The sequence below is a fragment of the Eutrigla gurnardus genome (genome assembly GCF_963514095.1).
Source record: "Eutrigla gurnardus genome assembly, chromosome: 21".
Classification (NCBI taxonomy): domain Eukaryota; kingdom Metazoa; phylum Chordata; class Actinopteri; order Perciformes; family Triglidae; genus Eutrigla; species Eutrigla gurnardus.
The window spans coordinates 13,097,252-13,219,147 of record NC_139932.1 but is presented as its reverse complement, the minus strand read 5'-3'; the positions used below and the strand labels follow the sequence as shown (position 1 = coordinate 13,219,147).

At 42.8% G+C, this 121,896-nt stretch overlaps 8 protein-coding genes across 12 annotated transcripts in view; 4 read left to right on the top strand and 4 right to left on the bottom strand.

Moving 5' to 3' along the window:
* Positions 1 to 635: 635 nt before the first annotated feature.
* LOC311031990 (pseudouridylate synthase PUS7L-like) lies at positions 636 to 5,941 on the bottom strand. 3 transcript variants are annotated; one of them, XM_084038590.1, is made up of 10 exons: positions 5,864 to 5,941; positions 4,490 to 5,316; positions 4,153 to 4,312; positions 3,804 to 4,023; positions 2,813 to 2,911; positions 2,526 to 2,607; positions 2,214 to 2,379; positions 1,812 to 1,920; positions 1,390 to 1,443; positions 636 to 1,285 (listed from the first exon to the last, which is right to left on the bottom strand). In XM_084038590.1, exons 2-10 carry the CDS (start codon positions 5,271 to 5,273, stop codon positions 911 to 913), a joined length of 2,049 nt encoding a protein of 682 aa, XP_083894716.1. In that variant the 5' UTR covers positions 5,274 to 5,316; positions 5,864 to 5,941; the 3' UTR covers positions 636 to 910. The 3 variants fall into 3 exon arrangements, with proteins under 3 accessions (XP_083894716.1, XP_083894715.1, XP_083894717.1); XM_084038589.1 differs by having other exon boundaries at positions 5,742 to 5,906; XM_084038591.1 differs by lacking the exon at positions 5,864 to 5,941 and adding an exon at positions 5,615 to 5,635.
* A 3,596-nt stretch (positions 5,942 to 9,537) lies between these two features.
* LOC311032209 (uncharacterized protein) lies at positions 9,538 to 26,600 on the top strand (the record flags this gene model as incomplete). The annotated part of the gene is made up of 18 exons (XM_084038844.1): positions 9,538 to 9,713; positions 11,960 to 12,025; positions 12,534 to 12,650; positions 12,742 to 12,816; positions 12,955 to 13,050; positions 13,187 to 13,279; positions 13,357 to 13,428; positions 14,346 to 14,429; positions 15,145 to 15,266; positions 21,120 to 21,174; positions 22,517 to 22,582; positions 23,878 to 23,994; positions 24,086 to 24,160; positions 24,298 to 24,393; positions 24,523 to 24,615; positions 24,693 to 24,764; positions 25,663 to 25,755; positions 26,469 to 26,600. Exons 1-18 carry the CDS (start codon positions 9,654 to 9,656, stop codon positions 26,598 to 26,600), a joined length of 1,584 nt encoding a protein of 527 aa, XP_083894970.1. The 5' UTR covers positions 9,538 to 9,653.
* Positions 26,601 to 30,081: 3,481 nt separating this feature from the next.
* LOC311032296 (tetraspanin-8-like) lies at positions 30,082 to 64,129 on the bottom strand. Of its 2 annotated transcripts, none has more exons than XM_084038969.1 (9): positions 63,927 to 64,129; positions 63,099 to 63,164; positions 62,575 to 62,688; positions 62,393 to 62,467; positions 62,171 to 62,269; positions 61,015 to 61,101; positions 30,617 to 30,676; positions 30,334 to 30,417; positions 30,082 to 30,218 (listed from the first exon to the last, which is right to left on the bottom strand). In XM_084038969.1, the coding sequence occupies exons 1-9, from the start codon at positions 64,005 to 64,007 to the stop codon at positions 30,114 to 30,116; spliced, it is 771 nt and encodes a 256-aa protein (XP_083895095.1). In that variant the 5' UTR covers positions 64,008 to 64,129; the 3' UTR covers positions 30,082 to 30,113. The 2 variants fall into 2 exon arrangements, with proteins under 2 accessions (XP_083895095.1, XP_083895096.1); XM_084038970.1 differs by lacking the exons at positions 30,082 to 30,218; positions 30,334 to 30,417; positions 30,617 to 30,676 and adding exons at positions 58,391 to 59,907; positions 60,022 to 60,105; positions 60,303 to 60,362.
* On the top strand, positions 48,100 to 57,537 carry LOC311032179 (tetraspanin-8-like). The gene is made up of 8 exons (XM_084038817.1): positions 48,100 to 48,260; positions 51,378 to 51,443; positions 51,962 to 52,078; positions 52,170 to 52,238; positions 52,376 to 52,471; positions 52,601 to 52,690; positions 52,768 to 52,839; positions 57,185 to 57,537. Exons 1-8 carry the CDS (start codon positions 48,201 to 48,203, stop codon positions 57,314 to 57,316), a joined length of 702 nt encoding a protein of 233 aa, XP_083894943.1. The 5' UTR covers positions 48,100 to 48,200; the 3' UTR covers positions 57,317 to 57,537.
* Positions 64,130 to 64,810: 681 nt separating the features above from the next.
* LOC311032085 (ras-related protein Rab-19-like) lies at positions 64,811 to 69,461 on the top strand. Its single transcript, XM_084038702.1, has 4 exons — positions 64,811 to 65,822; positions 67,668 to 67,851; positions 68,786 to 68,889; positions 68,977 to 69,461. The coding sequence occupies exons 1-4, from the start codon at positions 65,628 to 65,630 to the stop codon at positions 69,163 to 69,165; spliced, it is 672 nt and encodes a 223-aa protein (XP_083894828.1). The 5' UTR covers positions 64,811 to 65,627; the 3' UTR covers positions 69,166 to 69,461.
* lrrc17 (leucine rich repeat containing 17) lies at positions 69,432 to 90,239 on the bottom strand. Its single transcript, XM_084038699.1, has 5 exons — positions 89,942 to 90,239; positions 82,202 to 82,580; positions 81,204 to 81,702; positions 74,005 to 74,160; positions 69,432 to 71,844 (listed from the first exon to the last, which is right to left on the bottom strand). Exons 2-5 carry the CDS (start codon positions 82,472 to 82,474, stop codon positions 71,408 to 71,410), a joined length of 1,365 nt encoding a protein of 454 aa, XP_083894825.1. The 5' UTR covers positions 82,475 to 82,580; positions 89,942 to 90,239; the 3' UTR covers positions 69,432 to 71,407.
* Positions 90,240 to 111,533: 21,294 nt separating this feature from the next.
* ccdc146 (coiled-coil domain containing 146) overlaps positions 111,534 to 121,896 on the top strand; it is a 41,276-nt gene continuing 30,913 nt past the window's right edge. The window contains exon 1 of one of the 2 annotated variants that reach the window (XM_084038571.1): positions 111,534 to 111,712. In XM_084038571.1, the coding sequence (XP_083894697.1) occupies positions 111,602 to 111,712 (111 nt within the window). In that variant the 5' untranslated portion in view covers positions 111,534 to 111,601. The remainder of the gene's footprint in view (positions 111,713 to 121,896) is intronic. The other variant, XM_084038572.1, reaches the window with a different exon arrangement.
* fgl2a (fibrinogen-like 2a) overlaps positions 112,294 to 121,896 on the bottom strand; it is a 10,649-nt gene continuing 1,046 nt past the window's right edge. The window contains exons 2-5 of the mRNA XM_084038574.1: positions 121,107 to 121,311; positions 116,598 to 116,817; positions 114,106 to 114,276; positions 112,294 to 114,014 (exon numbers count right to left, since the gene is read on the bottom strand). Coding sequence (XP_083894700.1) covers positions 113,699 to 114,014; positions 114,106 to 114,276; positions 116,598 to 116,817; positions 121,107 to 121,311 — 912 coding nt within the window. The 3' untranslated portion in view covers positions 112,294 to 113,698. The remainder of the gene's footprint in view (positions 114,015 to 114,105; positions 114,277 to 116,597; positions 116,818 to 121,106; positions 121,312 to 121,896) is intronic.

Here is a 121,896-nt window from a genome sequence, read left to right as displayed (position 1 = left end):
CTCCTTAAACAGGGAAGAAACTCATTACTGCTAATGTGTCTCCTTGGTAGACAGTTTCGCTTACAGGCAGGCACTTTATCAGACGGTGCTCCGGGTTGATGACAGGCTGCATGTCAGAACCCACCTCCAACTAAAACGTCCATATTTTCCTTTTTCACGTTGCTTACGGCAACGTTTACGTGAGAGAGGATATTATGAACTGGCACAATGTATTTAGCCCCAGATAACATAATCATAGTAAGATTTCAATGATGATCAATATTACGACAACAGGGCAGATGGTCATTTGGTGGACTTTTAATGAAACATTTCCACTTTTACAAATAGGATAAATAAGTTGAAACTGTGTTTTTACATTGCACTTACAGGAAGAGGCTCCTGTTAATTGATGGACTATATGTTGTCTCCATCTTGTGGTGATTAGTGGACAGTACAATAACCTAAAAATCTTGTAAGATATTTCTTGATCCATAACAAAATTAACCAAAGAGACAAAACTGAAGATTTTTGTATTTGTAAAGCCTTAAATTCTTGAAAATGTATCCCAATGTGGAGGGAATGCCTTCACCTAAGGAGATTTTGAGTGGGAAGTTTTCAAAATAAAAGCTTTTTCAAAGTTAAGAAAAAGAAAAGTAGATTTATTTCTAAAAGTTTTATTCATGGCACAAAACAAACACTGTTCACGCGGTTTTACATTTAGATTTGTTCATTTGTTTCATCGGTTGCACATTATGCATTTTCCGTCTATATTCTTTTCTATTTATAAACAGTCTTATGCTCATTACGTCGACATCAAACCAAAAGGCTACTGATAATGTATCACAATGATGAGTTACAAAAAAACTAAAAACAAGAAATCCTCCTTCTCCTCTGCAAAGTATGTAGACGGGAACAAGACGTCCCTTGACCTCTAGAGGTCACACTTCATGATCTCTCTGAGGCAGATGGTCGCATAGCAGGAGGAGTCCAGGTCGAAGTTTAAGGTGAGAGTGAGCGAGTCGTGCTCCCCTTCTACTTTTGTGCCATTCCGCTGCCTGCCGCTGTTCCGACTGCTGCTTCCTGTCACCTCTCCTCCTCCCTCCCCGCAGGCTGCCCTCTGCAGCTGGTAGCTGAGGTTGCTCGTTGAGGCCAGCAGGGGGCGGTAGCAGCCGGGCAGATTCAGTTTGAGGCTGCCGACTCTGAAGCGGCAGGCGTCCAGTCCGTCCCTTGCCAGTCTCTCCTGGAACCAAGTCCCCATGGCGTTTTCTGGATACTTCACGGTGTTGCCCGGCATCGGCAGTAACACCTGACGGGTTGATAGAAACGCAGAACCAAAGATAAGCGACGAGAAAGGTCAAAAGAAAATAAACAATTGCATTTACAGTAGATGAATGTCCCTGAGCTACATACATGCCCCAGTGTGTACACCCCCTCATGCTCCTCTTGGTCTGTCACCACATGGATCTGGGAATTAAAGGAAGGAAAGGTCAGTAAGTGCGCCCTGCAATCAAGAGAACAGAATAGCTCCTTTAATAACCCTGTTTACTGCCGAAATGGCCTTTAAGCCATTTTATTGAGGACACGATGTAAGAAAATGTCCTGAACCCAAGACTTTTCCTCTCCTTGGGATATTTTCCTTTTTTGTATCGGGCCTTTGTGAGGATTGACTCTCCATTAGTGATATATTTCTCCTTCAAGATCAAGCACCCAATATTCAACGTATTTATTCCCCTGGAGGGTTTTTGGGGCCGGGTGAGAAGACTGATCCATGTTAGCACCTAGATTGGATGTGAAAGCCAGAGAGTTTGAACCTCATAGTCACCCTCTCTTACCTGAGCCGAGCTGCTTTCTCCCGGGTCTCCCTGAATCCACACCAGGTCTCCTTGCCTGGCACTGTGGCCCAGAGTCGTCAGCCTGTGTGCCACTGCCTCGTTCCACACTCTGACAACCACAAACAGATGCATGATTGTAAAAAAGGAAGCAAAAATCGCTCTTAAGACAGAGTGTGTGTATATGAATTAAAGAGATGAAAGCCTGGAAATCTGATGTTAGCTTTTTACTTAAATGTAATGATGATACATGACAGGTTTGGTTCCAATCTAGCTGTCAAAACCAAATGCATAACAGTGTAGTGGAGCTGCTCATTAGCCAAGTGAAAAGTGAGTTTGAACATGGCAGGAATCTCGTTAAAAAAAAAGGGGAGGGAAAGGGAAGGTATTTTCCTTGCAGCTAACCTGCTACAGTAGGCGTGTGGGTAGAAGACTCTCATGCTGTGGGGCAGGCTTAGCCAGGCCTGGGTGCAACCATCCGGACCTGTACCGTAGCGGTTCAGGGCCCGAAGCATCAGTCGCTCCCTGGCCTTCGATAACGGCATCAGCGCCAAAGACTCCTTTGCGTTATCTGGTTATGGAGAAGCAAGGAAGAGTGATAAAGGCAGAAAAGCATGTTGAATTCCCAGAAAAGCATGTTGAATTCCCAGATTAAAAAAAACAAAACAATTTGAGGTATTTTCAAAGATTTAATAAACCAGAAGTCCTAGCTCTCACCTGTGGAGAGGAAGTGTCTCTTAGCGTGGTTTTGAGGATCACTGACGTCCTCTGGAGTGAAAAAGAGACGCACGGCGCTCACCTGTGTCACACACACACACACACACAGCAACACATAATACATCATACACTAACAACACCTTGCTGTGCAACCTGCTGGCGCGTGAATGTGACTTATTTCACATTCATTCCCTCTGGAAGTATTTCAGGCTGCATGATATCCACTTTAACAGCATGAAAGGAAGTAACATCTGGTCATGTATATAATAACCTACTGCAACACCTACCATGTCTTCTTTGAGTAAAGCCAGACCTACGATGTCAGACTGAACGCTCTGCACGCTCCCAAACCTCTGTGGTCCGTAGTAGTTGACAAAACCTCTGGCCTGTGAAGAGAGACAAACCAGGTGAACGTGGCAGCAGCAATCTGTTTTTAGATAGATAGTTTTTGAATTATTGTCAACATATCTCTTAAAAAGGACTAACAGCAACAATGTGCGGTCTGTCTTTCCTGCCTTCTCTGTGGCTCTAAGCACCAAGTCCATGGCATCTGACCAATGAAGTGATCTTCCAAAATAGCACATTTACTGGGGACTATTTTCAGCCGCAGATTAATACACATTTTGTGGTCTAGTAAGGATACGGCAGCAGAATGTGGGACTGACTCGAAACAAATTGAAGCCGTATACAAACTACTCCTGTGTTCATTGTAATGGAGGAAAATATTAACTAATGCAGCACTGCCTCATAACGCACACAGGAATATGATATAAACATAGGAAATACATAGTTTCTTGGTTAATGGGATCAATGCATTGATGGTTTTGGTCTTATTTTGAAAACAGAAAAGAAATATAGAATATCACCAGAATTATCCTTTACAATCAATCGCATAAATGTAATATATTGGTGCCTTGTTGGTCATCCCTCCTTCAAGAGAAGAAATGCAAAGAGCATAACAAATGTTGTAACATCCCTTTAAGTGTAAATCTCTAGTATTGTTGTAGTGGGTTCAAATTTGACCTCGACATCATGTGAAATTTGGTGAATCAAATATGGCTCATGGGATAGCTTAAATTGTGTCTCGTTCTCTTTTTATATTGGTGGCAAAAACCATTTGGGTGCTAATCTTTTTCATGAGATTTTTTTAAATCTTAGGATAATAAATGACGTCTACACAGAATTGAAGACGTGACATGAAAGTTGATCATTTGCGATGGTTCACATGTAAAAAGCTCTACTTGAAACATCGCACGATTTGGAAAGTTTTGAATATACCTTGACATTCTCCACTGCTTCCTTTACCAGCGTTGCCAGGCGAGTGTGCGTGTCTGCACCAGAGGAGTGTGCGTCGCTGGCCCCGTGTAGTCTCAGGTCTCGGACCACCAGGTCAAAGTGGTTCCCCCTCAGACGTCCGAGCCTGAGGGGCTCACTGACGGCACGGATCTGAGACAGACGCATCCCTCTCTTCTCGAACTCAGCTGTTTTCTCTTTCAACCTAGTGATCAATCACATCAAATAAATAGGTTTCTCTTTGAAGGGAACTCCAACAATCATCTTTCCAGCTTTTTTGCCTCGCCAATTAGTGAATAGGGAGAAATGAATCCATGAAAGAAACGCAGAATACCGTTGGGTTGAGACCTTCTTGACCACCATGGACTGATAAGTGATGGCTCTCTTATCCTTGATCCCAGCGTAGGTGAAATCCGATGGTAGGACGCCAAGAGCGGCTGCCATGTAGCTGATGGCCTCCAGAGTCTCCAGGTTCTCCTTACGCAGAGTGAAAGCTGAAAGAGGCGACACACACACACACACACACACACACACACACACAGGTTATTTAAATTAAAATCTTAAGTGTCGCTACTACATTGTTTGAACTTAAAAGGTTCCTTACTTTATGATCTTGTGACCTTTTTGGGGGTAACAATTAGTAAAAAGGAAGTTGCTACCCTGCTCCTTACCAGTATAAACTTCTTCTTCTTTACGTTCCTCTGCGGTTCGTTTCTTCGGCCTCCCTTGCTCTCTCAGCCTCACAGAGATCGCCGTTGTCCCCTGGTCGGTGAAGCTTTTAGTCTCCACCAGTTTGCCGAACCTTCGGCTGAGGAAGTGGTGGACCGTCGTCCTGTGCTCCTTGTCGTGATCAGGTCCGAACGTGTAAGAGGAGCCTCGCACTTTGGCGTCTATGAACCTGAAGAAGTCCTCCGCTTCGTCCTCCGTAACCAGCTGGGAGAGCTCTCTGTAGTCCGGGTCTTCCCTCACCCTGATCTCGGGCTGAATGGTGACCGTCATGAGGAAGGGAAAGCGGTGCCGGACGGCCCGGTGGACGTTTGCTCTGTGGTGTTTGTCAGTGAAGGAGCCCAGAGACAGCTCCTGCTTGGTCGGCTTTTCTTTGAGAGTCAACACAAACTGCTCGAGCTCCTCGCTGACGGACTGGCCTAAAATCACGCTTAGATCGAAACTCCCTGGACTATGTATGGTGCCATCCAAACCACAATCAGCGGCATCAGTGTCCTGTGAGACCGTGGAATGATTATTCCACTTACATTCTGCACTGGTTTCATCATTTTTAACCGACGAGGCAAAGTCTGGCGTCTGTGCGGCTGCTGCTGTGTTAACACGCTGTCCACTGATGTCAATCTCAGTCACCACAAAGTCTTTGACAAAGTTTTTGATGCTTCCAAGAAAACCTTCATGGTTGGATATGAAGCACGCGGGGACGTTGGCAGCATCACTGTCCTGCTTCATGGTTACTTCATCCAAACACTGCAGGTCTCACCAAGTCCTGTTGCTGAAAAGACAACGGAAATAAACACATTTGAATACAATTGTATCAGCTCTTATTGAAGTAACAGTATACAAGGTATGTGCATTTATATGGCACAATTCACACGCTTATGTTGGAGTGTTTTAGTGTATTTAAGGAAACGTACTTTAAAAATCGTATGCAATGGAGAATGCAAACATTTACACATAATCAGACACAAAAGAGAAGATGAATAGCTCGGGCTACAACATACATTAGACGGCGGCAGAGAGGAATAGGGTTTTAAACCTGCCTTTTTAAAGCAGTCAGAGTTTGGGCACACCTTAAAAAACGATGTCGGGATGTTTAGAACGACGATAGGTGCTTTATTTCTACTTCTCGCCGAGGTTGTAGCCGCGAAATAGCCCGTCAATGTACAGTAATATCCGTGTGCTACACATAAATCCTACCTCGACTGTCCTGACAGAGAGCTGAGCCCGCTACAACAAAGAAAATAAATCACAGCCCGGTCTTTAAAACAGGTACACGCGTTCATAGTGAAGGGATAATGAAAACTGTTCACTCAACGAACCTGCACGCAGTATGTAAACAAGGAGCTGTTGATGTAAACACAACAACGCTGAAACAATCCAGTCCACTTCCGCGTCACGTGACAGTCACGTTTCTTAAAGGGGCAGACACCAGTCCATGTGTTGCACTAAATTCAATTTTAATGGCGCTGTAAGTGCTCGTTGAATTATACTATTGATGTAATAATAATAATAATATAGAAAAGTAATAAGAATGATAGTTCCAAATTACTAAAATGGAATCAGGAAGACATAATAAGAATTTTAGACATAATAATATGTATTTATTTGCATTCAAACCAATGATACAACCAAATGAATCTGTTTTTTAAAGTTAGTGTCACTAGGTCTATTTAGTAGCTGATCTTCAGCTTTCCATCGTATCATACACAGGAGGCTATTACCATGAAACATATCAGCAAAAAATAAATAACTTGAAATAACTTGCAATAGCAATTCCTGACAAGGATTCAACCTACTGTCAAAATATTTTGTCTTGCGTCTTATCTCGTTTTTGCTTCATGTAAGCACACTTACTGTAAACAATCCAACTTGAAGCCAAGAAACAGCACAGATCCCACAGTCCTGAGTCATAAATACGTCCTACAATTCATGGACCGAAAAAAAAAACTCATCCACATTTGCTGTCAATTAGTTTGCCAAGTATTTCTTCCCAAAAGTAACAGGTAAAGGGAATTGCCTTGTCTTTAACTTTATGTTAATGACATAGATTGTGCGTGTCTCTTATATAAATATCTGATTTTGCATATTCTAAGTGACACTTTTTGATCACAGACTCCCAAAACACACTGATTTCTTGGAAGTTTTAAACAACATAATGGAATGTACTGTCATTTCCCCCCAAAATAAACACATAGTAATCATTGAATAAGACTCCACCTTTTGCCCAGCTCCCGGGACTATCTAAGAAGGCAATAGGTCACGTACAAAAACAAAAAAAACTACAGCCTGGATCATGATTGTAATGAAAACAACTGAGAGCATATTTTCCATTTTCCATTTCCTCACTGTTGTTAAAATCTAGGTTTCATCTCAAGATCCAGAGTAGTTGCATAACTGCAGACGTTGGACCCATTGTCTCCAAGCTGCACAATAATTAAATTTATAGTGATATGTTTCTAATACTAGTACAACTTTGGACCGAGGCCCTGAAGAAGTCTCCCCGGGAGTGGGGGAGGAATCCCATCTGCTGAGGATATCAAGTAAAAAGTTTAAAGCATGTGATACCTGCTTCACACGTGGGTTTTTTTGAAGTTGGCGAATTCCTCCCAATGATTCAGTGTGAACTCACAGCTGGAGTATCAGCAGTTCTAACGCTCCCCACGGGAACCAAAACCTTCAAAAACGATTTGTGAGATGCCGAAAACAACATGCTCATCTATCCCAGCAAAATACAGCACATGAAAGAACTTAATGAAACTATGCACGGACAGACATATTCCATAAAAAATATGAAGATGGAAAGGGAACAGTTTGACATCTTGTGAAATATGTTTATTGGCTGTCTTGCCAAGAGTTAGATGAGAAGCTAAATACCACTCAATGAACAACTGAAACAGGCAAAAGTATTATTTAAACTGAGGGGATAACAGAGTAGCAGAAGAATCTGCCGAAGCAATGTGCCAATTTGATATTTGCTCTAAAAACCTTCAGGAGTGTCAATTTACAAACTTACAGTGAGCTAAACAATGGCTGACAGGGTTGGGTGGGTTGCAGCACTTATTTTAAATGGCGGGGAGCCACATGGCAACTCCAAACCAAAACATTGTTTTTCTTATCAGACTCACAATAGTAGAGACCACTCTACTCGAACAATCACACCCATAAAGTAAGAGTCAAACAGAAAGTGTCAGTCAGTCACAGATATTGTTACATTGTTCTTTTATTTAAATAAACCTGTTTTTGCAGCATATTTCATGGGGTGGCCTTTGTGTTTGCTTCTTCTGTGTAATTGTTACAACTTTCCCACGTGTATGTTTACTTACCCCAGTAGTGGGCGAGGTTGTAACAAAGGGACATTATGTATTTGACATCAACTCACAAGGTCTGTAAGATTCTTGTAGAAGTTTGAATTGGTGCTATTTGTAGTAAACAACTGTAATTGCAGGTGCTACAGCAAAAAAACTGTATTAATTGGTCAACCACAGCCTTTTATGCACACTACGTGTTCACGTTTATGATGGTTTGACGTCGAGAGACAATGTCAGTGTGACCGGAAACAACGCAACGGCAGATCATCGTCATGGCAACAGTTGTATGTTATAAGTGTGGCTGTACATTTAAGCCGAAAAATAAACTGAAAATAAATGTAATTTAGGATAATCTGCAGTGTTGGACAGCCAATGCAACGCTGTGCATGAATCCTTCACTCTTATACTTCTCCAAGTATTTCAACATTTTCTCCAAAATGCTGCTCCACGAAAAACTGTGCAACATTTATCTCCAGAGGACAGAATTGATCCAAGCGTCTCCAGTAAATGGAAGACCTTTCGGGAGAGTGCATCCTTCCGCCCGCCAACATCCTCTCTCCAGATGTTTCCGAGGCTCTGTCAGGAAATGCTCCACTCTGCATCTGCTTCAATTGAAATTCTTCTGGAGGAATTTCCAGAGACCAAATAAAGTTGCAGCAACGTCACAGATGGTTGCCTGGGTGGGGAGGGGTCTCTGATGGGAGGTCATGTGACACAGCCGCTCACTATAGTTCCTTTGTTCATCCAAAACAACGGCGGACAGAAAGTGCTTTATGGCGACTGAGCTAAATGCAAGTTCACTCGCAGAAACACACAAATAGGGAGGGCCTTGGCACTGGTGCCCCCCTTGGCACAGTCTGTGACTCCTCCCAGTGTGGGTGGCCCCAATGACGGCGCTTCCTCAATTCTCAGTGCCTTGCCATGTCTCCCTATTCCCGGTATTGTGTTTGTGTGTGTGTGTGTGTGTGTGGGTGAGTGTGTGGAAGGGGTTTACTTTATTGTTTTTATCTTTGTGTAAAGCACTTTGTGTAAAGCCCTTTGTGCTGCGCACCTGTTGTATGAAAAGTGCTCCATAAATAAAGATTGATTTGATTTGAAACGTGATGCCCAGATCAGTCTCTCTTTCTCTCGCAGCTCTTTCCCCGGTAACATGATCAGGTTTGCTGAACCTCCTGTGATTTCTCTTCTCTTCACTCTTTTGCAACCTTTCTATCTTTCACCACACAATTAACTCAGAAGAAGCCGTTTACAATATCACCCCCTCCCCCTGTAATGCAATGCAAGTACATGTCCACTCCAGCTGGTGCAGAATGTGTGACATGGCGCTCATACGCGGCCATGCGGTTACATGCATTAACGACCTTGAAATGGCTTTTCTGCTAACTTCCCACCACTGTTCAAAGCTCACCCATATTTAATGTTTGAATGGGACGATCTAAATGTTTACTTATCAATTAATATTTTCACAGAAAAGTTGTCTTTTAAAAGGAACTTCACCATACATAAGGAACTAGGGTATAAACACATTTTTAGCTGATTAATAGTTTTTATACCAATATATACACGTGCTGTCCCACAATATTATATGAACCATCCTTTCCGAAATCCCCGCCCTCCCGACGGGGAGTGTCTTGCACCAGCACAACATGGGACGTTCCCCCCTCCTTTACTCCCATGCACACAAACACAGAGCTGCTTTGCGCGAAGACACGTCTGTTTTGAGTTCTCCTCTATTTAGCAAGTGGATTTCTGTTCCAGGGACACTTTCAACCGTGGCCGCATTCCTTTTTAATACGGTAAAATGGGGAAAGTGAACGTCTGTTTGAAACGGAGTTACATAAGCGTGATAAGCTTGAAGGTGGTAAGTTATTTATTTATTTTCTCTTGGTCGATGGTCAAATACAACTAGAGGCACTAGAAGGCTCTGGAGATGATCCGCGATATGATCCGTGAATTTATCCATAAAAAACAGCTGTTGTATCGGATGCTTAAAGGTGCAATCGATCATTTCCATTCAATTGTTTTTCTGTGAAATTTACTAAAAAGCGGCAACATCACTGTAAACGAGAGCAGATGAGAAAGTCAAGCCCGGTGGATGAAAGAAAAAAAAAATACACATGTTGTCAATAACAAAACAATTCTCTCCCGGACATGACCTAACCTATTATTAATGAGTCAGCAGCATAGTAGCTAATACATAGCAAACCCTCTTTTAATGGCATTAAATGATATGGTGTATCAGGAATGTGCCTTATGGGATGGTGTTCTTCCAGTAAACCAATTACACTTTATTGCAATGTTCTAACCATCATTTTTTTCACAACATGCACAACATTATTATCAGCATTATTAGTACAGATTAAGCTGCTGATTGATTAAACAATCAATTTGGCCTATTTGTTCAAGATAGTCTTGGATTATGTAACACCAAAGGTTAAAAACTCAACTTTAACAGACACACATAGCAAATCTGAAAGTGTACACGGGAATATTAATTTCCACGGAAGTTTTGTGAGCTTCCTCATCATTCTATACTGCACAGAAGTTGAAGACTGGATTGCGCAACCTGTGGTTTGGCTGGTTTTTGTCTCCCTGGGGGTGTACTAGATCTTCTAATTGCCTAACTGTTGCTCTGCCAGGCTGGCGGTTGTCTCCCCGTTGTTTAACAGATTCACAACACAATTTGAATTTTCTTTACATGCTGTCTCAGCAGCAAGTGGTTCGGAGACGTCACTTTGCTTTGGGACTACACAATGAATTTGGAAGTACACTCACCGGCCACTTTATTAGGTACACCTTGCTAGTACCGGGTTGGACCCCCTTTTGCCTTCAGAACTGCCTTAATCCTTCGTGGCATAGATTCAACAAGGTACTGGAAACATTCCTCAGAGAGTTTGGTCCATATTGACATGATAGCATCACGCAGTTGCTGCAGATTTGTGGGCTGCACATCCATGATGTGAATCTCCCGTTCCACCACATCCCAAAGGTGCTCTATTGGATTGAGATCTGGTGACTGTGGAGGCCATTTGAGTACAGTGAACTCATTGTCATGCTCAAGAAATCAGTCTGAGATGATTCGCGCTTTATGACATGGCGCGTTATCCTGCTGGAAGTAGCCATCAGAAGATGGGTACACTGTGGTCATAAAGGGATGGACATGGTCAGCAACAATACTCAGGTAGGCTGTGGCGTTGACACAATGCTCAATTGGTGCTAATGGGCCCAAAGTGTGCCAAGAAAATATCCCCCACATCATTACACCACCACCACCAGCCTGAACCGTTGATACAAGGCAGGATGGATCCATGCTTTCATGTTGTTGACGCCAAATTCTGACCCTACCATCCGAATGTCACAGCAGAAATCGAGACTCATCAGACCAGGCAACGTTTTTCCAATCTTCTATTGTCCAATTTTGGTGAGCCTGTGCGAATTGTAGCCTCAGTTTCCTGTTCTTAGCTGACAGGAGTGGCACCCGGTGTGGTCTTCTGCTGCTGTAGCCCATCCGCCTCAAGGTTCGACGTGTTGTGCGTTCAGAGATGCTCTTCTGCATACCTCGGTTGTAACGAGTGGTTATTTGAGTTACTGTTGCCTTTCTATCAGCTCGAACCAGTCTGGCCATTCTCCTCTGACCTCTGGCATCAACAAGGCATTTGCGCCCACAGAACTGCCGCTCACTGGATATTTTCTCTTTTTCGGACCATTCTCTGTAAACCCTAGAGATGGTTGTACGTGAAAATCCTAGTAGATCAGCAGTTTCTGAAATACTCAGACCAGCCCGTCTGGCACGACCGTGCCACATTCAAAGTCACTTAAATCACCTTTCTTCCCCATTCTGATGCTGGGTTTGAACTGCAGCAGATCGTCTTGACCATGTCTACATGCCTAAATGCATTGAGTTGCTGCCATGTGATTGGCTGATTAGAAATTTGCGTTAACAAGCCGTTAAGTGGCCGGTGAGTGTATGGCTACGCCTATCCGCTCCAGCTAATGCCGAGTTGTGTGACATAACCGCAGTGATTGTAGTTTCATGCATGACAACCACTCGTCTAATTTATCTTGAACTTAACACCTCTATTTCTGGCCCTGTTGCTGCCCTTGCAGATCGCCAGTGCCCTGCTGTTGGCATTCACTCTGTTTAGCCATGGGTACTTCCACGAAGATGAAGAGGTAACATATGCATGTGTTTATATACATATATATATATTTTCTCCTGTTTCAAGCACCCCTTAGCATACACACATAGTTCCATGTGTCTGCTGTACATATATCCACATATAAAATAAAAAAAATAGTAAATACATAATAAACCATGTAAAAACACTGCTATGGTCCTTTTAATGTAATAGCAGACACAGTGATTTAGTGGTGACTTGTCATACTTCATTGACAAAGATTTAGTTTTTATTGCAACATTAGATAAAAAGGGTTAATGTCCAACTTTGAGTCCACGTTGACATGTGGGTTTGTATACTATTCCAGTTCATGAGATTAACACAGTCAACAAGTTTCTTCTAAAGCCAAAACGCCTCATTACATTCAGACTATTAGACACATAGTTGCAGTCGGTGTAGAAACACCCTGTTTGACCTCAGGAGCTTCAGGCACATCATGCATGCTGCCACAGGTCAACCGCAGTCTGCTTTTTCAGCTGGTGTCTGCTGTTTTCTCTCCACAGATAGAGAAGTGGCTCGCAGGCCTTCGTGCCTTGTATATTGTTTCCATCATATCGCTGGTCTGGGCCAGCATTGGTCTGTATGGTGCCTGCAAGGAGAAGCAGTGGGCACTTATCGTGGTGGGTAAAGAAAGAAAACACAATTCTAGTTGTAATTCAGTCTTTTCCCAGAATCTGATTACTCACTTCTGTGTGTTTGTGTGTGTCTCAGTTTGCAGTTGGAATGATACTGGGCATTCTGTTCATGGTTGCATGTGTAATTCAGTCACTGGCCGCTGGACCAGAGGTATTGTAAAGTTGACTCTGAAATGTGTTGTCCTTTCATTGGATTTCTTTTATAATCCAGCACAAAATTGACTATATGACGTTAGATTTGAAAAACGATTCAGTAGAACTGAATTAATTACTTGGTCTCGTTGTGCAGGACATGGAAGAGCTGAAGAAGGAATACCTGCACATGCTGCCACTGAATAAATCTAGTGAGATTACTATGGAAGGCTTCAAGGATGTACAGATGGAAGTAGGTAACCTAGTGTGGGTGTGTGAGTTTGTGTATGATTTCAAATTGAAGAAGAGAAGCAGTTCCAAGTACTTTGGAAAGTGATAACTTAAAACAAAACAGCGAAAGGCTTTAACCCTTCCCTCTTCCTTCCCAGTTGCAGTGTTGTGGACTGGATCAGGGCTACACGGATTGGGGCTACGACATCCCAGAATCCTGCCTGTGCATCGAAGAGGCCATCAAACCGTGTGTGAGTGTGAAACGTAAAAGAACAGTAAATACACTCGCCCTTTGCATCAGGATGATGATTTAGTCCGTGTCTTCTAGGTTCCAGCTCCTAGAGACAGCAGTCTGTTTGCGCATGCGCTCGATGACCAGCCCGTCATGATTTATAACCAGGTAATGACACCATTCCACCATTCAAAATGTTTTAATTCTATACAGGTTGATATGCAGTCTGTTGCTGTGTCAAATGATGCCACTGTGAAATCTGCATTACAACAACAATGCAAGAAAAAATACAAAATTAATGACTTCCTCATTGCAATTTCCTATTGACCGCTCCTATTGACTAAAATAAAGCAAAGCAGAGCAATTTGATGCCCTATAGGCAAGATTTTAAATGAGATTAACGCCACGACCAATCATAGTGTCCATGCACTCACACAGAAACTGCATAGCTGTATGTCTTTGGGATTGAATTTATTGTAGAAGCGGGAAAAAAAACAGATACACTTTAGCTATTCAATGAGGAAACGTTAATCTTCTAAAGCATGCTGTTGGTCTGCAGTAGATAATCATTTTCTTCCCGGGGCTCGGAGGGAGGTTTTTTTTTAAAATCGTACATCTTGTACTGCTGTTAATCGTATCTTATTGCACTCTCTCATTCGTTCAGCATGAACTATCTGTAACCTTTCAGAATACTTTTATATACTATTATATAAAAAGAAAAAAAAAATCCCTTCCCTCATTTGAGGTATGGATGCCGCCCCTCCTGTCTTTGCCACAGGCCGGTTCTGCATGAAAAGGAACAGACTGTACATTAATCGCCAAAAAAAAAAAAAAAAATCCATAATATAGCATTCACAATTTCCACCAGAAACTGAAACAGATAATGTCACAAATTGCATCACATTAGAAAGCATGCAATTTGACAGCCAAGTCCTGCACTGCTGCAGTGTGTTGCATTTAGAAAACACATGATACGAAGGCAGGAAGACTTACAATCCTTCTACAAAAATGTTCCGTTTCAAACTGTGGTTGTCAAACTTAATGCACTCTTGAAAACTACTGATTGATCTGCTCTCCTGTTTCAGTCGTGCCTCCCATACATGATTGAGTATGAGATGATGGTATTGAATATAGTCCTGGGCATAATGCTAGGAATCACTTTATTCTGGGTATGTACTGTCTGTTTCTATGTGTCTACCATGATTGTACCCGTCTACCTGCCTCCGGATTTCTCTTCTCTAACTGTTCGTCGGATACAAAGCCTCCATTCTTCCCCTCTCGCCCTCGGCTTTAAAGCCCTGTTATTCACCATAATTCACGGCTGTTGACAAAACCTCAGCTTTTCTGGAGTCGCCGATTATATTAAGTTTGCCTGCATGGTTGTCATGACAATGTAGATGTTCAAATGTCCCATTTATTAAAGAACTTGTCTTCCAGAAGGCAAAGTCGAGGTTCAGAGTTCATTCTTGATCTCAAGTAGCTTTTCTGGAGCTTTTGAATATTTGAATTCACAGTTTCTCTGAATAATGTATCTCAAAATAAGTGTCAAGTGTCAGTATGAATTATTCAATGATATATCGGTGGTCATCTTATTGATGTTTTTTTTACATGAAACCTGAGAGGAATGAATATATAAATCTCTCAGGGAAAGCACAGATGTTACCAATAGCATTAATGACGACACCACGATGACTAAGCTACATAGAATCCAGCCATTGTTAATTTGATTATTTACACCTGTGCTGTTCCTACTGTGTCCTCCCTTTGCATGGACTTTTCTGCCCCCTTCAGTCTCGTTGTGAAGCTGCAGCTCCGATCAAAACAACATATAGAACGTCGGCTGAAACAACAGGAAGGAACTAACGTCTGTTTCTCTGTTTTTAGGTATTATCGGTGGTGTTTTGTATTTCCATCTTGTGTCAGCTGAATAAGAAGGAAGATACCCCCGTGGTTGTCTACAGTCCAGAGGCAAAAGCAGGCAACTACACAGCCCTCTCAGAACCCGAGTACACCTGATTGGGATTCAGTGCCTTTTACTTTTATTCTTTTGGGTTGGTATGTATTTTTTGTGTTTGTTTTTTGCCCCTTCAACCTATAAAACATGTATTTTTTACCCCCAAAGATAGAGTAAACATTTTTTACAACGGGGGAAACTGTGGGCTGATGTACACACACAGACCCTCATGTCGAGAGGCCAACACCCTTCTGAGAACTGGGATAGCGCTGCATATCTGCTTCCACTGTCATCAGAGCATTAAATGTCATCAGATTGGAATGTAGCACATTTGATCAACGCTGAAAGCCCTTCCAGGCAGTGAAGTGAGGCGTATTGTAAGATATGGAAACACAATCACGAATTCAACTGAGGTGGTTAAAGAAAATGTGTTTTTTTGTTTTTTTAAAGCACTGATGAAGACATGACTGCAGAACTATTTACATTATGGATGTACTAGAGCTTTAATAAGTGACTGTTTTATGGGGGTTTTTCAATTACATTTTGATTAAAGAAGCTGCCGAAGCACTTCCAAAGTTCTATCATATAGTTTCATGTAATAGGATGTCATTGGTACATATATTGGTAGAGAGGAAACAAAGCACCGGCACTCACAGACGGCCCTGATTGCTTCTAGCTTTTTTCCTCCCCACAATGAACAAGAAGACTCTTGATGTGTGGGTGCCAGTGCTTTGTTCCTTTGGTCCCTGCCACTACAGTGCCCCCGATTATACTGCTATACAGTCGATTTGGAGCAGTGCGCACTGCCACTTTCCATTCTGTCTACATGTCCGCGTTGCACAACAGGAGTATTTAAAGGATCAGCTGTTTCGGTGCTTGACCGAAGAGGGAGGAAGGAAAACGGAACAGGGAGGATGTAAATAATGAACTGCGTTTGATTACCAAAGAAGCAAATCCAAAGTCCTATAAGTCTTGATTTTAGCCATGCTGCCTCTCCCCTGCATTAAAAAGGGGAACGATCCAGCCCTTATCCGTGTCCCTCTGCCTCCCAATCAGGTGTTAACCTCATGACTAAAAATGTAACCACTGCAGTGCCTTGTTTGCTTCCTGGTTTGCATTCAACAAGATTTTTCGCAAATAAAAACATCAAAGGAACAAGAATCACATTTTATTCCTGCTATTTACAAAATATTACATACGTTCATTCCATAAATAAGAAAACTGTATGACAAAAATAAAAATACCATCCTTTGCAAGAACCTACTGTATATTAGGCGTTAATGGTTAAAGTGCACAGGTAGACATTGGATCAGCTGTGTCAGATGACCTTCATTTGACAGCATACTCGTCAGGGAGACATTTCAGGCAGCTCATGCAGCAAGTCATGTTAGGAGTGATGTGGCTTAAAGGCTTCTTCGGTGAGAGTGGCATCGGTTGGGACATTACAGTCTCAGCGAGGACATTGGTGATGTCGTTCTTTCCTACGAGAGCCTCTCACAGCCCGTCTGCAGCAGCTTTGCCCGGATTTTATCTCCAAACCGTGAGATCACATTTTGGAGGCTTAATATTTTTTTTCTGCATGTCTACTTAATGTGCAACCAAACAGAATCTCTTCTGCAGCGGACGTCGTTTGCCCACTAAAATGTGCTTTGAGAACAACTGAATGGAGTGATGATGTTTTCTTAAATATACATTGTGCATAACAAGGTATCCATACATTCTGTTGTCCCAACGGGAACTGGCCTCATTCCGTTGTCCAACCTGATTATTTAGCCAAGAAAAATACATAGCTCGATAATAAATAAATGATTATATTTCAATCAAAGCACTTTTGTAAAACACTCTTGAAGAAAGGTGCTACATAAGTGTTATTAATAGTATAATTTTTCAAAGATTATTGGTTGCCCTAATGCTGAAAATTCAATAAGTGTGCCTAAGACGAGTACGAATATTAAATGTATGTGTGCTTAAAAGATGTTGGTCCAGTCGAGACGTGTTGAATAAAAACCCAATCGTTGAATTGAGGTATAGTAGATATCTATAAGATTAATATCTGTAATATCTTTCCAAAGACTCAGCGATGGATCCAGGTATGTAGGAAATGGAAATAAATAATATCTGAATATTATCCAGATATGACAACACTTACTAAATAACAAAATGCTGGGATCTGTCCTAGCTACATAAAAAAGAACAGATGGCTGCTTAATGCTTGGTAATATATTCATTTTTAACATAATATCAGAAACACAAGCATTTGAAAATGTGCTGATTATTGAAGACAAGCAGCACATTTCACAAGTGTTCAATAAATTGCAATGTTTTTACAGCAGTAAGGCAAAAACAGTCATTTAAAATTGATTCAATTCATATAGATTACTTTTCAATATCAGTTACATGCATTAACAGAAGAAAAAATAAAAATAAAACAGGTTGCTATAGCACAAAAAAGCCAGATTATTGTATACAGCAAAATGTGTTAACATGTGCAAATGCAAATAAGGTGTGCTTGATAATAATTTTTATGTGTGTATCAAAACATACTAGGTGACTAAAAGGCGCCGGGAACATATCTGTTTGATTGGAGAAGAGCCATGAACTCCTGCTTCCTTCTGATCTGGCCCATCAGCTTGATGCTCATAACGAGTAAAATCACCTGGGAAGGGAGGCCCAGCAGTTACAAGGATGCTGGCAATTAATCAATCGTTAAGACAAATAAGCTGTGTGAAGTCCTACATAATATAAATGTGTATAAATAAAAAAAAACATACACACTACAAAACGCTCTCACACACACTACTAAAACGCTCTCATACATACAAGTAAAACTCTCTCATACACACTACTGAAACGCTCTCACACACACTACTAAAACGCTCTCACACACACTACTAAAATGCTCTCATACATACAAGTAAAACGCTCTCATACACACTACTAAAACGCTCTCACACACACTACTAAAACGCTCTCATATAACCAAGTAAAATCCTCTTACAAATTAAAGTGAAGTAGTATGTACGAGAGCGTTTCAGTAGTGTGTATGAGAGTGTTTCAGTAGTGTGTATGAGAGCGTTTCAGTAGTGTGTGTGAGAGTGTTTTAGAAGTGTGTGTGAGAGCGTTTTAGTAGTGTGTATGAGAGCGTTTCAGTAGTCTGTGTGAGAGCGTTTCAGTAGTGTGTTCGAGAGCGTTTCAGTAGTGTGTGTGAGCAAATACTTTTTCAGTTGTTTATGTGAGAGTGTTTCAGTAGTGTATATGAGAGCATTGTGTGTGTGAGAGGTAATTCTGAATTATGTCCCAGACGGCCCCTCATAGTGTGTGTGTTTGTCATGCTCTCCAGATGTTTCCGACGCTCTGTCAGGAAATGCTCCACTCTGCATCTGCTTCAATTGAAATTCTTCTGGAGGAATTCCAGAGACCAAATAAAGTTGCAGCAACGTCACAGATGGTTGCCTGGGTGGGGAGGGGTCTCTGATGGGAGGTCATGTGACACAGCCGCTCACTATAGTTCCTTTGTTCATCCGAAACAACGGCGGACAGAAAGTGCTTTATGGCGACTGAGCTAAATGCAAGTTCACTCGCAGAAACACACAAATAGGGAGGGCCTTGGCACTGGTGCCCCCCTTGGCACAGTCTGTGACTCCTCCCAGCGCGGATAGCCCCAATGACGGCGCTTCCTCAATTCTCAGTGCCTTGCCATGTCTCCCTATTCCCGGTATTGTGTGTGTGTGTGTGTGTGTGTGTGTGTGTGTGGAGGGTGGGAGGGGTTTACTTTATTGTTTTTATCTTTATGTAAAGCACTTTGTGTAAAGCACTTTGTGCTGCGCACCAGGTGTATGAAAAGTGCTCCATAAATAAAGATTGATTTGATTTGAAACGTGATGCCCAGATCAGTCTCTCTTTCTCTCGCAGCTCTTTCCCCGGTAACATGATCAGGTTTGCTGAACCTCCTGTGACTTCTCTTCTCTTCACTCTTTTGCAACCTTTCTATCTTGCACCACACAATTAAGTCAGAAGAAGCCATTTACAATATCACCCCCTCCCCCTGTAATGCAATGCAAGTACATGTCCACTCCAGCTGGTGCAGAATGTGTGACATGGCGCTCATACGCGGCCATGCGGTTACATGCATTAACCTCCTAATGACCTTGAAATGGCTTTTCTGCTAACTTCCCATCACTGTTCAAAGCTCACCCATATTTAATGTTTGAATGGGACGATCTAAATGTTTACTTATCAATTAATATTTTCACAGAAAAGTTGTCTTTTAAAAGGAACTTCACCATACATAAGGAACTAGGGTATACACACATTTTTAGCTGATTACTAGTTTTTATACCAATATAGCCTACACGTGCTGTCCCACAATATTATATGAACCATCCTTTCCGAAATCCACGCCCTCCCGACGGGGAGTGTCTTGCACCAGCACAACATGGGGCGTTCCCCCCTCCTTTACTCCCATGCACACAAACACAGAGCTGCATTGCGCGAAGACACGTCTGTTTTGAGTTCTCCTCTATTTAGCAAGTGGATTTCTGTTCCAGGGACACTTTCAACCGTGGCCGCATTCCTTTTTAATACGGTAAAATGGGGAAAGTGAACGTCTGTTTGAAACGGAGTTACATAGGCGTGATAAGCTTGCAGGTGGTAAGTTATTTATTTATTTATTTATTTATTTATTTATTTATTTATTTTGTCTTGGTCGATGGTCAAATACAACTAGAGGCACTAGAATACGGAAGCGCATTGCATTCACTGGATAAAAATTTTTTTGACGCCTTATCTCGTAATTACGAGAAAATATCTCGTAATTATGAGATCAGGAATCCCAACGTCTTGAGATGCCTGCGCAGTGTTGACATACTGATATTGATACCATCCTCATTTTCCAGAAACCTCAAACTTTCCCACTGTCTCAAGCCGAGAAGGTGGTAATAGCAGATTAACTGCGATAGCGCCATCATTGCCACTAGAGGACTTCTCTGACAGACGTTTCTTTTTCCTTATCTTTTCTCATAATTACGAGATCTTTTCTCCTATTAAGAGATCTCGTAATTACGAGATAAGGCATCTATTTATTTATTTTATCCAGTGAATGCAATGCGCTTCCGTACTAGAAGGCTCTGGAGATGATCCGCAATATGATCCGTGAATTTATCCATAAAAAACAGCTGTTGTATCGGATGCTTAAAGGTGCAATCGATCATTTCCATTCAATTGTTTTTCTGTGAAATTTACTAAAAAGCGGCAACATTCACTGTAAACGAGAGCAGATGAGAAAGTCAAGCCCAGTGGATGAAAGAAAAAAAAAATGGACATGTTGTCAATAACAAAACAATTCTCTCCCGGACATGACCTAACCTATTATTGAGTCAGCAGCATAGTAGCTAATACATAGCAAACCCTCTTTTAATGGCATTAAATGATATGGTGTATCAGGAATGTGCCTTATGGGATGGTGTTCTTCCAGTAAACCAATTACACTTTATTGCAATGTTCTAACCATCATTTTTTTCACAACATGCACAACATTATTATCAGCATTATTAGTACAGATTAAGCTGCTGATTGATTGTTTGTTTGGCCTATTTGTTCAAGATAGTCTTGGATTATGTAACACCAAAGGTTAAAAACTCAACTTTAACAGACACACATAGCAAATCTGAAAGTGTACACGGGAATATTAATAACCACGGAAGTTTTGTGAGCTTCCTCATCATTCTATACTGCACAGAAGTTGAAGACTGGATTGCGCAACCTGTGGTTTGGCTGTTTTTTGTCTCCCTGGGGGTGTACTAGATCTTCTAATTGCCTAACTGTTGCTCTGCCAGGCTGGCGGTTGTCTCCCCGTTGTTTAACAGATTCACAACACAATTTGAATTTTCTTTACATGCTGTCTCAGCAGCAAGTGGTTCGGAGACGTCACTTTGCTTTGGGACTACACAATGAATTTGGAAGTACACTCACTGGCCACTTTATTAGGTACACCTTGCTAGTACCGGGTTGGACCCCCTTTTGCCTTCAGAACTGCCTTAATCCTTCGTGGCATAGATTCAACAAGGTACTGGAAACATTCCTCAGAGAGTTTGGTCCATATTGACATGATAGCATCACGCAGTTGCTGCAGATTTGTGGGCTGCACATCCATGATGTGAATCTCCCGTTCCACGACATCCCAAAGGTGCTCTATTGGATTGAGATCTGGTGACTGTGGAGGCCATTTGAGTACAGTGAACTCATTGTCACGCTCAAGAAATCAGTCTGAGATGATTCGCGCTTTATGACATGGCGCGTTATCCTGCTGGAAGTAGCCATCAGAAGATGGGTACACTGTGGTCATAAAGGGATGGACATGGTCAGCAACAATACTCAGGTAGGCTGTGGCGTTGACACAATGCTCAATTGGTGCTAATGGGCCCAAAGTGTGCCAAGAAAATATCCCCCACATCATTACACCACCACCACCAGCCTGAACCGTTGATACAAGGCAGGATGGATCCATGCTTTCATGTTGTTGACGCCAAATTCTGACCCTACCATCCGAATGTCGCAGCAGAAATCTAGACTCATCAGACCAGGCAACGTTTTTCCAATCTTCTATTGTCCAATTTTGGTGAGCCTGTGCGAATTGTAGCCTCAGTTTCCTGTTCTTAGCTGACAGGAGTGGCACCCGGTGTGGTCTTCTGCTGCTGTAGCCCATCCGCCTCAAGGTTCGACGTGTTGTGCGTTCAGAGATGCTCTTCTGCATACCTCGGTTGTAACGCGTGGTTATTTGAGTTACTGTTGCCTTTCTATCAGCTCGAACCAGTCTGGCCATTCTCCTCTGACCTCTGGCATCAACAAGGCATTTGCGCCCACAGAAATGCCGCTCACTGGATATTTTCTCTTTTTCGGACCATTCTCTGTAAACCCTAGAGATGGTTGTGCGTGAAAATCCCAGTAGATCAGCAGTTTCTGAAATACTCAGACCAGCCCGTCTGGCACAACCGTGCCACATTCAAAGTCACTTAAATCACATTTCTTCCCCATTCTGATGCTCGGTTTGAACTGCAGCAGATCGTCTTGACCATGTCTACATGCCTAAATGCATTGAGTTGCTGCCATGTGATTGGCTGATTAGAAATTTGCGTTAACAAGCCGTTAAGTGGCCGGTGAGTGTATGGCTACGCCTATCCGCTCCAGCTAATGCCGAGTTGTGTGACATAACCGCAGTGATTGTAGTTTCATGCATGACAACCACTAGTCTAATTTATCTTGAACTTAACACCTCTATTTCTGGCCCTGTTGCTGCCCTTGCAGATCGCCAGTGCCCTGCTGTTGGCACTCACTCTGTTTAGCCATGGGTACATCCACGAAGATGAAGAGGTAACATATGCATGTGTTTATATACATATATATATATATTCTCCTGTTCCAAGCACCCCTTAGCATACACACATAGTTCCATGTGTCTGCTGTGCATATATCCACATATAAAATAAAAAAAATAGTGAATTATACATAATAAACCATGTAAAAACACTGCTATGGTCCTTTTACATGCACACATGTAATAGCAGACACAGTGATTTAGTGGTGACTTGTCATTCTTCACTGACAAAGATTTCGTTTTTATTGCAACATTAGATAAAAAGGGTTAATGTCCAACTTTGAGTCCACGTTGACATGTGGGTTTGTATACTATTCCAGTTCATGAGATAAACACAGTCAACAAGTTTCTTCTAAAGACAAAACGCCTCATTACATCCAGACTATTAGACACATAGTTGCAGTCGGTGTAGAAACGCCCTGTTTGACCTCAGGAGTAGGGGTGGGAAAAAAAATCGATATTGCAATATATTGTTGTGCTCTCTGTCGCAATAAATTAATCGATACACTGACGGCAAATATCAATATTTTGGGTCTACGGGTTTTTTTAGACTCCCGTCGGTGCCTCTAAGAGTTTACGGTTCTCCGGAGCGGATCCGCGGGGGCCGCCCGCTGCCCGGTCTGATTGCCTATTTACGGGCAGGATTCCGGGCGGCGCGTGTTTACCGTCCGCCGGAGGGTCCGCATGTGTGGATCCGCGGAGCCGTGTGCTGCCCAGTGTTGCTGTGAGCTCCAAGCAGTTTGAGGCCCGACTTCCCATACTGGATGGGTGAACATAACTCTGCACATAATTGGTTGCATACTGAAATGTGCCCAATATTTCATTAAATTCTGATGTTATTCTTATCTTGTTTAGCTATTGTTAAACTAAAACGGGCCCAAGTTTACATAAAACAAGTTGCTACTGACTTTTCAGTATCAGAAAGCACTGTCCTGGTTTACATAAGACATGTTATTAATGTTCATGCACTTTAATGTGTCCAGCTGGACAGTGTTTATTCATTTGTACATTGTACGAAGTTTTGGAATTTATTTTTTATGCATATTTTTTTCTTTTTCAGTCACATATCGTGATATATCGTTGATGAAATTTCTTGCAATATATCGAATATCGCAGATATCGTGTATCGTGATATTATCGTTATCGTGGGCCAAATATCGTCACAGTATCGAATCGTGAGTTACCCGTATCGTCCCACCCCTACTTAGGAGCTTCCGGCACATCATGCATGCTGCCACAGGTCAACCGCAGTCTGCTTTTTCAGCTGGTGTCTGCTGTTTTCTCTCCACAGATAGAGAAGTTGCTCGCAGGCCTTCGTACCTTGTATATTATTTCCATCATATCGCTGGTCTTGGCCAGCATTGGTCTGTATGGTGCCTGCAAGGAGAAGCAGTGGGCACTTATCGTGGTGGGTAAAGAAAGAAAACACAATTCTAGTTGTAATTCAGTCTTTTCCCAGAATCTGATTACTCACTTCTGTGTGTTTGTGTGTGTCTCAGTTTGCAGTTGGAATGATACTGGGCATTCTGTTCATGGTTGCATGTGTAATTCAGACACTGGCTGCTATACCAGAGGTATTGTAAAGTTGACTCTGAAATGTGTTGTCCTTTCATTGGATTTCTTTTAGATCCAGCACAAAATGGACTATATGACGTTAGATTTGAAAAACTATTCAGTAGAACTGAATTAATTACTTGGTCTCGTTGTGCAGGACATGGAAGAGCTGAAGAAGGAATACCTGCACATGCTGCCACTGACTAAATCTAGTGAGATTACTATGGAAGGCTTGAAGGATGTACAGATGGAAGTAGGTAACCTAGTGTGGGTGTGTGTGTTTGTGTATGATTTCACATTGAAGAAGAGAAGCAGTTCTTTGGAAAGTGATAACTTAAAACAAAACAGCAAAAGGCTTTAACCCTTCCCTCTTCCTTCCCAGTTGCAGTGTTGTGGACTGGATCAGGGCTACACGGATTGGGGCTACGACATCCCAAAATCCTGCCTGTGCATCGAAGAGGCCATCAAACCGTGTGTGAGTGTGAAACGTAAAAGAACAGTAAATACACTCGCCCTTTGCATCAGGATGATGATTTAGTCCGTGTCTTCTAGGTTCCAGCTCCTAGAGACAGCAGTCTGTTTGTGCATGCGCTCGATGACCAGCCCGTCATGATTTATAACCAGGTAATGACACCATTCCACCATTCAAAATGTTTTAATTCTATACAGGTTGATATGCAGTCTGTTGCTGTGTCAAATGATGCCACTGTGAAATCTGCATTACAACAACAATGCAAGAAAAAACACAAAATGAATGACTTCCTCATTGGAATTTCCTATTGACCGCTCCTATTGACTAAAATAAAGCAAAGCAGAGCAATTTGATGCCCTATAGGCAAGATTTTAAATGAGATTAACGCCACAACCAATCATAGTGTCCATGCACTCACACAGAAACTGCATAGCTGTATGTCTTTGGGATTGAATTTATTGTAGAAGCGGAAAAAAAACAGATACACTTTAGCTATTCAATGAGGAAACGTTAATCTTCTAAAGCATGCTGTTGGTCTGCAGTAGATAATTTTTGTTCAGTAGATAAGGTTTTTTTTTTAAATCGTACATCTTGTACTGCTGTTAATCGTATCTTATTGCACTCTCTCATTCGTTCAGCATGAACTATCTGTAACCTTTCAGAATACTTGTATTATATATAAAAAAAATAAAAAAAATCCCTTCCCTCATTTGAGGTATGGATGGCGCCCCTCCTGTCTTTGCCACAGGCCGGTTCTGCATCAAAAGGAACAGACTGTACATTCATCGCCAAAAAAAAAAAATCCATAATATAGCATTTACAATTTCCACCAGAAACTGAAACAGATAATGTCACGAATTGCATCACATTAGAAAGCATGCAATTTGACAGCCAAGTCCTGCACTGCTGCAGTGTGTTGCATTTAGAAAACACATGATACGAAGGCAGGAAGACTTACAATCCTTCTACAAAAATGTTCCGTTTCAAACTGTGGTTGTCAAACTTAATGCACTCTTGAAAACTACTGATTGATCTGCTCTCCTGTTTCAGCCGTGCCTCCCATACCTGATTGACCTAATTGAGTACAAGAAGATGGGATTTAATGTAATCGGGGGCATAATGCTAGGAATCACTTTATTCTGGGTATGTACTGTCTGTCTCTATGTGTCTACCATGATTGTACCCGTCTACCTGCCTCCGGATTTCTCTTCTCTAACTGTTCGTCGGATACAAAGCCTCCATTCTTCCCCTCTCGCCCTCGGCTTTAAAGCCCCGTTATTCACCATAATTCACGGCTGTTGACAAAACCTCAGCTTTTCTGGAGTCGCCGATTATATTAAGTTTGCCTGCATGGTTGTCATGACAATGTAGATGTTCAAATGTCCCATTTATTAAAGAACTTGTCTTCCAGAAGGCAAAGTCGAGGTTCAGAGTTCATTCTTGATCTCAAGTAGCTTTTCTGGAGCTTTTGAATATTTGAATTCACAGTTTCTCTGAATAATGTATGTCAAAATAATATAAGTGTCAGTATGAATTATTCAATGATATATCGGTGGTCATCTTATTGATGTTTTTTTTACATGAAACCTGAGAGGAATGAATATATAAATCGCTCAGGGAAAGCACAGATGTTACCAATAGCATTAATGACAACACCACGATGACTAAGCTACATAGAATCCAGCCATTGTTAATTTGATTATTTACACCTGTGCTGTTCCTACTGTGTCCTCCCTTTGCATGGACTTTTCTGCCCCCTTCAGTCTCGTTGTGAAGCTGCAGCTCCGATCAAAACAACATATAGAACGTCAGCTGAAACAACAGGAAGGAACTAACGTCTGTTTCTCTGTTTTTAGGTATTATCGGTGGTGTTTTGTATTTCCATCTTGTGTCAGCTGAATAAGAAGGAAGATACCCCCGTGGTTGTCTACAGTCGAGAGGCAAAAGCAGGCAACTACACAGCCCTCTCAGAACCCGAGTACACCTGATTGGGATTCAGTGCCTTTTAGTGAATATATTATATATATTATAATATGAATATATTATATATATTATATGTTATATATTATATATATATTCAGTGAATATATATATATATATATATATATATATATATATTCTTTGGCCACCAGCCACTGCGGCAGGTTTGGGTTTACCAGCCCAGATATATAGTTTGTGCCTAAAATAAAGTTGACCGACTCAGAAAATGCATAAAAATGGGTCTTGAACTTGTACAAAATACACATTAAAGTGTGTGCAAGTGTTCTTGTCCGGACGGTCGAACGCACCGGCGAGTGGGCGGTTCTGTGTTCAAGTTGGATCAATTGGATAGACGTCCTGGGAAGTGGGCGGGACTTGAGTTTCGCTCTGCCGTTTCCAACATGGCGGCCGGGCCACAAACGATCTCATTTTACAGTTAAACTGCACGCTATAGCATGTTTCTGAAAACATTTGAGGCGGGAAATGTGTAGTGCAGTAACATAATCTGGATTCATATTTGATCAACACTGCCTAGTTTGATAGTTTGAACGAAGTTTCTGGAGCCGGCGGCATTGCGTTGGACGGACGTCATTTGCATAAAGTTCAATCTATTGAACTTTATGCAAATTCACATACGGGGACTGGGCCGTCAACTCGACGTGCCGTATCCATCATGCGGAGCTCCTGCTCTACATAGACAATGAATGGGATCCGTTGATTTGACGTCCGTTGCCGGAGTTGGTGTGTCTGTACCTCAACTCCGGCAGCGACGGATACGGACGCAACGGACCGTCGAACGCACCCGCGAGTGGGCAGTTCTGTGTTCAAGTTGGATCAATTGGATAGATGTCCTGGGAAGTGGGCGGGACTTGAGTTTCGCTCTGCCGTTTCCAACATGGCGGCCGGGCCACAAACGATCTCATTTTACAGTTAAACTGCACGCTATAGCATGTTTCTGAAAACATTTGAGACGGGAAATGTGTAGTGCAGTAACAGAATCTGGATTCATATTTGATCAACACTGCCTAGTTTGATAGTTTGAACGAAGTTTCTGGAGCCGGCGGCTTTGCGTTGGACGGACGTCATTTGCATAAAGTTCAATCCATCGAACTTTATGCAAATTCACGTACGGCGACAGGGCCGCCAATTCGACGTGCCGTATCCATCATGCGGAGCTCCTGCTCTACATAGACAATGAATGGGATCCGTTGACTTGACGTCTGTTGCCGGAGTTGGTGTGTCTGTACCATTGGTGTGTCTGTACCATAAGCGGCAGCTGTCAATGCATGTGAATGTGTTCTACCGGGATGGGGCCAGGACAGGCGATGTGATGTGGTCGATTGGAGATAAAATAACTTTAACTTTCTGCGATGCGAGTGAAGCGAGTACCAATCACAATGTAGAATAGAGATGATTGACAGTTGCCGTCAACAGAGAGTTCCACAGAGAGTTGTCGCTTGAAGTCGCCGGCGGCGACAGTGAGTTTTTTTTGCCAGTGAGTAGAATTCAGCGAGAAAGCGAGTGACGGGCGAGTAGCGACGTATGTGAACGGGGCTATACGCGCACGCACTGTCAAACTCGCCGGCTGGGCGGGGGGGGGGGGGGGGGGGGTAACTTTTGTTCAGTAACATGATTTGACTTGTGAGTGGTGGCACTGGAGCCCTAGCAGTAGCTACCTCCTGTTGGGAAGATACTTTTATTCTTTTGCTTTTTTTCGCGTGCTTTCTTCATACCACCGCTGATGCGGGGAGAGACCGGGAGAGACAGTAGAGAAGCGCAGGTCCGGCAAGGTGGGCGAAACCAAATCTCAGAGCGGGAGGGGGCACGGCAAACATCACTATTTTTTACTGGTAAATTGAGAAAATCTACCACACTGTTGTGATTATAATGCTTAACATTCAATATCAATAATTGTGATATCATATTGGGTGGGTTGTGGTGGCTGGTTTGGATTATTGGGTGGGTTGCAACCCACCCATCCCCCCCATAAATTACGCCTATGCAATCATGTGTTAACCTCATGACTAAAAATGTAACCACTGCAGTGTTTGTATTGCCTTGTTTGCTTCCTGGTTTGTATTCAACAAGATTTTTCACAAATAAAAACATCAAAGGAACAAGAATCACATTTTATTCCTGCTATTTACAAAATATTACATACGTTCATTCCATAAATAAGAAAACAGTGTATGACAAAAATAAAAATACCATCCTTTGCAAGAACCTACTGTATATTAGGCGTTAATGGTTAAAGTGCACAGGTAGACATTGGATCAGCTGTGTCAGATGACCTTCATTTGACAGCATACTCGTCAGGGAGACATTTCAGGCAGCTCATGCAGCAAGTCATGTTAGGAGTGATGTGGCTTAAAGGCTTCTTCGGTGAGAGTGGCATCGGTTGGGACATTACAGTCTCAGCGAGGACATTGGTGATGTCGTTCTTTCCTACGAGAGCCTCTCACAGCCCGTCTGCAGCGGCTTTGCCCGGATTTTATCTCCAAACCGTGAGATCAAATTTTGGAGGCTTAATATTTTTTTTCTGCATGTCTACTTAATGTGCAACCAAACAGAATCTCTTCTGCAGCGGACGTTGTTTGCCCACTAAAATGTGCTTTGAGAACAACTGAATGGAGTGATGATGTTTTCTTAAATATACATTGTGCATAACAAGGTATCCATACATTCTGTTGTCCCAACGGGAACTGGCCTCATTCCGTTGTCCAACCTGATTATTTAGCCAAGAAATATAAATAGCTCGATAATAAATAAATGATTATATTTCAATCAAAGCACTTTTGTAAAACACTCTTGAAGAAAGGTGCTACATAAGTGTTATTAATAGTATTATTTTTCAAAGATTACTGGTTGCCCTAATGCTGAAAATTCAATAAGTGAGCCTAAGACGAGTACGAATATTAAATGTATGTGTGCTTAAAAGATGTTGGTCCAGTCGAGACGTGTTGAATAAAAACCCAATCGTTGAATTGAGGTATAGTAGATATCTATTAGATTAATATCTGTAATATCTTTCCAAAGACTCAGCGATGGATCCAGGTATGTAGGAAATGGAGATAAATAATATCTGAATATTATCCAGATATGACAACACTTACTAAATAACAAAATGCTGGGATCTGCCCTAGCTACATAAAAAAAGAAATAAAAAAGAACAGATGGCTGCTTAATGCTTGGTAATATATTCATTTTTAACATAATATCAGAAACACAAGCATTTGAAAATGTGCTGATTATTGAAGACAAGCAGCACATTTTACAAGTGTTCAATAAATTGCAATGTTTTTACAGCAGTAAGGCAAAAACAGTCATTTGAAATTGATTCAATGCATGTAGATTACTTTTCAATATCAGTTACATGCATTAACAGAAGAAAAAAAAAAAAAACATATGTTAGCACAAAAAAGCCAGATTATTGTATACAGCAAAATGTGTTTACATGTGCAAATGCAAATAAGGTGTGCTTGATAATAATGTTTATGTGTGTATCAAAACATACTAGGTGACTAAAAGGCGCCGGGAACATATCTGTTTGATTGGAGAAGAGCCATGAACTCCTGCTTCCTTCTGATCTGGCCCATCAGCTTGATGCTCATAACAAGTAAAATCACCTGGGAAGGGAGGCCCAGCAGTTACAAGGATGCTGGCAATTAATCAATCGTTAAGACAAATAAGCTGTGTGAAGTCCTACATAATATAAATGTGTATAAATAAAAAAAAACATACCCAGAATACTCCACTTCCAAACTGTACAGCCATAGCCAGTGAGAATGCAAGCTTCAGTTCAGAAACGTAAATTGGTAGGCAAGGCTGTAGGGAGGTGGAAAAAAAGTGCAGGTTTATTGTTAAGGTAGTAGTTTTTCTGTATGAAGAAATAACTGATCTTGGTGTACTGTGGCTACAATTACACACTTCTGTGCGACGGGGTCACCGGCCAAAGAAATGTTGGGATCCACTGCTTTATTTCCAAATGAATTTGACAGAGAAAATAAGAGCAAAGATCTTTTACCTCTTGATAAACATATTGGTTCTTTGGAGCCCCGAGAGTGGCGCTGCCCCGTAGTCGAATCTGGGGAGGAGGAGTACTAAATCCCATTAGACAACATTACAAAAACGGGCTTCACTAAATATTGATGAAAGGTGGATGTTTCCCGTTGCTACACTTTTTGCATACAGTACCGGAATTATTGATATGTGCATAACAGATCAGATGGAGCCAGTTTATTTTCATAAGGAAACCTAGATATTTCTTTAGTTTTCAGCTCTAATGCAGTACAAACACATACACAAGACCCAAGATAAGGTACCTCAATTAATAAATGAATGGGTTTCAATTAAAAATTGAGACTGGGGGAGGAATCCCATCTGCAGAGGATATCAAGTAAAAAGTTTAAAGCATGTGATACCTGCTTCACACGTGAGTTTTTTTTAAGTTGGCGAATTCCTCCCAATGATTCAGTGTGAACTCACAGCTGGAGTATCAGCAGTTCTAACGCGCCCCACGGGAACCAAAACCTTCAAAAACGATTTGTGAGATGCCGAAAACAACATGCTCATCTATCCCAGCAAAATACAGCACATGAAAGAACTTAATGAAACTATGCACGGACAGACATATCCCATAAAAAATATGAAGATGGAGAGGGAACAGTTTGACATCTTGTGAAATATGTTTATTGGCCGTCTTGCCAAGAGTTAGATGAGAAGCTTAATACCACTCAATGAACAACTGAAACAGGCAAAAGTATTATTTAAACTGAGGGGATAACAGAGTAGCAGAAAAATCTGCCGAAGCAATGTGCCAATTTGATATTTGCTCTAAAAACCTTCAGGAGTGTGAATTTACAAACTTACACTGAGCTAAACAATGGCTGACAGGGTTGGGTGGGTTGTAGCACTTATTTTAAATGGCAGGGAGCCACATGGCAACTCCAAACCAAAACATTGTTTTTCCTATCAGGCTCACAATAGTAGAGACCACTCTACTCGAACAATCACACCCATAAAGTAAGAGTCAAACAGAAAGTGTCAGTCAGTCACAGAGATTGTTACATTGTTCTTTTATTTAAATAAACCTGTTTTTGCAGCATATTTCATGGGGCGGTGTTAAAAGAATTTTTCCATAAACGAATAAATTCCCCCAAGGAGGAGATCGGAGACATAAGTAAAGTCGACGTCTGACTTTAATCTTGTACAAGAGGAGCAGTTACAATGCAACAACGTATGAGGATGCTACAGAGGAAGTGCTCAAATCACTGTTGTGACTTGAGTCTTTTAAAGGCACAGGAGATGATGCGTCATTGACAGTTAATCTTCATGCAGAACTAGACATCATGACTACCAAGCCTCTGATAACATTTAGGTCAGCCATGGGGAGACTAAAGTAATAAACAGTTCAACACATAAAGCTGTAACCTGAACAAAGAAAACTTTAAGACATGAGGTTATACAAAATTCTTATAACATTCCCTCCTGTTTATGCTTATCTCAAGCATAATCATTAGTTAAATTTTGTGGAGGGTGAATAAAATTCTATTTTATTTTAAATAGGTTGTATATATATACTCACAAACAAATATAATAATAATAATAAGAAAAACATACACGGCAGAAACTCACAAACAAATATAATACGAACGTGCTCAGCAAAAAACGAATGTTTGTCTTACCTGAGTGATAGCGCTTTTCCTTTTTTTGTTAACTCAGGCGGCCTGGTGGATCAAAGTAGTTTACGTCGTTCCAAAGACGTGTTACTGGCCTCAAGACCCAGTACTTTGAGGTAGGGATCAAAGTAGGTATCGTTGTTCCAAAGACTGTTCTCAGACCCAGTACTTCGAGGTGCTTGTTTGACCTCAGGTTTTTTACTGACTTAGCAAGACTCCCTCCTAATCAAAACTACCCGATAGGAGAATCCCTCCTCTCCTTTTTTTTTGTAACTGGTCGACTGTTGTCAACACAGTTCTCTGTGTCTTGCTAAATGAGTAGAAAACCTTTTCATCCGATCTGGTAAAACCCTTCTCGGCAAGTTGAGAATCCTGGATTGCTTCGTTGCTTCTTGGGCCGTAGCCCCCGGACTTTAAACCGAGCAATCCTAGACAGCTTCGCGGCGCTTTTCGGGGCTCCCACCCCCTCAACGCTTTTCGGACCTAAGACCCCGGACTTTAAACCCCGCGCTTTTCGGACCGTAGCCCCCGGACTTTAAACCTGGCTGTCTATTACTGGCACCAGACGTAGTCTTTGAGATCCTAGATCTCGGTCGTTTTACCAAATGGTGAAAACTTTCTCACTCAGGAATTTTGTGTTTGCCTGATTTGTTTTTGATGCCTCAGATTCCTCCTTCATTCGGACCCCGTCACTGCTCTCCTCTCCAGCCGGGCCCGCCTTGCAAGGTGTTCAGGTCCGGTAGTTGGAGAAGAGAAACAGATATTGGGCCCCACGTTGGGCGCCAAATGTTAAAATAATTTTTCCGTAAACGAATAAATTCACCCAAGGAGGAGATCGGAGACATAAGTAAAGTCGACGTCTGACTTTAATCTTGTACAAGAGGAGCAGTTACAATAAAACAACGTGTGAGGATGCTACAGAGGAAGTGCTCAAATCACTGTTGTGACTTGAGTCTTTTAAAGGCACAGGAGTTGATGCGTCATTGACAGTTAATCTTCATGCAGAACTAGACATCATGACTACCAGGCCTCTGATAACATTTAGGTCAGCCATGGGGATACTAAAGTAATAAACAGTTCAACACATAAAGCTGTAACCTGAACAAAGAAAACTTTAAGACATGAGGTTATACAAAATTCTTATAACAGGTGGCCTTTGTTTTTGCTTCTCCTGTGTAATTGTTACAACTTTCCCACGTGTATGTTTACTTACCCCAGTAGTGGGCGAGGTTGTAACAAAGGGACATTATGTATTTGACATCAACTCACAAGGTCTGTAAGATTCTTGTAGAAGTTTGAATTGGTGCTTTTTGTAGTAAACAACTGTAATTGCAGGTGCTACAGCAAAACGCACCAAATGTTCACGTTTATGATGGTTTGACGTTGAGAGACAATGTCAGTGTGACCGGAAACAACGCAACGGCAGATCATCGTCATGGCAACAGCTGTATGTTATAAGTGTGGCTGTACATTTAAGCCCAAAATAAACTGAAAATAAATGTAATTTAGGATAATCTGCAGTGTTGGACAGCCAATGCAACGCTGTGCATGAATCCTTCACTCTTATACTTCTCCAAGTATTTCAACATTTTCTGCTGCTCCACGAAAAACTGTGCAACATTTATCTCTAGAGGACAGAATTGATCCAAGCGTCTCCAGTAAATGAAAGACCTTTTGGGAAAGTGCATCCTTCCGCCTGCCAACATCCTCTGCGCCACAGAATGTCATGCAGATGTGTGAGTGCATGCTGACTGGTGAAGTCGGCGGAAACACATGGAAGCACCGGGCACGAAGGGAGCGTGGATGGAAGTCTGTATGCGTGCGTGTGTGTGTGTGTGTGTTTGTCATGCTCTCCAGATGTTTCCGACGCTCCGTCAGGAAATGCTCCACTCTGCATCTGCTTCACCAATTGAAATTCTTCTGGAGGAATTCCAGAGACCAAATAATGTTGCAGCAACGTCACAGATGGTTGCCTGGGTGGGGAGGGGTCTCTGATGGGAGGTCATGTGACACAGCCTCTCACTATAGTTCCTTTGTTCATCCAAAACAACGGCGGACAGAAAGTGCTTTATGGCGACTGAGCTAAATGCAAGTTCACTCGCAGAAACACACAAATAGGGAGGGCCTTGGCACTGGTGCCCCCCGTGGCACAGTCTGTGACTCCTCCCAGCGCGGATGGCCCCAATGACGCGCTTCCTCAATTCTCAGTACTGTAACGTTACTACGTTATTGTACAGTACCGACTCGGTTTCTAAATAAACTGTCTTCCCGTCCATATGAATGAATGATAAACTGTCTTCCCGTCCATATGAATGAATGATAAACTGTCTTCCCGTCCATATGAATGAATGATAAACTGTCTTCCCGTCCATATGAATGAATGATAAACTGTCTTCCCGTCCATATGAATGAATGATAAACTGTCTTCCCGTCCATATGAATGAATGATAAACTGTCTTCCCGTCCATATGAATGAATGATAAACTGTCTTCCCGTCCATATGAATGAATGATAAACTGTCTTCCCGTCCATATGAATGAATGATAAACTGTCTTCCCGTCCATATGAATGAATGATAAACTGTCTTCCCGTCCATATGAATGAATGATAAACTGTCTTCCCGTCCATATGAATGAATGATAAACTGTCTTCCTGTCCATATCAACGATCAACTGTATTCCCGTCCGTATGAACGATCAACTGTATGTATGTAGGCTATGTATATGTCCATATATATATAGCTGGCTTTAATGACATGACAAGAAATTGTACCCCAATTTATGTGGTGTATACCAATAAACTCAGATTAAGAACATATGTACACTTAATCTCAATTAATTGCTAATCTTGTTTGTTTGCAAAAATTGCTGCAATGTAACATTTTCAGTGTTGTACGGAATGATATACAGTTTTGTACTGACCCGTTTTATAGTGTATTCACATATTATAATTTTATGTGATTTATCAAGTGGGGACATTAAAATGTTGCGCCTCATCTTGACCCATATACAGGTATCTTTCAGATAACTAGAGCTAACAGTCTTTTCTTTTCTCATTCAGATAATGTATGCATACCCAGTTTTTCGGCGCCAGTCAGCCAGTTCAACTAGACTGCTGATGGCGCCCTCGGAGGAGGCAAAGACCCGCACAAACACCAGGTCTGGAAGGGCCAAACCCAGACAGGAGGTGCTGGCAGAGGCATCTACTTTTGTCACTGGCCATGGTGGAGACCCAGATGACAGGCTTCTGGTACTGGCTCACTGCCAGCTGCAGTTTGGCATGTTCCAGGGCCAGAGGTTCAGATGGCTCCTGGAGAACAGCCTTGGATATGCAGTGTATTTACTGCACAGCATTTCCAAGGAAACCGTGCAGGCAAACCCTCTGTCTGAGAACAAACAGCTGTTCCAGGACTATACCACTAATATCAGAGAGATGACTGGGGAACTGGATAAGTTTAGCCGTAAGCAGGAGATGCAGAGGAAAGCTAAGGACACTGGAGACCAGGGCTGTTTGATGGTGGAGTTTGGAGATTTCAAGGGTCGCTCCATGAAGGAAATTTATGAGGACCAGAGCCAGAAGGCCCAGGCCCTCATCAGTTACCTGAAGACTGCTGATGCCCAGCCCAACACCAACATGGCCATTTTCAAGACATATGTCTTGAAGAGATGCACTGCAGCCTCCACCCTCCCATCTTCAGCCTCCACTCCCTCTGCACCTCCTCCTGCATCCTCCACTTCCTCTGCACCTCCTCCTGCATCCTCCACTTCCTCTGTACCTCCTCCTGCACCCTCCACTTCCTCTGCACCTCCAGCAGGATTCCAAAGTGGCGCATGGAAGCCCGCCACTGTGAAATCTCTGCTGGCACGTGGGAAAAATCTGTCACCTTCACAGCTGGCAAAAAAAATGATGTCACCAGTTAAACTCTGTGAGTAGGAGTGTGAATTTTGAATTTCCCCTACAGCAGTCCTATATGTATAGCTTGTACCATTTTAACAGATTATACAAACTTGTCCACTTTTTTCCAGCTCCAGCACCGCAGCTCACCTCACCCCCACCTTCAAAACCCCGTCAGCTTTTCCTTTCTGGTAAGTATGTACCATCTTACAGACATTTGTCTCTGTGTATTGTTAACAGTAGGCCTAATACTTTCAACATTTCCTCTCCAGACTCTGCTGAGATCGATGATGAGGAAATGGTTTCTGCTGCACCGCAATGTGAGGCACAGCTAAATACAGGTGTGGCATATGACACAAATGCAAATATGACGTGAATGTTTAGTGACAACACTAAGAATATTATTTTGTGGAACATTTCTACGTTTTAAATATATTTTTTTTCCCAATACAGCATAAAACCACATCAACCAGGATGCAAACCTTAAAGATGTACAAAGGTGTCGCTGTTTTTTTTGTGTTTTTTGCTTAACTCCACTCACCCATGTGCTCTAAATCAATCACCTGAATTTTACCGCCTTTTTTTTCACACGCTTTTTCACAATTACACTGCATGCTCTTCTCATTCACACTTTAGCTCCCTCTGAACCGCTGGGATGGTGGACAGTCGTTGTTCTAATCATTACAATAGTAGTTGTTACTGTGTCTGTGTGCATGTTTCATATCTGTGGGCATCATTAATACTTATGAATTCATTTTGCATAATTTTCTATGTGCTTACACTGGGTTCTTTGCTTCTTAATATTACTTAATGTACTACACTATCAACTACTAATCTTAACATTGTAGTATTTTAACACTAGTATTATTAACATTGTACTATTTCAACATTCAAGCTAATTCATTTCTTCTTCATTAGCTCTTGCAGCCACGGTGCCTCGTGAGGCCTGTGCTGATCCTCCACCAGCAGCTCTCCTCCATCAACCGCCAGCTGAGCTTCCCAGTCACTGGAAGGATCAGCTTCCACCTTACCAGCAGGAGTGGATACGGCACACTCTGTTCAAGGCCAACTCTCGTACCGGCAAGCCAGAGCTAGTGTCACAGCTGAAGCTTTGGTGGTATCCTCCTCAGCCCGCCCTCATTCACACCCAGCCTCCCGCCTCGCCTGACCACTTCTTCTGTCGGCCGTTGTTCCTGTGGATGCCCCAGAAGATGTGGCTGTTTCCTCTGGTCTGTGTTCGTCCAGCCTGCGGCAAGCACAGACTAACAGCTGCAGGACTGTACAGAACAGTGCGGAAGGTGCTGGACATCGACGGGTGGTATGACCTTGCCACCGAGTACCTGGAGTGCAAACGCTGCTCCAAAAAGTATCCTGCTTGGTCTGAAGACATCTTAGGCCAGCTGGATATGGGCCACCGCAGCAAGTTTCCAGCTTTGCTCACTTACAGGTAATTCATAATTAATGTCAACCATTATTAGGTGCTTATATTTGTGGGGGTTTTTTTTTTTTACATTACACTCCTTCCTTTCATTAGATACTCGTGCGGCATCCGTGTGCTGAGGATGATGAGGGAGAGGACAATGGGCAACAGTGTGACCCAGCTGTACAAAAAGCTGCAGGAACAACACAGCGAGGCATGGATGGAGCGTGTTCTGCAGTACCTGACAGCTTGCGAACCATTCAAAAGGTCCACTGTTGTCCGCCCCTTCGTCTTTGCTGAGCCTCCCTGCTTACCTGCCCTTCCCAAGCCCAAGTGGCTGTTAGCAGTTTATGCCAGGGATGTTCTGAGCCAGCTGCATGAGGTGAAGGCCAAATTTACCTCCATCTTTGGCTCTGTCCTCAAGATGGACTCCACCAAAAAGGTATCACAGCCCTGTTTATATACAGAATTTTGAGTGCATACATAATAGATTGATAGAGATAGGCTTTAATGTCATTGTACCAGCAGTACAACTACTGTGCAACTACTAAAAGCAATGAAGTACACACACACAATCACTACACAAACACTTCCACATGACAGTAAAATAAAATACATACAGCATACTAAAACAACGCCTCAGATATCATCATCATCATCATCATCATCACCAGGGAGCATAGTAGCAGCATCAGAGAAACAGAGATTTAAATATTGCACTTACATTTCATAATAATGAACAGAGTTTTTAACTCATTATCTTTTCTGAATAGGTCACGAAGAAACTCGCTGGTGCTGCTGCAGGTACAGCTGCCTGGTGCACCAATGTCGGAAATGAGTACGGTCAAGTCCTTGTCTCGGTTCTGACAGCTGGTGAGGGACAAGCACTAAACACCATGGCAGCTGGCCTGGTGAAGCGGTACAGGGAGGCGGGTGAGGCGCCACCCAAGGTGGTGTATGTGGACAGAGACTGCTGCAGTCAGCATGGCCCTTGTCGGGTGAAGGCCATGTTTGCAGGGTGGGATGAGCTTCATGTGCGCCTTGACATCTGGCATTTCATGCGCCGTTTTGCTGCAGGCGTCACCACTGAGGCTCACCCCCTGTATGGCATCTTCATGGCACGCCTGTCCACATACATTTTTGAGTGGGATCCACAAGATGTTGCTGCTCTTCGCTGTGCCAAGGAAGGTGAGCTGGCAGCAAGAAGTGTTGGCCACATCTCGTAGGAGGCGGTGACCACTCACATCAGCCGGAGGGAGTTGGCGCTGCACTGCAGGAGGAGGACCAGAGGGGTGGAGGAGACCAACAGACTGATCGGGTCACTGATCAGTCTGTTTGACAGCGCGAGTGGGAAGGACACTCTGGGCGTTCCTCTGCTGGACCACGAACGGATCCAGCAGATATGGAAGGAGCAGCAGAAACACCTTGGCTGTATCCAAGACCCAGTAGACTTCCAGCTCTACATTAAGACGGGCACCTTGAAGAAAGGCGATGTGGAGCTGTGCTGCTACAGGTGTGCCCGTGGCTCTACCTCCCTGGAGTCCTTTCACCTCCACCTGAACAGATTTATTCCAGGTATTGCATACATATGCGTTACTAGTTGTATACCTCTTTTTTTTTCTCAATATGTCTGGCTTTGTTTTATAGATACTTCATATCATATGTAGTAAATATCTTTTACAAATGTGACATGCCTCTTTGTGTATTTCACCTTCAGGAACCAGTGCCAGTGATGCGCATTTCCAGGCGTATCTTCTGGAAGGGCTGATGCGCTGGAATGATGACCGGATGGAGGACGCCGTAAAGGGAGCACCTTCCATCCGCTCCTACGGCAGTGCACTTAGAGAGGCGGTGGACCAGCTCAGCCAAAAGGTGCTAGGGAGATGCTGGGATGAGCGCTATCGCACCCCTGTGTCATGATCTGTGTTTGTTTTGATCTGTGTTTTCTTGATTTTGATTTCCTGTTTTATTTTGTAATTTTGCCCTTGTGATTCCCTGTCTCGTACTTCCTGGTCCTTGTTGTTTCCGCTGTCTTGACTCCCCCTCCCTCTCGTGTTGATTACCATGCCTGCCCTGGTGTGTTTCACCTGTCCCTCGTCAGCTCCCTGCCTCCCTGTGTGTATATAGTCTGTGTGTTTCCCCTGTCTCATTGTTGGATCATTGTCGATGTCGCTGTCTGTCACTCTGTCTGCTGCCCCACGTCTTGTCCATGGATTTATTCGTTTCTGCCTCCCGTGTCCTTTTGTGTTTTGGTTCCTGTTTCGTAAGTGTTTCTTTGACTGGTGTTTTTGCCCCTGTGGTCTCCTTCGTTTGATAAATTGTTTTTTTGTCTTAGGTTTTGGTTTTGGTTTTAGTTAATGATTTAAATAAAACCTTTTTAACTGCATTTGGGTCCTCACCTCCTGCTTCCTAGCCTGAACCTGACAGAATGATCCAACCAAAAGAGGACCCAGCAGTCAATGGGCTAAGAGTCATGGAATGGTATGTGGACTTCATGACTAATCCTGCTAGCAGGGCTCGCCAAGTTGCTGCCAGCAAACTTTTTTTTGAAGCCGCAGCTAAGCCACCAGCCCATGTCTCAGCTACAACCATGCTAGCAGCCCAGGCAACAGTCACAGCCATGCCACCAGATCATGTCTCAGCCACCGCATCGCTTCCCAGCTCCTGCCCGAACCCGTTTAGGGGTACTCGTCTGGCCCTGGGAGGGCCAAGGAGCATCCAGCTGGCTAACCGGCAGTTGGCTCGTCGGTTGCCGGCCTCAAGGAGGAGGTGCGGCACGAGGAAGCGAGCCTCCCCGATGCTGCTCACATCGGTTCTGACGGGGGGCCGTCCGTCACCAGTTCCAGCGGAGGCCCACCCGTTCAAGCAACCAGCCCACGCCTCGGTCACAGCCAAGCAACCAGCCCACGCCTCGGTCACTGGCCTTCAGTCGGCGGCCCGGTCGACACCTGCCAGTGGTCTTCAGTCGGCGGTCCGGTCGACACCTGCCAGTGGTCTTCAGTCGGCGGTCCGGTCGACACCTGCCATTGGCCTTCAGTCGGCGGCCCGGTCGACACCTGCCATTGGCCTTCAGTCGGCGGCCCGGTCGACACCTGCCATTGGCCTTCAGTCGGCGGCCCGGTCGACACCTGCCATTGGCCTTCAGTCGGCGGCCCGGTCGACACCTGCCATTGGCCTTCAGTCGGCGGCCCGGTCGACACTCTCCAGTGGTCTTCAGTCGGCGGCCCGGTCGACACTCTCCAGTGGTCTTCAGTCGGCGGCCCGGTCGACACTCTCCAGTGGTCTTCAGTCGGCGGCCTGTCCGTCACCAGTCCCGGCGGGGGATCGTCCGGCACCAGCCCAGACAGGGGACCGTCCCACACCTGCTCCTCGCAGCCTATTGGGGGTTCGCCTGTCACCCGTTCTTGTTCCGGGTCCACACGGGTACTGACGACCATCCCTGAAACCCCAGCAAGGGAGCAACGAGAGATCCCGAAAGGTAAACGGGGCGGCCTCTCAAAGAAAGGAGAGAAGAGACCTCCACCCCCGTGCCAGTGCTGTACTCAGACCCACTGGCTAGACCACTGTCCCGTATTCAAAGAGAAGACTACGGAGGAGAAGAAACAGTGGATACTAGACAATAAACAGTGCTGGAGATGCGCCCGTGAGCACCTAGCGAAGGACTGCACACTGAAGGGACCCTGCAGACAGACTGGATGCGGGAAGACCCTGCTCACGGCCCTTCACGACCTCAACACCAGGGAATACAAAGCTAAACCTGATGTTGTGGAAGCCCAAGGTGAGCCACCAGAAGGGATCCGCACCTACTACGTGGGCCCTGTGAGGGGTAGCAATCCCCGCGTGCTGTTGAAAATGGTGCCAGTGGTACTGCGGCACCGCGAAAGGACTCTGGAGACCTACGCGGTTATCGACGATGGCTCAGAGCGCATGCTGCTGATGCGCGAGGCTGCCATAGCGCTAGGACTCAGGGGTCAAGCAGAGAAGATGGATCTCCTCACCATCCAACCAGGGCGCACGACCATCAGTGGAGAGAGTGTGGCCCTTACCATCACACCGGCCGGACGGCCAAAGGAAGCCTACAAAGTGTGCCACGTGTTTACAGCTGCTGAGTTGTGCCTCTCCAGGTACGGCTACCCCATGGAGTTCCTGATGAAGAGGTACCCTCATCTCTGCAACCTGGGGATCGACTCTGCAAAGGAGGTGAAGCCAACCCTCCTGCTCGGCTCTGATAACGTGCATCTTACTCTACCCAAGTGTTATGGTTATAATATCGGGTATAATACTGAACATGATAAAAAGCTGAGTTTAAAAGAAGAGCTTATGGCTAATAATAATAATTCATGGTAAAATGTGGTTAAAAGGACTGTGTCATGATTATAATGTTGAATGTTGTTTAAAACAGGATATAAGCAATGAAAATAATAGTAATTCATGGAAAGACTTGATTAATAAGATAGTTCATGATTTTCATATGTTAATATAGCAATTCATTACAAAGAGTGAGTTAAAGAAGAAGAAGAATTCATTGTTTTCATGTGTCTTGAGTTAAAAAGGTTAAAATGATGATTGATCATCTATTCGGTGTTCAACTGCTTTTGCCTGGCAGGTATGGAAGACGACAACAGAGACAGTAACAGCACTTACAGATAAAAATAGTTTATTTTATATCACATTTTGTTTACAACATTTTATTTACCTTTTATCAAAATTCACTTGCATAAGTTATATTTTTGGAACTTCAATTGTTTTTATTTTCTTTATCAAGTCTGTGGCGAATGTGCTGCACGGTGATCGATTGTTGATGCCTGTTTTCCGTGTTGTCGAAGAAGCAGTATGGCTGACTGATGAGAATACACACTGGCTGCTAACGTGTCGTGCTCGTGTAGTTTTTCCACCTTTTTTACATTATCTTTTCCCCGGCAACGGGGCGTAACACAAGCACATCATTCAGGGTCCACCCGGATGTCCTGTCGCACTGCAGACCCCGTTGGGCTGGACCCTCCAGGGCCCTATCCATCTGAGAAATGGGAACACCCGTCAGACCCACTGCCTCTACATAGGAGCCGGACATGAAGACGGGGCACTGCTGGAGAACGTCCAGAAATTATGGCAGATGGACGTCACTCCATACAAGAACGAGAAGATGCACACTCGCTCCAAGGAAGACAAGAGTGCTATGGATCTTCTCCAAGCGAAGACCAAGCGTGTCTGCGTGCGCGGTGTCCTTAGATACGCCACACCGCTCTTGAGAAGAGAGCCCATGCCGATCTTCAAGGTTCCTCCGGGCGTAGTGATGCCGTGCCTGCTTAGCACAGAAAGAAGACTCAGCAAAGACCCCGAGACAGCTACCGCCTATGCTGAGGAGATGCACAAACTCATTGAGTCGGGACTGGTCAGGAGCCTGCGGAGGCGGAAAGGAGTGCTGAGTCATGGTACCTTCCCCACGACAACGTCAAGCACAATGGAAAGAATAGGGTGGTTTTTAATTGCAGCTTCCAAGTGCGCCAGCAAAACCTGAACCTCCACCTCCTGCCCGGCCCTACTCTGACCCCTCCTCTCCTCGGTGTCATGGTGCGCTTCCGAAGGCAGAAGACCGCGATCAGTGGTGATATAAAGCGCATGTTTCATCAGGTCTGTCTGCTCGACGAAGACAAACCACTCGTGAGGTTCCTGCGGAGAACAAACCCGGACGACTCAGAACTGTCCATCTATCAATGGGAGGTGCTGCCCTTCGGGACGACTTGCAGCCCATGTTGCGCTACCTATGCCCTGCAGCGTCACGTCGACGGCGGCACCGCCCCCCCAGGAGTCTCCGATGTTGTCCACCACAGCTTCTATGTGGACAACTGCCTCCACAGCGTGGAGACTGCAGAAGAGGCACGCAAGCTGGTGCATGATTTGCGCACCTTCCTGGCCACCGCTGGCTTTGATGCCCGCCAGTGGGCCAGTAATGACCCTGAGGTCATCCAGGACCTCCCAGAGGAAGCGAAGTCCGACAGTAGCGAGACCTGGGTCTCCCAGTCCAGTGACAACGCCCAGGAGATGACGCTGGGTCTCCTCTGGTGCTTCAGATCCGACACCCTGTGCTACCGGCACAAGAAGATCGAGCCTCGTCACTACATCACCATGAGATCGATCTACAGTACACTGGCGAGTCAATATGACCCGTTGGGTCACATCAACCCCTACACGACCCGCACCAAGGTTCTGGTCAGAGAGCTTTGGACAGAGAAGAAGGGATGGGATGACCCTCTGCCTGAGTTGCTCGGGGCGAAGTGGAAGGAATGGGAGGAAGAGCTCCCCACCCTCCAACAGATCGAGTTCCCCAGGAGCTACTTTCCCCCGAGTGTGAGTCTGACCAGCAGCAAGATCTCCCTTCACGTGTTCTGTGACGCGTCCGAGATGGCGTATGGTGCAGTGGCGTACCTGCGCGCGGAAGAACCCGATGGTACAGTTCACGTCTCCTTCATCCTCGGGCGCTCAAGAGTCGCGCCCAAAAGGCAGCAATCGATCCCCAGACTGGAGCTCTGTGCTGCTCTAAGTGGAGCCCAAATGGGGAAGATGCTGAAGGAGGAGCTCCACCTGCCACTGTACGAGGTTTGGATGTGGTCTGACTCCACAACCGTCATCCAGTGGATCCAGTCGACCTCGTGTAAATATAAAGTCTTTGTGGGGACTCGGGTGACGGAGATCCAAGAGCTTGTGGGAACCAGCTGCTGGCGATACGTAGCAACCGATGTCAACCCGGCAGACGTGATCACCAGAGGTGCGACCCTCAAGCAATTGGCCCGTCCCAACCTCTACCACCGAGGATCCAATTTCCTCCGTGAGCCAGAAACAGAGTGGCCTCCTCCCCCAAACCTGGATACTGCAGAGGTGGAGGCGGAACTAAAGAAGTCCATCTTCTGCGGACTCACAGGACTCCAAGACCTCCAGACAGACGATCCAAAGGTTGAAGACTGCCAGACCCTAGAGGAGCTCCAAGAACGGACCTTCCGCCATAGGAACCCCGACCTGGGAGACGCGACCCCCCTTAGCGCGGACAACTATGCCGCCGCTGAGATCATGTTGCTGCAGAGGGTGCAGCGGGAGGTTTTCTCAGTCGAGATGGCATGTCTCAAACGGAAGGTAGAGCTACCACGAGACAGCAAGCTGAGGCTACTGGCCCCCGAGCTAGACGATAAGGGCATCCTACGTGTCGGAGGCCGCCTGCGACGGGCTCAGGGCCTCACAGAGGACAGCAAACACCTGGTGATCCGCCACTATGACACCAAGCTATATCACCCTGGAGCGGAGCGGCTCTTTGCTGAGCTTAGGAGGAGGTTTTGGATTCTTCGCGGACGGGAGGCTGTACGATCATACCAACGGTCATGTACAGTCTGCCAGAAGCTAAGAGCTCAGCCCATCATGCCACGAATGGCTGACCTTCCACCCTGCCGCCTCCGCCTCCAAGAAGCGCCCTTCTACAACACGGGCATGGACTGCTTCGGGCCATTCCCCGTCAGGGCAGAAGTTGGGAGAGGAACTGCAAAAAGATGGGGAATTATCTTCAAATGCCTCACCACGAGAGCCGTCCATCTTGAGGTGCTGGCCGAAATGACAGCAGACAGCTTCCTCCAGTCATTTCGTCGATTCACTGGAAGGAGAGGGCGACCCCACACCCTCTGGTCTGATGACGGGACAAATTTCCGTGGAGGAGAAGCTGAGCTCATCAAGAGCTACAACCAAATGAGTGAGGAGTTGAAGAAAGAGCTGGCCAGTCAACAGGTCACTTTCTCCTACAACCCTCCAAACGCACCCCACTTCGGTGGGGCCTGGGAGAGAGAAGTTAGGTCCGTGAAGTCTGCCCTCCGCGCTGCACTCGGAGCTCAGGTCCCTAAAGCAGAGGTCTTCAACACCGTGCTGGTGGAAATTGAGGCGATACTGAACTCCAAGCCACTGGGGTACGTCAGCAGTGACATAGCCGATCTCGACCCTATAACACCAAACAGCCTTCTGATGGGGCGGCGAGACGCGGCCCTCCCCCTTGCGGTCTATGCCTCCGCCTCCACCGAGATCATCGGCAGGAGACAATGGAGGTATAGTCAGGCCTTAGCCGACCAATTTTGGAAGAGGTTCACCACCGAGTACCTCCCATCACTGCAAGGCCGCCGCAAGTGGCTCACAGAAAGAGGCAACCTGGAACCGGGAACCCCAGTCATGATAGTGGATCAGGCACTCCCCCGAGCTCGCTGGCTCATTGGCTCACAGCGGCTGTGCTGAAGGGTCTGCAATTTGGGTGGGATTCCATAAAAGAGGGCATGTTTTTCATATGTGGAAGTTCGTTTATTATAATTTCCCATACTTCATTGTCTGCCTGTAATGTTGTTTGTATAAATAAGTTCTAGTTTGTTTCCCGGAGGGTTTGAGGTTTTTTTTTTTATTGTGTTTACGTACCATGTCATGTGACTGTTAAGTGTATGAATATAAGAACGCGCGCGGTGAGTTAGACAGTTGTTTTTGAGCATGTTCGTGCAGTGGAGGAATTAAGCTGTTACGAAGACAGATCGAGTGTGGCTTAAGTGGTAGAAGTTGTTGTAAGTACCTCTACCTTGGCAAACGACGTGGAAGTGTCGTTACCGAGGAAGAGCGAACACGCGTCGAGAGGCGATCGCGTGTTCTCAGCCCGGCTGCCTGCGGAGGAAGAGCGAACACGCGTCGAGAGGCGATCGTGTGTTCTCAGCCCGGCTGCCTGCGGAGGAAGAGCGAACACGCGTCGAGAGGCGATTGCGTGTTCTCAGCCCGGCTGCCTGCGGAGATACCCCGAGCGAGGTAGCGTTTAAGCTAGCTCACCCACGGAACCAGAGAGGACACCCATCGCCATACGCAGTGTGTCGCAGTCTGCAGGGGCAGACTGTGCATCCGTTGGACTGGGCAGCGTCTTCCCGATTCCACCGGCACCGCAGCAGTCAGCCACTCTCTACAGCCGAGCACCTCACCGTCTGTCAACAACAAGGTGCACTCGCTCTCTCTCCAGGCGGACGAACAGTTTTCTCCGCCTCTCCTCTCCAGTAACCGCGGCAACGTTGGCCAGAACATTTTTGTATTAGAATAATAATTCGGGCGCCCAACTAAATTTAGATTTGATAGGATTTAATTAGGATTTAGGATTAGGATTGAAGAACATTAACCCTTTTTTCTCCCCAAGTGCAATAAATTGTGATTAAGTGTTGATTTGGTTTCCCCTCGCTCTCTTTATACAAACAGTTGAATTAAGTTTATTTGGTTTGAGTAATTTTGGTACATTTATGAAGTAGTAAAAGCATCCGCCAACCCCCCTAAGGTGAAACTCTCATAGAGTCCTTTAAGCTCCAGCACAGCAAGCGTGTATTCTTAGACGCTTGATGAAAATATAGTCTGTTTGTACTTGATATATGTAATTTTGGTAATTTTTGGTCTTTCGCGTGACGAAATCACGAGGGCTAGGCTTGGCGGAACTTTCTGCTGGTACAGTTGTTTCCCAAAGAGACGGACTTCTCTGAAACCCCCGCTAAAGTAAGCCTGATGGTTAGCCTGCCCCTGGGCAGGCTAGTTTGGTCGGATAAATTCCCATGGTTACTTAGCGGAGAGTGCCTCAAGTCACGTTGATGGAACGCAACTCTCGCGAGGCTTATCGAAATTAGCCCGGCTTTGCACTTAGCGAGTTTGATGGAATACCCCTCGTCTCCCTATTCCCGGTATTGTGTTTGTGTATGTGTATGTGTATGTGTATGTGTGTGTGTGTGGGTGTGGGTGTGTGTGTGGAGGGTGGGAGGGGTTTACTTTATTGTTTTTATCTTTATGTAAAGCACTTTGTGTAAAGCACTTTGTGCTGCGCACCAGGTGTATGACAAGTGCTCCATAAATAAAGATTGATTTGATTTGAAACGTGATGCCCAGATCAGTCTCTCTTTCTCACGCAGCTCTTTCCCCGGTAACATGATCAGGTTTGCTGAACCTCCTGTGATTTCTCTTCTCTTCACTCTTTTGCAACCTTTCTATCTTGCGACACACAATTAAGTCAGAAGAAGCCGTTTACAATATCACCCCCTCCCCCTGTAATGCAATGCAAGTACATGTCCACTCCAGCTGGTGCAGAATGTGTGACATGGCGCTCATACGCGGCCATGCGGTTACATGCATTAACCTCCTAATGACCTTGAAATGGCTTTTCTGCTAACTTCCCACCACTGTTCAAAGCTCACCCATATTTAATGTTTGAATGGGACGATCTAAATGTTTACTTATCAATTAATATTTTCACAGAAAAGTTGTCTTTTAAAAGGAACTTCAGCATACATAAGGAACTAGGGTATACACACATTTTTAGCTGATTAATAGTTTTTATACCAATATATACACGTGCTGTCCCACAATATTATATGAACCATCCTTTCCGAAATCCACGCCCTCCCGACGGTGAGTGTCTTGCACCAGCACAACATGGGGCGTTCCCCCCTCCTTTACTCCCATGCACACAAACACAGAGCTGCTTTGCGCGAAGACACGTCTGTTTTGAGTTCTCCTCTATTTAGCAAGTGGATTTCTGTTCCAGGGACACTTTCAACCGTGGCCGCATTCCTTTTTAATACGGTAAAATGGGGAAAGTGAACGTCTGTTTGAAACGGAGTTACATGAGCGTGATAAGCTTGCAGGTGGTAAGTTATTTATTTATTTATTTATTTTGTCTTGGTCGATGGTCAAATACAACTAGAGGCACTAGAAGGCTCTGGAGATGATCCGCGATATGATCCGTGAACTTATCATAAAAACAGCTGTTGTATCGGATGCTTAAAGGTGCAATCGATCATTTCCATTCAATTGTTTTTCTGTGAAATTTATTAAAAAGCTGCAACATTCACTGTAAACGAGAGCAGATGAGAAAGTCAAGCCCAGTGGATGAAAGAAAAAAAAAATGGACGTTGTCAATAACAAAACAATTCTCTCCCGGACATGACCTAACCTATTATTAATGAGTCAGCAGCATAGTAGCTAATACATAGCAAACCCTCTTTTAATGGCATTAAATGATATGGTGTATCAGGAATGTGCCTTATGGGATGGTGTTCTTCCAGTAAACCAATTACACTTTATTGCAATGTTCTAACCATCATTTTTTTCACAACATGCACAACATTATTATCAGCATTATTAGCACAGATTAAGCTGCTGATTGATTGTTTGTTTGGCCTATTTGTTCAAGATAGTCTTGGATTATGTAACACCAAAGGTTAAAAACTCAACTTTAACAGACACACATAGCAAATCTGAAAGTGTACACGGGAATATTAATAACCACGGAAGTTTTGTGAGCTTCCTCATCATTCTATACTGCACAGAAGTTGAAGACTGGATTGCGCAACCTGTGGTTTGGCTGGTTTTTGTACTAGATCTTCTAATTGCCTAACTGTTGCTCTGCCAGGCTGGCGGTTGTCTCCCCGTTGTTTAACAGATTGACAACACAATTTGAATTTTCTTTACATGCTGTCTCAGCAGCAAGTGGTTCGGAGACGTCACTTTGCTTTGGGACTACACAATGAATTTGGAAGTACACTCACCGGCCACTTTATTAGGTACACCTTGCTAGTACCGGGTTGGACCCCCTTTTGCCTTCAGAACTGCCTTAATCCTTCGTGGCATAGATTCAACAAGGTACTGGAAACATTCCTCAGAGAGTTTGGTCCATATTGACATGATAGCATCACACAGTTGCTGCAGATTTGTCGGCTGCACATCCATGAAGACGAATCTCCCGTTCCACCACATCCCAAAGGTGCTCTATTGGATTGAGATCTGGTGACTGTGGAGCAGTGGCGTGTCCAGACATTTTTGATAGGGGTGGCACCAGTGGGGCACTGAGATATGCAGGGGTGGCATGAAGTGTGAGCAGGAGCGCCTGCGCAGACATATACACTCACGTATGCACACCCACACCCAGGTGTCGGCATAGCATTAATTTACCATTTTTGTATCCACAACCCATATCTACTTCACTTACTAACACTGCAAGCAAGAACAGACCTACTAGTCACAACATTCAGGAAAAGGCAACATACAAATGTGATTGAAAACTACCATACTTTATTCTAACTTCAACAGTACATACAAAAAAGACAATGCACTTTCTGAAGACTCTGGGCAAAATATGAACTTAACAAAACTGTGCAAAACTTAACATGTTACACGGGTCTAACATAACAATGTTACGCAGTACAGAATAGCTAAATGTTAGCTTTAGCATCGTTGACAGTCAAAACAGTGTTTGCTAATGAGATGAGATGATGACAGCCTTGTGCCAATTACAATAAAAAGAAATAAAACAAGACAGGATAAACGTTTAGCTTATTACCGTTACAGCTTTTAACTACAGGCACAGTAAGTGTAGTGAAATGTAGGTTTCTCACATCTTTCTCGACGACGCTCCAGAAACGTGTTGCTTCCATAGACAGTTTGTTTCACGTGTAGGTTTGCTCAAACTTCTTCTTCTTCTGGACTTTTTTTTTGCAGGCTACATACTACTTTAGCGCATCTCTGCTGCCTCTCAGGTTTGAGAAGGAACTGCAACTCTAAACAAGCTTCCAGTTTACATTCAGTGCCGTGAATATTTGGGTGGCACTTGGGGTGGCCAATCAGATTTCAGGGGTGGCCCGTGCCACCCTAGGCCACTCCCTGAACACGCCACTGCTGTGGAGGCCATTTGAGTACAGTGAACTCATTGTCACGCTCAAGAAATCAGTCTGAGATGATTCGCGCTTTATGACATGGCGCGTTATCCTGCTGGAAGTAGCCATCAGAAGATGGGTACACTGTGGTCATAAAGGGATGGACATGGTCAGCAACAATACTCAGGTAGGCTGTGGCGTTGACACAATGCTCAATTGGTGCTAATGGGCCCAAAGTGTGCCAAGAAAATATCCCCCACATCATTACACCACCACCACCAGCCTGAACCGTTGATACAAGGCAGGATGGATCCATGCTTTCATGTTGTTGACGCCAAATTCTGACCCTACCATCCGAATGTCGCAGCAGAAATCAAGACTCATCAGACCAGGCAACGTTTTTCCAATCTTCTATTGTCCAATTTTGGTGAGCCTGTGCGAATTGTAGCCTCAGTTTCCTGTTCTTAGCTGACAGGAGTGGCACCCGGTGTGGTCTTCTGCTGCTGTAGCCCATCCGCCTCAAGGTTCGACGTGTTGTGCGTTCAGAGATGCTCTTCTGCATACCTCGGTTGTAACGCGTGGTTATTTGAGTTACTGTTGCCTTTCTATCAGCTCGAACCAGTCTGGCCATTCTCCTCTGACCTCTGGCATCAACAAGGCATTTGCGCCCACAGAACTGCCGCTCACTGGATATTTTCTCTTTTTCGGACCATTCTCTGTAAACCCTAGAGATGGTTGTGCGTGAAAATCCCAGTAGATCAGCAGTTTCTGCAATACTCAGACCAGCCCGTCTGGCACAACCGTGCCACATTCAAAGTCACTTAAATCACATTTCTTCCCCATTCTGATGCTCGGTTTGAACTTCAGCAGATCGTCTTGACCATGTCTACATGCCTAAATGCATTGAGTTGCTGCCATGTGATTGGCTGATTAGAAATTTGCGTTAACAAGCCGTTAAGTGGCCGGTGAGTGTATGGCTACGCCTATCCGCTCCAGCTAATGCCGAGTTGTGTGACATAACCGCAGTGATTGTAGTTTCATGCATGACAACCACTAGTCTAATTTATCTTGAACTAAACACCTCTATTTCTGGCCCTGTTGCTGCCCTTGCAGATCGCCAGTGCCCTGCTGTTGGCACTCACTCTGTTTAGCCATGGGTACATCCACGAAGATGAAGAGGTAACATATGCATGTGTTTATATACATATATATATATTTTCTCCTGTTCCAAGCACCCCTTAGCATACACACATAGTTCCATGTGTCTGCTGTACATATATCCACATATAAAATAAAAAAAATAGTAAATTATACATAATAAACCATGTAAAAACACTGCTATGGTCCTTTTACATGCACACATGTAATAGCAGACAGTGATTTAGTGGTGACTTGTCATTCTTCACTGACAAAGATTTAGTTTTTATTGCAACATTAGATAAAAAGGGTTAATGTCCAACTTTGACTCCACGTTGACATGTGGGTTTGTATACTATTCCAGTTCATGAGATTAACACAGTCAACAAGTTTCTTCTAAAGCCAAAATGCCTCATTACATCCAGACTATTAGACACATAGTTGCAGTCGGTGTAGAAACGCCCTGTTTGACCTCAGGAGCTTCCGGCACATCATGCATGCTGCCACAGGTCAACCGCAGTCTGCTTTTTCAGCTGGTGTCTGCTGTTTTCTCTCCACAGATAGAGGAGTGGCTCGTAGGCGTTTGTGCCATGTATATTATTTCCATCATATCGCTGGTCTTGGCCAGCATTGGTCTGTATGGTGCCTGCAAGGAGAAGCAGTGGGCACTTATCGTGGTGGGTAAAGAAAGAAAACACAATTCTAGTTGTAATTCAGTCTTTTCCCAGAATCTGATTACTCACTTCTGTGTGTTTGTGCGTGTCTCAGTTTGCAGTTGGAATGATACTGGACATTCTGTTCATGGTTGTAATTCAGGCACTGGCCGCTGGACCAGAGGTATTGTAAAGTTGACTCTGAAATGTGTTGTCCTTTCTTTGGATTTCTTTTAGATCCAGCACAAAATGGACTATATGACGTTAGATTTGAAAAACGATTCAGTAGAACTGAATGAATTACTTGGTCTCTTTGTGCAGGACATGGAAGAGCTGAAGAAGGAATACCTGCACATGCTGCCACTGACTAAATCTAGTGAGATTACTATGGAAGGCTTCAAGGATGTACAGATGGAAGTAGGTAACCTAGTGTGGGTGTGTGAGTTTGTGTATGATTTCAAATTGAAGAAGAGAAGCAGTTCTTTGGAAAGTGATAACTTAAAACAAAACAGCGAAAGGCTTTAACCCTTCCCTCTTCCTTCCCAGTTGCAGTGTTGTGGACTGGATCAGGGCTACAAGGATTGGGGCTACGACATCCCAAAATCCTGCCTGTGCATCGAAAAGGCCATCAAGTGTGTGAGTGTGAAACGTAAAAGAACAGTAAATACACTCGCCCTTTGCATCAGGATGATAATTTAGTCCGTGTCTTCTAGGTTCCAGCTCCTAGAGACAGCAGTCTGTTTGCGCATGCGCTCGATGACCAGCCCGTCATGATTTATAACCAGGTAATGACACCATTCCACCATTCAAAATGTTTGAATTCTATACAGGTTGATATGCAGTCTGTTGCTGTGTCAAATGATGCCACTGTGAAATCTGCATTACAACAACAATGCAAGAAAAAACACAAAATTAATGACTTCCTCATTGGAATTTCCTATTGACCGCTGCTCCTAACATTGAATGCAGCCTCTAAAATAAAGCAAAGCAGAGCAATTTGATGCCCTATAGGCAAGATTTTAAATGAGATTAACACCACGACCAATCATAGTGTCCATGCACTCACACAGAAACTGCATAGCTGTATGTCTTTGGGATTGAATTTATTGTAGAAGCGGAAAAAAAACAGATACACTTTAGCTATTCAATGAGGAAACGTTAATCTTCTAAAGCATGCTGTTGGTCTGCAGTAGATAATCATTTTCTTCCCGGGGCTCGGAGGGAGGTTTTTTTTTTAAATTGTACATCTTGTACTGCTGTTAATCGTATCTTATTGCACTCTCTCATTCGTTCAGCATGAACTATCTGTAACCTTTCAGAATACTTGTATTATATAAAAAAATTAAAAAAATCCCGTCCCTGAGGTATGGATGGCGCCCCTCCTGTCTTTGCCACAGGCCGGTTCTGCATCAAAAGGAACAGACTGTACATTCATCGCCAAAAAAAAAAAAAAAAATCCATAATATAGCATTTACAATTTCCCCTGTGACATCCACCAGAAACTGAAACAGATAATGTCACGAATTGCATCACATTAGAAAGCATGCAATTTGACAGCCAAGTCCTGCACTGCTGCAGTGTGTTGCATTTAGAAAACACATGATACGAAGGCAGGGTAAGACTTACAATCCTTCTACAAAAATGTTCCGTTTCAAACTGTGGTTGTCGGGACCTTAATGCACTCTTGATAACTGGTGACTTTAATTTTCATATTGATGATTTGAATGACAAGGGTGCAAAAGAACTTTTTAATATTCTAGACACATTTGACCTTTCTCAACATGTGAAAGAGGCTACTCATTGTAAGGGACACACCCTGGACCTGATTATCACAAAAGGTCTCCATGTTTCTGATGTTTTTGTGACTGATCCTTCATTGTCTGATCACTTCTGTGTTTTCTTTAATATTTCTTTCATTCCTGACACACAAACAGAATCAAATAAGGTCAAAAAGCGGTACATCAATGAACATGCCAATGTACTCTTTAAAAATGCCATTTCCTCGTTACCACCTCTAAACCCATGTCATGCTGATGATCTTGTAAACATCTTTAATTCCAAAATTCTGAATGTCATAGATGTCATTGCACCTGCTACGGTTAAAACACTTTCTGGTAAGCAAAAGGCACCCTGGAGAAAAGCTGCTGTTGTGACAGCCCAGAGAAGAGAGTGCAGGAAGGCTGAACGAATCTGGCGGAGTACTAAACTTCATATTCACCATGACATCTATAAGGAGAGCCTCTGGGCCTACAATTTAGTCTTAAAAAGTGCGAGAGAAACATACTTCTCCAATATCATAAACAACAACACTAATAAGGCGAAAACCCTATTTGCAACTGTTGACAGACTAACCAACCCCCCAACACAAATACCAGCTAAACTCCACTCCACGCAGAAATGCAATGAGTTTGCATTCTTTTATACTAATAAAATTGAAGGCATCAGATGCGCTATCAATATCTCAAACAAAAAAGTTGGATCACCACCCTGTTCAGGCAAAAGTAACACAGCAATGATGGCAAGCTTTAATGCCATAGACTCTAAAACTCTAGTGGAAACGATGACAAATCTAAAATCATCCACCTGCTGCCTTGATGCTTTACCTACCAACTTTTTTAAGAATGTTTTTGACTGCCTATCAATAGACGTATTGCAAATAGTTAATAACTCCATTCAATCAGGCAATTTCCCAAAGGCCTTCAAAACTGCAGTCATTAAACCTCTTCTAAAAAAGCGGAGCCTAGATGCCTCTATTATCAACAACTACAGACCAATTTCAAATCTACCCTTCATAAGTAAAATAATTGAGAAAGTTGTCCTCCAACAACTAAATCACTTCCTGGCTTCAACTGGCTGCCACAACAACTTCCAGTCAGGATTTCGACCTTTTCATAGCACCGAGACGGCCCTTATTAAAGTTGTAAATTACATCCGTCTTAACACAGACTCTGGCAAAACTTCAATATTAATGCTATTAGACCTCAGTGCTGCATTTGACACTGTCGACCACTCAATACTCTTGGACAGGTTGGAAAACTGGGTGGGGCTCTCAGGCACAGTCTTAAACTGGTTCAAGTCATATCTACAAGATAGGAACTATTTTGTTTCCATTGGCGACTTTGTATCAGAACCTACCAATGTAACGTGTGGAGTCCCCCAAGGTTCAATCTTGGGGCCAACTTTATTCAACATCTACATGCTCCCACTAGGACAAATCATGCAAAATAATAACATTGACCACCATTGCTATGCCGATGACACCCAAATCTATGTAGCACTATCACCAAACGACTATCGCCCCATAGATCTTCTGTGCCAGTGCATTGAGCAAGTCAAAGACTGGATGTGCCAAAACTTTCTACAACTAAATGAGGACAAAACTGAGATAATTGTTTTTGGTGCTAAAAAAGAAAGGTTTAAAGTAATTCAACACCTTCACTCTCTGTTCCTGAAAACCTCAAACAAAGCCAGAAATCTTGGGGTTATTATGGATTCTGATTTACATTTCGACAGTCACGTTAAATCAGTAACAAAATCAGCCTACTATCACCTAAAAAATGTAGCAAGACTTAGAGGGCTCATGTCAGCTCAAGACTTAGAAAAACTTGTACATGCCTTTATTACTAGTAGGCTAGACTACTGTAATGGTCTCCTTGCAGGTCTTCCGAAAAAAACTGTCAGGCAGCTACAGCTTGTTCAGAACGCTGCTGCTAGAGTTCTTACAAAGACCAAAAAATGTGAGCACATTACACCAATTCTTAAATCCTTACATTGGCTCCCTGTATGTCAGAGGATTGATTTCAAAATCCTCCTGCTCACATATAAATCACTACATGGTCTAGGACCGAAGTATATCACTGATATGCTCCCACTACATAAGACTTCTAGACCACTAAGATCTTCTGAGACCAATCTGTTAGTGATTCCCAGAGTAAACAACAATCACGGGAGAGCATCATTTAGTCACTATGCAACAAATGGCTGGAATAAACTTCCTGAAGATGTAAGACTTGCCCCAACTCTGACCACTTTTAAAACTAGACTGAAAACTTTTCTGTTCACCATAGCTTTCTGCTAAATCTTTTAATGTCTGCACTGTTTTTAATTATTGCAAATATGTTTTTATTCTCTTTTCTTTCTGTAATGCATTTTTAAATTTTTTATTATTTTCTTTTAATTCTTCTATTTTTTTTCTTCTCACTTTGTTTTATGATGTGAAGCACTTTCAGTCTGCCTTGTGTATGAAATGTGCTATACAAATAAAGTTGCCTTGCCTTGCCTTGCCTTGAAAACTACTGATTGATCTGCTCTCCTCTTTCAGCCGTGCCTCCCATACATGATTGACATAATTGAGTACGAGAAGATGGCATTTAATGTAATCGGGGGCATAATGCTAGGAATCACTTTATTCTGGGTATGTACTGTCTGTCTCTATGTGTCTACCATGATTGTACCCGTCTACCTGCCTCCGGATTTCTCTTCTCTAACTGTTCGTCGGATACAAAGCCTCCATTCTTCCCCTCTCGCCCTCGGCTTTAAAGCCCCGTTATTCACCATAATTCACGGCTGTTGACAAAACCTCAGCTTTTCTGGAGTCACCGATTATATTAAGTTTGCCTGCATGGTTGTCATGACAATGTAGATGTTCAAATGTCCCATTTATTAAAGAACTTGTCTTCCAGAAGGCAAAGTCGAGGTTCAGAGTTCATTCTTGATCTCAAGTAGCTTTTCTGGAGCTTTTGAATATTTGAATTCACAGATTCTCTGAATAATGTATGTCAAAATAATATAAGTGTCAGTATGAATTATTCAATGATATATCGGTGGTCATCTTATTGATGTTTTTTTTTTTACATGAAACCTGAGAGGAATGAATATATAAATCTCTCAGGGAAAGCACAGATGTTACCAATAGCATTAATGACAACACCACGATGACTAAGCTACATAGAATCCAGCCATTGTTAATTTGATTATTTACACCTGTGCTGTTCCTACTGTGTCCTCCCTTTGCATGGACTTTTCTGCCCCCTTCAGTCTCGTTGTGAAGCTGCAGCTCCGATCAAAACAACGTATAGAACGTCGGCTGAAACAACAGGAAGGAACTAATGTCTGTTTCTCTGTTTTTAGGTATTATCGGTGGTGTTTTGTATTTCCATCTTGTGTCAGCTGAATAAGAAGGAAGATACCCCCGTGGTTGTCTACAGTCGAGAGGCAAAAGCAGGCAACTACACAGCCCTCTCAGAACCCGAGTACACCTGATTGGGATTCAGTGCCTTTTACCTTTATTTTTTTGGGTTGGTATATATTTTTTGTGTTTGTTTTTTACATGTAAACATGTATTTTTTACCCCCAAAGATAGAGTAGACATTTTTTACAACGGGGGAAACTGTGGGCTGATGTTTACACACAGACCCTCATGTCGAGAGACCAACACCCTTCTGAGAGCTGGGATAGCGCTGTATATCTGCTTCCACTGTCATCAGAGCATTAAATGTCATCAGATTGGAATGTAGCACATTTGATCAACGCTGAAAGCCCTTCCAGGCAGTGAAGTGAGGCGTATTGTAAGATATGGAAACACAATCACGAATTCAACTGAGGTGGTTAAAGAAAATTTGTTTTTTTAAAGCACTGATGAAGACATGACTGCAGAACTATTTACATTATGGATGTACTAGAGCTTTAATAAGTGACTGTTCTATGGGGGTTTTTCAATTACATTTTGATTAAAGAAGCTGCCGAAGCACTTCCAAAGTTCTATCATATAGTTTCATGTAATAGGATGTCATTGGTACATATTGGTAGAGAGGAAACAAAGCACCGGCGCTCACAGACGGCCCTGATTGCTTCTAGCTTTTTTCCTCCCCACAATGAACAAGAAGACTCTTGATGTGTGGGTGCCAGTGCTTTGTTCCTTTGGTCCCTGCCACTACAGTGCCCCCGATTATACTGCTATACAGTCGATTTGGAGCAGTGCGCACTGCCACTTTCCATTCTGTCTACATGTCCGCGTTGCACAACAGGAGTATTGAAAGGATCAGCTGTTTCGGTGCTTGACCGAAGAGGGAGGAAGGAAAACGGAACAGGGAGGATGTAAATAATGAACTGCGTTTGATTACCAAAGAAGCAAATCCAAAGTCCTATAAGTCTTGATTTTAGCCATGCTGCCTCTCCCCTGCATTAAAAAGGGGAAAGATCCAGCCCTTATCCGTGTCCCTCTGCCTCCCAATCAGGTGTTAACCTCATGACTAAAAATGTAACCACTGCAGTGCCTTGTTTGCTTCCTGGTTTGCATTCAACAAGATTTTTCGCAAATAAAAACATCAAAGGAACAAGAATCACATTTTATTCCTGCTATTTACAAAATATTACATACGTTCATTCCATAAATAAGAAAACAGTGTATGACAAAAATAAAAATACCATCCTTTGCAAGAACCTACTGTATATTAGGCGTTAATGGTTAAAGTGCACAGGTAGACATTGGATCAGCTGTGTCAGATGACCTTCATTTGACAGCATACTCGTCAGGGAGACATTCCAGGCAGCTCATGCAGCAAGTCATGTTAGGAGTGATGTGGCTTAAAGGCTTCTTCGGTGAGAGTGGCATCGGTTGGGACATTACAGTCTCAGCGAGGACATTGGTGACGTCGTTCTTTCCTACGAGAGCCTCTCACAGCCCGTCTGCAGCGGCTTTGCCCGGATTTTATCTCCAAACCGTGAGATCACATTTTGGAGGCTTAATATTTTTTTTCTGCATGTCTACTTAATGTGCAACCAAACAGAATCTCTTCTGCAGCGGACGTCGTTTGCCCACTAAAATGTGCTTTGAGAACAACTGAATGGAGTGATGATGTTTTCTTAAATATACATTGTGCATAACAAGGTATCCATACATTCTGTTGTCCCAACGGGAACTGGCCTCATTCCGTTGTCCAACCTGATTATTTAGCCAAGAAAAATACATAGCTCGATAATAAATAAATGATTATATTTCAATCAAAGCACTTTTGTAAAACACTCTTGAAGAAAGGTGCTACATAAGTGTTATTAATAGTATTATTTTTCAAAGATTACTGGTTGCCCTAATGCTGAAAATTCAATAAGTGAGCCTAAGACGAGTACGAATATTAAATGTATGTGTGCTTAAAAGATGTTGGTCCAGTCGAGACGTGTTGAATAAAAACCCAATCGTTGAATTGAGGTATAGTAGATATCTATTAGATTAATATCTGTAATATCTTTCCAAAGACTCAGCGATGGATCCAGGTATGTAGGAAATGGAGATAAATAATATCTGAATATTATCCAGATATGACAACACTTACTAAATAACAAAATGCTGGGATCTGCCCTAGCTACATAAAAAATAAAAATAAAAAAGAACAGATGGCTGCTTAATGCTTGGTAATATATTCATTTTTAACATAATATCAGAAACACAAGCATTTGAAAATGTGCTGATTATTGAAGACAAGCAGCACATTTTACAAGTGTTCAATAAATTGCAATGTTTTTACAGCAGTAAGGCAAAAACAGTCATTTGAAATTGATTCAATGCATGTAGATTACTTTTCAATATCAGTTACATGCATTAACAGAAGAAAAAAATAAAATAAAACATATGTTGCTATAGCACAAAAAAGCCAGATTATTGTATACAGCAAAATGTGTTTACATGTGCAAATGCAAATAAGGTGTGCTTGATAATAATTTTTATGTGTGTATCAAAACATACAAGGTGATTAAAAGGCTCCGGGAACATATCTGTTTGATTGGAGAAGAGCCATGAACTCCTGCTTCCTTCTGATCTGGCCCATCAGCTTGATGCTCATAACGAGTAAAATCACCTGGGAAGGGAGGCCCAGCAGTTACAAGGATGCTGGCAATTAGGCGATCATTAAGATAAATAAGCTGTGTGAAGTCCTACATAACATAAATGTGTATAAATAAAAAAAACATACCCAGAATACTCCACTTCCAAACTGTACAGCCATAGCCAGTGAGAATGCAAGCTTCAGTTCAGAAACGTAAATTGGTAGGCAAGGCTGTAGGGAGGGAAAAAAGGTGCAGGTTTATTGTTAAGGTAGTAGTTTTTCTGTATGAAGAAATAACTGATCTTGGTGTACTGTGGCTACAATTACACACTTCTGTGCGACGGGGTCACCGGCCAAAGAAATGTTGGGATCCACTGCTTTATTTCCAAATGAATTTGAGAGAGAAAATAAGAGCAAAGATCTTTTACCTCTTGATAAACATATTGGTTCTTTGGAGCCCCGAGAGTGGCACTGCCCCGTAGTCGAATCTGGGGAGGAGGAGTACAAAATCCCATTAGACAACATTACAAAAACGGGCTTCACTAAATATTGATGAAAGGTGGATGTTTCCCGTTGCTACACTTTTTGCTTTGCATACAGTACCGGAATTATTGATATGTGCATAACAGATCAGATGAAGCCAGTTTATTTTCATAAGGAAACCTAGATATTTCTTTCGTTTTCAGCTCTAATGCAGTACAAACACATACACAAGACCCAAGATAAGGTACCTCAAAACTCTGTTTGTCTTGCATCTTGGTAAGATGCATCTGTGGCCTGATGGAAGAAATGTGAACTGGTATTGGCCAGAATTGACTGGGGCCTTTTTCAAGGGCCTGACCTCGTGCAGGTTGGCAAGGTCATTTAAGGCTGTTCCTGCTATTTTGCTGCACACTCTCACAATACTCTTTTTTTTTTGCTTTTAAGTGTCAGTAGCAACAAATAAAATACTTTTCAGAAAAGTGCTGTCAGCGAGCTTTCGATAAAAATAGACGCACAGAGTCCCGTGTGATGCTCAAGGGTCAGTTTTTCGTCAATGGCTGTGCCCCGACCAGTCAAGTGAAACCATGTGTGCCTGCAGGGCCAGACATCCTAATGAGTCGTCGTATATATTCTGCTTCTATAATAGGAGGTACTCACGCATTTTCCTGGATAGTGACAGTTACAGGAGGCAGGAATGGAAGAGCCCCAGTCTTTATAGCCTTCAATGAGACCGCAGCACTCAAACTGGAGGTGATAAACACACACATGCACAGGCCAAGTAGGAAGTTAATCAAAACAAATACACCAGAACAAGATGTGTTGCCCATTAAAACAGTCTGTAAATCAAGTGCATACCTCTTTAAGAGAAAACTGCTTGTCTGGCCACGCCCCCTAAAGGCTAGCTTATATAAAGTTAGTGTGGCTACGTACACGGTTTGATCGCCACTTGTGTGATGCGTGTGTGTGATTTGGATGTCTGTGCCCTTCTTCTTCGATTCATTTTAGCATTTGATCCTCCTATTGGTTCGGTATTCCGACAGCTTTCCGTCCAACAGTGACGCAGGAGTTAGTTTATCTTCCTGGCTCAGATGGCTAACAAAATGCCTCAAAGTTATCCCTAAGCTAGCTAGCGCTAGTCCGCGGTTAGCACACAACAAGTCGGGTTTCCAGGAGTCATAAGCACTCAGAAATGATGCGCATATTTGTTTTTGATTCACTAAGACTGAACACAGCATGAGTATATCATTATATCCGTTGACCCTCACGGCTACACGGCCCATAAATCAGCTTAAAACTCTGGAGAAAGACGCTCCAGAACTTGCCTGAGACATATCACGTTTTCAAGTTTTCTCCAGTATCAAAGGAATCCAGTGACTGTTTTTCTGTAAATTCATGGGTTCACTACACACGGGGACTACTCATGGCTAATTCGGCGTACTTTTTAAAGGTGCCAATTTAATGAAATGTGGATAAATTGGCTGGTAATAATCGGGACTACAGTTGTAGCCCACAGCTAGTTAGCTAACTGACTCCATGGCAACATTATACTTCCTGTTTACATGCTCCAATGCAATATGGGAACTCTTATTCCAAAACTTGGAGCCCACAAATAGAAGAAAGAAAACAATCATATTGTCAGAAATAAGACTTATATTAGTGTGGATTCATTATTTTTAAATATACTACAAGCTAGATGGTTGTGCAGTGGACAAAAATCTTCTTTAGAAGTAGCTTTATTTTTATTTTTATTATTTTTATAAACCTCAGACCAATGAAAATCAAGTAAAAAAAGAAGAAGAAAAAAGCTCCTTACTTCTTTTTGAATACTGTACAGCAGGGTCCTGTTGGCTTTGTTGCTTCCACTTAGTGGCATCATGGAAAGCAACTTTGACTCCTCGCGGGCCACGCGTTTCTGAGGGGGGGAGAGATCAAAGCATACTGTAGCCTGGTTTAAGTTGCTTTTTAATGCCACAGGATTACAGTCAATGTACAAAGGAGAATTTGCTCGTAAAAGCCGGACAGTGAACTACTATACCTCATAAACGTCTTGGTAACTTAGTGCTGTTCTAATAATTATGGTTTGACTGGCGGCTGCCATCCCAGTTGCGTACTGTAAGAGTAAGCAAAAACTACCTTTAAACACATGTATACACACATGTATTCTTACAATAACGCATGCACACAGTGTTAGTACGAACACATAAAGCAAGGCTTTACCAGAATCAAACACCATCGCTTTCCTTTACAGGCTCCAACTACACCAAGCACTGAGAGCAGCAGGCAGCCGATCTCTACCACGTACATTATCGCTACAGAAACACTGGACACCAGCTGAGGAGAAAAATAACATTGGCGTCAAAGGCATGCATTGACTGGCAAACGTTCTGACCAACAATTAATATCGCGTGCATGTTAATATTATTTGTGTTGTCACAGATGTGTTTCCAAGAAAGCATGACTATTCAAAATAACAGGTCAAAGGTCAGTGTCATCGACAGCACCTGATGATAATTCACTGTCTTGCTCAAGGACACTTGGGACTGGAACTGGCAGATGCTCACCAACATTAATGATTGAACTCAAGTCTTCCAGATATAACAAGAAAAAAACCCATGCATAAATAATAACAACAATCCCTCAATCGTCTTTTGCCATCCCAGCAACTCCTTTGCTCATGAAAAAAACCTGACAAGATGGGAATTATATCTTATATCTGCTCAGAAGAACATCTGAAGTCTTACTTTGCCCGTTAGTATGAGGTCTCTATGCCATGCTACTGTCATCGTCAACATGAAGAAGCACAGTGCCTTTGGAGAAAGAAGCATAAACAGTTATTAAGTTTGCAAGCGAAGAAGACATGAAACATGTAAAAGTATTTCACTTGTCAAATGTTGTTTTGTGGGCCATTGAAGGCATCATCGAACCGTTTTAATGTTTTCCCATGTTTTTATAGTTCATGTCAGTGTTAATGGTAGGCAGTAGCACAGCTATCCAGGATTAGTCTAAGATAATACCTTTACATAACAGTAATGTCACAGCAAAATACAGATGGATCTGCACATGATTCTAGACTCACAGCTGAGAAACATGAATGAATTGTACGCAATATCATTATTAGGAAATTACAGATATGATTTGGGGGAAAGGGGGTGATGAGATGATTATAATAATTTGCACTAATTTAATAAATGCAAATAACCACCACTATGGCGTGTTTTTTATTTTATTTTATTTTTGTATAGGCTACCAGTGATTTTTTTCTCTCGTTTTATTTTCTTTGCTATAACATGACATTTTGAAATATTTTTTTCTTCAAATGCATCACAGGAGTATTTCCACATTTCATGCTGCATGCTGATTCTGATGGAGGCGATTCCCTGCAGCATGTTTTGTATACCGACCGACACATATAGCACTTAGCATAGTCTTAATTATAGGCTGGCTGATAATCAAAGTAACAGCGAGCGCATCACACATTTAATCAGAGACACACCTGTAAAAAAAAAAGGTAATCAATAGGCCTCTTGGCTTGTATTACATTCAAAAGCGGTGGATTGCAGGCTACCTACCATATGCACAGCGTTGGCAAAAATAAACGGCCTTTTCAGGCTCGTTTTGTCCGCCACCACGACCACTGCGCTCCGCTGCATGCTGCTGCGTCTCTGCCAGGCGTTAAAGCGCCCTTTCACATAAAGAAAATATTAAGGGTGCGGGACCTATGATTAGAATTGTAACGGCATCTATCTATTCCGCACAGGACGTCACTGTGATGTCCTGGGCGAGGGGGGTCTGTGCCGCGTTCACGTGCAGTCGGAAATATCGGAGTCGAGCTGGATATGCGCGCAGGTTCAGCGACGATTAAAGGGACTCGTTCGGGAATGATAAGTGCAGTGGGTGTGTCCTTTATAACATTATAACGAGCTACTGACATACAGCCCTCTTTATCTACCAGAATAGACCAAGTTTATTTGGATGTTTATCATGTTATGTATTTGGGTCACTGGTGGAATATAGTTTCAAATGCTGTTCCACAGTTTTACTAGTTAGGGAAATGTTAACAAGTCAAATACTTGACTAAATAAATTGCTTAGTGACCACTTACAGCCCTTAATATGAATGACATTGTTTATACAGTCTCCTACTTCATTTTTCATAATTCAAACTTACTATTTTAATCATATTGTACGACTCAAGCCATGATTCATCTGGTATTTTTAGAGAGACAGTGAAAGTGTTCAACTCTTATTGATATCTCAAAGTGTTATAAAACTCCACCGCTTGAGTGTGACTGATGCCCTTTTGCAAAATGACTGCATTTCCCAGGATCCCACAGCCATAATAGGGGCTGGTCTACTTCCCTGGAACAGGTAGGACGGGTTTCTATTGTTTCCAGGTGCTATGAAGAGAAAGGGGAAGAGAGAGAGAGCCACACACACACAGGAGGCTATAAGTCAGTAGGAACAGGAAAAACTGATGACAGAAGGAGACAGAGAGGCAGAGAAGCAGGTGAAAGAAAATAAAAAGCCTGACACGTGTGTGAAAGAACAGCAGGTGGATTGGAAAGGAACCCGGATTACAGACGAGGATCTTTTTTAAATTATATTTTTACTTGAAGGTGGTTCCTTTTTTTCCCCTTTTGGTGGATGGCTACCCAGAACCTGCGGAGGACAAATAGTTTGGGATGTGCACCTGTGCTTTCTTTTGCTGTGGGCCAAAAAAGTGGGTCAACATCCGAGAAGGAGCTGAACGTAGCGGCAGCGACGGAGGCAGTTTTGTTCTAGTGAAAGAGCACACGAGGGGAGAGAGAAACTGAAGTGGCTGGAGACACGAGCCAGAGAGAATGCACAATTACAAAGGAAGCACCTTTTTTAGTTTTTGTCTCTGAAAACAGGTGCAGTCGGTTCTTCCAGATTGTGTGCCTGGTGCTTCACAATCTAGATCTGCACTCTAAACTGACCAACCTTTTATTTTGGCGAGGTAAATGGACTGCAGGCTCTTTCTAACAGTTGAACAGCACCATTTTACATCTTGACAAACACAACTTTGTCAACCATAAACTGGTTTTACAGGCTACATATGGACCAATGTAACTACATTCACCCTGCTGCTGGAAATCTTGCCTGGTGGCCAACTGTGTCAAGTGTAAAGATAACACAACATCTCCTGGTCTCAAAGTCCAAACCTCTCAAGTGATCTTTGGTATAGAAGGGGAGCACTTCCTCCTCTTGTGACACACCCCCATCCACAGAAGACTCTACTGTACCTCCAGCATGCTGAGCCAAGGATCTGAACTCGATGACTCTTTTGATTTCCTGTTTAAGATCATCCTGATCGGAGACTCTAACGTAGGGAAGACCTGCGTGGTCCAGAATTTCAAGTCAGGGACTTTCACAGAGAGGCAGCAGAACACCATTGGAGTGGATTTCACGGTACGGACCGTGGATATCGACGGGAGGAAAGTGAAGGTTAGCACTCTAATGTTTATTGAGGTACATGTATGCATGTGGAGTCTTTGAAGGCATGTGTCTGTCAGTGAGATGGAAAGTCAAATCACCCATATAGACCTTTTCTTACAACCAGCCATAGATTCTTCTGTCAAAATGGGGCCTTCCAGCAAGTGACTGTAGATTAATGTCAAGGTTTGGCATTATAGACTGTAAGATCTTAAGACGTGCAAATGATCAGCCCATCTTCATGTCTTGGAAAAACCTTGAAATGCAAGTTTCCTAAAAGGCCTTAAAAACCCTTAAATGTGTTATAGAGTAATAAATAATTGGAGGCCATATCCTACCAACTTCAATCATATGTTCATAGTTAAAGGCCCTGTATGCCTCTGAAATAGGTATTAAATTGGATTCTATGTGGTATTAAAAAGTCTTAAATTTAACAAGGTCAACCCTGCAGAAACCCTGATTACGCCCCAGTAATGCCTGCTAAAAGCCTTGATCCTTATCATGGGGGTTTCAGTCTGGTGGTTCTGACGACGACAGGCTGTATGACAGTAGCGTCGGCCCTTTTTTAGTAAAATATTCCATTAAAGGTTTGGTATGAATTGGAAACTGCAACCCCAGTCCAATGTGATGAACTTTAGGGTTTTAGGATAAATGACACCACACAGGTGTGCAAGGTGTCCTATGGTTACAGGTCCAAAACCAGTCAGACCACCTGCTCACATGAAGGACCTGTTGTTCAGGTTGCTCTGCTTGGCAATGTTGCGTGAACATAAATACACCTGGAATGACTTCTTTGTGTCACCATTAAGTCAGAGGAGGAACCAAATGGTTGAGGTGATTGTTTCCGCATGCATCTGAGGTCGGTTTGGTACATTCTGGTCTGAAAACTGAACTGAAATCAGTTCAAGAACGGCGAACAGAATGATCAAATAAAGGCATTGATATATCCAAAAAGTTGTAATGTTCCTGTTTATGTCACTAGGTGTATCTGTAGTGCGTCCTAGCCAGAGGGAAGGATCACTCATGCATACATACACACACCTCCACGAATGGTATTGTTGACAAGCCAGTTAGATTGCTGCAGAATCAAAAAAAATCAGCATCTTATCTCAACAACTGGGGCAGTAATGGCCTCAAGGTAATCCCCCAGATACATCTGGGTTCATCAGCACCACTGATGTGCCTTTGAGCAAGGCCCTTAACCCCAAATGCTCCGAAGCAACCCTGCAGCTGACAGATGAGGCTGTGATTAAAATAAATTACGACTCAATTAATGAACTAAATGAAGGCGGTTTTTCTGGACAGCTTCCAGATCAGGGTGTTCCTGCAAAAAAAGAACATTGTTCTCAGTGCAATGCAGATGAAAAAAAACTTTAATTCAGGAGGAATCGATGTGAAGCGACCTGTGATGTTTTTATGAATCAGTGAATATAACCATAAGGGTGTAAAAGTAACACGGTAAATTGTTGTGGGTTAAAATCCAAACAATACCAGCTGCTGTTTTTTATTTCATTAAGAAAACATAAAGAAAAATAGGCGTTGATTTGGTTTTTAAGCTCATCCGGATGCAGTAAGTATCCACAGTTCAAGCCATCAACACGAGTGCTGAAAACAACTTTGAGCTGGTGAGTTAAGATTGGTTGCTATGACAGCCGTTACCAACGTGGTCCGCCAGTTGCTTGGGAAGTATTCTGCAGAGGGACACAAGGAATCTGACACTGTGTGTGTGTGTGTTTGTTGGTAAACAGCTGTTGGCACTGTCGTTTTCTTGTTTATGTGCATTATACAGTCACGTGTATTTAATCCATATAGCTGTTGAAGCTGATTCCTCGTCCTCCGCCTGTGTTTGTGTAACAGATGCAGGTGTGGGACACAGCAGGTCAGGAGAGGTTCCGTACCATCACCCAGAGCTACTACCGCAGCGCTCACGGCGCCATCATCGCCTATGACATCACTCGACGACCCACCTTTGACTCAGTGAACCACTGGATCAAAGAGGTGGAGCTCTACGGAGCGAGCAACGTGGTGCTGGTTCTCATAGGTGTGTGTGGAAGTGATGCGTTGTAATAACATGTGAAAAGATACATGCAATCGCCCTGCAATAAGAGTGAGTCAGGGAGGTGCAGATGAATTAGTTTGTGGCACATCATCTCCACCAGCTGAGGAAAGGGATACACAGTGTGTCCGTGTCGGTTGTCAGGGAGCTTCCTGTGGCACATTGGGTTCCCTGAAGGTTGTTGGAGGTGATGAGTTGAACATTATACGAGGGGAAATAAACCAGAGCCACGACAGCTCGTTTCACCCTCCGTATGGATGCTAATAATACTCATACTTATCTCAGCTTACTACAAAGAAGCACATAAAATGATAAAAAAAAAATGCAAACATAAAATATACATTGTGTGCAACTTGACCTCAACATTATTAGCAACTACCTTTTCACTGAGCCTACTTCAGATTTATCAACGTAAGAGTAAAAAAAATATATTGGATTTTTTTTTTTTTTTTTTTTTTCAGCATATATTGTTAAATAGGTGCACATTATGACCAGTGGTGTAGTGGAGGGTATACGCAGGTATACGGGGTATACCCACTTCTTTTTCTGGTGGTTTACAGTATACCCACCTATCAGCCAGAAAACCATTGGAATATATGGGAGAGTATACCCACTTCCTCCTCTGTAACCTACCCATCTACCTAGCAGTACACCCACCTCATCAACTACCACTACACCACTGATTATGACCAGATATGTGATCTAAAATGGTTGGGAAGGCATATTTTTAATTTCAGATCGACTTTAAAAACTCCTAAAACAAAACATCTAGCCGTAAATGGAACTTAAATGGAATCATATTGCCAAGCAGGTGAATCTGGCTGTTAGTAGCATGTAAAATAGGTGCGGCACAGTTTATTTAAGGTAATCTTGAGGTCTTGCGTTTGCATCACTCAGCTCTGTGATTGACTCTGTGCAGGTAACAAATGTGACCTGGAGGAGGAACGTCATGTTCCGTTTGAGGAAGCCTGCAATCTGGCAAAGGACAGAGACATACTTGCTGCTCTAGAAACATCTGCCAAGGTAAATGAGTGTGCCTCAGCATGCCAAGAAAAAAGAAGGTGGTTGGTTAAAATTGTTATCTTAAGTTCTCTATCTTCTTGTTTCTAGGAGAGTCAGAATGTGGAAGAAGCCTTCGTCATGATGGCCAGAGAGCTGCTGACTCGTAACGGCCTCAACGTCCAACAGGAGGACCTGAAGGGCGGCGGCACGCCTCGGGCCCTCCTCCGGTCTAACTCTCGGCCGGTTGAGGGTTTAGTAGCCGCCTACACACCACCAGAGAAGAAAACGTGTTGCTGATTTTAAAAGAAGATGAACAAGAGAGTGAAGGACACTTTTCATCACAACTGTTGAAGAAGAATAGAAGAAGAGCCATGGATGCATGGATGTGGAATACAGCCTCATGAGTGTTTGCATTGATGACAGTCTCCAATTTTTGGAGATTATTTGTAGTTCATCTGGCCCTGAGAGAATTGTTAGCTGGTGCTACAATGACAGGGCATGTTTAGTAATAGGGGAGTAAGAGACAGTGGTGAAGGGGGTGATCAACAATTTTTTTTTCCTGCTTTCTTTTTAAAACAAAAAAACAAAAACAATCTTCACTACTAAAAATAATCCAAATCAAAATGAATATGATGGTTAGATCCCACATCATCAACACCGGCTGGCCTCAACCATGTGATCCCGAACATGTCTTCATGCTTCAAACTGCCTGAAAAACTTTGGAAGAATCTGGTAAAAACGAATAGATGTTATTTTAGCACATAAGACTGAGTATTTCAAGTGCCTCTGTGACGAGCTGTGATCCTCTGCTGCTGCACTCAGGATAAAAAAAACCTGGAGAACCTGCAAGTCAAAAGGTTGTGAATTATAAATATTTGTTTGGCTACATAATGATGTCTCAAATTGTCATTAATCCATAATAACATCCTTAAATCGTCCTGTTGTTGACCATTTAATTGTGAACACTAGAGGGCACTGTGACGTTACACATAACCTATAGCTTCACTGGTTATAGAGGTGATATAAAACATCTGCACTACAATTAACTGAGTTTGCATGCAACCCAGCAAACAGGAAATCCATTTTCAAATCACCTTTAAGGCCAAACTTCAAATCACTTCCGACCCACACAACAGTCGAAGTAAATGAACTGACAAGGCTTACGTCGAAGATATAACCTGTCTTTGTTGCTGGTGCCAAATTGGCAGGCCTGATTTAAACACTATTTGGAAGTCCTGAAGCAGAACCTGCACTGATTGTTATTTTCTTACACTGATACACATAATCTGCCTCATTGCTCTAATTATGAACGCAACAATCCAAGTGTGGCCTTGTCCAGAATCTGACAGGCAGCTGGGAAATGTATGGCTATGAAGTCATTTTTATGCATCTTCAGTTACTTGTTTTATTGGAGCGATAAAAGGTTCTGCTAAATTGCAAACCAGCGTGTGTTTTTTTTAATCCTTCACTGACAGCAGGAAATGCTTCATCCTGGTTTTAAATGGTCTCTGATAAACCAATGACATAAACCCATGACAAGGAATTAAATTCTTCAGGATGAGAGTTTCAAAGAGAAGGAAGCTGGCTGTTGTGGGTCTCCAGCACACTGGGTGGCGCTAGTTGAAAATGATTTAATTGTGTCGCCTCCCATTGGCTTCCAGATTCCTTTCTTGGGTGCACGCTGAACCTTTTGAATGCTGGAATTCAAGCTGTGGGCAGTTAAAGTCTGATTTTAGGCCACCGGGCACACCTTCTGATAATTATACGCCGTGATGCACTTTGTAGATTCCCAGTAAGGTGTATCTGGAAGCTTGCATGTCCTCCATTAAAGCGGTTACTAGATGATGCAATGCATCTGCTTCTCCTTTCATTTGGTGGTTAGCATGGTGGCAGTGTGGGAGTTCGGCACGTCTACCTACATTTTTATTTTTTTGTCCCTCCAAACAAATTTTCACAAAAAATAATCCCAAGTTTATTTTCAGAAAACAGGTAGACAATGTCGTACATTAATTAATTAAAAAAGAGAGAGAAAAAAGACCAAAAAAACTACTTTTTGGTAAAAAAAAGTATATCCTGACCTCAATATCAAAATGACTGTAACAGAAAAAAAAAAAGAGAGCACCTGCAGTTCATCCTGTGGGAAATTCAAAGCGACGTCTTCCTTGAGGCTATTAGATCTGGTACAGACTGAGTTTGGAATGTTCTACAAAAAAAAAAGATAAAAAATAAAAATGGCATCTCCTAAACCTTTCTTTAAAGGTAAACTTAGCAATACGACATTGCAACTAATAATGTTAACGTCCCAAAATGAGTTTTTCTGTTATCGTCACAATATGGAAAATGCTGAGTACTAAAAAAGACAATGTATTTCATCCCAACGTTGTACTTTTACACGTCACATCGTTTTTATTTAAACATCAAATCACTAAGTCTACCTTTATTAATCCATTCTTCAGCCTTCTCCACAGGCCTGCATTTAAATCCAACACTCCTTTGACCTCCATACTAAACCCCACCAGTCCGCTGAAACACCTCTATCCTAACTCAGCCTGATGATCTCGAACTTGTTATGCTTCTTCTCTTTCAGGTGCTGAGGCTCCCTCTGCACCTCATCTATCTCCCCCAACAACTCCTGCGCCTCATTGTCCGCCCCCCCTTGTCCTCCCTGCCCCGTGTCCATCCCACCAGTTTGTTTATCCATGGGACATTCCCCGTTGTAGGTCTTGACGTAATCCTCCACGCGCCAGCCCCTGAACTCCTGCGGCTCGGAGCAGATCAGGCCGGTGTAGAAGACCCCCGGGTGGTGCTTCAGCCAGTAGATCAGGTAGTGGATGTTGTAGTCGCAGATCCAGGGGTTGTTCTCCAGGGAGAGCTTCCGTAGGAAGTAGAGATCCTCCAGTACACCATACTGGAAGTGATGGAGGCTGTTGTTGGAGAGGTCGAGCTCGCGGAGGTACAGCAGGCCTGCGAACGCAGCTGGGAGGGGAAGGAAAAGAGGACGAAATGAGTTGGCATCTCATAGTGTTGCATGAGTATCCAAAGCACTTTGAATAGAAAATAGCTTGGGCATAACTGGAGTTTAAAAGGTGACTGTTGATAGCCTTAAAAGGTTCCAGACATTGTTATCATCAGTCTGTGTAATAATGGGACAGCGGAGACTGTTCCACGCTGTCCGCTAGCCTTGGGCCTGGCTTTGATCTTAATAGAGCGGAAGAGAGGAGGGGAGGGAAATGGGAAGAGGAGGATGAAGAAGAAAAGCAGGGGAGTGTGTGGGACATATAAAATATAATGAGGATGAAGACATCGGTGAGACAGAGAGAGATGAAAGAAAAAAGAAGAATGGACGCTCGGGACTATATAATCCTTCCGAAAAAGCATTTTAAATCATTGTAACAGATAGATTGCTGTTAACTGCAATCTGATCACCCAACCGTGAAGATGGAACAAATAGATGGAGCTCAAGGAGAGTAAAACGTAAGGACGGAGCAATCAGGGAGGTCTCTATTTAACCGTCCCCTCCCTTGTGTTATCTCCCGACTCATGACTCTCCCAAATGGGCTAGCTTTAATTTGAGCCACAGGAAGCCACAGGAAGCCTGTTCTACTCTTGGACTTTGTGTCTGGATGAGATGAAGAACTATTCCATTTCATGACCACCAGGATTGTGGATCCATAACCAGAAAAATCTGCCTTTTCCAGCATTCGTACGTTCTTTGCACAAAAACACAACCCTTGTCCGCCTTTAGCAGAGGTATGAATTAGGGATTGAGCTTCTCCTTGCAACAAGACTCCATAACAAATAAACACAATGTATTAGTCCCTGGTCACCATAGCTATATCACAGCCCTGTTGCATAAGTCACACTACATATTTGTCCACCGCTGTTTTGGTTTCAATTACAGTAACACCAAGGAGGGTTTTCCAGAAATTGATTTCTTTTTTGGAGAGTTTGGAGTTCCAGATGGGTGGAGGCCCCAACATTCTGAATTCCTAAAATGTCAATGAATTCCCGTTAGTCATAGGAAAGCGCAATAAAGTGACCTTCAAATATACTGTAATACTGTAAACCATCAAAGTCTAAATTATTGTTTTGTCTATTTTGGGGCTCATCCCGCGAGGAAAAACCACAGCATTCTGGCACAAACATCATCCGGAACCAACAGAGAATGACTAATGCAAATAATAGGTCGTCTATTAGTAACATCCCAAGTGTGCCAGACTCTTTTGTTTATGCTACTTCGTGTGCCAGTGTGACCAGAGCGAGAAAGAAACATGAATGGAAAAAAAGGCATGGCAAACAAACCTCTTTAAAAATAATTCTCAACGTATTATTTTAACGGCAAATGTGAACATGATTAAGAGCATATAAACATGAAAAGCCGTCAGAATTACCGGTACAGCCCTGAACACACTGTGGCGAGCTGCAGTAGATTGTTTACATGTGTTGCAGGCTAATGAAGAAAACTACTAGGTTTTGTAAAGGATTTTCCTCCCGGGCAGGAAGACATGAGCCCAGACATCATTAGCCTGGGGAGAGTAATGAGTCTGCACCTTTTTTAATAGCATGAGTAGCTGGGGCAGCATTATTATTCAGAGCAGCTATTCAGATTCAGTTCAAATTAATCTTTTCAACACTAAATGATCTTGTGTTTCCCTGATTTATTTCCCATGCTCCATCTAGCATTGAGACTCGTATATTTAGTTGTGTTGTTAAACGGGCCATTTGTGTAGTTTTGCTAGTATTTACATCATTGTCCTCCATGTTTGAAGCTTATTTGTTCAGTGTGTTTGCAACGGCATGTGTCAAAATGTTCTGGTTCTGAATAGTGAAGCCAATGCAGGAGTGCCTTAACCTTGCATGCTTTCTAATTGCCAGCAGGGTGCGACTCCTCCGATTCTATAGAAGTCTATGAGAAAATGACCCTACTTCTCACGCTAATTCCAAGTCTCCTTCAAGCCTGATTTTCATTTAGTAAATTATGGTCTCAGTTAGAGTGAAATAGATGATAAAGTAAGGTATGCTTTAGGGTGTGGCTTGCTTGTGATTGACAGTTTGCTACCGTGGCGTTGTCCGGACAGGGATTTGTCTGTGTATTCGTATGAATTCATTCACTGTGTGTGTTTTCAGTTGTGTTACCTGTGTCTATACGCTGCACGCTGTTGCTGCTAAGGTTGAGCAGCTTGAGGTCTTTGGACAGCAGGAACTGTTTGGGCCTGAGATGTTTGATGGTGTTCGTGGACAGATCCATCTTCACGATGTCAGACGGCAGATCAGACGGGATGTTGTTCAAATCTGCAGAGAGAGAAAGGCAATGAAACGCACTTCAGCGGGGAAAGGTTCCCTGAATGACGGAGTGGGTTCCTGTAATCCTGCTGACAGGATCGAGGCGGAGGTGGAATCAGAATACGGAGTGCAAAGCTCGGGAATCAGCAGGAGAGCCGGACATCTCATCTGTCTGCTGCTTCATACACTTTCAAGATGTTGCGTGGGTTGTGTTTTCAAGACGGAGTCGAGTGTGACAGCATGTATAATTTTATTTCACTTCAGTGGTGGGGCGGGTGTGTTTCCATTCTCATTCCAGCGTTTCCAGTCTGACGCACACATTTCCCCCCCAGTGAGAGTGTCTGTGAAGACTATTATGTATGAAACAGCGACCTCCACATATTGCCATTTCGATAACAGATCCCCTCTTAAGTTTTTTAAATTAAAAAAACCCCATGCTCGAGCGCATTTCCCCTATGATGTTGGGATGGTTAGGGTCACTATCAACACATTTTGTCTAAAAAGTTAGAAACAACAGAGCTGAAGCTGGAATCCAGATTCTCTGGAGCTTCTCTGCAGACAGTAAAGAGATCCACATCCATGTCAAGGCCCCTATTGCACAGAATCTACTAAAAAAGTTAAAAAAAAAAAAAAATGTTAATGGATCTTTAATCACTTCTGACATCTATTAGTCTTGTCTCACCTGTCAGTCTGTAAAAATATGCAAATCATCTAAATTGGAGGTCACATCTGCTGCACCAATCACGGTGCAGTTCTGTTTAAAACTGAGTGGCCACGGCAACCTGTATCATCATACCGAGCACGGGTTGATTGTTTTTCAAGCAGTTTTGCAAAGAGGTTGCAGATGAGAGAAAACACGTGTGTTTAGGTGGCGATTACAATGTTTATTTTGATGTCAAATCACTGCTTTATGTTGCAGATACAAAAAAAAAGAGATTGTGTACGATATGTGTGTGGTTCATGCATACATACATTGGGTCCCGTTTCCTGCGTGTATTTATTTTACAGGGACTGTATAAGTGTCTGGGAAAAATGCTTGTGGACACTTTTCTGGAGCGGATATTGCAGTCTGCATGCACACGCTCTACCGCCGCAGACGCTGCATGTTATGATGAAGGCACGGTGCCATAAATCATCACTGACTAGGAAAAATATAATCACAGGATGGAGACATACAGCATGCACACAGATGTAGCCAATGCACAAAGGAAATGTCATTATTTTCTTTCCAGTGATGTGATGTAGTGTTGGCTGACGAGGCAGCGACATTTAAAAAGGAGGGAGTCAGACTTGGACTCCCTCCTTTTTAAATGTCGCTGCCTCCTCTGCACGTTATCGGCCCTCGAAGTCTAAAGGGAATCCCGTGTGCAACTTGCCCTGAGCAGCGTTTCAGATTTTAGAAAAAAGTTGGGGAAAATGCTGGCATTTTGACTTAAATTCCCACGCTCCCCTGTGAGAAATCCGATTTCCACTTTTTGAGCCAAAACAGATCCTGTAAGCCTAAGAGACAGAATGAGGATAATCTCTTACACTCAGTAGTGACACCAGGCTAAGACTGTGTCTGTGACCACTAGGACATATTCGTTATGTTGCACATGTCTCAGACATTTCATCAGGAGCTTTTCGGGGTATATTGTGATTTTAAATGGGGCGAATCTATCTGATAAACTGTTTCCTACGTCTACATCTGTGCTTCTGCAGAACGCTGATATATTGAATAAGCACGCAGAGAGGAGAAGGAGAGAGAGAACATGTCAGGAAATGTGTCTTTCATTCATAACTATTTTTTTTTTTTTTACTGAATCTGCTAAAGTCGTTATTTCAAAGCAAACGTGAACCAAGCGTGAACATCTGTCCCTCCTTGGCTTTGTGCTGACCAGAGAAACTCTCTATGTGTTTTCGACTGATAACATCTCTATACACTTAGTTTGGGACCAATGGCTGTTATATTTCATTTATATTATGGAGTTACATGCCTTATAAGCCAACCTTGAATTACTTTCTGCTGCAGATTAGTCAGCCATTTGCCAAAACACCCTATGAAGGTCCCATTATTATATATAAAGGCCATGCATTAGTGTAACACTGGGATTATATGTGGCAATACATCTACAGCAGTATTTACATAGTTTGAATATGTAGAGTTTAAATATTTCCATAGTTTAGCAGAAGTTCAGGACAGTAATCTACACAGCTGAGTGCAGTACATTTCCTTCTGTGCATTCATACTAATTCCATTGGAACAACTGGTGCAATATGTTTTATATTGTTTAGACAGCAGAAAGGGAAGTAGATGATCTTTTATTATTTATTTTTTATTATGCTGACAGAAATACACTGGGGTCTACCGTGCGTAGTACAATTAACTTATAGAGTTTGGACACGCCATGGATTCACAGGGGGAATTTCTCGTTTATTGATGTTTCCTTAAAGTCCCAGTCGGCAAGTCCGGTGGATCGAGGGCACTCTGTCAGATTTTGAATGTTTACAACTCTCACGATCTATGTGCCCTTTGAAATCCCTTAGATCACGCCACCTTTGAAACGCAGTCCGATGTTGACTCGATGTTTTATCACGGGCACCGTCACCATCTTTCCTTTTTTCCTTATTTTCCACCTGTGTTTTCTTTTCTTTGGTTGTTTTGGACCTCCTGTTTCAGTTTTTAACCGAGGAATTGGAAGCGTGTTGCTACTTCCCTCCACCTCCCCCCTGTGATAGTGGTACGACCCGAGGGGAGAGGGTTCGTGTTTCGTGTGTTCGGGCGCACAGCCCTGCGTGCTGATTGGACAGGATGATCCGGGCGCTGTCAATTTTTGCAAAACAAATGATGATTTATGATTTGATGATTTATGTTGTTCAATCCATAGTGTCGGCTTCAGTGAATATGATAAAAAAAAATGTTGCCGACTGGGACTCTAATTATTTTAGACACTAGAAGTGCTGGATAGCATGAGGTAGCAGTGACTAGTTTATATTTAATATCAGGTGGGTTTTTGGGCCCTATGAAAGAATATAATATTGCGTTAGTAAGGGTCGTTTTTAATGCTTTAACTCACGATGACAACAGACTACATGCAGCTCCTTCCGAAGCCATAAAAGGCCTTATATGACTATTTTTAATCTCCCAAAGACCTGTGAGCAGACGTTAGTGTGTGAAATTGTTTGACTGCACAAGAAGTTACATCTTTGTTAAAAAAACAAGTAAAAAACAATATAGGCCTCCCCTTTTTCTCTGTTAAGCACGATTTCCCAGGACTGAGGACATGTAATTGCATGTTTTGCTTCTGTCACCGTGACAACAGTTACTTACTCATAGTAAAATAAAGGAAACAATCAACTTGTAATCAACTTATTGTCATGCAAACTTTGAGCATTACAGTGGAGGCAACTGCCAACTTTCCCACAATAACGTCACAACAGATTCCCATGTTCTGTTGTTTACAATGTGTCAGCAACCTTTTCACCTCAGCGTGAAATACTTCTTTGGGGAAACTCTGAACCGTTTCAGTTTTCATAACAGCTGTACAGCTCCCAGTGTCGACAGGACTTTCAAACTACTGTAGGAAAAGCTACTTGGCGCCTGGAAAAGTCTGCAACGAAATCCTGCTGCTGAGACTGAAACTGTCCTCTTTCTCATTCATGCTCTCCGCCTCGCGCTCCAATGACATTATGGAAGATTCTTTTTTCTTTTTTTCTGCTGACTAACCGCCTGCTGTCTGTGATCCAGGAGGTCCAGAGAGAGCCTGACATAATATCGTGCATGTGGCCGTCTGTGTGACTGGGAGGGCGCCAACTCACCGTACACATTATGTCGCTTTACAGCAGCCTGGACAGCCTGAAGTTTATATGGAGGGTTTATGCTACTTTTGAAACCGATGACTCCTTGTCTAGAACTAGGCCAAAAAATGACTACCACCCAGTAGATTTCTGAACAATGTGAGGCTGACAGCTCTTTTAGGCCATCGATATAGAAGGCAGGTTTTAAACAAATTAAACTCATCCAACGCATGTCTTATACAATATCCAGATTCAGTCATTTCATACAGTTATGTTCAGTATTTTAGGCGTTCATGGTCCCTTCCCAATAAAAATGTGGTGTGCAGTAAAAATTCCATGCAAGTATTGAGTGACGCTTCAAAATATTAGGAATTGTGTGTGAAATAGCTTCACTATGACTACTTAACCAGGACACATACTGGGAGTTTAACAATGTGTCAACTGTATAAAACAGACTGAAACAGAAGTCAATTGAAGGCACGTTTTTCTGAGACGTGAGGAACTCTCAAGTCCACGTCCCATCTTTGAGAAACACAGCCTGAAGAACTCCAATATTAACTCTAACCACTCTGTGGAGCGTTTGGCGTCCAGGGAGAATAATATGGAGCCTGAAATCTGCTGTGGTTCACCTCAGAGAAAAAGCCTTCAAGCCAGAGCGAGGGAGACATGGAGACAAGGGAGAAAAACAAGAGATGGACAAGGGGAAATATATAGCGTTTGGAGACGGATCAGAATAAGTTTCCATTGGGTTTTCTGATTCTTATTCCCTACTTACTTTCCAGGGTGAGAGAAAACCATATTTGTGCCATTTCCACACATCATGTTCACTCTCTTCATTGCATTTTCAAACTGAAGTTTAACTTCAAAGTATTTTTTGACCGTTCTCATTCGAGTAATATTTGTCAAATTCCTTGTGTGGGTTATAGTGTGCAGCTAATTAACTTTTAAAGCCGCCAGTCTTGCAATTAAATTAAACGCTGTGCAAGGCTGCAAAACTGCCATTTTTATGTGCAAATGTTGGCAGCTTGACTTGTAGCATGTGTGTGTGAACTTTATTTTTTTTAGTTGATGTTTGTTAACTTTTAGTTAAAGTTGCGTTTGATCAAATTTCCTCAAAAAACGTATTACAAATTAAAGGTACCACGTAGGGTATTTGACCTTAGCATTATGAATGACAGTGAATGCAAGACAGTTAATATGGATGTAATCAATTGCAGATTGAAAATATTAAAAAAAAAAAATCTGATATGCAGATGTTTTCTGAGGAAGGAAATGCATTCCGTGTGGTTAGACCTCAAGGGTTAACAAAGGGTTTGGTATGATGCACTGATGGAAAACTTTTGTTTACAAACCTTGTGGGAACCTTTTTAGGCATAATTTCAGTTCACTGGAAGAACACTGGTTACCCTTGATTTAATTAATTGGAACTTGGAGGCAACTGGGGGACATAAAATGGAACAAAATGGAAAAGAATGTCATGCAGCTCCATATAATCCGAGAGAGACAGGAGGTCTCTTCAACAATGAAAGTTAACTGGAAAACACAGGAAGAGAAAATACAATAATGATATAATCTACCTGTGATTATCTTTCAAACTGATGGACCGTGAACCAAAGCAACGAATGGAAAGATTGGTCTTTAACTGCAGTGAAATCAACAAAATGAAAAGACTCCAAACCTCAACTGGCATCATCTTACAGCATAACTACACAAGAGTGCATTAGAGAGCACATATTGAATGTCATGCACAGCAGCTGCAGTATATTAAGCACCATTAACACATCACATAACTCCCATGGTGGGGCATGGGTCTAGGGGGCAGGATGTAGAGGGTTGTTATCAAGAATACAGAAAAAAGAAGAAAGGTTGCGGGAAGATGGATGGCAGAATGAGAATGTGGAGAAAACAGAGAAACCTTATCTGTTTGGATGAAGAATGAACTTAAAAGTTTTACTGTAGCAAAAAAACAAACAAAGAAAAGGAAAATGTGTCAAAAGAAAAAAAGCTGCCACAACACAAACGCTGCATTGTGTGGTTTTTGGCTTCTCCGGGCTCTGTGAAAGATTTTCTTTCTGTCAAAGGCATAAGCTCTCCATTTATAGATGCATTCAATTGCTCATTGAAAATTCGGGAGCTCACTTGGTCTGAAACATGGACGCAGACAATCTTTCAGCTCAGGCTGTTGACAGTGGATGCTATTTAGGAGGAAGAAGAGGAAGAAGGGGAGGAAGAGAGAGCCAGCGAGAATAGAGAGCCCGCATTTGTAACAAATATGATCCATCTGCAGAAATCCAGATATTGTCATCCCAACCTGCAGTCTGTCTTTTGAAAAGCAACATCGTTACAATGGTTTTTATGGAGCACTCGAAAAGTTACAACCTGTGTGACTGCAGCCACATAATGGCATTTTTACACACAGAGGGAACCAGATGTGAAAATCTGGAAGAGCTGAAGGAAGCCCCATCTGTCCCCATTGCTCCCTCTCTCTCTCTCCACCCTTTATTATTGACTGATGCCTCCCTGTTTCCATCTTTGCTGCAGCTTTCTAACTGTGCTGACTCAGTGTTTGAACTGAAATCACAAACATGTTGAGATGCTGGTGGTAATTACTGCCTTTCTAAAAGGTCTGGGAGAACACAAAAAAAGTAAACCAACGCATGATTTAAATTACAATTCAACACAATAGATCTCGGTTGTTAAAATCTGAGAGGCGCATGAACGCCACAACAGACTGACCGCACAAGAACACAAAGGCTCCACAGTGTAGTCAAACAATGCATCGTAGTCAAGCAAGATTAAAATGCAATATTTGCAAAAATGCAAGCTTTTATTTTGAAAGAACGGGCCATGACCGGCCCAGAGCCTGCTCCCCCTAATGAAGTTCAGACGGCAAACCTAACACAACAAACACTTCTGTGCAAAATAACTCTTGTGCTCAATTTCACTCGACAAGCTGGAGAGTGCTGAGGAAACCTAACAAACGTACCTTTTTATACGAGCTACTCCTCTGCCATGGCAGGCTGTTTGTTATTGATATAATTGCCAGGAAATTTTATTTTTCAGCCAACCGCGCAGTGACATTGATTTTACATGGGTTTGGCTGCAAATGAACCATTTCTAATGCAGGAAAAGTGACTCTTTGTGTGAGTTGAAGCTCCTCCCCCTTATATTCGGCCTGTTAAGTTAACCCTTTTTTTTCTGTGGACACAACACATGTGTCTTCTCTTTTATATTCAGTTTATTACAATTAATATTTCACAACTTGATAGTCTCACCTTTGTTGCTGCAGTCCAGCATCGGTTTGGGGAACATGTAAGTGTGGCACATGGACGTGGCCTCTGTCTTCACTTTGATTGGCGGACGCCTCGGCGGCCCGCCCTCTCCGTCCCCTGGCCTCCTGTCCACCTGGTTGTCGTCCGCGCACAACAAGTCTACGTTCAGTTTCCTCAGCTTCTCGCCCCTCAGCGACAAGGGCCCCGCGCACTTGCCGTAGTTACCCATGTTGCGGTTGCTTGGCACCTGCAGGGTCCTGACCAGGCTGTCCAGCGAGCACTGGCAGTTCCAGGGGTTGTCATAGAGACGGAGGTAGGTGAGGCGGGTCAGAGGGAGCAGGACCTCCTCTGTGGCTGTTGTCAGTCTGTTGTGCTGGAGGAGCAGCGTGGTGAGCCGGGTGAGGCCGGTGAACGCTCCGTCCTCCACCATGGAGATGTCGTTCTGCTGGAGGTCCAGGCTCTTCAGCTGGGTGAACTGGGAGAACATGTTGTCCCTCAAAACCTAGGGGGGAGATGTAAACTGGTGGGTTTTGTGTGTTCATAACTCTGCTCAAAAAGAGATTTCCCAGACTCATAAAATCCAACAGGGCCAAAGATCCAGATAAAATAACATCCACTTGATTCTTTCCCCTCACTACTCATTCATTCAACCCTTTGAACTTGAAAAGGAAGCTCAATTATACACATTTTACAGTTTCCATCGGCGTTTTTAAGTGATTCATCGTTATTTATTACCCCGCTTGGCGAAGCATTTTGTTTTTTCCTCTCAGCACCTGTGACACACATCCTGTGTGTTCATTCAGACGTGCAGGAAAAAAAAAAATGTACACACCCATATGTAGCTGGAGAGTCTGTCTTTGAACTCGGCTCCAGATAAATGGTGCGCAGATGCTCATGGTATCAACAAGCTGGCTGGGTTTACAGTCAGACAGAGGCTTTGTGATGCATTGTTATTGTTAGTCTTTAATCACCTACTGCAGTGCGGTGTACGTTGTCTGTACCTGAATCTTATTTCTGGCCAGCAGCAGGTGGTGAATGTCTTTGGGCCAGTCCTGCATCACTGTGGTCAGCTGCCTGTCCTGGCAGTCCAGGTACTTCTCCCCAGCCTCCATGTACTCTTTGCAATCCTGAGCTTGCCGTCTGATCACTGCGGCCCTGCCTCTGCCCCGCACGCGGCCCCCGGCGCCCCTCTCCACAGCCCCTGACCGAGGGCCTCTCCGGGGCTCAGCCGCCCGGAGGATCAGCAGGAGGAGCAGGATGGTGAAGGGACGCATGATGGGAGAGGGGAGGTGAGGAAGGGAGGCCTCTCGGTAATCAGGTCAACCTCAGAAGACTGTTGTTGGAAGGTTGGTGTGACGGGACACGGGAGGCCAGTCACAGCTGTGTATATGGAGAGAAAAAACAGAGGGAAAAGGGTCTTCGATGGTCAGTTCATACAAATTCACAGCAATTTAGCTGACAGATATTTGCTATTTGGCACAAAGTCCCGTAAAGTCTTTGAGATAGTCGTTTACGCAATGTTTTCTCAAGACGGAGTTACTAGCTACCGTAGGTTGCACCAGGAATATGATCAGCTGCTACGCTATCAGTCAGTCGAAGGCAGAGGAGTGTTGAAGGAGAGAATTTAAAAGGTCAAAAGGTGAAGAGTGGCGAAATAATTTCACTCACAAATAAAATGAGGATTTATCTTACAATGGAAAGACTGCACATGTTGAAAGAATTAGCGGAGATGTCGAGTGAAAGGAAACAGGAGAGTTTGAAGAGAAGACATTTGTTACGCATTAACATGTTTTGTTATGGGTCAAAATGTGGTTGTAGTAAAGTTTTCTCTCAGGGATACCCCAACGAACGGTTTCTAATCTTAAAAAAGACTCAGATTTTTCTCTTCTCTCTTCCTGCCATCTTTTCAAACTGCCCTCTCCTTACATTTAGTGTCACATGTCAGATCCATAATATGCTGTCTAAAATAACTGTCTAAATGAGCGTTATCTGATCTGCAACAAGTTGAACTAAACTTGCTTAGTTAAAGGAATAGTTTGACACTTTTCTGGTCTTGGTTTCCAGGAAACAAGAGGACTACAATAAGTTTCCGCACCACCTCTTACATGTAAAAAGTAATAGTTTAAAATATTGGGAAATACTCTGATCTGCTTTATGACTGGGAGTTAGACTGTTTTAAACCTACAGCTAACTGCTGGTTAGCTAACTTAGCATAAAGACTGTGAGTGAGTGAAACAGGAACTTCCCGGAGCCCCCCATTGCTTGCCAGCCTGGCAACGAGTCCCAGACAGGGAGTAGTCTGGCACAAAGTCCCCGGATTAAACACAATAGATAGGATGTGTTAATCGGAGGTACTGAGACGCAGGCCGGACCAGCTGTTTCCCAGTTTCCAGGCCTGATGCTGAACCACCAGAGACAAATAGGAAAGTGCTATCAATCATCTCCTCTTAATCGTCTCATCAAACTCTCTACCACATTGCATATTAGCACCTTACCCAATACGAAAATATGCCTTTTAAAACCATTATCTGACTTACATTCTTTGTGTTTTTTCTCTCTCTTCCTTGCGGTCTAGCTGTCTTACCATTATACTACCAAACAATGAAACTATCATCAACCACAAAAATGAATATTTGTGGCTTATTTATGACTTAATAATGATGCCGATTGCCTTTTTTTATTTGCCTCAAAGCCACTTAGTTTGGACTTCTTGCCTGCTGACGATGTGAATGTGTTAAACAAGTGTGAGTCACAGGTCTGCCAAGACACCGTACACACACACACACACACACACACACACACACACGCTCATGTGCACGCTGACTCAGTCCAACTGTACCAAACCGCAGCCCCCTTGCAGCCTCACACACAGTGGAACAAGCCCGTCAATGCAGATGGTGTCGTTCCATTGTGAATTAAAGACTGGGCATGTTAGCGGAGCTACGGACAGAAACAGCTGAGAATGTACCAAGGGAGACGTTTCTCGGCCCGTTGAGCGCTCTTCAACTGTCCAACAATCAATCGCCTCAAACGAGGCGAACATGAAAGTTCGATTTCCTTCAACGGCAGCCGTCGCATGCAATAATACACTTCTTTTGAGCCGTTACTCCCGACAGGAAATGAATAGGTTCTTCTCAGCCACCGGCTATCTGTGTGTCTCTGTGTGTCTGTGTGTGTGTGTGTGTGTGTGTGTGTCTTTTTTCTCTTTCTGTCTTTATGTACAAGCATGCCTTTATAGATGCATGTGTGTGTTGGTACACACGGGTACTGTATATCAATTGAAAGCACATGTTCTTGTGTGTGTGTTGCATAATTGTACAGCTGATGAGAGACATGTGCCAGTCCAACAGCAGACTAGACTGAGGTGGAAAGCGTGGAAAGGGGGTCTTGAGTGGACCCAGACACATCCTCTCGCCCTCGCTCTTGCTCGCTCTACAACCCCAACAAAACGTATTCTAACATTTTCTCTCCATAGTCGATGCACCATTTTCCAAACCATTTAGACCATTCTTGTTTTTTTTGTTTTTTTGTTTTTCCACATTACAGCTGTTCACCAGGAAAAGTCCAGCCATTTCTTTGAAAACTATAGCTTGTTATAGCCAAGACACCTTCCAGCAGGGCCCACGGCAAATCCACTCAGGCCAAACCCAACCCTGTGGTACACCTCGTGCCCATACCGGCTCAACTTAGCTCTTCTAGTCTAGAATTACCTCCCCCAGCTCCTTCTGGTCAGTCTGTGCTAGCCCAAAGAAAAACTCCCTGTGACCATCAAGCAGAACGGCTTGAGGATATTGCTCCAAATACTATGCAGACTGCTTTTTTTTTTTTTGCTGCCATCTGTACTGAACCACAATAAACTTTGGTCTGGACATGAAATGTGGTAGCAATATGTCCCTCATCTTTGACCTTGGAAAAAAAGCCTGTAGGAAGCATCCGAGGCATCTTTGTAGAAAAGATGATTGTGGATTTGTTTGCCCTTCGTGTGCATGGGTGGACGGTAGCAAAGACAGTTGGGTTCATCTTAACAAAGGAGTGAAACGAAGCACCCAATCGGTAACCCTTGGCAACCCCATGAACAGTAGCTATTTTCTTGAGACAACAGATCCAAGAGCAAACTGACAGAAGGGCAGGTGTCGAGATAAAAGTCGTAATTACAGCGTCTGCACCTTCAGAACCACGGACAGCGGCGTAATGATGTTTCAGAGCCGTGGTTAGCTGCGTTAGCTCCTGATGTCAGGGTCAATGAGTCGGAACAGCAAGTCTGAAAAAGTCAGCTAACCCCGTTTGCCGACCATCTCGTTAATCATATTCTAGCCTTCGGCGCTTTATGTTTGGCTGACAGATTTATCAGTGTGTTCACAGTTTAGTGAAGAGTGTAGTTTAAAGGCCTCAGGGGTCGCTCTTTTAACAGCTTGTTGTTTGGATTTTATATAGGGTGCTAATCATTAGACATTTTATGTTTTGTTAAGATTTCTGGCTCAATTTTTAATACTTTCACATCCCGACCACATTAGGTGGATTTCACAGGGAGACCGCAATCGGACAGCATTGCCAGTAAAGCCGTCAGACAAATGGATTTTTAACAGCGAGAGGGTGATGATGTCATCAGTTATGATAGTCATTCAGTTACAAGTGTGCAGAAACATTTATTGTATCATTGCACCTGAAACCAGTGAGCAAACGGAACGATCGTTATTTGTATTAAGTCGTCGTAATGGCTTTTCAAACCAAAACAATTTAGGCGTCGGACTTTTAGACGGGTACAGGACGGCGAGTACTCGGCACAAGTGAGCGCTCGATCAAAACAAACCGCTGGATAAAATGCTTAAAGTCTGCAGTGTTTCACTGTGTGGAATTCGCTTCGGGGGAACTAGCGGGTAGGGAGCGTCGAATTATACCTCGATGCCAGCTGGACATCATGTGTCTCCCTGCTGGACTAGCTTTAGAGCACCTTTATCTGAAACGGAACACATTCTGCATTCTTTCAATTTGTGCCCACTGTGGAAATTTGACGAAGGCATTCACTCTAAATCCTTAGAGTGGAAGATATAAGCATTAGCGATCAAGTTACGGTAGCTCACCGCATACATGCATTATGCACGTATATTAGCGAAGTGGAAACTGTATTTTAACCAGGTGGTTTGGAAGGACTGCAGCGGTGACATTAGCCACGCCGAGAGGAGGTTTCTGCCAAAGAGCAAATGAGTATGAGGAAGGAAACCTCCACATGTGAATATATATATAAAAAAAATGCATATCAGAAACATCCTGCAGACATCAACACACAAACTACTGATGGTGTGTCTGTGTATGTCTTTCCGTCGGCTTGAACGGGTCATTTGGCCTCATCAGACCAGAGGAAACACAGACAGGTTGGCCTCTAACGCCATAACAGCCCACCTACATCAGGGGAGAGGGGGTGAGAGAAGAGAGTCACAGATGGAAGAAGCACACACATATTTGAACACCACAATGTTTCGGAATGAAAAAAAGAACTCCCCGAAGGAGAAAGTGAAAGGAAAGAATTACAGATGAGATGTCAGAAGCTGAACTTGCATGGGATGTTAAATATGATGTCAGTGAAAGGGAAATTCCCCCTGGCAAAGGGAGAGCGACTTAGTTCGGTTTCAGGTGACGCTGAAACATATGTGATCCTTGATTGCACCAATCCTTTTTTTCAATGTCTATGTGAAACAAGTCAGTCGCAGTGAATAAAACCAATGGAGAATCATGAAAATGGGCAGTTTCTCTTGACTTCATGGGGTTTTTAGTGTCTTTCAGCTCGTGGTTTTGGCCATACAGCCCGCAGCTTTGCTGCTGGCATCAACATTGTTTTTAGTAGGCAACTGGTTTTATTGAAAGAGCTCCGACACAATGACTGGGTGCTGCCCGCCCAGCATGAAAATAACAGTCTGACGCGGTTAGCGGCTAGTGGCTAGCGGCTAGCTGGTGAACATAGCAGAGCATTTAGCGGTCAGGAACTCAACTGGTCAGAAGTGGTCGGAAACTCAACTCCTAACGAAGCTGGATGTACGAATCAGAAATTGTTTAGCTAACATGATGACATAAAAGCTTTATATGGTGACATAATATGTCCATCTTTAATATTTTGTTGCCCCCAGGAGGCCAAAAATGTTGCTACTTATTGATCCATTTGTACGATTTCTCAACCAGGCTGAGGAATAGACAAGTCATAAAACTACAAAAAAAATTCTCGAGGCATGCCTGCAGAGGATCTCCATGCTCCAATAACACTGGACTGACCACTGGGGGATGGAAAGAGTTCAGACCTCCAGGGGAAACGGTTCAGACACACAAGGGGCCACTGTGTTTAATAGAGTAAGTGAGAACAAGGAGGGGAGGCTGCGAAAACAAGAAGGGAAACGCAGGAGCATGCAGGAATCAGTCACTCGGTCAGTCAGGCACTTAATTACAGAAGGAATGGGCAAGAGAGCTAGAGGGCAACAAGGGAGTGTAAAGGTGAGGATCTTTTCCTCCCGGCTAGCTGACCTTACTTTGTTTCTGTTGGATTCCTGTGCAAAGTTCCGTGGCTTGTTATGACAAAGAGACAAAGAGGAGCTTGAGGAAAGAACAAAAGAGAATGTATGGAGAAAAAAGTCCTCAATCCTTAACCAGAGGATGAGATGATGACACAAACAGAAAATATAGTGTGAATGCAGGGAGAGCAAGCGACAGAGAGAGGCTTCACACACCCCTGAGAGCCTAATTGAAACCAGGCACGTTCATTTGTGCAGAAAAGGAGAGGAGGCGAGAGGGGGGGAAAGAGTTTAGAGAGAAACTGCCACTTTGGCTTTCGCAGAGGGACAGAGGTGGTAGGAATGAAAACAGAGCTTTCTGGTTGAAACGGGCCAAATGTGTGCCTTTGTGTGTGTTCCTTAGAGCCGCGAGAAACCAGTTTTCTGCTGGTCTCTGGAGTCCATACCATTAAAATAGCTATTACAACCCTGGAAAAAGGGGTCACCGTCCCATGCACGTGTGAGTCCATGCAACTCCTAACACTCAGCTTCCGTCATATAAACGGTATGTGTACTGTCGAGCCGAAGCGTGTCAAGGTTTATCATTTCTGGGCCAGATTTATTACACTTATTTTTTCTGTTACGTAATATTTTTTTTTCATTTTTCCTACTCTTTTTCTATCAAGAACAAATCTCAAGTGTCTTCCAAACTGTTTTATCAGCACGAGGGAGATGTTCAACAGAGCACACACACACACACACACACACACACACACACACACTCGATGTCTCCCCCCACCAGCCAGCTATGTTCATTGCTTTGTATTGGTGCCAGACACATCTGCACCTTAAACATACACACACGCAACAGGCACAACACCCATTCCCACTCTCCCTCTCTCTCACTGCAAAGTGTTCTACTTAAACGTAACTGCGGCGAGCTGAAACAGCAGAAATTGAAGTAAAAGGGGGCTCTCGTAACTTAAAGAGTAAAGTTGCAAGTCAAGCTTTTTCTCTTCCCCCTTTTTTTTGTTGTTTTTTTGGTGCAGGATTCCGAAGGGAAACCACACGTTGCTCCGCTCTGCACTGCATGAGCCTGGAATTTTACTGAAACACACACAGGGGGCATGTATAACTCTGTGCGCAGATGTGCATGCATAGCTGCGTCCACAGGCATAAAAAAAAACTTGCAAGTATACATGCAAACTATGTAGGAAGCTCCGCAGCACTTCTGGCTTTTGGAAATCTGTGCAAAAAACAGCTGTCGGACTAAATTAATCACAACTGACACCAAAGTCTGTAATCGGCTTTTTGACAGGATGTTGGCTGTATATTCAATGAAAATGATTAATTAGGGAGACATGATCCAGAGTTCCTTACAGCACAAAGATGGACCGAGTCCAATTAAACCCCTCATAAGTGGTGCTAAGCTCTGTATGTCGCCGACTGAATCCTAATGATAGCAGTGTGAGTGTTTGTAAGCGGCGCATGGGACCCACCAGCCAGTTACAAAAGCAGCATCTAAAATTAGCAGCTGAATGTTTGATTTCTGTTACAGTATCCATCACCATCAGACTGCCCTCTATAAACTTGGCACAACTTCTCCAGCACCAAATTAGATTTTTGTTTTTGGAGAGCCTATTTTTCCAATAACTCAAGTACTGAACTGGCAAAAGATGCAACATGAATGTAATGATTGCAATAATTAATTTGTTTCACTTTTGGATGGAGTTCTTTCCATTTGTATCTTCACATGTTTGGAATTTCAACATTCGTGCTGCAGACAATTGAATCGATGACTGACACTGAACACACTGTTCTAGTGTTATGTTGCTGCATTTGTGGCACCATATCTTTAAATGACTTTAAATGAAGAACTTGGTAAACTCTCACTATAATGGACTTGTATGCATGCCTACCAATGGAGAAAAAGTGGGAAGCCACACTCACAAAAGAAAATGAATAAAAGTTTTAAAAACAGGAAACAGAAATCATTCTTTGGTGGATTCAATGATTCAATCAACTGTTTCACATCAAGATTAGAATAGCATGCTGTGGTCTTCTCCAAGCCTTCAGGGAATCAGATTTTGTCATCAAGAACTGAACAGTGGTGCCAAACAACACTTGCCAAAATGTTTTCTTTTTTTTTAAAAACATGGTGTCATGGAGGATCGACGGATTTGTTGCTGCTATCAGCTGAGTAATCTTTCGAAAAACACGGACGGATCTGATGCACTTATATGATATGAAGGTGTCGGTGCCTACCTGTGCAGGGAGAGAATCTGGCCCAGGCTCGTCCACTAGGACCTGCAGATCTCCGGTTGGTCCCGCGTCCCCGGCTCCTAATCCTGTCATGAGCGCTGTGTCTAAGCCAAGAAAATCTGCCTGGCTGCCTACAAACTTTGAGCCTGGAGTGAGGGACGAGCAACTAGCTTCTCCAATCTCTCTCTCCCTCTCTCTCTCTCTCTCTCTCTCTCTCTCTCTCTCTCTGCCTTTGCTGAGTGATTGACTACTGCCTTATGCAAGCTGCCTCTCTTACTTTTCACCCACTCAGCTGGATCGTACCGGGAATGTGTGTGTGAGAGGGAGAGAGAGAGAGAGAGACACTGTGAGCAAAATAGTCGACGGAGCCACAAGGCTGTGTCTGGTTTAGCATTACACATGTGTAGGAGGGCTGCAACCCTGCACTGGTCCCCCCCCCCTCCTGTTAAACCAATGGATTTCCTCAAGGATATGCTGCTAACTGGCCTTACGAACCGAGAGAGCCAAACATTCAAAAAGAGAGCACCACCTATTTGAGTCTTAAATGGAAGAAGTCATGCATCTCCAATATATATCATTCTTAATATCATGTTAATGTTCATATAAAAAGTTGGAATCCTTTTCAAATGGGGCCAAACAAATGTTATGCATGAATGAATTTCACCTTTTCACACATCATGTAATCACTGCACCTGGTCAAAAGTGACGACTGATGCATTTAAATGGGAAGAAACAGAAGATCGTGTCTGAAAGCAAAATATCAAGCAAAAAAATTGGGCATCTGGGTGACAAAAACCTCGCCCGCCCGGTTGTGTGTGGTGTCATGCTCCCAGTAAGTCGTAGCAGCTTTTCCCCCATCGCTTCGGTCCACTTCCAACATGTGCTTCAGTGGAAGTTCTCCCCTTTGTTATTAGGCCTCTGGATGACACGACATGTTGCAGGCAACACTTGTGGTTTGCCACCCATCATCTGGTCTGCATCACTTTCCAGAAGTGCAAGAGGTGGAACCAGCCTTTGTAAACGGGGATCTATTCTGTCCTGCTACTTTTGTTTTGGGTCCAGACTGTAACATCTCAGTGACTTTTACATGGATCGCCATGAAGTACAGACATTCACGGCCCCCAGAGGATGAATCTTAGTGATTTGTCTTCTAGCGGAACCACAAAGATGTCCTTTTTGTTTTATCGTGACTTAAACGGTTTCCAATATTTCATTTTGATTTATGACCAAATACTCGTTTGATACCTGCCCCCGTGGTGAATCATGCCAGAGCTCCTGGTGTCTCGTTGGAGGTCAATGATGTGCAGTTGTTTTGCACTGCGGCACGTCTGTATATTTACTTTTAAAGCAGTGAAGAGTCCCACAGTGGCGGGACACTCCCTCCCTCTTGCAGCTAACATGAACCAGTGGGCCTCTGACACAAAGCAGCTCCCACGCAGATAGTTTCATCTACTCGTAGGGCGCGTTCTGTGTAGTTTTCTGGAGCCGCACACGACAAGGAATCCCTGCTCGGCCGCGCACTGCCGCTCACTCCGTCCTCCGCTTCTCCTCTCGTCTCTTCATCAACACTAAGTGAAACAGCTCCATATTAGGGCCATCACTCCGCGCGGGCTTAAACGGGTTGTTTACTGCCAAACACTCCAAACGGCTTGAGAGGCCCTTACACCATGGACAGCTGTAAGACAGTAGGGAGGAGCTTTGCTGGAAACCTGGGCAGGGGGGCTTTTCTGCAAAAAGCTTTAAAACAATCAACCTGTCTGTTTAGCGGCGGGCGGTGGACATGGAGTAATCCCCTCCCTCATACATGCAAACACTTGCAAAAGCATGCACCACGCACACAATAACCTTCAAGCTGCAAACTGCAGGTTTTCTATCAAACCTGCCCTCATGCATGGGCCTGGATGTGTTTTTGTGTACGTCCGTGCCCAAGGATGATGGGTCGTGTGCCAGGCCAGCTGCTGAGCCGGTGAGGAGGTGAAGTACGAGCTCCTTGTTAAACTGCTTTAAACTCAGTCTTCAGAGAGCGCCGTTGACTTTTGAACCAATAGCATCCATTCAAGACACTTTTACAGCGTCTGTGTAGTATATAAATGTCTAAATAAATCTCTGGTGAAAGCAGAGTGTGTGAACGTGACGGTCAAGGGATGTTCAGGGCTTTTGTTGTCCACTGCCCATGCTCGGTATTCAAGAAGACAAGCTGACAGATTCTGAAGCGAATCTCTGCATTTAAGTGAATGGAAAGCCAATGGCATCCTGGGAGGTAGGAAGTCCATCTAAATGCCGTTAGAATGAATTCTAATGCTATGCTTTGGGGCTGGTTGGCAGTAATGCAATGTAAACATGAGAAACTGCCCTCTCATTAGGCCAAAGCTGCATTTCCTCCGTTTCCAGCCTTCGCCATGGGGAAAACATGTTGTGTTTGCTGCCCCAGGAGTGAATGAACAACTCCCTGAATGCTTTTGGAAAAAACGTACAAATCTTCATTCCTCCAGTCTCTTGTTTTCAGACAGAGTATGCACGTTTCATGTCAGAAGTGACCTTGTTTTTAGATGAAGTGGGGCGCTGGTTTCATTAAACTAAAAGCCAGCACTAAACAAAGTTTGTAGCAGGTATTTCCCTCAGGAGTTGATTAGCCAAAGCTACAAGAAGAGTGAATCTAAGACTCAAGTGGTCAGAAACACGAATGACTGTCAGCAATCCAGTTGCACTTTGGGTAATGTAGGCACCAGATTATGAAAAGCATCGAATTTGAACTCTGTTTTTCTGTCCAACGATGTTAAAGGAGTGTGATGTTAAATCGATGGAGAACTCTTCTTCTCCTCTGGGGGGATGTGAGAGGTTTTCATTTATTATTGTCAGCTAAGGGATATTATTTGATCTGGGACATACATGTTTAAACAATTATCTCTGCTTCTCTCTGTCTTCTCTGTCTTGTCTTTTTTTTTTCTTGCCTCTTTCTTGAGAAGGACAGCGGTTCCCAGTCTGGGTCCCATGTTTTTGTACCTGGCCACAGTCCATGACAGACTGGAAACGCATTTGAAGAACACATGTACTTGAAATACAGACGCACGGATGCAGCTATTTAGACAAACCAGATGACCCCATATCTCCATCTGCTGTGGCTATAAACTTAATTCCTATTTCATCAAGGCACTATACACTGAAATGATTAAAGTCTGCAGCGCTGATTGTGTCCTCGCTCTGCAGGTGATCTCTCTCGTTTCGATGAGGAAACAATGTCTTCGTCTTTCATCCCGCTTTAATTCTTCGACCTTTCACATTATCATTTCCTCACTGTTTATCTGTCTCATTCTTCTTGCTGTGTGTTTCCTTTCCTCCCCCTCTCTCCACTCCTCTGGATTTATTTGTTTTGCATAATTTCTTTTCTCCAACACTGCCTCCCTTCCACTCTTATTTTCTCCCCTGCTTCGCCTCGACACTCGGCATCGTAGGCCTGGAATAAAACTTTATGTTGAGTGCCGTGTCACGCTTCACAATCCCTGTGTATTACTAATACGAATGCTCTTGCAATTGTGCATCACAAGGGGAAAAGGTGTGAAGACAAAAAAACAAATACGTAATCGGGAACCGACTTTGTGCCTGCAGGATCCGTCAAGTATCACATCATAAATGTGGGCATCTGTTATAAGCTGTTTCTGTGTGTCATTAATGGATTTAAGGATCTTAACATGTGACTAAAAGTGATCAAACGAATGCTGGGTGTCGAAAGAATAAATAGACTTCAATACATTTGAATAGGGAAATGAAAAACGGATGAACTGTAATTGTGTTTAGAGTAATGGTCATTTATCCACAAGGCTGGAAAGGCAACTGTTTGAATACATTTGCAATGTGTGAGACTGAATCCCATCAGATTCTGTCATCTTTCTGCTCCATTTTTTTTTTATGTTGCCAGACAAATACAGGGAACTATCAATTATGACAAATTGTGAAATGACAGACTAAACATTTTACACATGAAGCGTTTTGGATCGCTCTTGTCTCTCTGATCAGTTATTTGTTGAACAATCCTTTGATAAACCCAACTTTAAACTCCCGGCCGAGCACCAAGGACATAGTTAGGAACTAGAACTGAGCGGAGTCAGATGTTTCCCTCGGGAGTCGACGGAGACCAAGCCAAAAACTACAAAAAAAAAATGAGCGACGAGGCAGCAGGCTCCAAGTCATTTTTAATGGCTGTGACATGAAGCTAGAAACTGATGCCGCTGCATGATGGGTGTGACAAGGGGGAGTTGGCCTCAAACTTTCTTTCATTGCTACAATTTGGAGCGTACACCAATCATAAATTCTGTTTGTGAAATGCAAGGATTCATCTCTTTCATGTAGCTATTGTCTATCCTAAAAACGAATGGCTAAAACGGTCATGTCAGTAATTTTTATCACCATGCTCTCTTGCCCCTAATGACCATATCCCATTTCAGAGTCCTCCCAATGCTGGACAGCTCTTCTCCCTAATGTGATAAGATAACAAGACATGCAGAGTTTATCTGTCTCCCTGTGGAGGGAGATTCTTCTCTCTGAGGAAACAAAGTGATAAAATGATGCTGAGCAAGACGAGCTCATCATAATTGTTACATTTGGGAGTATTTGGGGTTGCCTTGCTTTCCTCATTTGACCTTTATACTCGCACCTCATTGGTCAAACATGTATGTGTATCTCTTAGTAGATGACACAAAAACTTGCATTCAAGTTACATTAACACAGAGGCCACGTAGCTGTTGTCCCTGAGGGGAGTGCAGGCCGAGGTCACCGAAGACAAGTTACCCAGCGCCGGAAATTTCCCCTGCCGAGCAAACATTAGTCCGAGGAAGCGTTGTGTTTTCGGTGGCCGGAGGAAATGGAGACGTATTCATGTTAAACTCATTTGCATAGAAGGTTTGGCTGCTTCTTGGACTTTGTGTCGAGCTGAGGAAGCTTTCACTTTTAGAAGCCGTGAGGAGTTTGCAAGGATTTAGGTTGCCAGTTTGGATTTTATAACAGGAAAACAAATTTGATGTTTTTATGGTTTCTTTATTTTATCACTGGGTTTAAATTCATGTTGTTCAAAATAATGTATCATCATTTACCATTGCGACACAAAGGAAAAGATACAGACTTTTTCCTCAGAGCTGTTTTTTTTTAGATAAACGAAAGCTTCCAAATTGAATCCAACCAAAACACATTTGGACATCCTGTTTTGTGTTTGAACTTTTGCCCCATTTCCCTTACATCTATCTTGTCAAAATTGACAAAGAACCTCTAAAAAACCCTGAGTAATCCCTCCAGATAGTCACATTTTCAGCATGTTTGTATTCTCCTTTTACAAATGCACATTGGGAGCAATATTTATGCATAGATTGCAAATGTGTCACATTTTGTAATGACTCTTTTTGATTAGTTAAATGTGCCAAATTTAACTTTGGAGCAAATTATAGTGATTTGGCAAGTCATTCAATGGCAGTTATTGTTTTGTTTCCCACTGAGAATCTATACCCCATGCTTTAAAAGGTCAGTGTCAGCCTCCACCGTTTCAATGTCTAGGGCCAGATGTATGGATGTGACAAAGTACGCAAGATCTTCTCTTCTCTGGACTAGTTAATTTGGAGCAGATTCACATTTGCCAATTTGCTGATGTGTCAAAAGTTTCCCCGGTTCTGTCCATTTACTCATACATTCTGTTGTTCCTGCCTCATATAATGTCTAATGTCCTATCACCCCGTATTACTTCATCACGGTGCTCCGTTGAGATTAAACCCACATGACAGCATCCTGGAAAGAATGAAACTAACATCTTGGCAGTGTCTCCCGAGCATAATTGCTTTGACTGAAGATCTTTACCCCCTTTGCTCCACTGCAGGAGGATGATGTGTTCTTTAGTCATTGGAGTGTGTATGGAGAATATCAGCGGTTGGGTTAAATGAGATCTGAAAAAAAAAAATTCCAATACCTCAGGTTTTTCCATCCCGTCAATTTCTCCTAAATGTATCTGAAACTATTTTTTATATCTGTTAATATATGTACTTGTCACCTACTGGCTGAATTTATGTGCTGCTAAGGTATTCAATGACCAGGGAATTAAGTAAGATTTGGCTATCTCCACGACAGTGTATTCATACAGATGTGTTCTCTGGCTCTAATTTGTCATACTTTTTTGCTCAAGGCCCATAATAAATACTCCACTGTGCTAAATGTATTGTTCCAATTATTCCACCCTTATTCCGATGTAATGTCTTTGTCCATAACAGGAATCGGCTATTAAATGGAAATTGTTAACTTGGACCATCCACTAAATATCAGTTACAGGGAAGATCAAGTAACAGAAACCGTATGCTAGAAAGAATACACAAGAAATCGAAGTCTTGGGAACCAAAAAAAAAAAAATAGCTGAATTGTTTCATCAGAAGGAGGCGGTTTCAGTGATGGATGCGTCAAACAACACAGGGCTTTGATCCAGGAGACCACAAATTTCCCTTTAATTTTCAGCCAAACCTTGATGTTTTGTTTTGTATACTAACCCTCACCAAATAGTTTTGTCGCCTAAACCTAACCAAGTAGTTTTATAGCATTTCTTTGTTTTAATTAGAGGAAATATGTTTCCCTTGGAATGTAATTGCAGATACAGTTAGAAGTTTGTAAGAGACAGGGTTGACAAAGCTTGTGATTTACCATTTGGATCTACATTCAAACATTCATCCAAGGTCATGGCCTCTAAGATCTTAAAAATGTTCTTTAAACAGCTGAAAGATACTTTGATTGCAGAGTGTCTGGGCTCACTGTCAAGGACAGGGTAAGGAGTTCAGATAAAAAAAATTATAGCTACTGCAACTCCAGGACACCTGGACTACTTTTCTTAGTTTGCTGATACTCAAAACTATGCTCCACGGATATCGTATATTATCATTTTTCTAACTGTAAAGCGATAATATCTTACTTAATATATAAATACCAGATGATAAGGCTTCTCCCTTTGCTTTTTTGAAGCCATGACTATATAATCCCACCTGTGTAAAGTACAAATCTTCTTATTTTTTGTCGTCAGCAAAGGCTCACTGGCGGGATTTAGACCTCTTGTAATTACTGTTGTTTACATTTACATTTACATTTAGAGCATTTAGCAGACGCTTTTGTACAATAAGTACATTTGTCGAAAGAAAGAAACCACAACATAAGAGAAAAAAAATAGAAACAAGTGTTAGGTCCAGCATAGTTTTGTTTGGTTGTGTTCTGTTAGCCCTTTTGCTACTTTATGATTGAACACACACACATCCAACATCTCTCACCACACCAAAGATTACTGACCTACACTTAAATTTGTGTTCTTTTAATAAATTCATGGTTAATTGAACTGATCGCTGTGTGGTCCTCCCTCCTTGGTTATGCTCCTGAAGGAGCTGGGCATAACAGTACCACAGCTGCTAATCCAATCTTCCAAAACACGAGTGACCTGCACTCAAGCCTGCTCTGCTAACATGCTGCTCATGCTAAGCCTCCTCTTAAGACACATAAGAGTGTTGATGAAAACTGTCAGTAACACAAATGATACACAAATAAGATCTGCGTTATACATCCATTTGGTTTGATGAATAGTAGTAGTTGCATGGTGTTCCTCAGGGTTCAATGCTGGGTCCATGTTTTGTTTGTTTTTTGTTTTGTTTGTTTGTTTGTTTGTTTTAGTTCTTTAATGTATGTGTTGTCTTTGGGGAAGTAAAATCTGATGAGACAGACAATTATTCCTGTATTGTATGTTTTATGTGCCAATGCATTGAGAAACCCTTGTCTAGCCCACCTGGGCAGTTGTGCAGTCATATTATCATCTGTGCACATCTTATTATTCAGGACCCCTGTATATCATGCTTTTATTTTGGCAAGGCATGTTTAGATCTTCCAGTTGTTTATGTCTTTACTTCATTCCTTTTTTTTGGGGGGGGGGCTCAACATGAACTCATGCTGCTCTTCTGTGGTGAGTTTTTAAAATTTACTTTAATTTTAGATTTTATTATATTCATTTAGATCTAATATACTCAGTCTAGTTATTACATTTATTTTTGCCACACACCATCTGGCTATACCCTCCATAAATATGTTAACTTCATTATAATTTTGGCTCAAAAGTTGTGTAAACTTTTGATGTGTTTTCCTTCCTTTCCTCCCTTTGGAAGTGATGTAATAGCATTTCCCTCATATACAAACTACTGTCTGCTTTGGTTTTGCTGCATTTTCAACCCCAACGCCTTCTTGAAGTCAGGCTGCTTGCTCAAGCTTTGATACAATTCTCTTGCCTCATCAAGTTGGTTATGAATCATCCGTACTTCTGCTTGACTCAAATTAAAGAGTGCATAAAAACAGAACAAACAGGTGGCACCATAATCACACGTCACATACAAACACTATGCCTGATAACAGACCAAACTGAAATGTCTGTCTCTCTGTCTTTATCTGGCTAACATTGGTGGTGTGTCACTGCCCTGGGGAACCAAAATGATTGGTTGAAATTATCTTATCATGCTATTTATTTTCCAGCGATCAGTGACCTGTATTGTGACATTTGTTAAAATAAGCTGTAGTTTTTGGAGGAAGAACTACATTTGATATTTTGCAAATTAGCAATGCTTGTTATTGAAAATTAAGCTTGACTAACCGTGAATGGTGTCTCTTAGGAATCTAGTGCTGCATACAGGAAGTGTATTGGAAAAAAACAATTTCTCTGATTTTCATTTCTACAGTTTGATATTTTAAACAGTATATTAAGATGCACATATTGTCTATACCCCCGCTGAGGGCAACACTAAGACCATGGAACAATATTTACCTTTGAAATGATAACATGCAAAATTGAAAGTTGATGCTTTCTCAAAGCGTAGAGCTTGTTTACACAGCTGTTTCAAAGAGTTAGTGGATGAGGAGGAGTAATATCAAAATTCACACAGCTGCATCCTCTAATCTTCTTACAAGAAGACACTTAATGAAGTCTTATATTTTCAGCTTGCAGAGGAGGATGTTGTTTTTGAGGAGCAACATTATTTAATTTATGTTAATACATTGGGAATTGCTCCATTCAACAAAATGGATATGATACATATTATACAGCATGAAAGGGGGGTTGTGTTAACTTGAAGTTTGTATTCTAAAGGCAACAAATGGAGGCCTTATTTCAGTGAAGGCTTGTATTTTTGATTCAATTCTAAAAAATATCTTATTTGAACCAGGAGGTGCAACGTGTGGTCTATATAATAAAATTAAGTTGCCTTAAGTTGCAAAAGTAGATTCAACTAGTCTTGCTTGGTCTACATAATAAAATGAAGTAGTTCAAGTAGGATGTTTTAAATAGTTATTATTTATCACATTAAGAAACCTATTGTGGAGAAACTGGGGAAGTGACTGACAACACTCACGACGCAGCTGGCGGCGATCGGTAATTAGAAACAATGACTGCGTGCAAACACCTGAGCATAATGAACTGATGAGAGTTTTAAAATGGGGAGGGAGGGTTGTTCGAGAGTTTTGCTTGAGACTGGAAGCATGCAGTAGGGAGCCGCTGGGTTCACTTGGACTTTGGGGACTGAGGGTTGGAATCGTTTGTGGTCGGCTATCACCACCGGCGCTGAAGATACCGGGGAACCACTTACTGGCCCGGAGAAAGACAGCGGGGCTTTGGACTTGTGCTTTTACTTAACCCATTCAGACCTATTGTGATTATTTAAAGTTGTGTGTTGCTGATTGGCCAACGTGGGTCATTTTTAGGACTTGTTAAATGAATAAAGAGCATTGTTATTTCCTTCAGATTGCCTGCATTCTGTAGTGCTTTGACCGGACCTGACTGGGTTAATTAAAGGTGGTGGCAGCAATATTCGCTGGTCACTGTGGGTAGAGTAACTGCGTCACTAGGCACTAAACTTTATTACACTATTATACAAACAGACCCCAATCTCATATTTCTACGTAGGAGGCGAAGTGTGAGTGGCATGTTAGCATCCGGTGTAGTCCTCCATGTTTCTAGAGGATGCGTTCAGGCACCGCGTTGTGTGGGTCATCCGTGTTTCAGACGACTGAAAAAGCACAGCTGAAACATTTTTTTTGTCCAGACACGCAGAACAGTTAAACAGATGTTAAAGAAACATCTGTTTAACTGCATGTTTCTTTAATTGGACCTTTTATAGAGGTCCTAACTTTCTCTCGAAAGCTGCAATCCGGGATTTAATAGGACGACAGCGCCATAAACCTCAGCTGCTGAATAGGGGCTGTGGTGTGTCAAAGTGCTCTGATGCCATGCCACTCTGTGGGCCATTTATTAATGTCACCGGCTGTGTATAGCAGCTGTCACATAGGAGCGCATGAACACACGCACTCTCAAACTTTTGCCTTCTTCTGTTGCTATTAAGTTCCCCTTACTGTAAATAGTTTGAGTGACCTAAAACCATACCTTAACACACAGCTTTAATTGAAATGCACATATACTGTTCCTCATTGCAGTAAATAAGAGTATTTACTGGGTATTTTTAAAGTGCAACTTCTTGTAACAACTAAATGTTTTGTTTGTGAGCCTTTCTGTGTGAAATCAAATTGCTTCAGCTCGTTAAATTTAAAAGGCACGAGATATGACTGTACAAGATCCCCCTCTATTCTGCAGCCTTCTTTACTGTTTTTGGTTTTCTGATCCAGATGTTGACCAAAACCCTCTTATTCAGCCCACATCCCTTTTCTCCATCCATGCCAGCTCTTCCCCTGCTCTAAAGTTTCCATTTGCACAGCCCATAATATATTCTACTCTCTTTTTCTCCATCCTTTTTTATTATCCTCATCCCTTATTTTTGCGAGCTTCTGTCTCGTCCTTCTTGTCCTTTTCTTTGCCTCCCTCTCACATTTCATCCTTCAGCCTTTCCTTCTGCTTTTCTTACAGTGGCAGTTCTAAACTAATTTTATTTGGAGGGGGGGGGGACAAAAGAGACAAGACCGTCGTCTAGATCTCCACATTTTTAGTGTTCAAAGAGCAAAATCATGTTCAGGCTTGAAGAACTCGCTTTGAAGAACTCAAAACTAGCTCCTTTATGCAGTTCAGTGAACAGTACCAGCTCCCCTGGACTGGAGGGGTCTCTGCATCCCATCTGTATTTTCCTTTTTAAAATTCAGCTGGACTGCTGCAGCTCGTGCCCCCAAGTCATAAATATTTGAATCGCACAATCGAGCAAATGAAAACAGTCATCTCTTTCAGAGACTAACCGGTAAATGGATCTGCATTTCCAGCTCTTTTCTAGTCTTTTCCACCGCTTTTATGACTATGTGTCTACATTCACACATATTCATACACTGATGGCAGAGGAGCCTCCTGAAAACGTGTATATATAGCTGTGGATTCAGAGCCCCTTCATTGGGATGCATCAGGTCAGTCAACCTGCTCTCCTCCTCCTTCTTCTTCTTTGTTCTTGGGGTGAGGAAGTTCACAAATCTGCTCCACCCTGACGATGTCCTATTTGAGATTCTCTGAGGCGCCTCCTCCTCAATCTCCTCACTGACCTCCCCCACATGGGGACGGGCATCCTGCAGGTGCTACTTCCTTCTATACTTCTTTTGATTCCTCCTTCATGAAGACCTAAGGGAATCTCTTCCACGCTCCATCAAAGATGACTTCAGTCTGCTCATGCAGCTCCTGGTACGTCTCCTCCTCGGCCTCCATCAGATCGATATTCGTGGCCTCCTCCTCCTCCTGCCCTGGGGGGCCTTTCCTCTCACACTCTGCTCCTCAGGCACCTCCATCTCCACACGATGGCCTTCACTCTTAACCATTTGCTCCTCTTGCTTCTCTTTCTCCAAGTAGAGCTCAAACTCCCTGATCTCCAGCATCATTTCACAGGATCACGGAGGCCGATTTAGCAAGTCACTGATGTGTGTATTTCTTTTTTGTTATAACTCCTCCGTTTACAGAAGCTCACATAAAAAAATAAATAAAAACACGCCTTTCTCTGCTTTTTCCAATTTACTCTGCTTTTCTTTTTTCTTTCTTTTTTTATTCCAGACATATGCTCACACACTGGCTGACACATGTATAAATAAACACAGTCATCTATGACATAAAGTCCCCGGATGGTTGTTGCTCTTTAAATAATTCCATAGTGAAGAAAGTCCACATCTCACTAAACTTTCATGTTGACTAAAAAGCATCCGCTATGTGTTCAAATCTCGGTCCAAGCCTCTGTGATTCATGGGGAAGTAAATGCGTGTGTGTGTCTGAATAAAATACATTGATTGTGCATCTAAAGATGATTTACGGTGTCGGCTGTCTTCTCATTGGAACATCTGCTTTCCAGCACAGACAAGCAGTGTGATAATGATACGTATTAGTGTGTGTGTGTGTGTGTGTGTGTGTGTGTGTGTGTGCTGGTGACCCTGAAGAGGCGCCAGCTTCACTGCTTGCCTGACTGTTTTGTCTTTAAAGGAACATCCCAGTTTCTGTTTACCATTTCTCTGGTTGTGTGACTGCTCGCTGCTCACTGATGAGTCTATTAAAGAAAAAAAAGCTTTGTTTATTTACATTTGGCCATCCACTGCTTGTTTATCCGTTGTATGTGTATTATAAAATATACAACTGGTTGAGATGTAATATTTTGATTCTCTCAGATTGGTCCCCCTGGTCTTAATTCACTGGAACTACTTATCTCCGTGTTCAGCTCATGGTGGGGAGCCAGAACAGCAGGAAGAAGGGAAGACAGCGCTGGGTCAGTCAGAAAAAGAAAGAAAAAACAACAATTTTGCCTCCATTTTTGGTGGTCTAAAAAAGACACCACAGGAGAGCAGCTGATTGGTCAAAGGTTGCAATGTCAGCATACAAGTTCCCATGCTTGTTAGTGGAAGGCAGCACAAAGAGAATCGTGAATAAGGCTGATTTTTCAAAACAAGGGTTCATTCAAATGTGTGGAAGTAGCAACAAACATCCTAAAAAGAGTGTAAATCATGTGTATTCAGCTGTCACATATTGAGCAAACCTGGTTATATAAAATCCAACTTCCTTCTTCTGAAGCTAAAATAAAAAGTTCCAGTTCCTCTGAATTACAGAAGAACTGCTCTATAATTTAAAGCAGTTTTACACAGATCACAGAAACATGTCCCACAGAGTTACTGGCTGATGCATTTATGTGTCACTATGACAAATCGAGTTTGTGAACAAACAGAGAAAAACACACATGTGCACACATTTTATAACTCCTGGAAGTCACAAAGAATTATATTAACAGGAACATATCTGTTTTAGTAACGCTGTGAAACAGGGACATTATTCATAGAGGCAAATGTATAACATCGTTGCTCAATTTAGACTCCCATTTTTAGTTTAATATCACAGAGTTTGGGGTGACAGTGAAGCTGTTTCACTTGCAGCACTGCCCCTAATATGCCCTGACAGCCCCTTTAAGTAACCACAGTTTAAACCCACCTCACTTTTAGACTCCCAGACAAAATGCTCCAGGAGTGTGATGACGTTGTAATGTAAAGTAAACACTGGGTGTGGAGCTGTTTAGGTCAAACAAACACAGGACTTTCAACCGGGGCACACAGTGTTTGTGTCCCAAAGTGGTGTTGAGTCGTTTCGAATGGCTTTCCATACTCATGTTACATCGTTTACATTCCACTTTATGTACTTACCAACCATGAGGTTTTTTTTTCAAAAAGTGACCTAAACCTAAATATACTGAGTGTAATGATATGTGCATTCATAGTAAATACAATTAAATCCAATCATGTTGATTTGACCAGCCATTACAGACACGCTCCAATGCTTGCCGTCCTCCCACGCAGCTGCATGAGGGTTCAAAGGTCACCGAGAAGGCCTGCAGCTGACCCCTCTCCTCCGAGCCGCATATCTTCACCATCATGTCATCCTCACTCACCTTCACTCACCAACTGAGCACATGTGGTTACTTGTTGACTTTTTTTTTAAATGGTAACTCAACGCTCTTCACGCGTTGTTGGTCTGAGTCATCTGCTCCGGTGGCGTTTTTCATCACTTCATTTCGCCCACTAAAGTTGCCGTTAATAGTTGAGTCTGGAAGACGTGAGGACTGGGTCGCTGTGGGGGGACGGGTTTGGAGCTCCAGACCGAATGGTTAAGACAGACAGAGGGGCAGAGTGAGTCATGACCTCGTTCTGTGTTCTCTGAACAGAAAGACACCCATCTTAAGTGTGATTCTTCTTCTCTCACTTATGTAAATGGGGCTGTTATCCATTTTTATATTAATTTCAGAACTTTAATGGAGCTTAATTGTGTTTTTGAAGGTTAAGATGTTTGTATCATTGTCGTTGTGTGCCCTCCCTCCTCCTCAGTCTGACTTCTCTCCTCTGTAATTTTGGTTTTTGGGGTGTAGGCTTCTTCCTGAGGGCTAACAGAAAACCTTCCACGTTACATAGAAACCGTTCGAGCCTGTTTTCTGACCACGAAGACGGAAAAATAAATCGCACAAAACCCATTTCAGAATATAGCATATCATGCAATAAAAATGAACTGTGCCTTCTTCGAGATGGCACCAGCATCCGTGGAAAATCTGAGTCTGTCTCTGTGGTTTGCATATTTAGTGGAGCTTTATGGGGTTCTATAGCTTCTTTTAAGCTCATTGTTTTGTTTTCCTGATGGCAACTACATAAAGAGGCAGATAAAGAAGTATATATTTTTATCAGGAGAAAACAAATCTGAGCCATAAAAGATCCCTGGTGTCTCCAAATGAATGCTATTATTGCTACTTATCTGCTTAATGAGAAGACGCTATAATTTGCTATACTAAAATGATAATAATATATAAATGTAGTGTTTACAGGTTGGTTATCAATGCTTTTATTTTAAAGCAGTCTTGTGTTATTGGTCCTCTCAAAATCTGAGGGCTATTAAATGCAGTGCTACTGAAAAACCACATCACACACCGTATGATTTCATTTAATAAGAGGTATTACTGTATCTCTGTGTGGCCCCTGTGCAGAACATGCACATCTCCATGATAATAAACACTAGTTTTCCAATGGGAAGTCTGATATAGCCACTCCAGTATCATGAAATATCTGTTTTTCCAAGAGATTTTGATGTTATTATTGGTTAGTGGTGATGTGACGAGTTGTGGTGACAGCATAAGGGAGCAATGAAAGATAAAACGTAAGAAAAAGATTGAGAAATTCGGTAGAAATGGAACCAAGAATAGAAAGAAGATCAGGAACAGAGAAAGTGGGAGATGGTTTGATTCTTCGATGCTCTGCAGACTTCACCACCTTAACCCGGGGAGGGTAGCGTTTCCAAGGATGTGGCCGTCTGTGGACTGTGGTTGGGATGAAAGGGAAGGAAGCCAGGCGGCCCTGGAGGATTCCTCCCTGTCACACACACACACACACACACACACACACACACATGAACATGTATGCAAATGAGAGGCTATCCTCTCGATCTGGCGAACAGATGAAGTTAATTGTTTCCATCCATCTCGACGGGCCGCGAGCAGCTCTCGGAGAAATCAAGTTTGCGCTGCACAGACACACATCATAGAGCTTTTCTTTCTTTCCTTTTCCTCTCGGCAGACATTCCAGTGTTACCCATAAAAGAGGTTAATGCCCTCGAGGACGGGTCAGCTACAGATGTTTGTGAGTGATTAAATCTCCTCCGACGGCCTCGGTTTTCCAATAACGTTTTGTTGTGTTTTCTTTTATGTCTGTTATACTGTGGAGATATATGAAAAGAGTGACGCATATGCATCGCACACATGCATTTTTTATTAAATCTGTAAAACGTTCTATTGTTGTTGTCATAAATAATCCCTGTTTTCCCCAAAGTAGTAATATGAATGAGATAAAGTGAGACTTGCTACTATTTTAAGTAGTATTTAAGGTGAGTGAAATTAATGAAGTAGCTGGAGAGGATAAAGGATGATGTACAATCACGATGTAGTATCATCTTCAGTTGAATAATGTGGCTTTATGGGTGTATAATAAGAGGTTAAGTCAGTTTAGCTAACCTTATTAGACTCACGGACGGATTACTGGCCTCAACCTGCAAAATCTCCCTCAAAGACACTTAAAATGACCACAAAGAAACATTCAATGTCAAAATAACTACAAAAAGGGGGGCAACAGTCACAATTAGACCACAGAGAGACACAAAGCAACTCCAAAGAAACAGAAAGATCTAAAAAAGGAAGCTTAATTACCACAAAATAAATAAAAAAAGACTCAAAGTGACCACAGAGAGACACAAAACAACACAAATGGGTCATAATCTGCCCCTGACTGGACCAGTAACCAGTCTGGTGGGATCCTCCTTTGGAAGGAATGCATCCGGGATGTAGATCCTCGTTTTATAGATAAAGATGGAGAAGGAAATCAGTCTTGGCACAGCTGCAGAAGCAGCCGTGGTGCCACCTGGATTAACTTTAAGCCTAAACCAAACAAAAAGATGTTTACGTAACTTGAGTGCATCACCGTGAGAATCAAGCCGAAGAGACTCATCACTTGTGACAGATTGATTTGCCTTTTTGCTGCAGCGCAGTAAGACAACCCGACCCCGGTGTGTTTATTTTGATTCAACGTTTAAACCTGTGAGGACCTTCAGAGGTTCTCCAATTTACTTCCCTAAATCCTTGACCATGAAATCCATACAGGTTTGTGGAGCGCAGTGGATACAGGACTATCCTTCCCTCAGTGGAAACAGGAAGGTGGTGGTAGTTTTACTCTAATCCTCCTGGACATTTGTAGGGTGTCCTTGGATAAAAATCCTCCTCAGAGGTCCTGGAGGGTCACATACCTGGAATCAATTAACTTTCCGCACCAGTGCACGCTTCATCCACAAGTTGTCAGACTTTAAAGATACAAATTGGGTTTTTATCTGATTATAATGTATTCGATGTAGATTGTATTCTCCTTTCAGAGCACTTTCTTTACCACTCTCGTCTCTGATTCGTTTTTTACTGGTTGCAATGCAAAATCATCCATGGGAACAAAGACAGCGATTCAGTCGGTTCCAGGAAACTAGAATTAGGCCGGGGGTTTAGGGTGAAAAGCATTAGCTTAAATTGATTCCAACCTTCATTTAGCACGGAGTCGAGACTTCCCGAATTATTTGTAATTATCTATTTTTAGGGATTTATTTATGGCGACAACAAGAAAGTTATTGTTTTAAGTGTCGAAAAGTTATCTTGAACTTGTTTGGCAGCAAAAGCAGTCGAGCTAAACGCAAAAAAACACTGATGTGGGGGAAAACCGACGATAATAAGAACAATCTAGCACTGTAAAGTGTATCTGTAAAGTGGCCCTTAGGCTCAGAGTGCGTAATAAAACTGTAATTGTGGCTGAAAAAGCTGAAGTAAGCCTCCACTTCCTCTCAGCTCCTACCTATGCAAGTACATGTACGACACTTGGCAATTTGTTTCTTATTGTTGGACGTCAGCCTGGTCCATGTATGGACTTAACCACGGATGAAAAGTTACTTGTTACATGAGTGGCACCACATGTACACCCCTGTAAGCGGCGTTTAAGGCCTTGTGAGGAACAGAGTCCAGCTTTGTAAAATAATGAGAACGACCACATCAAAGGTAGAAGGAGCAGGAGAGGCCTTTTTAATTTGGTGGCAAAGGGACTGTTTAAGTCCGTTAATAAGCAATTTGTTTTACATTTATTTAAACTACACCAGAAACATACACTTCTTGACCTTTGTTGTGAGTTAAACTATTTGCTTCTTCTTTTAGGACTGCATGAATAACATAGGAATGGTCAAATGAATAGATTTTTCTTCCTGACTTCCTGTATGAGGAACAGGTATGTAAAACATGACATCATCGCCGAGGCCTGCACTGGCAAATCTCAACAATTAAAGGCTTCAAACGTCTAACATTCAAAGAATTTGTCCACGCACACACACACACACACACACACACACACACACACACCATCATCAAGACCAGGTGTTGCTCTAATAGTGCTGAAAGGAATATCGCCTTATCAAAACACAGTGACGCAGTCTAACAGCTTGTAAATGTAATGCTGAAATATTACAAATTATAGATCTGATATGGCAAAATGTGCCACGATATGATCCAAATGGCCATGCTGTGATATTTTTAGAATATTATGTAAATACAGTGAAATTGCAATACAAAGCGAGGTCCTATCGTTCATCGGGTACAAGCTTCAAGTTACTGATGATTTAAACACTCTTCAAAGATCCTGATTTGTTCCAAATGAGACAAGCTTTTGTTTAGAAAATGTGCACAGCTGTTCCTCGCTCACACATATGGCTTCAGTTGACGGTTCTTCGACAAAAAAAAGTCCCACTGAAAACACAGGCATGGCTGTCCGCTCCATATGAGCCTTTTTGTCTGGGAGAACATGGCCGTGGTGAGTCAGAGGGGTCCAAGCTGGAGGGGGTCTTACACCTCCTGGTCTGCCCACTGACACACTGTGGAACAATGCCCTGGATTCTCCACAGAGATCTGAGGAATGACATCAGACTCACAGTTTGCCAAAAGCGGTTCTGGATTTCTCAGTGATTTATGTCTCGAGTAGTCCAATAAACTCGGCTTTTAAGGAGGCAAAATATACAGAATGTCAACTCAACAGTATGGGGGTCTGGTCCAAGATTGAGGAGTTCCATTTTCGTGTTTAATGCCGTTTAAGCTATTATTTTTCATTCGTATCTCAGAACAATAAGGATTTCTCAAAGGCACAAATGCGACTTTAGAAGTGCACAAAAGACCGAGCATCAATAAAAAGCCGGTTTCACGGTTTTAAGAGACTTTAAACATCTGTTTATAAACTGTCTCCAGACGCCTTGTCTGAAGGACAAACTCTATGACAAGAGAAGTTGTAACAGCAGAGTTTGTGCATGGAAAAAGAACACGGCACTGTGTGTGTGTGTGTGTGTGTGTGTGTGTGTGTGTGTGTGTGTGTACAATACAGCAGTAAACTTTTTCCAAAAGCCCGGTTTGGCACGGCCTCGGAGCACACAGACAAATTCAGGACATGCACCCACCCCACGATGTGACACCCATGGTTGCCCTTCTCTTAAACAGAATTTACAAAATAAGAGCAGCAGCTGAACTGTATGTTCAGCCATATTGAGAACATCAACATCTGTTACTATGAATTCATGAGTCACGTGTCACATGATGTGGAAAAGGGTAAAATATGTATGTGGATTATGGAAGGGTACAGTTTGTATAGATCAATGAATGATTTAGCAGCAACCCTGAAGCAAAACCTTTTACACATTCCCACCTACGTTTGTAATTCTAAGTTGCTCTCACCCAAAAATAGCTATAAAACTGGGCTTTGTGCTTTATTTGGCCAAAAATGGTCATGCCAGGGGCACAAGAAGGGGCATATTTTCATCAGAACACGTACTGGAGTCTGCCAGGATTCTGAAGTTAACATATCCAGACTGTTGGAGAGGATTCAAGGTTAATTTAGAAACCTGGCTTCTGAAATAAATATGCAACCCAAAGTGCTTGGGTGATTTGTTCGGATTTAAAAGGGGTTGTAGAATTAGGTCTGCATAATCAGTAGGTTTAATTAGGCAGGTCTGTTTTCTAAAGTGTTTTCAGAGTAAATATTTCATGTTCGAGGAGGAAGGCACTCATTTCATCCAACCATTCATACTGATGGAAACGATGGAAAAACAGTGAATGCTGATTTTGCCCCGCATGAAAATCAATCAAACATGATAACAGATGCCAAATCATGGATGTCAAATTAAATTGCAATCACCTGAAAAATCAGCCATTACAGTTGTTGCTTTTGTGCACACAAACACAAAAAAACATATCACATCTGCCAAAATAACCGAAATTGCATGGAGGCTATGTGCATGCAAGCGTTGATATGCAGGAGGGCATGTCCCGGTGCACATCGTGACCCTCTCACCTTTACAGCATAGTATATCCTGAATGTGAAGCCGTATGGTTTTGAGGATTATTGTAGACAAGAAATAACTAGGCCCTGACACTGAAAACAGCATTTGAAGAGGCGGGCCTCTTGTGCCCGAGCCTGCAAACCCAAAGGTAAACCAGGAACATACCAAGTAGGAAAAAGCCAAGTCTTAAATTGTCTCCCCCAATCCATCACTGACAGAGCTTCAAGGCTGACTATAATATTAAGTAGAAGGCGCTTCTTGCTCGGTGGCACCAGAGACAGCATCTTCGGGCCGCGCCCGGCCCTTTAAGAGTTAGTCCATGTCCACTTTCACTAACGAGTGTTGACTGGAAAAATCTAAAGGGATTTCCATCTCTGTCATACATATTGTATGCACGGTACACCCACATATTGGCATGCATTGGCACACACATACATTGCTGACATCTCTGCAGCTGTTGCGGAGAGTGAGTAAAGGGTCTACCAGAGTGCATTGTGGGGAAAAAATAACAGGAGAACAATGGTATTGCATCATCACCATCAATTTCATCCCAAGTCAGTTAAATCAAGTTTACTTTTAGTGCTTCCATTCAGGTTCTTCAACTGACCTTGGATTGACAATGCATTACATACAGTTGATTACTATTTTACGCCATCTGCTGGACAGTCACTGCAAGTGTAAGAAAGAGGATTTTAAATTGTCCGAGTTGTTTTAAACTTTTACATATTTTATTTATATATGTTATCATATTGTAACTTCAATGGGACAAAGGCTGAATAATGCTTGTGTATAAATGAGCGACGTGAAAAGAAGGGAGCTCGGCTGACATCTTTAGGGACGTCGTTGCTGTGGTAACCACAACACCACAACACCCCATTCAGAGAAATCTGTGATTTGAGATAAACATAAACTGCTAGTCGTGACGCTTTTAAAGCTGTTCGAAGCGTGTGTGTGGACTTGTAGTTCCAAGGGGGAACGTGACGGAGACTTGAAGACGTGTGTGATTCCACATTTTCAAAAGTAAGGTTGCTATGTTTTGCAAACAAACATTAACTTATGCTAACTCGTAGCTAACTCGCTAGCTTTTGTTTAGCTAGGCTTTAAGTGTTTAGCACGTAGGCCTCGTGCTTTTAGCTAGCCGTATGGGCACACATTAAAAAATGGTGGACATCTCCTGTCCACTTTATTTTCTTTCTGCATTGAAATGACCCCCAAAATTTGTTTGTGTGGTTTAAAGTCACAACAAAAATGCATCTTGATTTCCTCCAGCAACACAATTACAGCTCGAATCCTTCAGAATAAAAGCATGTTTATTTATTTATCTCATATCCCTTAGTATTCTCTCTTTACTTTATCGTCATGTTTTTTTTTTTTTTAATCTTTTCTGGGGGTGATTGTGGTAAAAGAGTAAATGTACCTGTAGTCTAATGTACCAGCGTGCCCTTGTAAGTAGGCCTATTTCCAGTTTGCATTTCCAGGCATTTTTTGTTGCAACACCTTTTCCACCAAATTACCATGTGACCTTTTTTTTTTTAGTAACTCACCTCTGGGGAAGTCACAGAGAGTAGTATCTTTTCACATCTTGCATATCTTATTTCTATTGCTGCTGTTTGTGTTGTATCCTTCCACCATATATCCTGTTGCATTGTTGCTTTATACTGTATATTATACATACATGTCGACATTGGTTGATCGATGCATGTTGTTTTGCATTAGTGAGTCTATTTGAGGAGCAGCACGACAGCAGGATTTCCAATAGCGTAGAAGTGGAGGTGGAAAAACAACAAGAGGAGGAGGGAATGGAGGACAACCCACTCGTGGCTCTTGCACCTGATGTTTCACTCCCAGAGGAGTTGCCCTCTGCCCTCAACGATGTTACTGCTAGCCCTGCTTTCCAGTGCCTTGATGAGGTAAGACAAATTGTTAAATGATCATATTTTTTCTTCTGAATGACATTTTAGAGGTTCATGGGAAAGATAAACTTCATATTTGACAATTACAGTAGCTACTCTATTTACTTAAACATGCAAGAAAAGATTCTGAAGAAATTCCTGTGTTTATTTTCCAGCTAAATTGATGTTTTTGAATATAATATATGATGTACGTCTCACAACGTTCAGCTTAAAGCTTAATGTTTAAACAAAGAGTGAATCCTTTAAAACTGGAAATCATCAGAGGGATGAGCACAATACGTTTTTTATTAACTTGATCGTCACATACAGTAAACAGACATTAAAATCACAGGCCCACAGTTTGGTCATTCATCCTCTGTGAAGTTAATATGAACCCATTTTTTTTTATTGAGTTGTTTTATTGAGTCAACACCTCATTAACCCATTTATTATGGGAACCTCATTCTTGAATTTTATACAGGCGTCAAATAGCCCACACTTCAGAGTTTGAGATTTCTACTCATGGATGCTCATGCTAAACTCATGTACATTTTCGTATACATTCATTAAGATGCTTTCATAAAGATGAGCAGGCACCAATTTCAAAACTACCAAACACTGCAATGTACACAGCCATGTAGTTAGAACTTTATTCATTTTTTTGATATAAAAAGTGCATATCTTTTGGCATGACAGTTGAATATGAATGATAGAAAAGATCAATATCGTACACGCACAGAGTTCCAAATACACACATAAGTACTATGAATGGTCGCATTAATGCACGTCTTTATCATTGCTCAAATATCAACAAAGTAGACCTTGTACTGTACGACCTATGTATTTTATAAAAGCTATCATACCTCACAAAACAAAATAAATACTGTACACGTCCTTAAAGTGAAACATCTCTTTCCCCGTCCGTCTCATTCACAGTGTGTATAGAATGGATTAAATGTTGCAATACAGTTTTCTAACATTAGGCGGCAGTATTGTACAAGTGGTGTGTAAGGGAGGATTTTTTTTTTACATGTGAAAACTGGTGATATAAAGATATATGCAGTAGTTCAGTGCACCCAGAGATAATGCTGGAAATACAATTGGAGGAGGTTTTCTTGCAGCAGTGTCCTGCTCCGCGGCTGCTGTCAAGAAGAATTCTCTAACGCATCAATAATGCAGAATGTACTCGGGAATAATCCAATAGAAATGTATGTCATGCTGCGTATTTATACTGGGATGTTTTATATTGTGTAGGATGATGATACATTAGCAAAGTGTCCCAGTATAATTAAATAGACGACACAGAAGCTGTTACTTGTGCACTGCTGCCCAAAGTGTGTAGTATATCACTTCCTGTAGTTATTTTTTTGAAACGGTTTGACTCTCACCCCGGCATGAAGTCGTTTACAATGAATTTCCGAGCCACTCAAAACTGTATCATCAGCTCCCATATCCCTCACTTGAGTGGCTGCTGTTAATTATAAAACCATTTAGAGCGGAGAAAATGACAGCTCATTAGTTTTTACTACTACGGTGTGCTGTGCTGTATCTCAGCTGAGTTTATAGCAGAATGCAGCGGGACAGAAAGGGGAGAAATGTCATAGAAACAGTGAAAAATCGCTCATGGTAAGCCTCCGTATAATATTATGGCCCCTGTGGGAGGTTGGCCTTTACACTGCATGTGTGTGTGTGTGTGTTTTTTTTTTTTTTTTTTTGGATCAGTCCATCATCATTCATAGTCCGTTGTCATTTAGTATCATCATTTCAATCCAACATTTTGAAGGCCACGCTCACTGCAGTGGGGAAAAGTAATAGCACAATTATTTATGTTGTTACTGCATTCCAACCTGTCTAAAGGGCCTATAGTCTTTACGGTGTACACGTATGCATGTGTAAATGTGTGCAAATGCATGACTATGTGCATGAGTCTACTTCTTCCATGTTCTTTCTTCGTGTTTGTCCGTCTATCTGGCCGTCTGACTATACATGTATTCACCTGTCCTCTTAAGGAGCGTAGTTCTTGGGCCGCATCATCATCTTGACAGTTTTGAAGGCCTGCCTGTAGTTAGTGGGGTAGTACTCCGTGGACATGTTGTGCCATGTTCCCCAGAAGATCCCGTTCCTGACTCCCTTGTACCTCTTGTGATAGTACTTCCCGTTGAGGTTGGCAGACATGCAGGCGTCGAACCACCAGCCGGAGCTGTAGTACGTGCCGCAGTTTCCAGAGGGGTACATGTCGTTGTCGCGGTCGGGCGTGGAGAAAAACTTCTGGTCGTGGTTGAAGTGCTTGTTGAAACTGATGGCGTTCCCGGCCGTGCCACTACAATGAAACAAGGATATATATAAATGTAAATGTAGTCAGTAGGTATTAGTATTTGACCGCACATGCATGCACACACAGAATACTGTACCTGTATCCACTGACAGACAGCCGGTAGCGAAGGTATTCATTGGCCACATAGAACTGGTCGTACTTTGCATACTCCCGAACACCCTCAAAGTCCTCCAGCTCGATGCGCAGGATCATATCTTTGGCTTTTGTCATTAAGTGGATATGGTCATTGCCCAGCCAGAACTCACTTCTGCAGTCGAGGTAAAGGTAGCAGAAGGAAGGGGGGGATAGGACAAAGTAAAGACACTCTTAACAACCCCGTATGCTTGTAAACCTGATTAAAAAATGGATACAGTTACTCAAATCGCCAGAGGGGAGGAGAGGGAAGGAGGAAATGCTTTTCTTTCAGTGTGGACGTTATGCTAGACATACATTCATAGACAGAGGTGGTTCTGGGTGTTATGGTTATTTCTCATATAAAACTATTTCCTACAGGAGAAGAGAGAACAATTGCTGACATTTAAATCCAGTTATGGTAGAGGCACTGCATAAAAAAACAATATATAGTAAGTGTGGAAAGGCTGCTTTCCAACATTTTCTCTTGGACCTGGGGTCCGTTTCACAAAGCAGGTTTAGTGAAAACCTTGAGTTAGTTAACCCTGAGATGAGGGAAACTCTGGTTTTTCGGTTTCACAAAGCCAGTTCAGCATAAATCTGAGTCAGTTACCCGGGTAACATACTCCGTGAACCTAACCTGCTCGCTAGCAGGTTTGCTTCAACAAACCGTGAGTTTCTCCCTACATGTCTCCGCCTTTTTCCGGAATCTGAACCAACTCAGAAAAAATGTGCCGTCCTTTCATCGTCAACCTAATCGATATGGAAATAAAAGTGATTCTAGCAGCTTTGCGTTGGGAGACAATTTTGATTACCTTTCCTTCCAATCACATTAGATATTATCTAAACAATATTCTCCGTCATTTTCAACATTTCATATCGCGGACATAATCCGCAACCAGATTCTTTGCGGAGGTAGTGTTTTTGCGAACGGGAGATTTATGAAATGTTTAAGTACATTTCTGTGTTGAAATATCTGCTTATATTTACTGTTTAATATGTGAAATATGATTAAAATCATATGCCTTAGTCAACGTATTTGCAATATTCTTATGCTTAATTTTCAACTGACGCCACTTTCTTTCTGTGCCTGGGGGGATTACACCCAATGAAAATGATCATTTATTTGATGCGCTACTTTGTGAACTACGGGAGTTGAACCCCTGTCGCCTGCACCGGGGGCGGCATTGCTAACCATTACACCACAGTGTCGCTGTGCAAGGCTAAAAATAAAGAGTTATTAGCTTTAGATCAATCGACTGTTTCATTCAGTTATACACATTAGATCGGGCAGTAATTGTCTGCCACGCCAACTATCGCTACTTTGCTGCAGTTACGTTGCTCCGCTTTCTCAGGATGAGCTCGTTTTCTACATAAACACTCAGTAATATCTAATGACGCTCTCCCCGTTGCTATGGTGAATCGTAGTATCGGAGCTCCATTGATGATGGCTTTATAGAGTCGGCAGGTACGCGCGTAACTCAGAGTTTACATACTCAGAGTTGACTGAACTAATTCAAAACCGCTGTTCTGAAACTGAAAACTCAGAGTTGCCCATCTCAGAGTTGGTCAACTCAGAGTTCAGGGTTAGGTTCAGAGTTTGTTGAACCTGCTTTGTGAAACGGGCCCCTGTTTTCCAACATTAACATCAACTTTTTAGTGTTTATTTATGTGTCATTTTATTACATTCTCTTATCTGTTTAAAGCTAATCAGTGATAGTGAAAACAGGTGGTGAACAATCAGTGATAGACCAGGTGTGCATGGTTAGGTCAGCATTCAGTGACTGGGCACTCACAAGTTGTGGGGGGGGGGAGATAAAACTATATGGTAACAAATTACATTCAGTTAAAGTTGGTGCACTAATGGTTGTGCTTGGACATAAATATGGATTCTGTTTGCCCATGAGTAAGAGAGGATTGATTTAATGATTGGTGTATTTAAAAAAAAATGTCACCCCTATGGTTACCTGAGCAGATGGTAGGTTCCAGTTAGGTGAGGCTGAGAAGAGGATAAAAGGCCAGTTACAAGCCCACAGTCTTTTTAAGGGAGGGTGTGCTGGGTGGTTTTGTGTTTCACTTCCATAAAGTTAGGGGACTTACAAAAAGACAAATGTCACATCAGCACAGTTACTTTCGATACTGCGATATGACATTATGTGGTCATATCTGAATGCCATCTTTTACCTACAGTTTGAGCCTCCTATCTGGTGCACAAATTGCAAGAAATTCAGCATTTCCCACTTTATTTATACATGACTTAGATTTACAAATCCCTCAACCACCTCTACTATTTTTTCTTAAAGAATAAGACATAAAAATGTCAGTTGGATATGAGTAATTGTATTTTCATGCTTCCAAGCAACACCTAAGGATTTACAGGCTTTAGTTTCTAGTGTTTTCCACCATCTTAAGATATATTTTGAGAAGAGCCTAGGATTGATGCGCAAGCCCCGTTACCTGAGGTTCCCGAAGCCTTTCTTATACTCGGCCCAGGTGCGGTTAAAGCTGACAGACCCGTCGAGCCGCTGCTGTAGCACGGTCCATCCGCCTCCGTAGGACTCCATGTCGCAGAAGACCTCAAATGTGCCATTGCGGGGGTCAGGGGTCACACGGTACACACCGTTCTTTCTTGCCTCCAGCACGTTGTAGTCTGAACAGTCCCGAGGGGCTAAGATGACTGTTGGGAGAGAGGGGGGGAGAAAAAGGAAAAGAGGGCTGTTTTAAGGGGATGTTACTGCATGATATTAAATAATCTTTCCACTTTGCACTGGCGTTTTTCTCTGCCCAACCAAGAGACTGGAATAGAAACAGCCCGAGGGTGACGAAGAACCGAAGAAAGGATAAGAGAATGTGATAAGTTTGCAGGATATCCAGCTTTAAACCATTGTGGAAGTTCTCATTCCTGCATAAATTTTGCGGGGCAGTGTATTCAAACACAAAACGGTTCAGCGTGTTCTTTAGTCATCCGGGTACCAGACTATTCCCCAGTGTGCGGTTCAGACTAAAGTTCAGTATGTCATCAAGCATGAAACGCACTAGTACTGTACTTCGGTAAGCACTTGGGAACACTGTAGCCTGTTCTGTGCTTCTCAACATGATGTTCACCTTTCTGGAAGTCGCAATCAGGACTCCTACATGAAAGAAAGTAAATGGGCCACTGTTGAAGGATAAAAGTCAGTGACCTTTCCCCGTGCTGCACCACAGGCCTTCTTCTCTTATACCTGCCCACTTATTTCTCCTGCTCTCGCTCCCGTCCCCCCGTGTCGCACTGCAGGCTGCTGACCCCGTCCGAAAAACCGAGCCCAAAGGCCCCTGTCAGTTAGCATTTGGGAAGTGAAAGGAACACACTTGTCAAAAAAACGTGGGAAAGTGAAGAACTGGATTAGAGAGGCGTACTACACCCACCTCCCCGCGCATTTCGGGCACCTGGGGCCTAAATCATCCTGACATTGGGCAGGCAGCGTGTGTACCCCTGCTGGGTTTGTTTGACGCAGTCCTTTGCTGATAGTTTGGTCATACTGTTAAATCTGTTTAGTGGCTTGGTGGACTATAATAGCACAAAGGTAGTGGGGAACCATACTGATTACAGAGGGCGTCAGGTTCCAGCGAGGGGAAGTGGAGTGTGGGTTTTCCTCTCATGATTAAATAAGAAGGTATTTATAACTAGATGTTGAACACAATAACAAACCGGTAGCCATCATCTTAAATGTCCTATATGCACAACGCTGTGTGTAAAATGTCTGCAGTCTGGAGCTGTAAAAAATGTATCCATGTCACGTTAAACGGCTCCGTCTGCACTTGGCATTCAAAGTATTGTCTTGTAAATTCTTTCAGTGTCTCCTTCACTTCACTCCCTGTTTGTCCCCGTCTGTCTGAGCAGCCAGTCTCCTCAGGCAGACAAGAGCCATCTCATTTTGACTCCCGCTGGCACCGTGCCTGACATAAATAACTCAGATATGAGTTAATATCTCTATCTTAAAAGGCTGATAACATGACATGCTTTTTACAGACTTCCTGACCAGTCACACCGCATCGCCTGTTTGGCTGACTGCACACGGATAAATGATTGGCAGGCGAGGAAGACATGTCTGTTGTCAAGGAAGCATACGCTGTGACAACCGGTAGTCAGCTTAGATTAGCGACTGTGATGGAAGGAAACGTGTATCCAAGATGATAGTATAATCTTTCCCCGCAATAACAGCTTAAAAAGCGACTCCTGTCTGTTTCTGACAGAAAGAAAGTCTCATCAAAAAGTACCACCCTTCCTTTTAGGAAGTTGTGTGTCACCATACGGGCAGCGCCTGACAGCGTAATGGACTGGACTTCCATTCTTGTTTATAATTGAGTAAGTGTAGCCGAACAGTATAACACGAATTGCTATCCATTCACCTCGCGGCGCTAATACGTCTTACAGGAGTGAAAGTGAAGATTAGTGCTTGCAGCAGGGATGGGAATTGGCAAAGAGTGGGGGGGAAATAAATGCTTACAGCACTGAGCTGTGAGTGATGAAAGCATCTTGACAAACGTACCATTTGCCGTGCTTGATGGCGAAATTGCAATTCTATATTTTGCCTAAAGTGCCTGAGTAATATTTGCAGCACGCTCCTCATCAGCTGCTGTGTTTTTGAGCTCGGAACAAAGTAGTTTGGATAAAGGGGATGGAAAAAGTTGAGCATCCTTAGATGCCTTCTTCTAAACTCACGAGTGTAAATGTTTGAACTATGTAGTGTAGCCTAATGAGCTACCAGTGTGGCTGCTTTATAAGTCCCTGTGCATGTGTGAGCGGTTGTTTCCTATGACGTCTCCTTAAAAATGTTATCTTGATACGATCTTCAGACGATGTTATCGCTGCAGGTCTGCTTGCTTGTCTCGCTTTGGTTGAAAACTGAATTTAAATTGTGGTTTTGTGCAAATCTCCAGGCAGGGAAAACATTTAGCCATAAATTGTAAGAAATAACCACAAAACATGTTTCTCAATACAAACGGCAAGTGGATAAACGTATTAATTCAGCATCTAGACTTTTTTAAGATGAAGAGACGTCACGCTGGAAATGAAATAGGATTGATGTGACATGAGGCATGAGGGAAAAACCTTCTCCGAAGTCTTATCGTTACATTTTGGTTTATTTCCATGGTAACAACAGATGTTTCTTGTCTGCTTGTCCTGGATCCATTTCAGAAAACCACCAGGCACGATTTCCCAACTCGTGGCGGAATAATTTGCCGCTCCTTGAGTGTAACGTGACAGATTGATGTGCAAAGACAAGTGTTACTGACCCTGTGTGCCAGCCGTGACTAATGTTGGGGAAAGCGGGCCCGCATTACTTCTTGTGTTGTTGTCAAGAGATAATGAGAGCTAGTTGTTTTATGCAGGAATGAGCACTCAAGAGCATGACCTCGACAGGAAGCGAGCGGCAGGGGGAGAGACGGGGCTCAGCCACCGAAGAGGGGATTAAAGACGGAGGAAGAAGACGGGGAAAGTTATGGAAGAAGAAGGTGGAAATATGAAAGAGATGAAAAGCAGATAGACTGAGGATAATAAGTTTGCAGGAAAAAGCGTCTAGTTTAGGGCGGGGGAAGACAACCTCGAGGAAGAGAGAAATCTGGGATTCCCTTCACACCACTGTCCCAGCTAATCTACTTAGGAATAAGCTCACATCTGTTTCCCACATAAAAGCCCCAATATGGTGTCGCACTCATATTCACTCATGCAATATCGGGGGATATTATTCAGTTTCCGTCTGAGAAGAGGGCTGCATTTCAACTGTGCCCTCATCCAAATAAGCTTTTACATCAATGTAGAGAGGAATGTTGGGTACGCTTTGCTAGTTTGCGATCCACATTTAGTTTTCAGCATGATCCTATCAATCTCTGGACTAACAGAGTTGAACCTGAATAGAAGCTTTATTTAAGTATTATATATATTTTTTTAAATGTTCACACTATGTAGTAGTGTAGGCGCCAAGTATCTGTCTTTTTCTCCCTCTCCTCCCTTTTTGAGTTTCTGCATATGGAGGGTAGTGGAATGTCATGGCACTTGAATATGTCATATAAGAGGTAATTTGAATTATCACGTTGACCCTAGTTGTCATATTGCTTCACTCTTGCGGTATGACCTCAACATAATGCTATTTTCCAGCTGTGATTTCTGTTATGGCTGCACTTATCCCACCGAGGCTGCGCTATAGGAATGTAGTGGACTTTCACAACAGCGTAGCATAAAGCCGATGGAGAATCCCTCCTCTAAGGATTTGGTGTAATGTTGTTCCCATCGGTAATAGAAAAAGGCATGTCGCAATAACCACCGTGTAGTCGTCAATGTCATTGTCAGCCTGAAAAAAAAAATCATTTCCCATTTCCCAGAAAGAAATGCCTCATTGGGTGAAGGTGACCACCCAGAGGTGGGTTGCTTGCAGTGATTACAAGTCGCCATGTCCACTTAGGCATGATTGGATGGATCCCATGCCAGGAAATTCACCTCACATCAACCTCAAACTGTTGGACTCAGTTGGCGTGTGTGTGCGTGTATGTGTATGTGTGTGTGTGTGTGTGTGTGTGTGTGTGTGTGTGTGTGTGTGTGTGTGTGTGTGCTGGAGTTTCATTACCATAAAAACATCTATGGTGATTTTTTAAGGGAATAGAAAATAATAGAGGAGAACAGAGGGAGAGGACTTCTTGATCACGCTCAGAAAGATTGCAAAAAAAGAAAAAAATGAATATATGAGAAGAGGAGAGGCATCTTTGAAATGGCAAAGATGGAACGGAATGAAATATAACACAATAGAGAACACATAGAAAAGGGGTTTTCAGTCCAAAAAAAAAAGGGAATACATGTATAGTAAATAGCTGAGGAGATGGAGAGGGCTTTCAAATGCTTTATAAGATAGGTAGACCAAAAATAATGGAGTATTCAAAACAGCAAAAATAAAAAAAACGAAATGGAGATCTTAGTGGAAGCAGACTTACACTGTGGGGTGTTCTGCACTGCACACTGGCTGGTGCAGGTGGAGCTGAGTTTGTTGACCACTCCAGAGATGTTCTCCACCCGCCTGTCCACCATAGCCTGCACGTTGTCCATGTTGAGCAGGTTGAGCCCCTCGAGACGACCCTGCATAGCGGAGATCTGACTCCTGGCGTTGCGCAGGCTGGCTGACATCCTATTCAGCTTCACCTGGGAAGGGCCAGAGGGAGGCAAATTATTTCTGTGCACAGAATACAAAGCAGGTGGATTACTGAAGTCACAAGCCTCCTTCATTGTGTTACGAGCCAATTTAAATTTTAGAACAGGAGCGAGCCTGCGTGCTGGTTGGCCGTGTGCCAAAGCGGCTGTGAGAGTCAACAAACTTTACCGCCGTTTGGCTGATTTTCGAAACGCCGGATCTCCACCCTGATTACAGCAAGAGGTTTTCCCTGATGGATTGGGTGGCAGGTAGGACTTTACAGGCCTTTAAACCATCTGGCCAGTCTACATTAGCTGGATCTATGTGACCGGGAACATTTTAGGTGACTTTGGTTCTAAACTGTTATAAATCATATAGTTTATTTAGGTCGGAGCCAGTAAGATCTTACAAGGCTGACAATGATACAGCCTTATGGGTATTTAGATGGCTTTAGTGGGAATCAAGAAATTGGTGCAGTGCCACTGTTGCACTGTTGGTTCAGACCTCTAAGTTATGTTGGTGTGGGACGCAATGTGTGCTGATTTTATACAGAACGATGCCAAAACTGTTGATTACGCTAATTTGGATTGGCAAAA

What these genes read in the sequence shown, in the direction of transcription:
- lrrc17 (XM_084038699.1), bottom strand. Translation starts at nt 82,474, where the DNA reads ATGCGTCCCTTCACCATCCTGCTCCTCCTGCTGATCCTCCGGGCGGCT. An exon ending in TGGCCAGAAATAAGATTCAG is followed by an intron (nt 81,703 to 82,201) that starts GTACAGACAACG and finishes TCTCCCCCCTAG; the next exon opens with GTTTTGAGGGACAACATGTT. An exon ending in CGTGCAGCGTATAGACACAG is followed by an intron (nt 71,845 to 74,004) that starts GTAACACAACTG and finishes TTCCCCTCCCAG; the next exon opens with CTGCGTTCGCAGGCCTGCTG.
- LOC311031990 (XM_084038590.1), bottom strand. Translation starts at nt 5,273, where the DNA reads ATGAAGCAGGACAGTGATGCTGCCAACGTCCCCGCGTGCTTCATATCC. An exon ending in AGAAGAAGAAGTTTATACTG is followed by an intron (nt 4,313 to 4,489) that starts GTAAGGAGCAGG and finishes CGCCTCTTTCAG; the next exon opens with CTTTCACTCTGCGTAAGGAG. An exon ending in GAGACACTTCCTCTCCACAG is followed by an intron (nt 2,380 to 2,525) that starts GTGAGAGCTAGG and finishes CTCCATAACCAG; the next exon opens with ATAACGCAAAGGAGTCTTTG.
- LOC311032179 (XM_084038817.1), top strand. Translation starts at nt 48,201, where the DNA reads ATGGGGAAAGTGAACGTCTGTTTGAAACGGAGTTACATGAGCGTGATA. An exon ending in TCAAGGATGTACAGATGGAA is followed by an intron (nt 52,472 to 52,600) that starts GTAGGTAACCTA and finishes CTTCCTTCCCAG; the next exon opens with TTGCAGTGTTGTGGACTGGA. An exon ending in CCGTCATGATTTATAACCAG is followed by an intron (nt 52,840 to 57,184) that starts GTAATGACACCA and finishes CTCTGTTTTTAG; the next exon opens with GTATTATCGGTGGTGTTTTG.
- LOC311032085 (XM_084038702.1), top strand. Translation starts at nt 65,628, where the DNA reads ATGCTGAGCCAAGGATCTGAACTCGATGACTCTTTTGATTTCCTGTTT. An exon ending in TCGACGGGAGGAAAGTGAAG is followed by an intron (nt 65,823 to 67,667) that starts GTTAGCACTCTA and finishes TTTGTGTAACAG; the next exon opens with ATGCAGGTGTGGGACACAGC. An exon ending in CTCTAGAAACATCTGCCAAG is followed by an intron (nt 68,890 to 68,976) that starts GTAAATGAGTGT and finishes TCTTGTTTCTAG; the next exon opens with GAGAGTCAGAATGTGGAAGA.
- LOC311032296 (XM_084038969.1), bottom strand. Translation starts at nt 64,007, where the DNA reads ATGCAGCGGAGCGCAGTGGTCGTGGTGGCGGACAAAACGAGCCTGAAA. An exon ending in TTGCCAACGCTGTGCATATG is followed by an intron (nt 63,165 to 63,926) that starts GTAGGTAGCCTG and finishes CTTTCTCCAAAG; the next exon opens with GCACTGTGCTTCTTCATGTT. An exon ending in AGCGATGGTGTTTGATTCTG is followed by an intron (nt 62,468 to 62,574) that starts GTAAAGCCTTGC and finishes TTACTCTTACAG; the next exon opens with TACGCAACTGGGATGGCAGC.